Raw genomic sequence first — 140,897 nt, forward strand, 5'->3', positions numbered from 1 at the left:
TGTGAGCCATTGTGGCCTCTTTGATTTGGGGTTTGTGGGGCAGAGATATACATGGTGCAATGGGAGATTTGGAGATCAGAGGACCTTAGTGAGGCTTGATAGGATGTTTGCAAACGAATCATGGATGAAAGAATTTCCTAATATGGTAGTGCATCACTTATCTATGGCTGCCTCTGACCATTGTCTCTTGGTGCTTGGGCCGAAGGTAGCAAGCCCTCTAGGAAAACAAGTAAGTGTTTCTTCTTTGAGGCGATGTGGACAAGAGAAGTAGGGCGTAAGGAAGTAATTGAATTAGCATGGGATTCCTACCATGCTGACTCAGCTCTCCCAATCCAAGAAAGAATTGGAAGATGTCAACAACAACTCCAGAGGTGGAATCAGAGGATGCTCAGCAATGTGAATAAACTCATAAAACAGAAACAAGAGAAGCTCTAGCAACTAGAAATGCTTAATCTACTCCACGAGACCGAAGAAGAAATCCAAGAATTGATAATGGAAATAAACGGCCTACACACCAAGGAGGAAGTGATGTGAAATCTACGATCAAGAGTGCTGTGGTTAAAAGAAGGGGATAAGAACACCAAATTTTTCCATGCTATGGCAAGTCAAATACGGAGGAAAAATAAGATTGAAGGCATTATAGACTCAAATGGGGACCGGTATGACTCAGAAGAGGCCATAGAAGGTATTACACTGAATTACTTTGAGTCAATTTTCAGATTAGACCACCCTGAGAGCTATGCCGAGAGTGTAGGGGTTGTGGAAAAAAGAATCTTGGTGGAAATGAACAAAGAATTACTGAAGGAGTTCAAGAGAGAAGAGGTGTGGACGACACTCAACCAAATACACCCTACCAAATCCCCAGACCGGATGGTATGTCCCCTATTTTTTACCAAAAGTATTGGGATATTGTGGGACCTAGTGTATCACACTTTGTATTGCATGCCTTAAACTCGAGGATCATGCCCGGAAAAATCAATGAAACATACATCTGTTTAATCCCCTAAACAAAAAAATCCACAATGGGTGACCAAGTACTTCCCTATTAGTTTGTGCAACGTGATTTACAAGTTAATGGCTTAGGTCCTCGCCAATAGACTCAAGAGAATTCTACCAGCAGTGATTGGTGAAGTGCAAAGCGCCTTTTTTCCTGGAAGACTCATCACGGACAATGTTCTACTAGCCTTTGAGACGATGCATTCGATTGATCAAAGAAGGAAGGGCAAAGAAGGCTTGATGGCAATAAAACTAGACATAAGTAAAGCATATGACCGTGTGGAGTAGGGTTATCTTGAGGCGATGATGAGGAAAATGGGATTCCACGAAAGATGGATCGCTCTTGTGATGATGTGTGTGTCCTCGATGACTTTTTGCAGTTCTTATTAATAGGGTGCCGAAAGGATCCATCACGCCAACTAGGGGGCTTAGGCAGGGAGACCCTATCTCACCATATCTTTTCCTTTTGTGTGCAAAAGGTTTATCTGCCCTATTGAGGAAAAGAGAAATGGAAGGTCTTTTTCATGGTATCACGGTGAAGAGAGGAGCATTCACAATCTCTCATTTGTTTTTTGCCGACAACAACATTATATTCAGTGGGGCAATAAGGGAAGAATGCAATCAGGTAGCTGATGTGCTAAGAGTTTACGAAATGGAGTCGAGCCAAAAATTGAACAAGGAGAAAATCGCCCTCTTCTTTAGCATAAATACACCGAGGAAGTCCAAGAAGTTGTAAAGGAAGTCTTTGGGGCACAAATAATTCAGCAACATGAAAAGTACCTTGGTCTACCTTCGCTTGTGGAGCGGGGAAAACGAAACGCTTTTAATCGTATAAAAGACCAAGTGGGAAGAAAGATTGCCAGATGGAAAGGTAAGCTCCTATCAAACGCTGGTAGAGAAGTCCTTATTAAGGCAATAGCTCAAGCCCCTCCCACCTACATGATAAGTTGCTTCAAACTCCCAGAATCTCTATGCTCAAATTTGAATTCTATCATGGGAAGATTCTGGTGGGGGTAGAAATCAAATGAGCGAAGGATGGCTTGGGTATCATGGGAAAAATGATGCCTACCAAAAGCAGAGGGTGGAATGAGTTTTAGAAGTTTGAAGGCTTTCAACCTAGCTCTACTTGCGAAACAGGGCTAGCGGATTTTGTAGAAAAAAGACTCCTTGCTGCACAAGGTTTTTAAGGCCAAGTATTTTGCAAAAACCTCCTTTATGGAAGCCAAGTTGGGAAAGAGTCCATCTTACATTTGGTGAAGCATTTTGACAGCCCAAGGGGTCATTGACGAAGGAACGAGCTGGATTATTAGTAACGGTAGAGACGTGGATATGTGTAGGGACAGATGGGTGCCAAGCATAGGCTCGAGTAAGGTGATCAGCCAAAGGGTGAAAGGTTGGGAATGAGATAAGCAGGTTTCAAGTCTCTTAAATGAGGATCGAGGAATGTGGAACACAGAGATGGTATGAGAATTGTTCCTTCCTTTTGAGGCAGACCTCATCTTAGGCATCCCGATCAGCCTAATGGCACCGAAGGATGAACTGGTATGGGCTATGACCCCTAATGGAACTTTCTGAGTTAATAGTGCCTATAAAGTGGCAGTTAAGCTATTGCACAAAAGCAAAACAGAAGATGGACACTCAGGATGCTCGAATAACTCCAAACTTCAAACTTTGTGGAAGACCATTTGGGGTATAAAATGCCCAAATAAGATAAAACACTTCACATGGAGGGCGTGCAGAAATATACTACCCATAAAATCTGGCTTGGCACAGCGAAGAGTGATCATGGATGAAGAATGTGACGAATGTGGGGAAAAGGAGACATCGGGGCACACCCTATGGGGCTGCAGAACCCTGAAGGCAACTTGGGAGGAGCTAAAAGTCAAGCTGCATAATGCCAGGTATTGCCAAGAGCAATTTGTGGATGTGTTGTGGCTGTTATAGGTTGAGAAGGGTGAGTATGACTGGGAGCTGATTGCCATGACTGCGTGGAGCTTGTGGAACAATAGAAATAAAGCCAAGCATGGAAGCGATGAAGCAGTAAAGGATTATTGCAGCTGATGCTCGACTCTATGTTGAAGAGTTTCGGGTAAACTTGCCAAGCAGCCCCCCAAAACCCCCTCCAATACATAGAAGGTGGATTGCCCCGCCTGAGGGATGGTATAAGGTGAATGTGGATTGGGCCATTTTCAAAGAATCTAGGAACTATAGAGTAGGTGTGGTAATTAGAAATGAGAAAGGCCAGCTGATGGGCGCAATGAGGAAAAAAATTCACTACCCCTTGGGTGCGTTGGAGGTGGAAGGCAAAGTGCTCGAGGAAGGCATTATGCTAGCATGAGACTTAGGACTCAAAAATATCATCCTCGAGGGGGACTCCCTAGCTGTCATACAAGCAATCAAAGGAGCTACTCCCTCAACCACGGCTATTCAGAAAGTCATTGAAGGCTCAAGGTGGTTTTTAATGAGGTTCAATGGGTGGAAGGCTGTCCATGTTAAGCGTAGCAGCAATACAGCTGCACATTTATTGGCTAGGAATGCTAATGAGAATGCAAATGATGTAATTTGGGTGGTGGAAGTTCCAACCATGATCGTGAACCAGATTTTGCTTGATGTATTTGTTGGGGATGTTCTGTCCTAAGTAACGAAAGCTATGTGAAATTTCTCATAAAAAAATTGCTATATATTTTGACATGCTTAACGAAAATGCTCCTAATATTAAATAAAAAATAATAATAGAGTAAAAAGTGAAAAGTAAAAAAAAAAAAGAAAAAAAAAGTAAAGAATTAATTAATTTTTTTTTTTTGGGGAGGAGTGTGAGGAATCAGGTCTTCTGATCTCCTCTAGTCTCTTTCCATCTACCGTCCAATATCCTGTTGACGTCGTTTTCAGTAACATTGAGTTGTAAAAGCTAACGATGGACACACACTTGTTAATCTTACATTGTCTTCATCTTATTTTGTTTCTCTCACTCACTTCCCTTTCTGCAATCCAGAGTTCTCAGCATCCAACTTATGCGGAACAATTTTTAAGCTCAGCTCAGCAAGACAAAGACTGGTTGGTCTCAATAAGAAGGCAAATCCATGAATACCCAGAACTCAAATTCGAAGAGCACAACACCAGTGCTCTTATCCGCAGAGAACTTGACAAGCTTGGCATCCCTTACTCATACCCACTTGCCAAAACCGGCATTGTTGCCCAAATTGGCTCTGGTTCTCGTCCTGTTGTTGCTCTTCGAGCTGACATGGATGCTCTTCCCATGCAAGTAATCCATTTTCGTTTTCAAGAGTTGTCTGTGTGTGTGTGTGTGTTCGTTTTCAAATTATAGTTTTTGATGTGTAGGAGCTTGTTGAGTGGGAGCATAAGAGTAAGATTGATGGGAAAATGCACGGGTGTGGACATGATGCTCACACAACTATGCTCCTTGGTGCTGCTAAGTTGCTTAATCAACGCAAAGATAAGCTCAAGGTTTGTTTTTCAATATTGCAATGAAATGAATGAAAGATATTTCATTCTATATGGGTTTAGTACTTTTGTTTTTGATGTGGGTTTTCAAAGGTGATGCCTTTCAGTTCATTTATGTAATAATTGTGGATAACAAAGTTGAAGTAGGAAAAACTTGAGGGGTCAATGTGCAAGTCTGTGATAAACCTATACATTAGGGGAAGCTACTAAGCACCATGGAGAAACTCACTTTGTCAACAAAATTAAGTTTAGAATGATTCTTCCATATCGATCATTTGCATATTGATGACACATTAGGATTAGCACAAAATTTAACAAGAGAAACAACACATATACAATACGACCTCTCATTGAATAGCTTTTTGTTAGGGAGAGAAGCACCATTGGTGTTTGAACCTGGTTGTGTATATAAGCTACTCACTTTCTTTACTTTTTCTTAATGTGCGAATCAGCCGTGCACTTGCAACATGTTTCCCGTTATTACCCACTAAATTTATGAGAAACTAGTGTAGGACATGGCTATGATGCTACATATACTAATTCAGTAGCAGAAATATATCTTTTTAAAGCAATAGACCCTAATAATGAAATAACATTCTTGTGTTGTTCTCCTCATAACAAACCTCTCCTGTTTCATGATGATTCTCTCATAGAAAGTCTCATATCTTTTGTTTTCTATGAAACCTAAATATGAGTTCTATGCCTGTGCCATAGTCAAATGTGTATCACAGAGAGAAAAATTGTGAATACAGCAGATAATGCACTTGGTTAGCTTAGAAAAGATAGCTCTTGTAAGCTAACCAGATTTGTCCAAACTTTCTTCCTTAGCAATCTAAATTTTTATTTGTCCAAACTTTCATCTTTTTCAATTTGTCCGTGATGATCAGATTTCTTTCCAGTGGCGTTTATATATCTAATTAAATTACTACTTTGACATAGATATTTGTGGGTATTCTATCTGTATGTTTGGACTTTTTTCTCATGATTGCTTTCCAAGGATCTACTAAAGGATCAAAAGGAAGAAAGACCTTTCTAATCAATAGCTATTCCAGTCCTTTTCCACCATTCCTTTTTTTCTTTAGGATTATGTGTATGAATGTTTTATTAATGTTTTTAAGCTGGCTTGGCTGTCTACCTGGTGCAAGTGTGTTCATTTCTACTCTGTAAAAGAATGGAGGTGCAATTGTGAATTAACAGAGAGTGGCAAAATCAGAGAGTGGAATCTGAGAATGAGCTTGTATAAAATTTCAATCAGTGAAGAGCTCCTTGTAGTAATATAGCCAAGAGGCTATTCTAGTTCGAAGAACATCTTGGCTAAAATGATGAGTATGTTCTTGTCTCACTGTAATGCTGTCTTTATTTCTTTTTTCTTTTTATTTATTTATTAATATTTTTTTATAGGTAAATAGGAGAGAAGGGCTGGTGGGGTTTGAACCTTAGTGCCCAAGCTGCACAAGAGGTTCTGGAACCATTGGGATAGCCCTCGAACTTATTTGTAAAATAATTTTGATTGAATTGTTTAAATGTAAGGCTTAAGATTAATTGACATTGGAAATTTGAATCTCTGTGCTAGAGATTTTGTTTCTTTGATAGAAAATGAGAGTAACAAATGGATGATTTAGTGGGCCTATCATCATAGAAGTAACATACATCATAACGATAACACAGAAAGAAATTTTATCTTTGATCTGAATTCTCTAACTTTCTATAACACATTATACTAGACTCAACCCAAGTACATTGATGTGCCAAGGATAAGGGATCTCTCAATGGAAAAACTTACAAGATAGATTTGATTACTATATAAATTTGTAATCTAAAAATAAAGTTCAACCATGATCCACTCTTTTGTTGTCATGCGTCTTCAGTATTTCCAGCAAATATGTTGTTGAGCAATAATTAATAGATAACAGATTTAGAATATACTTTTCATGTGCTTTGCAGACACCACTTCTTGGTGTTTGATGGAACTCTGACTTGCCCTTGGAAAGTTGGCACATGTTTCTAATTAGATGTTCATAAAGATTTTTGTCTCTCTGTTCTCAAAGTTGCCTAAATTATCTTCAACATATGTTATTCTAAAACCCCTTTTAATTTGGGACTGAAGGGAACTGTGAGACTTCTTTTCCAACCTGCTGAGGAGGCAGGTGCTAGTGCTTCTCACATGATAAAAGATGGTGCTCTTCATGATGCTGAAGCTATATTCGGAATGCACATTAGTTCTATACTACCCACAGGAATTATAGACTCCAATTCAGGGCCTGCCTTAGCTGCAGTATGCATCTTTGAAGCAAAAATAGTAGGAAAAGATGGGCATGCTGCAGATCCCCATACAAATGTGGATCCAATTCTTGCTGCATCATTTGCAATTTTGGCATTGCAACAGCTCATCTCGAGAGAAACTGATCCACTTCATAGTCAGGTTTGTCTCTATCCTCAATCTTTTAATGTGATCTTTTTGAAAAGTTCCATACTGGTTGGGTACTTGGTCATGGGTTTATGTACTTGTTGGCCTCTCCGCATGATAATTTAAGCTTTTGGGATGGATGCTTATTGTAGCTTCCATTTTCCATTGTTATAAACTCTCTGTATAACCTCAGGTTATAAAGTCTTCATCTACTTGAGTTTGACCACCCCTCCCACCCCCCCAACCCAAACAAAATAAATTGTCCCCCTCTATTATCTGTAAACTTAATTCTTTTAGTCCAAACTGTTTAGTAACTTTTATTGGAACTTTTTTTTTTTGAGGATTATTTTCAAAATCTTTCAGCTATATGGCTATGCAAGAATGAAGTGACTAGGCAATGTCTTCTTTTTTTTTTTGGGGGGGGGGGGTGTGTGGGTGACTGAAAGCACATAAAGCATCCAATGTAACATAGGGCTAACACTTGACTTTTTGTTGAAGGTGCTATCTGTTACTTATGTCAGAGGTGGTACTACATTGGACACAACTCCAACATATGTTGAAATTAGGGGCACTTTGAGGAGTCTCACAACTAAAGGCTTGCACCAACTCAGGCAACGGTTGAAAGAGGTATATACTAAACCTTTTCAATTTTGGCTTTATTAGAAAATAGTTTTGCTGCTTCATTGATCTACAACATAAGGTAGACGTGAATTCTCTTTGAAATATAAAGAAACAAATCTTTTGTCCATTCCATTTCTGCATAACATACTTATTTCAATTATTCAATACTATTTGTTTCCATTTGCTGGCTTTGGCAATCCTCCTGGAAAAGGGTGAACTGTAAATGCAGAATCAAGCAGTTGGCTTTGGCCTCATGGAGATAACATTGTGATTTTCCTACCTTCACACCGTCATTTGTTCTATAAGTGTTTCAAGATGCACCCTTAACTGACACTAATTGTCAGCTTTATGGAGTTATTTTGAGCTTCCTATCACAATGTTTTCCCCATAACTTCTATTCTTTTACTTCATAACTTTGTTGCGTTGGGCTTCAATGTCTTCAATTTTTTAGGTCATCAGGTCTGTAGCAAACTGCCAACTGATTTGTTTCCAAAGACAAACAGTTTAATTGATGTAAACACTGGTTTCAAAGCTTGTGTTGTATATAACTGCAGCTGGTTGTAGGTTATTGAAGGACAAGCTGCTGTACACAGATGTAATGCATATATTGACATGAAGGAAGAAGATCACCCACTATTGCCTGCTGTTGTGAATGATGAGAAACTGCATCTGCATGTGCAGAAGGTGGGCAAACTTTTGGTTGGTCCTCAAAATGTCATTGTGGGCGAGAAAATGATGGCAGGTGAAGACTTTGCCTACTATCAAGAACTGATTCCTGGAGTTATGCTTGGCATTGGAATTGGAAATAAGGAGTTGGGTGCACTCCACCCCCCACATTCCCCTTACTTCTTTCTTGATGAGGATGTCCTTCCAATTGGTGCAGCATTACACACTGCTCTTGCTGAGATATATTTGAGTGAGCACCAACACTCACTTGGGCAATGAAAGTTTCAGAATATGGTGTTAATAACAGCTTCTCCAAACAAAATTTGGGTTAAAGTTGTCTATCATGGCCTCTCTCAAATCCTGCAAAAATGAGAGATTTGTATATTGGGTATGACATTTTTTTTTATATTAATTTTAGTTAGCTTAATTGGTAAAGTCTCTTATTGTCAAACAGGAGACTTAAATTTGAATCCCACTTACACAAAAAAAGTCATTGGTGTCTTTTTTTGCTGAAAATGAGGGCTTTATATTGGAATTGCAAAAATTCATATGATTTGTTGGGAATTTGTTACCTTATTGAAAGTTGTTGAATTATTTTGTGATTTTTTAAACAATGGAAACTTGCGAATGGCTTGGGACGATGGGTGTGCTCTAGAAATATAGACCTCCAAATCAGTTCATAATTAGTATTCTACCCCAAAATCTAAAATGGGTTTTTCATTGTTTACTTAGCCTGCCTAATCACTGCTTCGTATCTTAATGCATGTATTTAATTTATTCGGATGCCAGTGTATAAGGTTGAAATTGGACCCTGTTGTCAGGCTATGCTTAAGACACTATAGTATAGTCCATTTATGTGTGTAGCTACGAACATCCTCATAGAAAATCCAGGGTTTTTATTTTATTTTTTGGTTTTTAAGCTGGATGAAATTCATGATGTTACAAAATAAAATGAGGGGACAGTTTTATATTTCTAATCTCATAATGTGGACATCCTCTTATGAGTTTGAATTTCTTTGTGAAACTTTCCATGTTACAAAATCTTTCGTGGGGGCCATGCGATTGGGATAATGCACCAAATAAAATTACAAGTACAACCACAAACACAGTGGGCCATTGTAAAAATTCCCAAAATCTGATTGGTGGAGACCCACTTCCCATGTTCTCCCCTACTACTCTTTCTTGCATACATTGCACCCAAACACCTGAAGCTCTTTTTGAGGTAGGAAAGGGGAGGAGAAGTCGGTGTTCAAAGTTCAAACCACAAACACGAAATATTACAAAAGATGTCGTTATCATTAGACAATTACTTGAACAACCCATTTGAAACTCTTTTCAAATTCTTAATTAACATGACACTTACTAGATTGAAACCTCTTGTTGTTACAATAATTTATTTACCCTAGAATTCCTTAGACCCCAGTTTTTTTTTTTTTTGACCTTCAGCTTTTCAAATAAATGATATTGTCACAGACTCACAATAAAGGAGGGAAAAAGGAAAAGAAAAAGGGGGGGGGGGGGGGGTGGTTTGTGTAGGGGCCATAAAGAACTGTATAAGAAAATCGAGGCAGGTTTAAGACCACAAAGGACTGCCCTTAATATCATAAAGCAACAGTAATTAACAAATAAAGGACTAACTTTACACAAAACATTGCATGTTGTCTCTCTTTCTTTCTCTTAATCTGCATAGATCATGGACCCCCTTGACAAGACATAGCATCTTCAATCTTTATGTTCACGTACACACACACACTCTCTCTCCCCATTAGTTGTGGCTTTCTAAAAGTATTCTGCTCCAATTCTGGTTGTTTGTAACCCTCTATCCATTTTTTTTTTTTTTAAATCCAATATGGTGATTAAAGGCTTGTAAATTGACCTCATAAAAGAAGTGACCATTTCCTCAAATTAATCACTATCCTAGCTTTCAAACCTGACATGGACACCATTTTCTCTACAGATTATGTTGCTTTCAGTAGTCAAAGCAGCACAACTCATAATTGCACTCGAAAAGTTGTGCAAAGTAACGATATTATCAAGCAACTGGTGCTTGCAGTGTGATGGCCAGAGACACTGCATTGACCAATGCAAGAGGTTCGATAATTGGAGATGCCATTTTGTCGACGGGTCACCGGAGACACCACTCCGATATTGATCATCAACAGTTTGGTCACCAAAGCCATAATTTTGATTACCGATTCCAATGTTCCAGTCATCGAACCTCTGGCACTAGTAGCTTCGATGGCTGAACATTGTTATACCAAACACCTATAAATATTTTATTGAAAAATTTTACTTGCCATACTAAATACCTAAAAAATTTTATTTGTTATACCAAACACCTAAAAATATTTTATTTTAAAACAAACAGAGGATTAATGTTGTGGAAATAAAAATGTAACCCCAATTGAATGGTTCATTTTCTTGTGGTGTACGTCCATGTTCCCTTTGCTTGTTCAATTATTTGATATATCTCAATTGAACCATGCATGCAATTTTCAGAAACAATGTTTTTCAATAATTTATACTTTCGGCTAAAAGTGTAGATTTAGGAAGATTTCGAATTTGCAATTATGCACGAATTATTAGTCATCCCTACATAAAAAGAGCAGCTAAAAGTTTTTGTACTAAAAAATATGAAAGAAATTCAATCACAAATAGGAATCAAGACACATGGCACATCTAATCGCAACCTCTTGGCCAATATTGTAATGCTCACTATATTCTTTAATTGCTCTTCATTATTTTTATCTAAAAACAAAAGTCGTTTTCTTAATTTCAGTCACTCATATAATTTAATGATCTTGATCGTTTACTGTTAATTAAAACAGTTGTAAGTTGTGACAATTCATACTCTAGCATTATCATGGCCCGTAACATACATGCTTTAACACATTGGTCCCCTTCCTTGCGTACATAGGAATTTTTGTAGACCATAGGTCTAATCTTACTCTTTCGTGTTTGAATTTTTCATGCACGTGCGTTTGAGTTTTGACTGCAACAAAGAATTTTGTGGTAAAATGTTGCCTACAATTTTACATTTCATAGCTAAATATGTTGGGCAAGGCACTTAAAAGCAATCCTCTATAGCCAATGACAGAGAATATTCTTTGATTATGCAGTCATGTAATGATAAGAAACTAAGAACTACCCTTTAGGAAAAAGGTTACTTCCAAAACGATTTGGAGGAGAATTTCTCTAACACAATACGTATCAATTGATAAAATTATTTACATATACCTTAGTCACATGATTTATTTAATGAATTATATGACTTGGTTAAATAAATATGTAAATGGTTTTATGAATTATCAATTATCACGTAATGGGTTGGTGGAGATTTCTCCAAACTAGTTCGGAAGATTGGTTTGTGTGATATGAAATATAATAGCCAAAGTAATGGGTGGTTGAGTAGAATTGCTTTATAAAGCTGAGCAATGAATGCTTCAGATTCTATTCTAACCGACCATCCTAACAAAAGGAACAATGGAATGGCCAGCACCTGCCTTAATTAGAATCTCCTAATCAGCCTATACATCATAGATGATATTGTAAACCCATCTTTACTAATGAAAAAGGAGAAAGATAATCAAACAAAGTCAACCGAAATTCTATACTTTTGCCTGCTTGTTGGCTGGTTTTTGTGTGGGTTTTGCATCAGATAGAAAGATATGTTGGTTGGTGAAGTTTGTTTACCTCGGAAAGGTGCAGTGGTTGAGAGCTTAGAAAAAAAAAGAGCTTTAAATGTTGAGGTTCTGTTAAGAGTCCCATGGTGGTCATTGCTGAGTCATATCCACGTGTTACGACCTTAGTAAGTTGGGTCTTCTCTTTTTGTGTTTCTATAGAAGTTGTATCAGTTTGGTCTAAATTTGAAGGACAAAACAAAACTAAAGGGCATGAATTTTCATATTTCCTTCAAAAGGGTTGGTTTGCTTTGAGATGGATCGAGAAATATTGTACCAAATTAATCCCCAAGTAGGTGCAGTTTGGTGAGGTTGTGAAATATCATGTTTAAGGAAATTCTTCCCCTCTCTTCTTTCCCTAATTAAGTAATTATCATAACGAGAGAGATTGGTAAACCCAACAAGAAGTTTTTTGATAATTAACCCAAAACTATAAAAGAAACAAATTGGAAAAGAGAGAGAGAGAGAGAGAGAGAGAGAGAGAGAGATTGGTAAACCCAACAAGAAGTTTTTTGATAATTAACCCAAAATTATAAAAGAGATAAATTGGAAAAACAAGAGAGAAAATTGGTAAACCCAACAAGAAGTTTTTTGATAATTAACCCAAAATTATAAAAGATAAACAAATTGGAAAAGTGAGAGAGAGAGGATTGGTAAACCCAACAAGAAGTTTTTTTTGATAATTAATCAACCAAAATATAAAAGAAAGTACAAAATGGAAAGAAAGAAAGAAAGATGATTAAGCATTGCCAAGTGACAAGAAGCAGCCCACGTGAGAGATCAACTTTCTAGTATGTAGATCTTTACACGCAAAACTTAAACACATTTTCATGATCCCTACGTTTCATCCATCCCAAGTCAAAAAAGTCATGAAATTAAATATAAAATGATTATTATTGCTTAACCACTAATTTTTGGATGTAAGCATTTTCTTGAGTTGTTAACTTGTTATGATAAATTAATTCCAGTAAGTAGTTTGTAAAATTTTACCAATCTATTTTGAAATGGGTTAGATTAGTTTTTTTTGTTACATCAAGCATAGACTTTAATATGGGTCTATTTATGTCAAAAGGTTTTTGATCCAGTAGAATGTCAAGTCCCTTTTATATGGTAAACCTGCATTTAAAATACCTTTTCTCTCATCACTTGTTGTAAAAAAACAAAAAACAACAACATAATTAATGGTATTTTTGTTTGTACTAGATATTTAATGTTACTTAATAAATTTGACATCGGGATATATATTCTGAAATCAGTTAATAAAAAAAATAATCCACTCTTCCCTTATGGTTAAAGCTAATCTTTCTTTAAACATTTTGTTAGATTGTAAGACGCTTCTTTACAGCAAAAAAAAAAAGAAAAAGAAAAAGAAAAAGAAAAAGAAAAAGAAAAAAAAGCACAACATGCAACACGTACACTTAAAAAGGTTGATAACTTGACGTAGCTCACAACATCAAGTATTTTTTTTCCTTCTTTTATGGTGATGATATCACTAGTGAACTTTAAATTGAGTAAACTTAAGAATTTATGTATTATTTAACTTTTATTTTTAAGTATTTATTATTTTTTTCTCTTATTTGTATTGATAGGAAGACAAAAACATTATTATTATTATTATTCATGTGCAAAAAATATGGTTAAACCATTTAGGACAATTCAATTTTGACTCGAACCAGATTGACTTGATCCGTTTATTGGTCTAACACCAATTCACTCATGAGAAAGTCTAGGAGCACAACATTTTTACAACACCCTTATTTTAAGTTGTGGTAATTCTCAATATAATTTTATTTTGACTTTTGGTAAACTGACACCTCAACTTGCTATGAAAATGTAATGAGATATGTTGTGTTAAGTAGAATAACTCATCAACCCTGATCACAAAATCACAATTAAACTCTGATTATTTTTTTTGGCTAAGTAGTTCACAACTTAACTAGATTGCCAACCTTAAGTTATGTGTTACTAGAATTAAATTGATTATAACCAATGGTTGGTGAAGAGCTAGACAATTGGATGGGCAGCATGTATGGTATGTCCCACACACGATCCACACCTCAGGACATTGGAATCTAGGTTTGCCCACATAAGATGGACTTACACGTCGGACAGTATGGGTTATGACACGAAAAATTCACGAGTCGGTGGGTGATGAAAATGTGTTGTGTCCTTTTTCAATGGTTTCTTTCTCTTGGCCTCACCAAATTCACCTCTCTTTCTCACTATAAATCTGCCAACTCTGCTCCATTGCTCTCTCCCTTTTCTCTCCCTCTTCAGCTTTGGAGTTTGAAAAGAATTCCAGAAAGAAATAATAAACTAAGAGTCTCTCTCATTGTGCAATTAGTGGCACTGCATGTGCTCAGAGAATCACACTGAATTTTGCTTTATTTTGCTAACATACCCCACCGTTCATCCATTATACTCTCACTATATCTACGTATAAAACCACTCTCTTCTCATTGTTACACCCTCTCCCTTCTTCTCTTTTTCTTTTCCCATTTTGAACAACTTGGGTTTTATATCTCTCATTCATTCTTGATTCATAGAAATGGGTGAAGAAGCTAAACAGGTGAGGCTTTTGATATCTCTGAGTTTTGGCTTTTTTGGAGCTGCATTTTATTTTAATCCCTACTGATTGTTTTTCATTTGTATTTGGTAGGAACAAGCTAAGGAAGAGGCTAAGCCAGAGGAGAAGAAGGAAGAGAAAGCAGAGGAGAAGAAGGAAGAGAAGGCAGAGGAGAAGAAGGAAGAAGAGCCAAAGCCACCAGCTCCATTAGTCTTGTACGTGGACTTGCATTGTGTTGGATGTGCCAAGAAGATTGAGAAGTCCATCATGAAAATTAGAGGTCCCCCCCTCCCTTGTCTCCCTTTCTCTTTGTTAATTGTTATTTATGTTTTTGTTTTTCAATGCTAGTATATGTTAGCATATGTGTATATACATATAGATTCATGCTAGGACACAACAAAAATTAATAGCATTAAAAATATTTTAGACTACGTATCGTGGTAGGCTCATATACCAGATGGTATACGTAAGAGATTTATAGTAATGTTGTTTGTATTTTTTGGAAATATGTTTTGATGAAAAAATTATATAAAAATACGTGTAATATTGTTTAAATATTAAAAATTGTTGTTTAAATAACAGTAACGAACAGCCCCTAATTTAGGAACGTTGTGAACTTATTGTTATATCTTTAGTTTTATTGGTGTAAATGTGTTCAAACTTGCTACATACACTGAATTTTGCACTGACATTCACACACACTCACATGGCATCTCACTTGGCCCAACACATCACCAAAAATAAGGGTAGCTTTTTAGTGTAAAAAAATATTACTATAGACTTATTGATGTGTTGGAACTTGTGTGCTAAACCTGTATGTTGCTGTGAGCAGGAGTGGAAGGGGTTGAGATAGACATGGCTAAAAATGAAGTGACTATAAAGGGGATAGTGGAGCCTCAAGCTGTATGCACAAAGATTATGAAAAAAAGTAAGAGAAGAGCAAAAGTCTTATCCCCATTACCAGCATCCGAGGGTGAACCCATTCCAGAAGTTGTTACTTCACAGGTACCATGTAGTCCCTTTAATTATTCTAAGTGAAGTGCTTACTGAATTTTTCGCAAAGTACATGAACCAACATGTGTGGTTTGTTGTGTTCCAGGCTGGTGAATTAAAAACAGTGGAGCTCAATGTAAACATGCACTGCGATGCCTGTGCTGAGCAACTTAAGAGGAAGATACTGAAAATGAGAGGTACTATTATGTTACATATTCCCTATTCTGTATAAGCTAAATGAATGATTTGTGTGTACGAGCAAAAAAAGTTAATTGTTTGAGTGTGACCTGGCAACTACAAGAAATAATTTTTGATACATTTTTTGTAACACACTTATATTCTAAAGTGTTAAGTTATGATTGATTTAAGGCGATAAGTTGTGATTGATTTGTGAGAATGGAATGATAGTGACTTATGTGATAGTGATAAATAGTTTATAATTTGTTAGTAACTTGTGAAACTGTGTGTATCTGAACTTGATTTTGGACATGTTTTTTTCCAAACAAATTTGGAGAGAACTCTTTTACTCCATTTTAAGTGACTAACATATTAAATAATAATTTGACTTCTTTAATAAATAATCCACGAAATTAAAATACATATATAAATAGTCTTTTGATCTATGATATATGTCATCCAATCGGTTTTAAATAGGAGATTTTTCATTGATTTTGATTTTATTGTCAAAGGGTTTAAAATCTAGATCCACTAGAATGTATCGAATACGTGTATTCTCTCTACAATGTGTAGCAACACAATATTGAATTATCAACAGACCCGATAAATTAGCTTATGCATAAGATATTTCATAGTATATGAGTTCTAAGTTGTAGGGTTCACACACGTATATATGATGTATATATCTGAGACATAATATGAGATACTAATATTTATGTGTGCATTATAACAGGGGTCCAAACAGCAGTGACTGAACTTAGTACTGGTAAGGTCGTGGTGACTGGGACAATGGACGAAAACAAGCTTGTAGATTATGTTTATAGGCGCACTAAAAAGCAAGCTCGAATTGTACCACAACCCGTGCCTGAACCAGAGAAGAAAGAAGAAAACAAGGAAGGTGAGAAGCCAGCAGCAGAAGAAGCAAAACCAGAAGAAAAGAAAGAAGAAGAAAAACCACCAGAAGAAGCTAAGAAAGAAGAGGGTGACAAGGGTGAGGAAAACAAGGAAGAGGCCAAGAAGGAAGGTGAAGAAATTGTTGTCTTCAACAATAATATTGATGAGGAAGGTATGAAGAGAATGATGTACTATTACCAGCCACTCTATGTGATTGAACGATTCCCACCTCCTCAGCTCTTCAGTGATGAGAATCCAAATGCATGTTGCATTTCATAACAATTTGATCAAATTATTATATGATCAAAAAAAAAAAAATGTTATTATATTGTGAATTGTCCAATAGCTTCCAGCACTGCTCGTGATGAGAGAATTTTATAAAGATGTTTGGTGTAAGGCGTCAAATGGAATTAGATCGAAATTGATGAATAATAACATAATCATTCTCTGTATCTTTTGTATTATAGTTTAAATGAATGCATATATTATCAATCAATTATTTAGCCATATACTATATAGTTAAGAATATTCTAAAGTTTAAAATATTTGTCCTTTGGCATTGCTTCTTTTGTTTTATTAGGGACTTTAATATATTTAAAAAAGTGTAACCAATTGATATAAGGGGATTGCTTTTAGGAAAATTGTTTGAAAAAAAGAACATTTGCAAACTGTTTGATGCAATCATGTGTCGATGTATGTACGTAACAACATGTGGTAGGCAACACAAGTAATCACAAAAATTCCCATTCGATATTATATATATATTTTTGTTTTTACTTGTAAGCACACCTAATACTATAATCTTGCACTAATTAATTCACATGGTTTCTCTGAACCGTGTCAAGGAAAGATTGATGTAATCTATGGGAAAGAATGGTAGCTTCGGCATCTAGTAATAAAGAATGTTTCAGTACCCTCTTGTTAAGAAAACATACATATGCAAAGATGAGATCATTATATATGCCAAACTTCGCAACAATGTTGAATCACATGCAACATCAGTGATTAGTGTTGTGCCCGTGGGTGGAGTGGAGGAGAGGGTTTACATGAATAGTTTTCACAATTATTGTACTAAATAAATCTGCAATGGATTATTTGGAGTTGGCTTAGTGGTTTTTAAGATTTTATATCTATGAGATTATGGGTTCGAAAGATCTTGTTAGCATCTTGAGGTCACCCTATAAACAATATTTATTTCACACTAGTTGTTGCACACAACCGTACATACACACACAATTTGCACTAAAATTGTAATTCGTGTGTGTATGATTATGTGCAACGATTGAGTATGCATTAGTATTTAACGTCTAAAAATTAAAAAATAATTACAATTGTGTGTGTATTTTTTTTTCTTCTAATTGTTAATAGTACTTGATGTTCACTTGAATGGATTTTTAGTATACAAATAGTTCTCGGTTAGAGCTTATTACATGAACTTTTGTTTCTAAACTAATAGAGGAGTACTCTCATCAACTTCTATGTTTGAGAAGTGTACATGGTATATATGTTCTGATGTTCATTATATGGGAGAAAAACAAAATTCCCATTAACTTCTTACTGTACACTTTTGGTGCTGAAGCCCAATAAATGGAAAAAGAATCCCATTGCATAGTCAGATAAAATGCTGTGCATGCGCATGTTCTTTCTTTTCTCTGTACTTATCCCTAAATTTCTGAAAATGTTCTACTTTTGCCATTTTTGTGATAAAATTCTCCTTTCTGATCCCATTTTTACTTGAAAGAATGATAGATTGAATTTGGAAAGGGTGGCAAAAGCAGTACAGCTTAGGTCCCATGGCTTCCTGTGATGACCACTGTTGATACTTGATAAGCAGCAGATTAACATTAATTATGACATGCATTCCCTTGCAATCATTGAGCAGTCCTGTGATCCTAATATCCATCTTTACAAGGTTTTGAGTGGGTAGAAAAGTCAATTCAGGATAATAGAAAAAAAGCTAGAAACTATTGCTAATTCATGTTTTTGTGGATGTCACGTGTATAAAGGATAACAACTGACGTGTGGGGGTTAGAGAAATTGAGAGATTCCCTGAGAAAAAAGATCAGAGGTGTGAGCGTTTCACATGGTTGTGGGTCTCACATGTGTTTGAGATGTGACTCATCTTCATGGTCTCTGTGAGACACAGAATTCCACATCAATGGAAGCCATTGGATCCATGCTCAAAACGTGGCTTGGGGGCGGCGGTGCTGATGCCATTACACCTATCCATCTGTCCTTTTGTCTCATACACAAAAGTCATGCTTGTCATGGTGAATCCTCGAAAGTTGAACGCAATGTGTGGTGATTAAAGGAAAGCTGAAATATGTCAAAGAAAAAAGAATTCTGTAAATGAAGCTGATGTAGTATTATCAAACAAGATAAAGAAAAAAGTGAAGCTAATGGATGTAGTTCAGAAGTCACGAAAGGACACAAGAATGCATCAGCTTCTTACACCAAAGCAAAGTAAAGCACAGAAAAGACTGCTTAGTAGAAAAAGAGAGAGGGAAAGCATGCTTAAAACAACTTTGTTGACTAATCTTAGCGCAATTAAAGCATATCAAACTACTTTTATTGACTACTATATTAATTAGTAGTTTCTACTTTCTACTTTCTAGTACTTGAAAGTTGTAATTCTATGTCTTTATTCGAAAAAATGTTTCATCAATGTATGGATATTCTAGTTCCGTAACATTGAGCAGATCGATGTATTGAGCAAAGTGTTAATAGTGTAACATTATGGCTTGGGTGGTGCCAAGTGTAGCACTAGTAGTCATAAGTTTGTATTAAGAAGCATCTTTGGTAATTTTAGAGCTTACGTATTGATGGATCCATAAAATAAGAGGGTGTGTGTGGCTAAATTAACTAATAGGTTGAACAACCCGCGTCATGTATGTATTTAATATTCTTCTATCTGTTTGTCTTCTGTAAGTCTTTCCACCAATTAGAGATTTGTGTGTCGAACTCGAACTCGCACTCGAACCTAGGTAACTGACTAAAATCTTCTGAAATTTTAAGTTTAGATCTCAGACAGCCTAACTACCAATTCTTAGTTAATTTATTTAATGATTAGACAAGTTAATTAGAACAATATTTAAATCACAAATAACTTATTATTTCATTATGCATAAACATAGACAAAGCATGCATGGTTAAAACAATAACATGTTAATAACCGATTATTTGTTCACGATATAAAAATCGTTGTAGAAACACCTACCAAGGTAAAAACATTCTGGGAGTATAATAGAACCTCAAAATTCAAAGCCAACATGAAAGGTTGTTGCGATTCTACTCATACTCACACAGCATCATCTACCTATTGACCTTGCTACTGTACTCGAACTTTCCATTCTTGCTAACAACGACAAACTCTTGCCTTATTCCTTTTATGTGATTAGCTTCACAAATGATTGCCTCTTGCAAACAAACGATTTACTCTTGGAGATTTTTGCCAGTATGCAAAAATTTAAGAAATGTCTATGTTTTCAATGATAAAAGTCCGGCACATTCATATATTAGAGATCAAGGTGGTTGGTTCAGTGATCTCTTAAGGATATTCATAGGAGGGGTTTGGGATGATAATAGAATTATCTCTATTATTGCAACTGTCTTTTTCTCTGAAATTAGGATTAAAATTATTCTTTTATATGAGAAGAGGGATTAAGGTTGCAGTGGCCATAAAATCTGCCCTAGAAGGTAAGTTCCTAATCTACCCAAAATGCATGGTTTCGTTCAATTAGCGAGTGACTGGCAAAACTTTCTGTTTAATTTTCAATTTTGCTCAAGCTAGCTAACACAAGTGAGCTCTTCATTATTGCACAGTGAACAGTAGCTTCACCTTTAAACCCAATTTACATCCTTCATGAATACAACCCAAATATTACAATATTTTTTTCATGGAATATACCAGCTCTAGATCTTTGAATATATATATTGCATATACTGTGGATTTTTTTGGATGACACATCATAAATCGTGAGCCTATTGATTCCTGATGAGATGTCATCAGTAATTATGTAAACAATCTTTCTTACACTACATTTTGAAATTTTCTAAAAGGAACATAATAGAGTGGTATGCTAAATTAAAAAAGAAAAGTAATATAGTGTATTTTTTAAATGGGTTTAAAAATTCATAAAGAAATATATATTTCTTCTATCACACTTTCCACATCTCATTTTCTTTTTTCATGATAAGAATAAAATTGACATTTTATCTCTATTTATTAAAGAGTGAGTGTTTTTCCGACTTTTAGTAGGAATGCTTACCACGGAATGAAATGAATTTCTTCCCATTAAACCCTCAACCAAACAAGATAACAGATGTAATATTTCTTTAAAATTCCTTTCACTTCATCTCATCCCATTCTTTTTTTTACTTGCACAAAAAAAAAAAAAAATCCACCTTAGAAGAAGAAGAAAAAAGGTTATATTATTGAGCATCCTAGCTAGAGAGGGACTTTATTGAAGAGGAAGCATACCTTTTGATGTCAAACAAGTTCTAAGCATAACTATAATATTTATTCAGCATTAAAAAATAATTAAAATCCTCCTTAGAAGAAAAAAACTTTAGGTTATGTTAATGAGCATCCTAGTTAGAGAGGGGCTTTATTGAAGAGGAATCATACCTTTTGATGTCATACAAGCTCTAAGCATGACTATAATATTTATTAAGCATTAAAAAAAATAACCATAAAATTTAGAGATAAGATTAAGGGTGCATTGGCCTGATTGCAAATCTAAGGAAAGAATGCATGCATGTGCATGGTGGTCTAATCAATGAGAGCGCATAAAATGATGATGCATTGAGCACTTCCTCATAATAACAACTTCACATTTATAATCGATGGGAACATAATCATAGTCTTAAAAGCTTTAATCTCTCTCTCTCTCTCTCTCTCTCTCTCTCTCTCTCTCTTCATAAAGAAAAAGAACTTCAAATTAATTTAATGAATCTATTAATCTTTTAAGTTTCCAAAGTTTCAACATCGCAATATTCACATGAACTAATCTTCTTTGGTAAGGAAAACAACCCATGTGGGAGCCAACATATAAGACTATGTAAATTCCTATGATAAGTATAGAATACAATGCACTTTTGGTTAACCAAACAGAGATGCTGACAAAGCTTTGCACTCATCCAAGTCACCAGGCCACATATCCATTCAATACAGGAATTTCTCTAATCAAAGTACTATCTTTTAAATAGGACACAATCCTCTTCAACCAACTCAAACGGCCAAGGATGTTAAAGCATAAGCAACATCACTAAGGAAAATGTATAGGAAATCAAGGAAAAGTAAAAAAGGGGGTACTATCTTTCTTTTCTAGGGAATCTAGGATTATCTTAGACCTTTATCAATGTGTTATATACATTCTATATAAGACCTTACAAATCTGAGAGAGAGAGAGATATATATATATATATATATATATAACGATACCAACTTATAGTTGAGAAGCAACTGCACAATATTATCAAGAACAATAGCAAGTATTTGCATGGTAACTTGGGAGTTTTGAATAATGGCTGACATGCAAATTGTTCCAGCTTGCAAGAATGTGGAAGCGCAATATGTGGAGATGATGGTGCCTCTGTATTCATATGGGTGTGAGAAGAAAGTGAAGAAGACCTTATCTCATCTCAAAGGTAAATTTAGAGGATTAAATTCCTACACTTCTACGTGAGACAATAAGATTAATTATATTTCATGTTGATCATGTATTTCGTTTGGAACAATATAAATTCATGTGTCATATCAATTTTTGTCTCATAATTAGAACACCTTGTCTATTTTAACAAGAAAAATATACTATTTATTTGATACATGAGTCATTCCTCTTATATGGGGTGGACCTCACAAATGGAGTCCACCCAATGTAAGAGGGAGGACTCATGCATGGTATACCTCCTCATCCCAACAAATCTAGGTGATAGTTGTATTAATTAAGTATAGCATATACTGTTTTATTGAAGTGTTGGTCAACCTACATATAAGACAGACTTGGACTGGGGTGGGAAATGGGCCTGGGCCTGAGCATGTGCATGATTTCTATATGGGCTCAAGCCCAAGGCCATGAAAGATACACAGTGCATTTAATTTTAGCCCCAAATCCATCCTCTCTCTTGGCTGGACCAGCCCAATATATATATATATATATATATATATATATATATATATATATATTTTTTTTTTTTCCAAGAAATCAGACATGAAGATTTTTGATATAAACATGTTCAATCCTTAGGGTGGCTACTCCTGCTCCTAGATTTAAGAATTTTCTTGCTCACAATCTTGCCGTCCATTTCTTCTATCCCTGGTTGGGTGTTCCTCCCCTATAGTAGTCCTTTTGTATGTGTTGTGTTACAATGTCTCTTTAGGCATGTAATACATACCTGTGTTTTGTGTTACAATCCATAGGCATGTAATATTTACCTCTTTGTTGAGTTACAATGTCTCTTGCTGGTCCATTGAGTTAGGATAATAGCAAATAGCATTCACCTAATGAATGCTACTGTGATTGGACCACTTCCTAAACGCAATTGAATATATCCACAACACGCATACAATAAAACACACTGACACAACAAAACGTGCTCAAATGCATTCATGGACTTTACAGAAATCGCATGGATTGGTTTTTGCCAATGACAAAGACTGACAATACATTAGATAACCATTTTTTACATGTATTGTCAGTCTTTGTCATTGGCAAAAACCAATCCATGCGATTTCTGTAAAGTCGATCCATGAATGCATTTAGCCATTCGTCGAGTAAGTTCCACCAGAGAAAATTAGGCCTCCATCATAAGGCCTCTGACCTTCACGATTTTGGGCCTTCATCACTTTACTGACACCATCATTGCATACACACCCACTGTGACTCGTGCATACAAAACGAAAAAGATGTGGAAGAGACGATTGAATAGATAAAAAGAGACTAGACCTTTTGTTTTTTAGTCCCAAAAGAGCAAAAAAATTGAAATAAGCATGTAGACAAAATTTTGTAGATGAGATAAGTTTTGATGAACTAATAAGAACCATTTAATATTATGAATGTTTACTTATCCTAAAAGTTTAAATTGATAAAATAGAGTGAATTCAATCATTTTACCAAATTTTCTAACATCTAATTTCTATGAAACTTGTTGATGGGCAGGAATATACTCAGTAAAAGTGGATTATTATCAACAAAAGGTGACTGTGTGGGGAATTTGTAACAAGTATGATGTACTAGCAAACATAAAGGGCAAGAGAAAAGAAGCTCGTTTTTGGAACCCAGAAGACAACATTACATCAGAAGAATTAGAACCACCATCTTCGGATCCTTTAAGAGACTCCAAGCGTTATTTGGCTTTTACTATGGTCCGGTCTCTAAGCTGGAAAGCATGGAAAAAGGTTTTCACTAGATTCAATTCCTTCTGATGACTTCTTGTCATTTGTAAATAAGTACTGCTTTTTCAAGCATTTTGATTTTTTGACTCTTTTATTCCTTGTTCTAAACGGAACATAGTGATGGCTCTTTTTTCCAAATCCTACATATATGTTTGATCAGAATTGAACAGTAAGTCTTTTCTCCTTCTTTGAACGTAACTCTTAAGTTTGGGTCAGCATAAACATGCGTGTACAGTCTCAAACTATTCATGGGTCATGCGTGTAACAAATAGCAGGCTCACAAGTCAAGCATGTTAGGTTGATACAAAACCAAGTTATTTGTGACCCTTTTTCATTGGGGTCTCTCCAACTGGTTACTGGAACCCAGGCCTCACATTCAGCACATGCAATGGAGCCAAATTTAATCATCCTGAGGTTATCTTTGTTCATGATGGACAATCAATTTACAATATTCAAATCCAAAAAAGCCAAATAGCTTTGCCATATCTTATTAATTATAGGTTGATTCAATGAACATGGTATGTACATCTTCAGAAAAAATCCATATAGAAATTAGAGGAGGTTTGAGTTTTCTTTGTCATAATATACCTGAAAAACTATCATTGCCAAATTTTAACTGAAAAGTGAAAAATTCAACTTGCACGTGTTCTTCTTTATGACCTTACTAGATAAGGATAACATAACAATTATGAACGTAACTTTGACCAAAGCCGATTAATAAGACTTGTAAGTTAAGCATTTGTTTGAGACGATAAACCATAGGGCTGGTTTGAGGAAAGTGCATAGGAATATTCTTTAAAAGCCCTAAGAAAAAATTGTCATATGAGATAGTTTATGTGTGAGATTAAACTCATATATGATATGAGAGGTGATTTTATGAGACTGTTTCATGAAATATCATCTCTGTTGAAAAATGACGAAGTTTATAGAGGGCTTGACTAGTTATAAAGACTACTAATTAGTGTAAATATAATAGTTTATTTTTCTGTTGTAAACTTATGCTTGTGGGCCTGGTAAGGGGGTTACATGTGTTTCTTCATGTGAGTTGAGTCATAGACTAATCTCATATGCATCCAAAAAATGAGTGATTTCAGGAGGAAGAGAGTAAGAGTCCTAAAATCAAATCAATGTTACGTTGTCACCCATAAGGTTTGAACTCACCCTAATCACTGACACAAATAAAAGCAGTGCCATAGTGTTTATTTGGTGTAATGAAGGATGACCTCGTTTTACTATTAGAAATGTTTCCTCTATTAGAGTATTTCTTGATTTAGACCCCAAAAACCTAAGTAGTAAATTAATGAATAGCTTGATTAATTTTTAATTAATTCCATCATTAACCATTTGATAGATTGTACAATCCCAGTGTCACCAAAATCCAATACTAATAAAGAAATATTTATTAAAAAAAATAAAAACATTTGATGATAAAGTGGATTAAACTATTGAAAAACTCTTTAAAAGAAAAACCACTTTGGATAATTAACCCCATAGGAAAATTCTACTAAAATAAACAATTACAATATGTGTGTACTCACAAAACCTTTGTAGTCCTAAACTTTGTCGGTAACCTCAGCACATGACTTTTTTTGCCTCCTACCGCAGTGATTCCAGAACTTTGAAATCCTTCTATAAAACTTCTTGCATAAGTGAACTCATTGGTAAGAGTTAACAACTTCTATGGTTTGGGAGGAACTCTAGAAGGAACATGTAAATAGAACACTCAAGTGAGAGTTTCATTATTTTTTAGGCTCAAGAAAGTTAGCTTTTTAGGTAAATATGACAACCTCTTTGCTCTCAATTTGTGCAACATGGGTTGGTTTAATATATAAGAAATCATTAGGTTAAGTTGTGAAGAGTTCAAAAGTTGGTTTACTCTTTGCCGCAATTTCAACTAAGCGAGGCTCGTGTGGACTCTTAGAGAAATTAATATAGTTGTGCACATTTCAAATGGCCATATCTAACTCTCAAATTTGGTTAAATTTGTGTCCATTTTGAAGCCCCATATGTTTACTATCCCATGACATAAATTTCATTTAAAAACAGTTTTGTTGTAAAATATATTAGTAAAAGATCATCGATTCAGATCATAACTTTATTGTATTTAAGTAGCTTATAACCCAAATTCAATCCTAACACAATTACATTCATGCAACTCAAATTTGATATATTTTACCATTTTCTTTCATCGAGATGGAAGTCACCAGAACACCAATCTTATTAGGGATTGAAGTAGAGCTATTGCATTAGCCAATGAGAAACTACAAATTCCTCTAACAAAACATTAAATAATAATTTTTAAAAGATTACTATTAAGTAAGTCCCTATATATACGCCTCTTCAAACAAGAGAGTAATTAAGTTTTGCTAACGAGTTCTTTAAAGACCATAACTTAATTTTGTGCCATAATTTTGATGTATTCAATTGTAATTGGGTGGTTTTATATCACATTCATATAAATCTATCACTCACAATTACTTACATTAAAATTGTGGCAAAAATTGTAGTATAAAAGTTGTGTCCATATTCTTTCTCTTCACTAACACACTTGAATCACATTGTGGCAAAAATTGTGGTATAAAAGTTGTGTCTATATTCTTTCTCTTCACTAACATACACACCTGAATCACATTCCATATATATTTGACAGGTGAATTGTATCTTTATTCATACTCCGCTAGTTCTTTTTCCAATGAGTGGAATTAATGGAAGAAAGTGCAGGGTTCTTTTACTTTACCCTATAAAATACTTAATAAATTACAAAAATATTACTGTTAAGTAAGTCTTCTTGGCTCTTCGCGCAGATGAAAGAGTAAGTTTAATCTGCCAACACAAACCTGAATCACATTCCACAATTCACACGTGAATTGTATTGTTATTTATACTTGCACTCGTTCAAAAGAGGAAAGTGCAGAGTAATTAAGTCTAAAGGTACTGTTATCTTATAAAATATTCACTTTATTAAATTCTCAACGCAGTAATATACCTAGGAAAACATGGTAGGGTAGTTCACATGTCATTCTCATGTGACCTAAAGAGTTAGCTTAACTGTCTGATAATGCCAAAGCATCCCATTATTTCAGAAAAGAAAAGAAAAGAAAAGAAAAAAAAAAAAAAAAAAAGGCATACTTTCAAGTCACTCCATAATCAACCAAGGAAAAAGTAAAAAACGTGAATGCACAATTCATACAGAAACAAAAAACGTCTTAGCAAAACTAAGCATGTGGTTAATTTTAACCTTAATGATTACCCTTTACGCGTAAACTGACCAAAAAATTACACAACTTGAAAACAGTCTCTATCTATGATGATTATAAATGTACCTAACCCATATTGAATTTTAGATAGCACCAGATAGTCTTGGCCTATCCACCCACTACAAGCTTATAAATTTGGCTTCATTTTTGCCACCACTTTCAACTTATAACATACAACTACTACTACAGCTAGAGAGGTACATAAAGTCATTGTTTACGACTTTGAAAGTTCAAGCTAGCAAGCAATCTCTGATTCTTAGCAGTGCTTTCACATAAAGAAAGAAACACAGAAAGAAAAAGAGGAGCAAGAAGATGATGATGATGGTGATCATGGCGGAGCTCTTGGGGGAATACGCTGCTGTGCTTACAAGACTGACTGAGAGGCTTGCTCAACCAAGGCGCAGAACACGTACTCATGCTTTCAGAAATCTTCGTCTGAATTCTTACGCATCAATGCAAGACTCTTCCTTCATTCTTTATTTTTAGTTGCTGAAAAAAGCCTAGTTTATGTTCGGTTCTGCACAATCTTCTTCATGTATCTGTTTGAGTTATTTATTGATTTCTTGAATTGTGTTTATGAGATTCTTTTGGGGGGCTTTAGATTTGTGATTTAGCATATAGGCTTGAGTTTATCATCTTTGTAGTTTCTCATGTGAGAGATTCATTCTTTACCTCAGAAATAATAATCCAATTTATAATACAAAAATCATTTTCCCTAATTATATATGTTGTTTTATTAATAAATTTTCTTGCTCATTCTTGGAATTTTATTTATTTATTATATATATGCCCCAGTGAAATACTGATATAGATGTTTGAATGAGTTCTCGGGGTTTTTTATTTTTATTTTATTTTTTGGAAATTTCTTTTCTTTTCCACCTTAGTGTCATGAAGTTGAGTGGTTGGCCTCACATTGCTAATGGAACACCAAAAGCTAAACGTAAAGCAATTCATTAGTACAATGCAAAATTACCCAGTTTATGAGTGCAAGAAATATTTGAAAAGTTGATAAAACTTTACTTAAAGCAAATTTGATATGTTCTAAACTTTTAATCCAAGAAGCACAGCACAGTGCATTTATTTATGTATGTTCAAATTGTAAAATGAGCTTCCTAGCTACCAAAAATAGAAAAATGAAAAGGAAAAAAAGTTTTGTAAATGAGCTATAATGATAGAGAAAGTTGTGGGGATCTCTCTCAATTAATCACATCATTAGCAATTTTACTCAAAGAAATATTTGAAAATTTGATAAAATTTTACTTAAAGCAATTTGATATGTTCTAAACTTTTAATCCAAGAAGCACAGTGCAGTGCATTTATTTATGTATGTTCAAATTGTAAAATATGAGCTTCCTAGCTACCAAAAAATAGAAAAAGTAAAAAAGAAAAAAAGTTTTGTAAATGAGATAATGATGGAGAAAGTTGTGGGGATCTCTCTCAATTAATCACATCATTAGCAATATGACAATTTTTCTGGGACCTATGATGGCCTATCATCTCTGATTGTCCACCACAAAAAATTGTTTGTTTAGTAGAATAATTAGAGGTATCTACTACCGGCGATTTAAGTCAAATTCAATCTCTTTCTTTTGGATGGTGAATCTTGCATTTCACGCTTAGTGGATAAGATTTTGTGAATTTAAGAAAAGAAGAAAACAAAAAAAGTTGTACGTAAAAAAAAACAAATTGATTATGAAAAGGACAATAAATTATACCGACAAGTTAATTGTATAAAAGCATGGACAATGACAAATGTGTGGGTACTACATACACATTATTACACAGACTAACATGATTACTGAATTATCAAACTAATCGGATCTGTTTCCCTGAAATTATTCGTATAGCAAGTAATTAGATTTGACTCACTATGGAAAGTTACATCAGTTTGTAACAAATTGGAGTAATAGAAAAATTTATACTTATAATATACCTAGTTTTTATTTTTTATTTTTCGGAAAAAGAGAACAGTACAAATCTATTGAATGTGAACAGCAGAAAATTAAGCTCAGCCACACACAAACACACGGATTTGCATGGTCCACCGAAAGCTAGCAAGGGAAATGCCCATGGTTTTCCTACAGTTTTATTATGGTTACTACGACAAAAGTTATATACATCATTAGCATAAATGTTCTGCACTATTAACTTGAGCTAAACATATGAGGGAAGTTATAATAAAGGCTTAATTAGGGCATCTAAAGGGTACTCAAATATTGGAAACGCCCTCAATAATTGTACATGCGTCAAATTTATTCAATTGACCCATCAAAATATCAAACTCTACATGTCTTCTCAACGTAATAATGTTAATTGGAGCAATTATTGGAGTATTTTAATATTGAATCATTACTTTGATAAATTAATACCGTACGTAATAGGCATATGGGGATCGAGTTCGTGTTTTTGCATTCTAATTCCGTAATTTCCAATTTATTTTAGAAAGTCCAACCTTGACATAATAGGTATAAACTTTATGTGAATAAATAGGTTATAATGCGATTAATCTTGAGTAAGTCCTAAAAGTCTATAAATAAGACTATTTGCATCATTCCTACACACACACACACACACTCATACACATAGCATTAGATAGATTTTAGCTAAGCAGATGTGTTATTTTGACGAGCTTGGGGTTAAACAGTTTGTGCTGAATCCGTTTGAGCCAAACAACATCATTGAGTTGTTGTATCAGTGGGTTTTTTAGACCCCTATAAAACTAGATTGTTTAATCTAATTAATTAACCAAGTGAATACTTTTTTTTTTTTTTGAGAAGCAACCAAGTGAATACTTAGGTTTATTATTCAGATCTAAGTTAACACAAAACAATCATATCATGCAAGGCAGCGGAAATATAAAGAACACAATGATATGATGATCCAGAAAAACTAAATCGGTAAAAAATTTGGAGAGGATTTAACCTAGCTATCCTCAAGGTAAACATGAATCCACTATGAAAGAATCGAAGTTGTACAATAGCGACTTAGACCACTAACATCCTATTACTATCCACCAGTAAAAACTTACTGACACGACCACGTGTAAGCTTCGAAACCACGGACTCCTTCTTTCTTGGATTCTCCAACAAGTACAAGCACAAGCACTCCCGCTTGTGTATCTTTGAACTCTTATGGCAGCAACTGAACGATCATCAAGTTCTCGAAGAAATCTCTTTGATAATCCCAAGCTTGTGTGAAGGCAAGCACCTCTTAGATCTTACAAGAAATTCACACAAACAGCAATATGAGCAACCTGAAATACGTGACTAGGGTTTGCCTTTTATATTTAGGGCAAAACATAAAACCCTACACGTCATATGGACTTAGGGCTGAGTTGAAAATTTTGCAGAAAAAAAAAACAATCTGCATGACTTTCGATCGGTCGAGTCTAATTCTCGATCGATCGAGACAGACAGAATTGCACAGTAACTTTTGCAGCAATTTGATTCCAACTTTACATTAAAGACACATACTTTGAGCAAGTCTAAAACATAACTAGACACATGTTTTGATCATGATTTACCAACAATACATATTAGAGTTCTAATACATTAGTTCTTAAGTACTTATATTAGAGTTCTAATACATTAGTTCCTAAGTACTTAGAACCTAACAGTATCCTAGAGAAGAAAAGTCAAGAGAAGATTTGCTACATTGGTTTTAGGCGTTGCCAACTATGAAGGCTTGAATCTCCTTAAACATAGCGAGATATACTCACGTCTCAATCCAATTGTGTTGAGATCTTCAGAATAATTTTTATTGTAATTTTTATATTTCTCTTATGATTTTTATTGTATTTGCACCAACAAAAACTCACTCCTTTGCTAGCTTACTTTCTCAATAGTGACTGTTTTTGTTGAACATATTTGCTAGATTTTGGTTGTCTTGTGATAGGAGAGTCAAGTCCTCTTCTTAAAAAATGAGTCCCCTATTTATACTTAGAATCAATGGTTCCTAATATTTTCTTTCTCCTATGTTGCACTTGCTCCTCATACTTCGATTCCACTTGTCTTGCTTCCAGGCTGTTCAAAACTTCAATAATCACTGCTATTCTTATGATCTACACGCTTAATCTATGTTCATGCTTTGCACATGATGCGACCTGCACCACTTGTTATGCTGTTGGTGAGTGAAGAGTTTCAAATATTTATAGCCAACAACTTTGAAACCAAATAATCTCCTTGTCAGGTTCAGCAATTGCAACTTATTCAGATTCTGTAATTGAAAATGCCATTTTTTTTGTGTAATTGAGAGACCCAACTCACTGTTATACAACCCAAAATAAATACAAACTCAGTAGTACTGTTTCTTATAGTTCTGTCAATATCAAATTTGCTATAAGTCTAAGCCAATATAAAGCTATATATAGTTCCATATTTGCTCTTGAAACATAGTAACAAGTTTGTGTTACCTTTCAAGTATCTTATTAAGGATCCACATTATTCCAATGTCGCTTACTAGGGTTACTCATATCGCAACTCCCAATATTACATGTACTATGTTTCCATCCAGTACAAACCGTAACAAACAATAAGGCTGTCAAATGCCAATTTTTGAAGCATATGGGACACTTTCCATGTAGGCAAGCCCCTTCCCTGTCTTGGCTAAATGCTCTCTCTTTAGTTTGAAGTGACATCAACGAGAATGAAGAGAAAAATAATTCTGTGCAATTCTTTTTTTCTTTTTCCAAAATTAAAGGACAATATTAAGCAAGAAATTAAATAAAATAGATAGCTACATTTGTGTCTACCAACAATGTATATGTCATAGTTATATTGAGTTGGCTCATTCTTAAAAAAATAATAAAATAAAAATTCAATGTTTGGCTGGCTTGACTTTCAGCTTTTATTAGCTTGGAAACGCCATCTCTTGGTCTTGGCTCTTCAATAGTTCAATCTATACTGTTATTTGATCATATAATCAAGAAAACAAAAACCCAAAGAAATAAAAATAAGAAAATGTTATCTTTCCCCCTTCAATTACTGGTGTCAAGCACTTTAAAAAGTTGCACTTTAAATTGTATTTGCTTTTTCAACAAAAATAAACTTTTTAGTTATATTTTCTTTATCATTGATTGCTTTAGGCTCCCTTTTTGAAGCAAGTGATTTACACAAGAGAATTTTAATAATTTGATAACAAAATTAGTAAAATACGTGTTCTATAGAATTTATACTATATGTTACACGTATATTCATATTTTACAAAATATCATTTATCATATAAATAAAATACTTTTAAAAATACATGTTTTCTAATTTAAAGTGTAAAATATGTATTAAAATTTTTATGTATTACTTATACAAAAAGACTTCAACTTAACTATATTTTAATAGAGTTATCAACCATGCATTTTGTTAGGGTGTGTCAATATATAGGACAACAAAACTATCAAAATCAATATTTTTAGTCTCATGTTTTACAATTTATGTTAGAAATTTGCATTTTTATTATAATCTTTTTATTTGTTAAGTTTTTTCTACAATTTGAATGATTATATTTTAAATAAATAAACAATAAAATCATTTTAAATTAACTATAGTAATATGTAACAATAGATAAAAAAAAATTTACTAAGTAAGTGAATGAAGAAATATATTAAACATAATCTCCTTTTTTACTTTGTTACACACACCCATTATCTACTTTATGTTTTTTCTTTTTTCTAAGTAAGTGATTGAAAGAATATATTAAAAACGATCTCCTTTATTTGTTTACGTGTTACACACACTATTATCCTATTAAATTAGAATATAATAAAAGAAATAATTTAACTTATATAATCATTTCTTAATATTAAATTTTCTTTTAAATCATAATATATCCGTACGTATATTCTCCTACTTATGTTTATTTTATTCTTGTCTTCTGTGTCATATATTTAATGCTTTTTAATAAAAAAAATTAAACAGAATGAAACTTATATGTATTTCATTTCGTATATTACTAATCATATTTTAGACTAAAAAAACAGAGTCAAACAGTGTGATCTTATATAAATAATAAATACAATATTTTAAATTTATGGTTAAAATTTTTCCAATAGTTTAGGGGGTGGAAAAAGAATATTTAAAAAAGAATATATAGTTGAGGGATGAAAAGAAATATTTTTTAAACTAAAGGACAAATTATGTAATATCTTCAATAATTAAAGACAAAGAAGAAGAACCTTTTATAATTTAGGGACTCAAGTCAAAATTCATGTCATGAAAATAGGATAAAGTTTACCTACAAATTCAGTTGTAGTCATTGGATACAACTTCCACTAAAAAATTAATATGGCTACAAATTTTGAATATTTAATTGTCGAATTGCATATTAATTATATATGTGAGGACACTAATCGGACTTATCCGCTTTGGGGAGCCAGTCCCTCACGGTTTAATCTCAAGCGGCGTGGAGAACGATACCTGGAGCAAGGGCTGACCTTGGAACTCGGCAGGCCGTCCCACATCGACAAGAGATCCCTCCCACATGTGGTTTATAAGCGTCTGGCGCGACCACATGTGTACCACTACTACACATGTGGTACACATGTGGTCGCGCCAGACGCTTATAAACCACATGTGGGAGGGATCTCTTGTCGATGTGGGACGGCCTGCCGAGTTCCAAGGTCAGCCCTTGCTCCAGGTATCGTTCTCCACGCCGCTTGAGATTAAACCGTGAGGGACTGGCTCCCCAAAGCGGATAAGTCCGATTAGTGTCCTCACAATATCCTTAAAACATATGTTAAATTTCGTGCCAATCAGATGATATTTACTGTTCGATTCATAAACTTATTTTTATGCATAATTTTAAATTACAAAAACTTGAAATTTAAACATTTGATTGATGATATAACTATTAATTTTTTTAATCTTTTATAAATATTTCAAGCACAAAGAATATAAAAAGAAAATATAATCTAATGATAGATTTTTCAAAATTCACATCAAATAAAAACTGAGATAGATTTCGTAACTTGCTATTCTCTTGCAGAGTAGGCAAAGATTTACCTCTGCAGAAAATATATTGAGTAGAGTTGTAGTCAATAACTACAATCAAATTTATAACTAAACTTTGTAGATGAAACTAATAAAAATTTGTAGCCAAACTTTATACATGAAAATAATATTTTGACCAAAATTTTCTCTATCTAAAGAACTTAGACATATGGTGTTTAATTGGCTAAAAAGAAGTGTAGGGGTTATTAATAAATAAATAAATAAGGTACAGGGGCTTATTTGTAAATGAGATTAAAAAAATAATACTAAAGAGAACCAACAACCCAGAAGTGAATAACTGGACTCCGAACTTTTCATTGAAGGTGGAAACATAGACAACACCACACAACACGACACGGCACTGCTCTTCTCAGTCTTCACTCTTCTGGTATGAATCTCTGTAATCCTTTCAATTTTCAATACTATTTACATCACAATCATCGTTATTCTTATCTAGATTTTCATATTATATATCTCTAACATGATCAATACTTAATTTAATGCTCTTTGATTAATGTTGTTTTTGATCATATATATCCATGAAGTTCATTTTTTTTTCAGTATTAGTTTGATTATTGCTTTGATATCCATTGGTTTTGATGTAAAAATTTCTGGGTTTTGATCAGTTTGACTCAATTATCTCTTGCAACCAAAAAACAAAGAAAATTTAAAAGATGATGGGTTATGGGTCTTATGGTTATGTATCTTCATCATCAACTTCAAATTTGTCAGCTTTAGCTCCACCTTTTACTGTTGATCGGTCTGCTGTTCCAAAACCCATTTCAAATCCACTTGTGGATTTGAATGATTCCCCTTATGGTGTTCCCCTGAATCCTTCTCTGCACAATTGGCTCCCTTCCCACTATCCCAATTCTAGAACCGATTTCTTTTCCAACCACACGTCAGAATTTGATCCTTTTCCTTCATCTGATGCGTTTCGATACCCGGGCTTGGAGGAGATTAAGTCACCCAATACCCATTTGTCTCCAGTGAACCCTATAGCACCTGCTGCATCTTCTGATGCATTCTTGTATGGTCAATGCTCGGATGGTGTTGCCACGAGTATTCTTGAAGCTAAACCATATTATCCCACATATGTCCCACCTGCAGCTCAAGGCTCTAGTAGTCCATTGGTGGTTCCTGATGATATTAGTTATGATTGGTTTTCGAGTTCCCATGTTCCAGCCTTAGATGGGTCCTCTCACAATGAATACACTCAGTCCAGTTTGGATTATACTGCCCTTTGGGGTGACTCATGGAGTAGATTTGGAGACTGGGATCATGGTAAACAGGTGGAACTTGATGGGAGTTTCTGCTCAAAGGGGTCGAGTGTAGCTGGTTCATCCATTTACAAGAATTATATGAACAAAGGTATCTCTACTTTACCTTTAAATATAGATAATTTTTTTATTAATTTCAGTTAGTATGCGTGTTAGTTATCTTTCTTGTGGATGCTATGGAGCACTGCTTTCAATCTTATTATGGTTCAATGTCATTGGTCAATTTGTTCTTGTTGAAATTTTTGTTATTCCATGAAATTCATTTTTTGCACAGTTTTCTTAATTTTACTCATCTTTGTATGTGGCACCTGTTTTCTATATATCTGTAATTTTTCTTTTTATACCTATCAAAAAAAAAAAAATTTCCTATCAAAAAAGTAATTTTGCTTTTTATGTATCACTTAGCTATCTTCTCATTGGCTGTGGCACCTGTTTTACATATCACCTTAGATGGGTAGTTTTTGACGACTCTGCTGGATCCTCTATGAACTCTTAAATTGATTTTTAAAAATCCAGACAATACATTGCTGTGTAACATTCTCAATTTCGTTAATGCTATGATGCCCTCAACCTGAGATCTCTCTCTCCCCCCTTACATCTAACCCACAGGTTGTATAATATCCTTCATCAATATTGCCCATTAAATCCCATTATCATGCAAACAAGGGGATTGCATGATACATGCCAGCTGGATAGTTTTGGGTGAGTCTGCTGGATCCTCTGAACTTTTAAATTGATTTGTAAAAATGCAGACAATACATGCCTGTGTAACATTCTCAATTTGGTGATCACTAAGATAGAAAACCACTTATGCAGGGCATTTCAAGAGGCTATTTACATTTTTAGCCTTGTCACAAACCAGTAGCAAGTAGCAACAGTAGCTAATTCAGCAGCCAGCCTAATCCTATTGTAACTAATTAGTTAGTTAGATGATTGTTTAAGCATTGGCCAATAGGATTTAGACACTTGTCAATCATCTAGAAGGCTGCCAAAGTCAATTGACTAGTATAAGTACAAGAATGTAAGCACTTTGTAAATCAGTTTTGTATGTGAATGGAAATAAGCCTTTGAGATCTTTTCTTGAGAACTTTGTGTTCTTTGTAGTGCTGCCTAACCACCTATAAATTAGTTCTAAGCAACTCACATTCCATCTAATTCACAGCCCATCACCTTCCCTGCATCAAACCCCTCCACCTGTTCTCCCCCCCCCCCCCCCCCCCAAAAAAAAAAACCTTTTTTGAAATACCCTTCATCAATATTTCCCATGAGCACAGGAGCAAGGGGAATGTGTGATACACACAATTGGCTTCCCATTTTATTTTGGGCATTAAGCTTTATAATTTTTCCTGATTGTGTAAAGAACATATGCAATGGGGGTTGGAATGGTAGCCATCTGTAGAAGGTTAAACTGAAAAGGAGATTGAGAGAGATTGATTTGGGTAATCAAAGTATATTTTTATCTCTATTGATTTATATTTTTAGCCTTCACTGCATCCTGTTTTGTCATATAGGATATCTTATAAGAGACTTCCCTCACCCTTTTTCTCAACTTGCATTGGTGACATAGCACAAGGGGGAACAAACAAAATCTTATTTAAAACTTCTGGGCAGATCTGGGCAGTACTTAGATTTTGAGGATTGGGGATAGGGTTTTGTGGGAAGAGAGTTGGAAAGTAGTAAGAATTAGAGGGTTTCCAATGGAGGGAAGGAATAGTAAGATTTATGGATGAAACAAAGGGGAAAAATCAAAATTTGGGTTGCTGCGAACAGTGGTGTGAACAGAAACTGTGATCTCTTAGAAGGTTGCATCACACAAACCAGTAACTAGCTTCATGGCTTCTCTAAAAATCTGAAAACTTTATTATTCCCAATAGAAATCATTACAACTCTTTAAAATAGAAGATTAATACATATTCCTAGTTGAAATAAGATTTTATTTTAAACTCCTGATAAGGCTTGGACTTGGACTCCCTGGGCTTTAATACTGAACCCAAACTAAATAACTGAACTCAAATTAAACCAAAATAAGACCGAATGGACTATTAGCACAGCCCATCCCGGAAATTATTAAATTACAAAATAACCCTTGCCACTTAAAAATAAATAAAACAAAATAAAACTGACATTGACCTACTGCATGCATCAATTGGCCTCACTCAAGGCCTTATGTCTCTATATGTATTTATAACTATTTGTTTATTTTTTAGAGAACTTTATGATACGAGAAGAAAAAAAATTAATTCTAATTCAGTCTTGTTGAATTTTAGAAGTCCATTGTATTTTTTATTGGTCAATTAGTTTTTTTAGGTCTTATTAGTTAATGAGGTTATTATTATTTTATTTAATTATTTAATTTCCTAGAGTTAAGATTATTCTGTAATTCATTAATTGGATGAGTTAAGGTTATTTTTGTAATTCATTAATTGGATTTTCCTATAGAAGTTAGAATCAATGAAGAATGGACACGAACACGGACACAAAGCATATTTCTCCTTGATTATTATGATTTTTTATAATGCACAGGAGCTGCTAATGCATCTAAGGGGTTGAACACATGAAGAAGCTTTTTTTTTTTTTTTTGATAGGTAACACACATGAAGAATCTTCCCATATCATTGATATGTTAGGTTGGGAAAAGGATGGTAGGTGTGTAAGCATGGAGCAGTCAAATGATAAATCCTTCTCAGGTTCAAAACCCAGAATCATGCCTTTTGATTATTCAAAATCATCTCTCTCAGATCGTACTTCAGTACTTCCAGAAAACCACCCTGAGGCACCATCCTATAAACTAGTCACAAATTCCAGTAAACGTCAAGTACCATTCAGTGCTTCATATGGGAAAGACACAAGAGAGCATGATGCTAGTCTGAGTGGTAGTGCATCATTTGTGACATCTTCGCCTTCGCTTGTCATTAGACCTCCAGATGTTGTCACCACCATTTCTGCATCAAATAAAGGTCCATTAAAGGATGTGAATTTTAGGACTGATGCAGCTGATCCTGATCTTCATGGTAATAATCCCTCTTATGTGAATGAACTGCATCCCTTGTTAAGTTCTGAAGGCAGAGTTCGGTTTGATGCCAGCCAACTCAGAATTCATTTAGACAGAAATGATCCTGTTAGTGTGGAATCATTCTCAGCAAAAGACAAAGAGCTGTCAATGGACAAAAGCATTTCTGAGGATGCTTTGGATCAAATATTCAAAGCAAAATCTGGAGTTCAAATTTCTCATACAAGTTCAGATGGATTCAATTTGCCCCTTGAATTTACCCAAGCCATCAATTCTGTTGAGAATTCTTCTGAGAGCTTAGATCATTATAACCCTGCTGTGGACTCACCATGCTGGAAAGGAGCACCAATTGGTTGTTTTTCACCATTTGAAGCTTCTAAGGCTGTCAGTTCTCAGTACCTGAAGACATTAGAATCATGCAATAATTCAGATTTTCAACTGCCTCAGTTTTTCCCTTTCAATATTGATGATGCTGTAAAACTCTCCTCACAAAATCCAATTGAGAAGACAGTGTATCATGAATTTGGATCTCTGGAAAATAGTTTAGCTGCTTCTCCAAAGAGGCCTTCAGTTGCTAATTTAACATTTAGTGAATGCAGATCAGATGATGCTGCTAAAGCGGGATCCTTTTATTCTAAAGAAAGCTGTGGCTATGGGGTTCAACATTCTGATAAAGCTTTTGAACCTGGGAAAGATGATGCTTCACCCAGCCAGTCTACAGGTTATTTGGACTTAAAATCTTTACTCACAATGCAACATCTTGAAGAAAGTACTGTAACATCTGAAAAAAAGTACTCATCAGAGACTTGTGTTGTGGATGCTGGATCAAATAGAAACAATACCTCAAGATCTGGTGCATCAAATGTGCCATTCCATGGCACTGAAGATGCTCTGTCTTCACTGGCTTCTGTTGAAGATGCTTCTGCTAAGCTTACCAAATTGCATAAGGCAGATTCAACTTCAAAAATAGATGTCCAGATGTTGGTTAATACGATTTATAACCTGTCTGAAATGCTTTTATTTCACTCTTCAAATGATTCAATTGAACTGAAGGAAGGAGACCATGAGTCTCTTAAAAATGTCATCCTTAATCTTCATCAATGTTTATTAAAGGGCACTGAACAAAAGCTTCCAACACCAGAATCACTGTTTCCTGAGCAAGGCACATCTCAATATCTTGAAGAGTTACCCAAGCTTCACAAGGTATGTTGTTTCTTCTGTTTGGATTGTTCTCCGAAACCAACCCTCCCCCTCCCACCCCCCCCCCCCCCAATACAGGAACATGTATAGCATGAAGAGATTTTACGCTAAAAGTCATGATGATCTTTTAGATATGGGAATCAATTTTGCAGCATGACGAGCTATTTATACGGGTCATAGACCTTGGATATAATGTAAAGACAATTCATCTTTCTTAGGAGAACAGCTTTCTTCTCTTGAGGAAGTTTTGACTTTCCAGCCATCTGTGTAATGATAATTTCTTGAAATGAGATGGATGCATAATATGTATAAGATGCAGCTCCCTGTTTACAGTAAAAGTCAAAATGATCTTTTAGATATGGGAATCAATTTTGCAGCATGACGGGCATTTTATATGGGTTGTAGACCCCAGATATATTATAAGAAAACTTATCTTTCTTTGGAGAAGAGCTTTCTTCTTTTGTGGAAGTTTTGACTTTCCAGCCATCTGCATAATGATAATTTCTTGAAATGAGATGAATGCATAAGATGTAAAAGATGCAGCTCCCTTTTTATTCTAGCCGACTGAAAGGCTACAAACCCAGTATAATATTTTTTTCATCGATTTAAACTTTATTAGTTTTATGTAGATTATGACAGTTATATGACTGTTTCTTTTGTAACAATGTACTCTTATTTATAGGGATTTGTGAAGTCTACCACCTTCTATTCTAGATTGAATTTGTCAGTTGTTTTTGTCGTTTGTTGCTTTTCTTGCTTTTAAATTTGGTTCCATGATGCTGAGGTAAAGTAAATCAGCACAAGAATATTTTTGTAATATCTCAATTATGCTGTACGGATAATGTCTTCTTCAGGAAGTGAGTGGGGACAGGCCTAGGTTGGCAAAGGAGGCGGCGATCATCGCTCAGGATCAGCTTGACCATCAGTGTCTACATGAGGAAAAGCATCATCATATTGTGTCTGTTAATAAAAATGAGAAGGTATCAGATTCTGTTTGTGTGAAGGGTGATGCTAACATGGTGAAAGAAGATAATATGACCCAGGTATTTTTTTTCTGTTTATTTTGTATATAAGAATAATAAATGTTAACCATTATTCTTCCCATGAAGAATGCAAAAGGAGGGGGAAAAAGAAACTAAAATGCCATGGATCTCGATTGACAGGCTATTATGAAGGTTCTCAATGATAATTTTAAATATGAGGAAGATATGCAGCCAAAGAGCCTCTTGTATAAGAATTTATGGCTTGAGGCAGAAGCTGAATTATGTTCCGTTAACTATAAAGCTCGCTATAATCGCATGAAGATTGAAATGGAGAAATCTGAGTTGGACAAGACAAAAGGTTAGAATTTCTATCTAAAACCACTGGTTCTGTCATTATTGCTTAACCTAATTTCTTCTGCTTCAGATGTGTCAGAAAATACTATGAATGTGGAGAAAGAACTAAGATCCAAGGTTTCTCATGAAATGAACACTGTTGACAAATTGGCACCTGAGGCTAGGGGTGGCGTCTCCCCTGTTATTTCCATCCAGGATACCCCTTCCATCCCAGATGTTATGTTCAGATATAGTATTCTAAATGACCGGATCGACCACTTGAATTCCGCTACAGATGTGGAGGGACCATCGAGCTCAAAAGTGTATCCTGATCTGAACAAGGTTGACCAGTTGGCATCTGAAACAGCTGAAGAAAAGTCTCTGACCCAAGATATTTCCATTCAGAATTCTCCCATCATTGACACCACCTGCCATGCAGATAGTGTTATGGCTAGATTTCACATTCTAAAATGCCGGGTTGAGAATTCAAATTCTGTAACATCTACAGATGTAGAGGAGCCATCAAGCATAGATGTTATTCCTGATCTGATCAACGTTGACAAATTGGTGCCTGAAGCAACTGAAGTGAAGGGTAGCCCAATCCCAGATGTTTCCACCCAGAATTCTCCTGTTTCAACCCTAAGCCGCCACACAGAAGATGTAGAATCTTCTGTCATGGCCAGATTCCATGTTCTTAAACACCGGATTGACAATGTGAATTCCATGGATGTGAAAAGGCAAGAATTTCCAGAGGTCTTCCATTTTGGATTTGCTGGTGAGAGTAAGCATAGGCCAATTATTAGAGACAAATCAGAGGATGGAAGTGTGGATGTAACACTGGCACCTGTCTTGCAGCACCACTCTGCCGACAGTTCTGAAGGCAGTTTAACTGTGAAGGAGTTCTATCTGTGTAAGGATGACCCAGTGATACAACCTTGTCAGTCCAACAGGCTTGGCGACCCACTTCCAGCAGGTTGGTTTGACACTACATCAGATTGGGAACATGTAATGAAGGAGGATTTTGAGGAGTAGAACTGTCAAGACCTGAATCTCCCTTGGGTAAATGGCTCTATATCCTCCGAAAGACATTTATATGCTGTTTCTGGTAAAGAAACATGGCAGTTACTTGTATTATAAAGAGTATGTGACTGCTTTCTGAACTTGTAAAAAGCTCATAAACGTGTCTGGATTTTCAGAACCTATGTGTTTGTTTCCTTTTTTTTTTTTTATAGCTATTTGTCTTGCAACTTGTATAGCTTTCTGTTTCTGTGTTCTGCATATATTTTGGTACTTTTTGATCTATCTGAAGTGGTTTAGGACTAAATTCCTTGGAACTATATTGTGGTCTAGCTTCAGCAGCCAAAGATAAGAGTTACCTAGCTGGAACAAAAGATATATAAATATATTTATATATGATCCACATAAATAGTGAGAAATAGATCTCCATTAGTCTAGTTAAAATTATGTTTCAACATTTAGTTTACTCCTATATTTTACTTCCTTTTTTTCTTTCTTACAATAAGTGGGTGAAAAAGAGATATGAAACTATGTTGTCTTTATTTATTGGGAGAATTAGGCACAAGACATTTGGTTGTAATCTTAACGGATAAATCAAGGCGAGCAGTACCTCCATCACTCTGCTGTGAACTAGTTTTATTTTTTGTTTATCTTATATTAGAGATGAACTACATTTGTAGTTTACCAAATAGGGTTTGGCTTACCTCTAATATTTTTTTAACTGGAAGTGTCATTTTGTTTTAAATACACAATAGCAAGTGGTAGTAGGTTTTAATCTCCACCTTTTATTTAGTTATTGGGTGATGTGGTAATTTTTCATTAAAGCAAAAGAAGATTTCAGTTAAAAAAATACTAGAGGTAAGTCAACCCTACCAAATATTGACTTACGAGGATAAACATTTATTACTCGTCAATTGATCACAATTATTAGATTTTGAACTGATTTTTTTTAAAGCTTATATTAGAACTAAACTAATTATGTAATTTATAAACACAAGTTGCAAACCCTAATTATTCTATAATAATATAATGTAAAACTTATAGGTTAGATAGTGCATGTGTTTTTTTTTTTTTTTTTTTCTATTTTAATAAGTTTTATGTAATGAAATAAATAATATATTTTATATTCAACAACAATACATAGTGATATATATTTAACTTAATTAAATGGAGAAGATTTGGACTCACTTTTCAATCCATCTAATAACATATATATATATATATATATATATATAGAGAGAGAGAGAGAGAGAGAGAGAGAGAGAGAGTGTGTCATATCATTTCAAATTTTAATGACCTAGCAGTATTAGATGCATATTAGAATCCTCTCTATTTTAAATGAATTCATTTCATAGTTCAAATAGAATAATACAAATATGAAGGTGCATCTTGTTCCATATCCAAATCTAGAAGCTTAGCTCTAAACACAGGGAAATCAACAAACGATAGTAGGTGAAGAATCGGAACCCATAAACTTTGAGAAGGCAAGCAACAACTAAGTTGGAATTGCAAGAGTCTATTTGCTGGACACACTTGATGAAGTTCACATATTCAAATGTTTTAAAAACAAAATGTGGGTTTGGAGTGATCCCCTCATGCTTGCATACCCTGTTTTGCCATAAGAAAAGAAGTCTTCATGGTCTTTATTTATTTACTTTATTATCAATTTGATAACCTCCGGTCATCCTTTTAACTGGAAGATGCCCAGAAGAAATAGAAGGCATCTTGACAAGAGAAAAAGAAAGACTTGTTGACTTGACCCACGACAGTTAGAGGGTGTGATTCGTGAATGCTCAGCCTCTTAATCCACCAATTACATGGGAAATGGTTTCTCCTTTCAATTGTAAATAACTAGTGAGTTCCGTGCGATATACGGATAAAATGGATAATATTGTAATATTTTATGTAAAATAGTTTTGAAGAATGTGGTATATGTATTATAACATAATTGTTATAGAATTTTATTAATAATGAGTTCATCATTAAAAACAAAAATTATAAATTACACACACATATCTATTATAATTATTCAAATGAAGTAATGAGAAAAAAAAAAAAAAAAACAATTTTGAAGGAATATCATATAATAAAAGTTGATATAGAACAAAATTCACATCCAAAATACCCACAGTCATTCACATCATTTACAAAACCCACAAATCCACCACATTCAACCTTAACATCATAATCGTAATTGTCGTTGTCACTTAATATAAAATGCAAGTCCCTTTCCTTGGTTGTAGCCAATTCAAAACGGGTTAGGATTAAATGAAATAACAATGTTAGAACTAGGTAGGTGTTATCAAAAGATGGAAAGTAAATGACATCATTTTTTATCTATGTGAATTTGACATGGGATGGAATGAAGGGCTATGGGTAGGTATATATAAAAGGCTAGAAGTGCAAGAGGTGAAAATTGTAAATTAAAATGCAAAGAGTTTTGTGTGTGTGTGTGAGGGATGAAAAGTCTGGAAACAATGAACCAAATGATACATAGAATATTTATTTTTAAATTAGAAAAGTATTGTAATATTGAACCAAATAAAACAAAATGTCAATATTTAATTTGTTCTTATCTCTGATGTGGTACTTGAGAATATTTTAATTCTCTTTGCATAGAATGCGCCAATTGACAGAACTTCATACTTTCTCGCAAGTCTCTGTTTTATATATATATATATATAATCATTACATTTAAAAAATAAAGATACATATTGTCTTTGTTTAAAGGAAAATGAAAAGGGTTCTATTTATTTATTTTATTATCAATTTGATAACTTCCAGTCATTCTTTTGGCTGGAAGATGCCTAGAAGAGAGAGAAGGCATCTTGGCAAAAGAAAAAGAAAAAGAAAAAAAAGATTTATTGACTTATTCCACAATAGTTAAAGGGTGAAAAATGTAACTTTCTTTTGAGAAGGAGAATATGAAAAATGTAATTTAATAAAAAGATTTAACTTACTTAATTATAATATTATTTTATATAAATAGAGAAGATGTTATTAAAATGACTTTAAAAAAAATAACGTAATCAATTATTGATTTGAACATATCCAGGAATATTTTTAAAAAATGTACACTCTCATTCCATGAAACACATATAATATGTTAGATTAAGTTTAAATTATTATAAAATTTTGGAATTAAAGTTTTTTTTTTTCTTTCCAAATATAATTATATAATATCTATATTATTGAAACTTGAATTTTAAAGTAATTTTTTAAATATTTATCATGTTTATTGCTTTTTTTGGAATTACAAAGAGTCTATTTGCTGGACACACTTAATTTAGTTCGCATATTCAAATGTTTAAAAAACAAAATGTGGGTGTGGAGACTGATCCCCTCTTGCTTGCATACCCTGTTTTGCTAAAAGAAAAGAAGTCTTCATGGTCTTTATTTATTTACATTTTTTATCAATTTGATAACTTCCAGTCATCCTTTTGACTGGAAGATGCCTAGAAAAAAGAGAAAGGAATCTTTTGACAAAAGAAGAAGAAAAAGAAAGATTTGTTGAATGCTCAGCCTTTTAAAAAATTGTCGGTGTTTTGCTAGGACGATTCCTCGAAGAAAAGGGCCACTTGCACACCTATTGTGTTTAAGGGAAAATAAAAAGGGGTTCTATTGTTAGTGGGAAATAAATATTTGTTTCAAGGAATAATCAATCAGTCTAGTAAGAGAGAAGAGAAAGAAAAGGAAAGGTTGGAAGGCAGTGTTGTTTCAAGCTACTTTTGAGTATTACAACCACTGCTGCAATTTCTTGAATCTGTAAGTTTTCACTTTTCAAACACATCTATCTCTTTTATTTATTTTTTCTCAAAAAATCCATGTTAAATCATATTCTTCTTCCCTAGTTATTTAATGTCCACACACATCCTTCAAATTGTTTTTTTACTAATTCTTTTTATCCTTATTGTGGTTCAAGATTTACCAACATATTTCCATCGGCTTCAATGAGTACTCAAGAAGCCTCACTGTTGACATCATCATCTTCTTCTTCAAGACGGTGGATTTATGATGTTTTCCTTAGTTTCAGAGGTAAGGATACACGTAATAGTTTTACGCATCATCTATATGCTGCTTTGCAACGTTCAGGTATCTTTACCTTTAGAGATAATGAAAGACTTGAAAGAGGAAAATTTATTTCACCGGAGCTGTTGAAAGCAATAGAAGAATCGAGATTCCCGATTGTTATTCTCTCAAGAAACTATGCATCTTCAACATGGTGCTTGGATGAACTTATAAAGATCATTCAATGCATGAAAGAGAAGGAAATGACAGTTCTACCTATATTTTATGAAGTGGACCCATCTGATGTACGAAAACATATGGGAACTTTTGCACAAGCCTTTGCTGAGCATAAAGAACGTTTGAAGGAGAACACAGAGAAGTTGCAAACTTGGCGAGCTGCTTTGAGTGAAGTGGCCAATCTCTCCGGGTGGCATTGGCATTCACAAGATAGGTAATGTAATTTGACTTTTTTTTTTTTTTCTTAATATGTTTCAAATAGCTCTTCCTATATATATACACACCATGAATTACATTATCAACAGTACGATATTTTGACTATAATATATGTTATGTTAAATCCTTTAATTTATCAACGATACAATGTTTTTGATTATTATACAGAGTAAGTTTTCGTGGTTTCATCCTTTAATTTATCAAGAAATATCTCATTAAATAGTTTAAAATAAAATTATAGAATTTAAAGCATTAATAAGGATAAAATTGTTAAAATAGGAAGACTAAAAAGAAATCTCAAGTGTTGGAAAGTGGCAGTTAAAATAGGGATGATAAAGAGGTGCTTATTTTATAGCAATAATACCAAACATAATTACTTATAAAAATCTTATTTACAACCCAATAGCCTAATCATTGGATTAACGTATTGACCGTGATCAAATCTCTTATACGTTCAAAGTTAACAATTTGATCTATTACACAACCACTACAAGTATCACCAAAATCTAAAAGCAATGAAAACGTTAAAGAGCACACATAGATTTGGTGAAGAAGTAAAAAGTAAAAACTATTCCTGGAAAACCAATCCCAAAGGAAAATTCTACAAGAAGAAACAATTACAATAAGTTTATACTTACAAAACTTTTTTAGTCCTAGACTCTTTTAATTAGTAATTAACCTTAGCAAACAACCAATTCACCTCCCCTTGCAGTTGCTGCAGAACTATAAAGACCTTCAAACAAACCATGGTACGTTATATATATATATATATATATATATATATATATATATATATATATATATATATATATATATATTGTTGAGAGAACTTGTGGTTCAGTATATAATAGCATCATATGTTGCACAAAGTGCTAATGTCGACAAACTAAACTCTATTAACAAAGCTTCAAGACGTTTAAATACTATTTCAAACTATACATTTAAAGGTTTCAAAAGAATAAAAGAGTATTTTTAAGTTACTTTAATCATATAGCATAATTTTTAAGTATATGTAGAGAACTATTCTTGAAAATCAATTTTCACAATGTAACTTAAACTACTTTTTATTTAACTTTTACTACCTATTTTATTATTCAATTTAATGATAGAATTGATTTTTTTTATTTTTTTATTTTTTATAGATAGTTCAATAGTTACAATTGTGGAGGGGGATTTGAACCAAACATCTTTATTGGAAACACCAAGAGATGCTAATTAAGTTACAAAGCTTTTTGACGTATAAATTTTAATGAACTTTGTGAGTGTGCACCAATTGTATCTATAAAATAGAACATATCTTATGCATCAATAGTTTGAGATGCACTTGGACTTTGTAAAGCCCTGAAAAGATCAACCAAAATACTTGCTTCATGTACTTTTTTTTTTTGTATTACTAATTTGAAATGTGAATTAGCTCAAGCGATTGCAAAATCCTTGTTGTAATAGTAGAAGTTCTAAATAGAGTTGTTAATATCGTACAATACACAATACGTAATTATTGTCCACAAAGAGTTTCGTATTGTAATTGCTTATGAATTATATGATATAATGGTATGAATCATAGAATTGTATCATATCATATGACACTTAAGCATATGCTTTAAATTTATTTATTTTTTTGTTCAAATTTGTGCTTTTATCTGAATCCAATAGCATGTCTATAAGGTTTTTTTTTTTTTTTTTTTTTTTCTGTACAAAATTTGAACTACACAATTACACTTCACTTTCATATTTGCAAATTTCTTTTCTAAACTATAAATAAGGCATTAATTGACAATATAAATATTTTTTCATTATTTTTATAAGTCTAAGAAGCTAGATTGCCAAGAAGAAATATTAAAATTTAAAGAACAAGAGATAGTAAATGTTGATGATGATAAAAAAAAAAATTCAATGAAGAAATAAATTTGTAAAATGATGAATAACACTAATTTAGATGGAGTTTTTTTTTTTTTAGAGAGTTTTAACATTTGGCGTCCGCTTATGATAATAGCTCTTTATCTAATTTAGATGGAGTTGATTAGGCAAGATGATGAATATAATGGACATAAAGTATTATTTTGGGCTATTTGTCATGTATTATTACTTTTGAGTTTAATCAATTTAAAAATGTATATTATACATAACACGTATTAATTTGGTTTATTTAGTTAATTTGCTAAATATTATTACATAAGTGATACTAAAGTAGTCATTAGTAGAATATATTTTGAATTTATAATGAATATGTCCTTAATATATGTATATTTATAAGTCTTGCATAAATTTTATTAAGTATTTATTTATCTTATGATACACGATACGATACAATACATGATACTAAATAATCAAAAATTGATTCACGATATGATTCGTGTTTTGACAACTATGGTTATAATACCCTTTTCTTTTTCTTTTTTTGAGAATGGGCTCTAATACTAATCTGTTCTGAAAAACGTGTAAACAAAAAAGGTAAGCAATACTAAACACAAATGTTAACATAATTTGACAAACTCTGTGGCAACATTCAATGACAACACTACCAAAAAATAAAATGATACTTCCACAATATATTTACAATAAATCCTAGAAAGTAAGCTGTTATTGTTGGGTAAAAAAGTAATTTCAGTGGTGGGCTAAAAATAAAATTAATAATAATTTGCCACCAATAATTTGTTGTGAAAATGTTATGTACATACTGTACATTACTCATAAACAAAATCTCACTAACAATAATGAGAAAAAATAACTGCACTCACAACTCTCGCATAGATAAACTAACAAAAGTTATCATTGCACTTAAAAAAGCACTAGACAAATCAAACAAAACTTTGCCATTGAACTCCAACAAGGTTTCTCTAATTTGGAGAGAAACTCTCAAACTCCTTATATATCTTTTTTTAGTGGGTGTAAATTTTGAAAATATAACTATTAGATTATATGTTTTTTTATGTTCTTAACATGCATGTCAAATTTTGTTCAAATCAAATGTTATTTACTATTCGATCAATAAAATTACTTTTTGTGCATAATTTTATACCACTAAAATTTGAAATTTAAACATTTGATTGATGACTTACATAGCAATTGATCTTTGATTTTCTTAAAACTTTGCAAACATGGAGATTATAATAAAAACATGTAATCCAATGATTAGATTTTCAAATTTCACACCCAATAAAAAAAATATAGAAGTTTGAAGGGTTTCTCTCACACTCACCAAAGTTATAGAAGTTCGGAGAGAAACCTTTTCCGTTGAACTCTCACACTCACCAAAGTTATACCATCAAACTCTTTGCAGTGTGGTTATATATAAAACTTTAATACCTGGTCTAGAAAAACATAAAATTGTTGACAAATAATAAACTTTTTTTTATATCCCAATAAAACTTAAATAAATAAGTAATCAAGTCAAACTAGAAACCTCCAAACTATTCGCGGGCTAGACTTAATTCCGAGTATTAAATGGCAAAAATTATATTCAAATCAAGCAATTTTTAACTCTATTAAACTCCACGGAACACAAAGTGATCTTTGTTTTAAGAGAACATATTGTGTTATAAAAGCAACTCTTGCATTCAATATATATATAGTTGACGAAAGGGGGAAAAAATCCTGGTGTTGCTTATACTATCCTATGTCTAGAATTTTCTGTTGAAAACTTGTTATACTCAAAACCCACCCGAACATGGAAACATTAGGTGTGAGTTTGGGAAGCGCGTTTTGCGCGTTTCCCAGCTGATGCGTTTTTTTAGTGGGTTCCGTGCATTGTTTATGGAACTCGCAAGTACTTTTTTCAACAAAAACAATTTTAAAATTGAATCCCACGGCACTATTCACACATTTAAAAATTATTTTGCTACAGTGTTTTCAGTTTTCAGTTTTTAGCTTTCAGTTTTCAACAATAAGTAATATCCAAACAAATCCTAGGTAGCAATGAAATTAGATTAACACTTTTTTTTTAATCCAACTAATATTTGGATTTTATATTATAGGGTGTTTATTACATATCTCTCAGATTAAACCTGGTTATGTTAAGGAATAAAACTATACTCTCTTTTTTTTTTTTTTTTTAGAAAAGAATAAAACTAAACTAAATTCTATATTCAGATTTTACACCATAGGGTGTATATACATTTATTTGTTGAAACTTCATATACATTTATTTGTTGAAACTTCAATATAATCAACTAAACAAAATGCTATAGACCTACACACATTTCTAATTTGAGACCTATCTTGAGAGGTTTAGACTCATTGTTTCTTGTTCACACTTATTTTCAGGCCTGAGGCAGAAGTTATTGAAGAAATTGTGAAAGTGATATTTAATCAACTCAGTTATACATTCTTAATAGATACCAAGGGACTAGTAGGAATGACTTCCAGAGTTGAGAAATTGATGTCACACTTAGCTATAGAGTCAAACAATGTTCGCATTATAGGAATTTGGGGGACAGGAGGAATGGGTAAAACAACTCTAGCAAGAGTTGTTTACAGTATGATTTCCAATCAATTTGAAACATGTAGTTTTATTACTAATGTTAGGGAAGTTGATGAAAAACATGGCATACTTCAGTTACAACAAACACTTTTGAATGATCTTTTGATTCTTAGAGATATGAATGTAAAAGATGTTGATAATGGAATTATCATGATCAAGGATCGGTTACGTCACAAAAAGATTCTTCTTGTTCTTGATGATGTAAATGAATTAGGCCAATTGAACAAATTAGTTGCGGAGCACAATTGGTTTGGTCCAGGTAGCAGAGTTATCATCACAACAAGAGATGTGCATTTGCTAATGACACATAAAGTTGATGGAATATATGAGATTGAAGGATTGAGTTATGATGAAGCTTTTCAACTTTTTAATTCAAAAGCTTTTGGCAAAGAGCATCCTACCAAAGATTATCTACAGCTGTCCAAAGCCTTTGTACATTATGCTAAAGGTCTTCCTTTAGCAATTGAAGTTTTGGGTTCCTTTCTGTACAATAGAAGCACGGATGAATGGAAAAGTGAATTAGATAGGCTTAAAGAATTTCCTGAAGGAAAAATTCTCAATGTACTTCAAAGAAGTTTTGATGGACTACAAGAAACAGAGAAGGAAATTTTCCTGCATATTGCATTTTTCTCGAATTATATAAATCAAGAAACTATTATAACAATATTAGATCATCTTGAGCTTTACCCTAAAATTGGATTAAGGGTTCTTATTGATAAATCTCTCATCAAATTGCAATACAGTAAATTGTGGATGCATGATTTACTCCAAGAAATGGGTCGAGATATAGTTCGTAAAGAGTGCCCCAAAGACCCTGGAAAGCGTAGTAGATTATGGTTGTATAAAGATATTGACAGTGTGCTAACAAAAAATACGGTAAGGGGTTATTGAAAGAACCCAAGAATATACCTTATTAATTATATTATTCAACATATTTTAACATAAAATAGTTTTGGTAATTATGCATTTTGCAATTCACTAATCCCTTTTGTTTATGATTATTAGGGAACAGAAACAATTCAAGGCATAGTCTTAAAGTTACCCAAACCAAAAGAGGCACATTGGGACCCTGAATCCTTTTCAAAGATGCATTGTCTGAAGTTCCTCATAATTGAAAATTTTCAGGTTAGCCATGATCCCAAACATCTTCCTAATGACTTAGTATTTCTTGATTGGAGTGAGTATCCTTCGAAATCTTTGCCGGTAAGTTTCCAACCAAATGAGTTGATTGAACTTCACATGTGTTGTAGCAACATTGAACGACTTTGGAAAGGAACAAAGGTAATTGATACCGTTCTACAACTTTTCTTTTAATAGTTTCATTAAACTATAAGATTTTTGGAAGCTAACAATTGTTTTATGTCTTTTTGGATATTTACAGTCTTGTGAGATGTTGAAATTCATCAACTTGACAAGATCTCTAAATTTTTTTGAAACCCCTGACTTCACCAAAATCCCAATTCTTGAGAAATTAGTTCTTGAAGACTGTATAAATTTACGAGAGATACATCCATCAGTTGGAGTTCACAAAAAGCTTACTTTTCTTAATCTAAAAGGTTGCAAAAACCTTAGAAGTCTTCCAGGAAAGTTTGAATCTGAGTCTCTTGAGATCCTTATTCTTTCTAAATGCTCAAATTTAAAAAGAATTTCAGAATTTGGGGAGAACATGGAACGTGTATCAAAACTTTACTTGGATGGCACTGCTATTACAAAACTACCCACATCAATTGGAAATTTGACTGGCCTTTCTTCATTGAATGTAAGAGATTGCAAAAATCTTATGTCTCTTCCTAGCACTTTTTTTAATATGAAGTCGCTTAAAGATCTCAATCTTTCCGGATGCTCAAAACTACTAGAGAACTTGGGAAATGCAAAAAGTGTTAAGGAGCTTGATGTGAATGGACAGATGCCTTCTTCTAATGCTCTTCTAGAAATTTTTAGAAAAATAGCTTTTGTTGGATTTCAGCTCTTCCCTTTTTTTTCAATGTCGAGAAGTTCTGATCCCATGGGCTTGCTATCGTCATCTCTATTTGGCTTGTCTTCTTTGGCCAGATTGAATTTAAGTAATTGCAATCTCAAGACAATCCCCATTGATATTGGTTGCTTATTCTCGTTACAAGAGTTAAATCTAAGTGGAAATAATTTTGGTGGCCTTCCAGAAAGCATTAGTCAACTATCTATTTTGAAACATTTGGACGTGACGAATTGCATGAGTCTTCGATCATTTCCAAAGCTTCCATTAAGCATAGCTTATATAAGTGGAAACAATTGTTCCTCACTAGAAATGGTACCAAATCTATTGAAACCAAATTCTTCATGTGAGCCAGAACTTGAACTTTCAAATTGCAATAAATTGGCTGACAATCAAAACTTCATTGACATGTTTTTTGCGGTGATAAAAAAGTCACCCCAGGTCTCTCTCTCTCTCTCTCTCTCATGGTTCTAAGCATTTTGCTTTATATGTTTCAGGGACTCTCTCCTAGATTTCAAGATGATATGTATGATATTGTTTTTCTTGGAAGTGAAATTCCAGAGATGTTTAGCCATCAATGTATGGGGAATGAAGTGAATACAATGAAACCTTTTTCTCATTTGTGTAATGAATGGATAAGAATTGCTTTTTGCGTTGTATTTTGTTGTCGTCCACATCACCAAATTTACAAAGGCGATCCAACTTGCAATTTGATAGTCAATGGAAATCACAGGATTTTTAAACCATACATTCATAGTATTGATGTTTTATCAGATCATATTTGGCTAAATTATTGTCTTCCTCAATACTACATTATGGATTACAGAAAATCATTGTGGGAGTGCGATGCAAATGGATTCTGTGAGATTAGATTTAAAATTGATAATGAAGATTCAAGCTTGGTGAAAAAATGCGGGTTGCGTGTGGTATACAAGAAAGACATTGAAGATCTCAACCGGACCATGGCTCATTGTAGCAACAACAGCATCATTCCTTACAAGGGCTTGGATATTCCCCATCATTATTTCGACAATTCAGCAGTGGTGGTGGAAGGTAACCAAAAGGATTGAAAGAGTCCCTAAATTTATGGCCCATGGTAAATCTAATTGTGAGGAGTCAAGTCTGTACAAGGAATGTGGTGAAGAGCTAAGCAATTGGCAGCAAATCAACTATATTTTACTCTTGATTACCTGTAAGTCAGTGTCACTGTCTTTCTTCTTAATTCATGTTCACAGTATTTTTTTTTTTCTCTTGATTATCTCATGTTGTTTTCTTCTTATGCTTCTGGGTTGTCCTCATTTTAGAAGTCCACAAGCATAATAAGCTCAATTCTTGCTTGGACAAGTTCCAAATGAATAAACTAGAATTCTATGAATTTATAATTGCAATTGAAGACAAAGTTTGGAAAGTTAATAATGTCACTCATAGTAATCAACAAATTATGTGAAGATGCAAGAGCCAGGCACCATTAATTTATGATTGTGATTGAAGTCAATGTTCAAAAAGTTCCAATTTCATTAATGGAAATCGGGAAATACTGTCAATAATAGACATTACTGAATAGTAATATTACTAAATAGTCTTAGCCATGTGCTACCATTATTCAGCAATGTTAGGAAAACGCTAATCATCCCTTGTGATGCTCGTGTAGAGGTATGGGTGAGGCCTTACTATTATTTGAATTTCATTTCTCCCATAAACATCTTTCTCCTCTGCATTTTGTTAATTAGATTTTTTTTTTTCTTTATTTTTTGTTTTTTGTTTCTGCTTGTTACATTTCATAGCGAATTGATAATTCACCTTTATAAACATCCAAATTATTAGGGTCATATTTTTCATCTCTTGACATTCTTAAATAGAACACACTTTACTTGTATTTAGGTAGTTCTAAGTGAATTCTAAAATATCATTAAGTATATCTCTAAGTTATATCAAGTGGTATTCTTTCAATCTTGTGCAAGTTAAAATAATCTCTAAATTATCACCAAAAGGAGTTAAATATTTTGCTTATATAGGAAAATTAAATCCTAGTTCTAATTGACAAAGAAATCCTAATTGCTTTATTTCAAAAATAAATAAAAATCTCCTTGTCTCTCACATCACCTACAGCCACCAAGCACATAAAAATGAAGTTCCATGCTTAATGGAATCATAATCCCTTCTAGGCCAATTTCTTTAGTACATCTAGCTTGGTCCATGTTCCTTTGGTATTGCTCAACCATCTCATTCGCTAGTAGAATGTTCTCAGATATGTTTCTCCCCTGCCCAAATGGGCATTATGTAAAAAATACTTTCCCAACATATGGATAGGATTGTTTGCATTATACGACTAACAAAATTCTTTGAAAGTCTAGTTAAAATTATGTTTCAACATTTAGTTTCCTCCTCTATTTTACTTCCTTTTTTTTTTCTTACAATAAGTGGCTGAAAAGAGAAATGAAACTATGTTCTCTTTATTTATTGGGAGAATTAGGCATAAGACATTCGATTGTAATCTTAAAGGATAAATCAAGGCGAACAGTACCTCCATTACTCTGTTGTGTACTAGTTTTATTTTTTGTTTATCTTATATTAGAGATGAAGTAATTCTGTGGTTCACCAAATATTGAATTACAAAGGGTAAACATTTATTACTCATCAATTGATCGCAATTATTAGATTTTTGAATTGATTTTTTTATAGCTTATATTTTTATAGCTTATATTAGAACCAACTAATTCTATAATTCCTTCTCAAAAAACTAATTCTATAATTTATAAACACTAGTTGCAAACCCACATGGTGCGTGGAAAATGCAATATAATTATTTTATAATAGTATAATGTAAAATTTGTAGGTTAAATAGTGCATGTGTTATTTAAAAGTGTTTTCTATTTTTATAAGTTTTATGTAATGAAATATATAATATATTTTGTATTTAAATATATATAATGTAATTTAATGAAAATATTTAACTTACTTAGTTATAATATTATGTTATATAAATGGAGAAGATGTTATTAAAATGACCTTTTAAAAATATATTGTAATCAATTGACTAATTTGAACATATCCAAGAATATTTAAAATATATATACACCCTCATTCCAAGGAACACATGTAACATGTTATATTAAATTTAAACTATTACATAAGTTTAAAATTAAAGCATTCTTTTTATTTCTAAATATAATTATAATGTCTATATTATAGAAACTTTAATTTTAAGATAATTTTTGAATATTTATCATGTTTATTGCTTTTTTTGGGCCCATATCTAATTTTTTATGACTATTTTGTTTATATTTTTTAGCCAAAAACTAAAGAGTTCGGTCCAAATAGAATAAAATTTCATACTTTTCAATCAAAAAATTAAGAAGAAAAAAATAATAATTTTGAGCAAAAAACAGAAAAGGAAACTTACAAAAATCAATTTAAGGCTCAATTAGTCCAAAATGGACTGAAGTGGACCGACTGGGCCGAAGTGGACCTAATTGGACTGATTGGACCAATTTGTACTGAACTGGACCAAATTAGACTGAATGGACCAAATAGACTGAATTAGAACAAATTAGACTAAATGGATCAACATACTTCGCTGATGTGGCTCAAAAGAAGTGTAGCAACCAGAAATATAATGCGTAAGCTTTTAGATATTATATAAATATATAGATTTTTAAGACTTCTATGTGATATTACTAAAAAAAAATAATTAGGAATTTGTTTATTCTGTTGTTGATTTGAAAAATCATGTCATTTTATAAGTGGCTTAATTTTAATTTTGGATTTGCTGGTGAGAGTAAGCATAGGCCAATTATTAGAGACAAACCAGAGGATGGAAGTGTGGATGTAACATTGGCACCTGTCTTGCAGCGCCACACTGCTGACGGTACTGAAGACGGTTTAACTATGAAGGAGTTCTATCTGTGTAAGGATGATCCAGTGATCCAATCTTGTCAGTCCAACAGGCTTGGCAACCCACTTCCAGCAGGTTGGTTTGACACTACATCAGATTGGGAACATGTAATGTAGGAGGATTTTGTGGAGTAGAACTATCAAGCTAGACCTGAATCTCCCTCAGGTAATAATGGCTCTGTATCCTCTGTAAGACATTATTTATATGTTGTTTCTGGTAAAGAAACATGGAAGTTACTTGTATTATAAGGAGTATATGACTGCTCTCTGAACTTGTAAAAAGCTCATAAACGTGTCTGGATTTTCAAAACCTGTGTTTGTTTGTTTGTTTTTTTTTTTTTTTTAGCTATTTGTATAGCTTTCTGTTTCTGTGTTCTGCATATATTTTGGTACTTTTTGATCTATCTGAAGTGGTTTAGGACTAAATTCCTTGGAGCAATATTATGGCCTAGCTTCAGCAGCCAAAGATAAGAGTTACCTAGCAGGAACAAAAGATATATTTATGTATGACCCACATAAAAAGTGAGAAATTGATCTCCATGAGTCTAGTTAAAATTATGTTTCAACATTTAGTTTCCTCCTATATTTTACTTCCTTTTTTTTCTTACAAGAAGTAGGTGAGAGATATGAAACTATGTTCTCGTTATTTGTTGGGAGAATTAGGCATAAGACATTTGGTTGTAATCTTAAAGGATAAATCAAGGCGAGCAGTACCTCCATTACTCTGTTGTGAACTAGTTTTATTTTTTGTTTATCTTATATTAGAGATGAACTAGATTTGTGGTTTATCAAATATTGACTTACGAAGGGAAAACATTTATTACTCATCAATTGATCGTAATTCGCAAGTATTATATTTTGAAATGATTTTTTTTAGCTTATATTAGAAGTAAACTAATTATGTAATTTATAAATACAAGTCGCAAACCCAAGCCATGTGTGGGAAATTTAATATAATTATTTTTATAATAATGTAATGTAAAATTTATAGGTTAAATAGTGCATGTGTTATTTCTTCTATTTTTATAAGTTTTATGTAAAAAAAAAAAGGCTAAAATGCAAAACTGACCCTCCAAGTTTTACCTTTTGTCATTTTAGTCCTCTAAGTTTTAGTTTTATCATTTCAGTTCTTTAAGTTTGAAATATAGTCAATTCAGTCATCCGTTAGTTTTCTGTTAAGTGCTGTCGTTTACTAACCAAAATGACGTCGTTTTGGATTTTCTTTTAAATTTCTTAAATTAAAAAAAACTGAAAAACGTTAATTAAAAAAAAAACAAAGAGGAATGATGTCATTCCCCTGCCCACTGAAAAACCAAACAAGTCCCCACCCCCACCCACCGATACGATATAATACACTAGCCTCAAATGAAACCGATATCTGAGGAAAAAAAATGTTAAACCAATTTATTAGTTCATTTATTGATTCTGAGCATATGGTTTATAATCACACTCGTTGTTAGATTTAGAGTATAATCACACTAAGTTGGATGCATAGGTGACAATGGAGGTTGGAGCTGTCACTGCTATGAGGTATGTGAAGGATGGCATCAGAGCTGCTAGGTTGGTAATGGAGCATACAAAACACACTTTGATTGCTGGAGAGAAGGCCTCGGCGTTTGCCATTTCAATGGGTTTTCCACCCACAAACCTTAGTTCATCTGTGTCTATGGCAAAGTGGAGTATATGGAAGGAAAATAGCTGCCAACCGAATTTTTGGAAAAATGTTCCTGCAAATGGTTGTGGCCCATATCATCCAAGGATTCTCTTTGCCCAATTTTAGTTACCTCAGCCCCTCAAATTTCTCAGAAATCTGTTTCATCTAAGCTAGGGTATCATATCAGTAGGTGGGGTTGGGGTTCCTTAGTTTTTTTTTTTTTTTTTTGTAATTAACGTGTTTTAGTTTTTTTGAATTAAGAAAAATAAATCCAAAACGATATCATTTTGATTAGTAAGTGGAAGTACTTAACAAAAGATTAACAGATGACTGAATTGGCTATATTTAAAATTTAAGAGACTGAAAATACAAAACTAAAACTTAAAGGACTGAAATGACCAAAGGTAAAACTTAAAGGGTTAGTTGCCTAAAATAAATAATGTATTTTGTATTCAACAACAATACATAGTGATATATATATATACATACACAAGTGTGTGAAAAATGTAATTTAATAAAAAGATTTAACTTACTTAATTATAATATTATTTTATATAAATGGAGAAGATGTTATTAAAATTACTTTTAAAAAAAAAAAAAAAAATATATATATATATATATATATATATATATATATATATATATATATATATATATATATATATATATTGTAGATCAATTGACTAATTTGCACATATCCAAAAATATTTTTAAAAAGTGTACACCCACATTCCATGAAATATATGTAATATGTTACATTAAGTTTAAATATTATACAAGTTTAGAATTTAAGAATTTTTTTTTTCTTTCCAAATATAAGTATATAATGTTTATATTATTGAAACTTGAATTTTAAGGTAATTTTTTAAAAATTTATCATGCTTATTGCTTTTTATGGAATTACAAGATTTTATTTGCTGGAGACACTTAATTAAGTTCACATATTAAAATGTTTAAAAAATAAAATGTGGGTTTGGAGACCGATCCCCTCATGCTTGCATACCCTGTTCTACTAAGAGAAAAAGCATGACATGACATGTAAGGAAAATTTGGACAAATTTGCCATCTTAATATGGGATACGGTTGGCACTGGCTAAGGGCTCTTTTTTCTTTGGACAAAATTGCCCTCTTAACACATTTCCCTCCCTTTCACTTTTTATTTCCCACTAAATCTTATTTTACCAATATTTTACCATCCACTTTCTTTCACTTTACCAATATCAAACTAAATTTCTTCCCCTTTACCAATATCAAAGAGAAGAAGAAATGTCAATAAAAGATTAAGGAATAATTAAACAAGGTACCACTATTGTATTTTATTTGATTCATAGTTATTTTTTAAAAATAGGTTAAAATTAATATGTTGTTAATTTTTATTTTTGATACATGTATATTGTAGCACTAATGGATGGGGATGTAGTTGCAAAAGATTGTTTTAACTTAAATGAACCACTTCATGAAGGTATTATAATTTTATTTTATTTGTGATTTACATTTCATTTATCATAGAATATTTTTAAACTCTTGTTTTTATATAGTATCAAAATTAATATGATGTTAATTTTTATTTCTAATACATGTATTATAGCATTAATGGATGAGAATGTAGTTGCAAGTGAGAGTCACTACTTTACTCCAAAATATTGTTTTGACTTAAATGAACTCCTTCAAGAAGGTATTATAATTTTATTTTATTTATAAATTTACATTTCATTTATCATAGAATATGATGTTTATATTTTAAACTCTTGTTTTAATGTTGCACCAATGGATGACAATGTAGATGCAAGTGAGGCTCATCAATTTGTTCCAATGGATTGTTTTGACTTAAATGAATTGTCTAAAAAAGGTATTATCATTTTCATTTTATTTGTAATGTATAATTCATATATCACATAATATGATGTTGATTGTTTTTTTAATTTTTGTTTTAATATAGCACAAGTTGATGATGATTTGATTGCAAGTGGGGTTCATGGAAGTGTTTCAAAAAATTGTGTTGAATTAAATGAGCTTCCAAATGAGGGAAAAAATAATAATACTTATGGAGATGAAATAATTGATTGGAATGAATGTCCAATAGATAAAATGGGAGTGATTGAAGAACATGAAGATATAAATTCAATAGAAAATGAGTTTGAGCCTTTTGTTGGTCAATGTTTTCCTAGTGAAGAAGAAGCTTTCGTTTTCTATAAAAATTATGCAAATCGATATAGTTTTACAATTCGAAAAGGTTGTACCGAGAGAAAAAAAAAATAGTAAGATGTGATTTCTTTTGTTATTGACAAGGTAAACAATCACTAAAAATAGTGGATCCATCCAAGGAGCAAAGAAATAGGAAGTCTTTAAAGACCACAATCATGATTTGTTCTCCCCTTCAGAAGTGCGATTTCTTCCAACCAATCGAGTTATCACTATAGATGATGAAAAACACATTTTCTTATTGAAAGAAGCTGAACTTTCAATTAGAGAGGTAATGTGTGTTATGGAACTTGAGAGGCATTTGAAACATGGACAACTTCCATTTTTTCAAAGGGAAATTTGTAATTTTTATGTGAAAATGAGGAGGAAGAATGCAAAGAATGATGCCATGGATCTTCTACAATTTCGCAAAGTTTCTAAAGAAGAGAACTCTAGATTCCAAAATGCATTTACAACCGATGAAGAAAATAGATTGGAGCATAGTTTTTGGTCACCTACTCATTGTTTTGATTGGTACAAAAAATATGGAGATGTGGTTGTTTTTTATACTACTTATAAGGTGAATGCTTATGATATGCCTTTTGGTATTTTTGTTAGTGTCAATAATCATGGAAAGATAATTCTCTTTGATTGTGCACTTCTTCGAAATGAAACAACAAGTGTCTTTCGATGGTTAATGAAGGTACACTCTTTGTCTTATAAATTTGTACAATTATTTTTTAAATTTTATTTGATTAATTAATAGAATAATTACGTATATCCTTTAAAATATTTTCATGCTTTAGTAAATTTGTATTTTATTAACAGACTTTTGCGTGCTTAATGAGAAATCAAACCAAGGCAATTTTGATGGACCAAGATCCGTGGATTACAAAGGCAATATCAAAAGAATTGCTGGCTACAAAGCATGCCTTTTGTATATGACATATTACCGCTAAATTTAGCGGTTGGTTTACATCAATTCTTCGTAATCAATATTCAGATTGGTGCATGGACTTCTATAAGTTATACAAGTTAGAGTCATGTGAAGATTTTGACAATCGGTGGCTTCAAGTAATGACAAAATATGACATGCTCTCTAACAAACATGTAATTGGTTTATATCAAATCAAGCATTTTTGGGTACCATGTTACCTTCGTGGGCATTTTTTTGGTGGAATGACAACAACCGGAAGATCGGAAAGTATAAATGCATTTATTAAACGGTTTGTTAGTTCTCACACAAACTTGATTCAGTTCATCAAACAAGTAAGTCATTATTTACCATTGATTTCTTTTGTTGTATAATTTTTTTTTTGTTAATATTTGTAGTCTTCATGTGTCATACAAAAGTTTTTAATTTATTTTACTATTTGTAATTTTAGGTTGATCTTGTCATTAAAGATATTGAGCAAACACAATCACATGATACGATGTTGGAGACATATAGAGGTTCTTCTTTAAGATCATTATCATCGTTAGAAAACCAAGCACATAGTGCTTTGATTTTTCAAGAGGAATTTGGGAGAGCAACACAATATTCAATGCTTCAAGAAAATGGTATTGAATTTGTGCTTCAATATTATAAAGATGAAATTAGTCGAAGGTACAAAGTATTATGGGATGGTAAGAAGTCTTGTGGCCTTTGCAAGCATGTTGGCCATAATATCTCAACATGTCTGAAGAAAGATAATTGTACTTCCTCAAATGGTGCCCAAAAAAGAAAAAAATGTACTTCAAATGAAATTGGATTGAATCCAATATTTTCTTTGAAATGTTAGGCATAAACTCTTGAGCTTGTAAAAGAAAAAAATTATGACAATATTGTGTTCGTTAATTTTGACAATATTATTGGACAATAATAATTTGAAAATATAATGCCTTTGTTAATTTTGATGCTTCTCTTGTTTTTTTTTTTTTTTGGGGGTTTTACATTTCCATTTTGACAATATAATGCTAGTGAATATTCACATTATCATTTTCAATATTATATCATTGTACTAAAACACTTCTTTCTACCTTTTTTTTATAATGAATTTACTTAAATTTTTATAAGGGATTAATTAAATACTAATTTAAATTAAATATTCTTGAATAAATTGAAATCATACTTAAATTGCCCATTTATAAGGGATTCAAACCTAAACTCTAATCCGTGCTGATATTACATTGTTAGTCCCTAATATTTATCTACCAGTGCTTCAGTCCCTAAAGTATTAAGTGAATGTTATTGGTCTTTAAAGTATCAACTTTGACAACTTAATGGATTTGTTATTGTTTTAACTTTCTTTTTTGGTGTACCCATAGCATAAACAGTTCGATCAACCTAGCCCAACCTAGATTAGGTTGGAATTAAAAATAAAATAAAATTGAGCATTAAAACAATACCAATACAAACAACACCGATACAAATAAGAGAAAATTTATAACCTAATAAGCCTGAGCCTACTACTAGACTAACACAAACTATTTTATTAGTGCTTCAAAGTTAGTAGGATATCATATAGCTCTATCCTAACTTGGTATAAACAAAAGAATAAATATTAATGGTAGATAAAAATAATGTCACTAGTAGATCCAGATGAGAATTAATAGCAACTTATTGTGTAGACTTTATAATGAAATTGTTATGAAAGTATTGTGTAAATAACACAATTTTTTTTCCTAAAGAAAAATAGCACTAATTTAAAAATTTTGGAGATACAATAAAAGACAAAGTTTAGCTAAAAAACTTGTTATAGCTTAAGGTTACAACTTTACTTAGTAAAATAAACATTACTATATATTTTGAAAATCTAATCGTTAAATTGCATGTGATCTATATGATCTATAAGCCTATATTTTATTATGCATAATTTATTTTTCAAGAAATAAAGTGCATATATTATGCATAATTTTAAACAACAAAAACTTGGAATTTGAAAAATTTATTGATGACATAACTATTGATCTTTAATTTTCTAGATTTTTCAAGTATGAAAGATATAAGAAAAAGATGTAATCTAATGGTGGATATGTCAAAATTTACCTCCAATAAAAAGATATTACAACCAATTTTGTAGTATAAGGTTACAACTAATTTCGTAGTTAAACTTTATTTTACAATAAAATGTAACAATATTTTTACAATTTTATTTGTTTTTAGTCGTGGTCAATCTTAATCTAATATTTATTATTTTATTTTCACATATGAAAGACTTGACAACTTAATTGTTGTAAAAATTTTGTGATAATTTGATGTATTCTAATACAATTTGTAATTTTTATTTTGTAAAATTCCTTCCATGATAGACACGTATCCCATCAAGCCACCTTTTACTTTAATTTATTTATTTTTACTTCTCCTTTTTTTTTTTTTTTCTCAACCACACGTATCCCATCACCCTTACACTTATCTTCTCCCATCCTTTCTACTTCTCATTTCTCATCTTTTATAATTTTTATGTTCCCCCATACGAAACTCTTGGCTCAACTTCCTTGTCTTCTTTTTTTTTTTTTCACAGCTTTCTTTTCTAACTCAGTTCGTCTCCTCCTTGATTTCCCCTCCATCAACCTAGTTCGTCTCCCTCAAAAAAATTTATGTTTTTTTTTTTTTTTCTGTGAGATGGTTTTTTTTCTTTTGGATGCATTGATGTTAATTTTTTCTTGTGAGATGGGTTTTGATGATGTCAAAAATATCACCAATAAGTTGCGAGCACTCTCCAACTCGAATCAAACCTGTAAACAGAAAACAAAGAGACCTAAAAGAGAGCACCGGTGTGGTGCCGGCCAAAAACCCTCCGAAGGTCAAGTTAGAATTTCTTTTCAACCCTAAAGTGCTAGAGTTGAGTCAAATGCGCGTACCTTGGTGTCTAGGGTTTCTGGGGTATTTATATTGAGTAGAATTGTCTTTCCTTTTAGGATACAACTTTCTTTTCAAGTTCCTTCCCATATAGGAGTCTTCTTAAACGTGTGCCGCAAGAAGTCCAAGAATACACGCTTGCGTGGAGATAAAGCAAAAGTCGATTCAAACATATCAAATGACTGACCATCTGGGATCTGCAATTGACTCATATTTGACGGATACACGGCAAAGTCGAACCGTCATATTGACATTGTCTACGGTGTCGATCCATCTACACATCACCCGTCCCTTCGAGTTCAACGGAAAGACCTGTCTCCTATTTTTATCACCTTCAGTTGCCCCCTTCAGTCCTTGGATCCGTCTTTTAAATCTGACGGATTCGCGGACTGACTCAAAGCCATGTAATGAGATGGGACGGTCTTCATGTACCATGAAGTATCGACACGTGGCCTGCATTTCTGGCGTAGGACACGTGGTCCTTATGGATTGGCCGTTCCCCCAAAACTAGGCGTCGCTTCGTATTCCGTGCCCTTTATTCTATAAAAGCCAGCCTTCTCTCCCTTCACTTTCTCTTCTTATCAAAAATTCGTGAGCAGAGCCCAACCGTCACAACCATCGTACCTTCCTTCCGTTCAGCAAATCTATCCGTCGTTCCTTGCTAGAAATCATCTCGATCCGGTATGTACTCCAAACCTTTCTTCGTCTTTCTTTTTATTTCATTGTTTTTTATGTATGTGCTTTCTTTAGATCCGTCGGTGTCTTAGGTTATACCGTCATAAATATAGGTAATGTCTAGTGCGTCAAGTAACCAGTCGTTTTTCCACGAGGGGGCGGGCTACGATGAAAGGTTTCCGTCAGGTCCAAGAGATCCTAACACTTCAAGTGAAGAGAGGAATCCGTCCAGTACCTCTTCTTCCCTTGATGGTGGTCTGGAGACGGAGAGTTCAGAGTCGTCCAGTAGTGGCTTAGACGGTGTGGATCCCCCCATCCAGTCAGTAATCAGCCCAGATGGCCTTAGAGAGTTCGTCATGTTGCGTCTTTGGATGGTAAATGATTTTAGGTCATCTATGACTATATCTCATCTCAACACACTTAGGACCAAGTACCAAATACCAGATAACATCCGTCTACGCCTTCCCGAAAAATCTGAAAAATGTTACTATAGGGGGGTAGACGGTGTTGGGATCTACGAGCAAGCTCTAAAGGCAGGGCTCAGATTTCCATTAAGTTCTCTTCACCGTCACCTTCTTCAGTACCTTGGCCTGTCCGTCACCCAAATCTCCTCAAACGCCTGGAGGGTGTTCATTGGGGTTGAAGTTTTGTATGGGGCAATGTTTGACGGTGCCCGAAGGTTGACGGTGGAAGAATTCTTCCATTGTTACCGTCCAACAGAGATCGTTAAGTCCAAGGGGATGTATAGTTTTGCGGCTAGAAGCCCATTATTGAGCCTCGTCAGTGATACTCTAGACTCAAACAGAGACTGGAAGAGTCGTTATTTCTTTTTGGAAGGGGACGAATGGATGTGTCGTCCAGGAGATAGAACTTACATGCCCATCGACACAACATGGGGCATAATGCCTCCGTCGGGTATGTATTCCTTTTGTTCCCGTCCAGTTAATCTTTGAAAGTTGGTTTATTTAAGGTCTAACCGTCTTTTGTTGCAGCTCGGGACCGTCCACAAGTTAACTTGAAGCAGTGGAGTTTTCTGGAGAAAATTTTTAACAAGACAAAACTGCAAGAGAGGACTTGGGCTCAACTCGTCACACTTGATACTTTACACTGGTATTGTGACGGTCTTGATCCTTCTCCCGCCGCCCGTCGTTACGATACAAGAGTTAGAAAACGTAAGTTAGCCGTATTTATATCCGTCTCCTTTTAGCATAGTCATTTTGCTTTTATTTATACCCGTCTTTGACTTGCAGAAATGGACGCTGCCAAGAGGAGAGCTTTCATCAAGCAGCAGGCAGCCAAGAAAAAGTTAGAAGGTGGCCAAGCTAAGGGGTCGGTTCCATCCCTTCCATCTAAACGTACTCAGCAAGAGAAGGTGGGCCGTCCTCCTAAGAAGCAGAGGACCACACCAGAGCCTGTCGTGGCGTTGGAGGCTGAGAAGGCACCCGTCAGGTACGGAAAGGGCAAAGGTTTAATGAAGGGTCCAACTCCCACCGGAGAGAAAGCACCCGTCCTTTTCCAAGAGGACTCTAGCTATGCCCTGGGCAAACTTTCGTCCATCTTGACGGCTGACAACTATGAAGACCTCGGCAACCATGCGACGGAGGCGATGGGAGAGACGGGGCTCTTCAATATTGCACAGGTATTTTTTGAATCCGTCTTACTTTGTTATTTTCGCGCCCATCCGTCATTTTCACGGTGTTGTACTTTGTTTCAGGCCATGTTGATGATGAAAGGTCTAATGGGTCGTTGTGTCAATCACGAGACGGTAATGGACCGTCTAAGGAAGAAAAATAAGACGATGGAGGATGAGCTTCATGAGCTAAAGACCTACAAGATCAATGTGGACAGGAAGCTCAAATGCTCGGAGCAGATCAGAGGTGAGGTGGAGAAGGAGAACGAGCACTTGCGCGAGATTTTGAAGGACAAGGAGAAAGAGTTGACGGACACAAAGGCTAAACTTCAAGATGCAAAGGAGATAGCCGTCTTGGAATATCGTGACTCCAAACTCCTTCTGACCGAGCTTGGGAGCTCCTTTGCAGACGAATTCGACGATGCCATCCGTCAGGTGAAGTCGTCGTATCCAGACCTGGACGTGTCGCAAATTTCAATTGATGCTCAAGGGCAAATGCTTGCACAGTCCGTCCGTTCAAAAAGCACTGACGAATTGTTTGCCGTCACTGCTCCAGCTGACGGAGGTGAAGCTCTTCCTCCAATTCTTCCAAACGACGGCCAGACAATTGAGAACTCTTTCGAAGAATGAATATATATATATATATATATATATATATATATATATATATATATATATATATATATATATATATATATTTTTTTTTTAAATTCTTACCGTTGTAAGTGAACTTTGTTGAACCGTCGTTTATAATTACATAGTCTCACTTATCAAATCTTTTATTGCTGTCTGATGCTTTTTATCCGTCGCTTATTACGTGCATGTTTGTCTTATCTAAATAACCCGTCTTCTGCGAAGAACTTTAGGTATCCGTCCTTCATTTAGACTGGACTTTTCAGATGTATTTGTCAAAACCGTCCATTCTTTGTGCTTGGACGTCAGTTTCCGTCTCTATCCAACTTATAAGCCGTCCACTTTGTGGATTTAGAATTTTCATCCGTTGGATGATCCATCCACTTTGTGGACTGGCAGAGTTTTTATCCCTTGGATGGTCCGTCCACCTTGTGAACTTGTTTGGTTTTTCATCCCTTGGGTGATCCGTCCACTTTGTGGACTCGTAGATTTTTTGGATGATCCGTCCACTTTGTGGACTTGTAGGTGTTTTCATCCTTTGGATGATCCGTCCACTTTGTGGATTTGTAGGTGCTTCATCCTTTGGATGATCCGTCCACTCTGTGGACTTAGGTTTTTCATCCTTTGGATGATCCGTCCACTTTGTGGACTTGTAGGTGCTTCATCCTTTGGATGATCCGTCCACTTTGTGGACTTAGGTTTTTCATCCTTTGGATGCTCCGTCCACTTTGTGGACTCGTAGGTTTTTCATCCTTTGGATGATCCGTCCACTTTGTGGATTTGTAGGTGCTTCATCCTTTGGATGATCCGTCCACTCTGTGGACTTAGGTTTTTCATCCTTTGGATGATCCGTCCACTTTGTGGACTCGTAGGTTTTTCATCCTTTGGATGATCCGTCCACTTTGTGGATTTGTAGGTGCTTCATCCTTTGGATGATCCGTCCACTTTGTGGACTTTGGTTTTTCATCCTTTGGATGATCCGTCCACTTTGTGGACTTGTAGGTGTTTTCATCCTTTGGATGATCCGTCCACTTTGTAGAATTTCCAACAACATGCATTTCGTATTTTCTAAATAAAAATTCCTCTCATAAGTTCAACAAACCAAATTGTCAATGGAAAAGAAAACTTGAGTTCTAAAAAGCAAAAGCTATGATTGTCTAAAATTAAACTAAAAATAAGGCAATAGGTATCGTCTTATGACTGCTACACTACTGGTAGTACTTCTTCAGGTGCTCCGTGTTCCAGGGATGGCCCAACTTCCTTCCGTCTAATGTCTCCAAGTAGTACGTTCCTTTCCTGTGCCATGAGATGATTCTGTACGGGCCTTCCCAGTTAGGACCCAACTTTCCTTGGGATGCATCCTTCGTAGCGCCAAGCACTTTTCGTAACACTAGATCTCCAACCTTGAAGTCTCGGTGCCGGACCTTGGAGTTGTAGTGTTTTTCCATCATGTCTTGGTACCGTGCCAGTCTCTGGGATGCTACTTCCCTGACTTCATCGACAAGGTCAAGCTCTAGACGTAATGCTTCAACATTCTCGCTCTCGTCATAGCTTTCCACGCGGTAGCTCGTCATTCCCACTTCTGCCGGTATGAGGGCCTCAGCACCGAACACCAATCGAAACAGTGTCTCTCCCATTGGCGTTCTTGCCGTTGTTCTGTACGCCCATAGCACACTTGGTAGTTCGTCTGGCCATATGCCCTTTGCCCCCTCGAGCCGGGTCTTGATAATCTTTAACAAGGACCGGTTCGTGACTTCAACTTGTCCGTTGGCCTGCGGGTGGGCGGGTGACGAGTAGTGATTCTTGATTCCCAGCTGAGAACAAAAGTCTCGGAATGCATCGTTGTCGAATTGCTTCCCATTGTCTGAAACGAGTACTCTTGGGATCCCATATCGGCAAATAATACTTCTCCATACAAAATTGCGAATATTTTTCTCCATGATAGTAGCGAGAGCTTCTGCTTCCACCCACTTGGTGAAGTAGTCGATACCAACCACCAAGAACTTCAGTTGTCTTGCCGCTATTGGAAATGGACCCATGATGTCTAACCCCCATTGCGCGAACGGCCATAGGGCCGTCATGGGTGTGAGTTCCTCCGTTGGCTATCTAATAAGATTGCCAAACCGTTGGCACTTATCGCAGGCTCTAACGTACATATGGGCATCCTTCTGTATTGTCGGCCAGTAGTACCCTGCTCGGAGTAGCTTATGCACCAGAGACCTTGATCCCGAGTGGTTTCCACAAATTTCTTCATGAACTTCCCTCATCACGTAGTCTGCTTCGTCATGGCCAAGGCATCTTAAATATGGTCGGGAGAATCCTCTTTTGTAGAGGATGCCTTTAATCAGTATGAATCGGGCAGCCCTAACCTTCAATTTCCTTGCGTCTACCTTGCTGTCTGGCAGCTTGCCGTCCTTGAGGTACGCCACAATTGGAACCGTCCAATCGTCCTTAATGCTTAATTCCTGCATTCGAACGTTATCTAATAGCGATGAACATTGGACGAAGGACAATACCTGTTCTGGAGCGATCATGGGTTCGGCCGAAGTAGCCTTTGCGAGTCGGTCTGCCTCTTGATTCTCTTCTCTTGGGATCTGAGCTATCGTGAATTGGAGGTCGCTCGTTAGACCCTTCACTTCTTTGAGGTACCTTCTCATTCGTTCAATCCTGCAATCATAGCTCCCATTAACTTGGCTGGCTACGATTTGAGAATCAGAGTAGACTACTGCCTTCCTGGCCCCCGCCGCTATTGCAAGTTCCAATCCTGCCACCAAGGCCTCATACTCCACTTCGTTATTTGTAGTGGGGAACTCCAGACGGATCATACATTCAATCTTATCTCCTTTCGGGGTGTGGAGTACAACCCCGACTCCTCCCGCATGCTTATTGGAGGATCCGTCTATGTGAATTCTCCACGTGGGCGTCTCTTCTGCCCCCTGCTCGTTAGGTGTAGTGAGTTCTGCGATGAAGTCTGCCAGTATTTGTCATTTCACTGCTGTTCGTGGCTAGTATTGGATATCGTACTCACTCAGCTCGATAGCCCACAAAGCCATCCGTCCGGCAGTTTCAGGATTGTTCATTGCTCTCCGCAAGGGCTAATCTGTCAGGACTATTATTGTATGTGCTTGAAAATAGGGCTTCAGTTTTCAAGCTGCAGTTACGAGTGCGAAGGCGAGCTTCTCCATCCGTGGGTATCTCTCCTTTGCGCCTCTTAGCGCCCGGCTGATGAAGTAGACTGGTTTTTGTATCTTCCCTTCCTCTCTGACGAGAGCTGCACTTACCGCTGCTGATGAGACAGCAAGGTACAGGAACAATTCCTCCCCCGGCATGGACGGGCTAAGCAATGGCGAGGCAGAGAGATATGCCTTCAACTCTTCAAATGCCCTTTGGCATTCGTCCGTCCACTCGAAAGATCTCCTTAGTGTTCTGAAGAAAGGTAGACACTTGTCCGTTGCTCTCGATACGAACCTGTTTAGGGCTGCTATCTTTCCTGTCAAGTTTTGCACTTCCTTCACCGTCCTCGGAGGAGATAGCTCCATAATTGCTTTCACTTTCTCAGGGTTGACCTCAATGCCCCGATGGGACACCATGAATCCTAGGAATTTTCCAGCGGTCACTCCGAATGCGCATTTTCTTGGATTCAGCTTCATTTTATACGTTCGAAGAGTGTTGAAAGTCTCCTGGAGGTCCCCCAGATGATCTGACACCTTTGCGCTTTTCACCAACATATCATCTACGTAGACTTGGACGTTCTGACCAATTTGGTGCGCGAACATTTTGTTCATTAATCGTTGGTATGTGGCTCCCGCATTCTTGAGCCCGAATGGCATCACCTTGCATCACCAGTACACCTCTCGTATGAAGTTCGCTTCTCGTAGCTTCTGCACTTCCTCTGCTGCGGCCCGATCCCGTTCGGGGGCAAACACGCGCTTCTTTTGTCAAACTGGAGAGAATGAAGGTGACACGTTCAACTTATGGACTATGACTGCCGGATCTATTCTCGGCATGTCGTCATGGCTCCAAGCAAACACGTCTTGGTTCTCTCTGAGGAACAGTAGGAGCGCATGTCGAACCGTTTGGTCGACCGAGGTTCCTATCTTAGTGGTCCGGTCGGGCCTCGAATCATCCAGTTGCACCTCTTCCAATTTCTCTACGGGTTCTGCCACTGTTCTCTGTTCTTCGATGTTCATTACCTGTACATGGTCATCCATCTCCATCATGGCCACGTAACATTCCCGTGCAGCCACCTGATTTCCGCATAGTTTTCCAACTCCGTGTTCAGTGGGAAACTTGATCATCAGATGGTAGGTAGAAGTGACGGCCTTCCATGCGTTGAGAGTAGGTCGCCCGAGTATGGCATTATACGCTGAGGAGCAATCAACCACTAGAAAGGAAACATCCTTGGTTATTTGCTGCGGGTAGTCTCCTACTGTCACTGCCAATGTGACGGATCCTAAAGGATGGACCCGAGTTCCCCCAAAGTCAACGAGGGGCGTGCATGCCGGGATCAGGCGCTCTTTTGCAATCCCCATCTGCTGGAACGCGGGGTAGTAAAGGATGTCTGCTAAGCTCCCGTTGTCCACTAGAACTCGGTGGACGTTGAAGTCTCCTACCTGTATACTGACCACAAGCGTGTCGTCATGGGGGTGGTGAAGGCGCCGGGCCTCTTCTTCAGAAAACTCGATATTGGAGCCGTTCTGTCGTATTCTTTCTAGTGAAGAGCCCGTCGACTGGACACTTTGTACCGTCCGTAAATAGGTCTTTCTGGCCTTTTTAGACGACCCCGTTGAAGTACTGCCCCCTTATTATCATCCGTATGTCTGCTACCGGTGGTCTGGGACGTTCGTTTTCCCGTCTAGGATTCTGCTCCTAGGGTTGATCCGTTCTCTCCTTCCTCACGAACCTCTGCAATCTTCCTTGTCTGATAAGGGCTTTGATCTGTTGCTTCAGGTCATAACAGTCCGTCGTATCATGGCCGTGGTCACGATGAAAACGGCAGTATCTATCTCGTGGCCTCTTGTTCGGATCTCCCTTCAACTTGCCCGGGAACGTCAAGGTTCCTTCATCTTTGATTTGCATTAACACCTGGTCAATTGGGGCTGTGAGGGGGGTGAAACTTGTAAACCTCCCCAAAGGTGGTTTGGATCTCTGGTCTTCTCGTCGATCTCTGGTTCTTGCCATTTTTCGTCCATTATCTGGTTTCGTATCTTCTTGTCTTTCCCTTTTTCTTGGTTTATAGTCGTCTCTGGCCAACAAGGCATCCTCTGCGTTCATATACTTCGTCGCCCTGTAATATACATCGGACATAGTCTTTGGGTCATTCTTGCATAGAGAGAACAAGAACTTACCCTCTCGTAGCCCGTTCGTGAATGCTGCCACAAGTATCTTGTCATCTGCCTCGTCTATCGAAAGGGATTCCTTGTTAAAGCGGGCTATATAAGACCTTAATGTCTCATCCTCTCGTTGTTTAATGCTCAGTATACACGCAATAGACCTCTTGTGTCGATGACTTCCAATAAAGTGTGATACGAACTGTGCGCCTAGTTCCTTAAAAGTGCCGATAGAATTAGGCGTCAGCCTACTGTACCAATCCCTCGCAGGCCCTTTCAAGGTGGTGAGAAAAGCCCTGCACATGATTTCATCTGGTACACCCTGAAGATGCATTAGGGTTTTGAAAGACTCCAGGTGATCCAACGGGTCTTTGGATCCGTCGTAGTTTTCCACATGGGGCATGCGAAACTTTGGAGGAACGGGGCATGAATGCACCAACGCTGTGAAAGACGAATCCGTTCTATGGACTAGGTCATCCAGGATGCTGGATACCCGTCCTCTAAGGGCGTTCATCATCACATCCATGCATTCCCTCATCTCCTGCATCTCGGCTGTGATATGAGGTGGCAGGGAGTCCGAGGCGGATGGCGGGTTTGTCTCCGGCCGCACCGGCCTTGTCGGTGCGGTTCTACCTTCAGGCCTGACGGCGTTCCTCCCCTCCGGGCTGCGACTTCCTGGTCCTCCTCTGGTGCACTTTGGTGCGCATTCCTCTGCCGTAGTTGCTCTTCTAAATCGTGATTCTGTTTAGTGAGGCGCTCAACAGCAGCAGCAAGCGTCTGAACTTGCCTTTCTAGCGCTGTAGCATGCGGTTCTTCGCCTTGATTGTTGACTGTCGCCATCGATCTGGTGAGTACCATGCAACTTTTTGTCTTTGGAATAGAGCAAAGGCTGAATTAGTTTTCCTTTCACTCTCGTTTCCCACAGACGGCGCCAACTGATGATGTCGAAAATATCACCAATAGGTTGCTTGCACTCTCCAACTCGAATCAAACCTGCAAACAGAAAACAAAGAGACCTAAAAGAGAGCACCGGTGTGGTGCCGACCAAAAACCCTCCGAAGGTCAAGTTAGAATTTCTTTTCAACCCTAAAGTGCTAGAGTTGAGTCAAATGTGCGTACCTTGGTGTCTAGGGTTTCTGGGGTATTTATATTAAGTAGAATTGCCTTTCCTTTTAGGATACAACTTCCTTTTCAAGTTCCTTCCCATATAGGAGTCTTCTCAAACGTGTGCCGCAAGAAGTCCAAGAACACACGCTTGCGTAGAGATAAAGCAAAAGTCGATTCGAACATATCAAATGACTAACCATCTGGGATCTGCAATTGACTCATATTTGATGGATACACAGCAAAGTCGAACCGTCATATTGACATTGTCTACGGTGTCGATCCGTCTACACGTCACCCGTCCCTTCGAGTTCAACGGAAAGACCTGTCTCCTATTTTTATCACCTTCAGTTTTTTTTTTTTTTAGATCTACTGATACTTTGTTGTTTCCTAAGGATTGTGATTTTAGTTAGTAATTTTTTTTTTTTTTGGTTGTTTCCTGTGAGAGGATTGTGATTTCAGTTTTTTTCTTTTCTGTAAGATGTTTGGTGTTGTTTTCCTGTGAAAGATGCATGAGTTTTCAAATTTTCCTGTGTGAGACTGAGATGCTTGACTAGGCTTGAGTTGGTGAGAGACGTGAAAAAGGGTATTTTGGTCTCTTTATTCATTTTTCTTTTTTCTATAAAGACGACCCACATCTGATAAAAAAGACGCATAAAGCTGTGTAAAAGACTGCAAAGGGCCACTTACCTACTGAGTTTAAAAGGAAAATAAAAAGGGGTTCCATTGTTAGTGGGAAATAAGTACTTGTTTCAAAGAATAATCAATCAGTCTAGTAAGAGAGAAGAAAGAAAGAAAAGAAAAGGTTGGAAGGCAGTGTTGTTTCAAGCTACTTTTGAGTATTACAACCACTGCTGCAATTTCTTGAATCTGTAAGTTTTTACTTTTCAAACACATCTATCTCTTTTCTTTATCTTTTCTCAAAAAAATCCATGTTAAATCATATTCTTCTTCCCTAGTTGTTTTACTTTCCATACACATCCTTCAAATTGTTTTTGTACTTTTTTTTTTTTTATCCTTCTTGTGGTTCTAGATTTACCAACATATTTCCATCAGCTTCAATGAGTACTCAAGGAGCCTCACCGTTGACATCATCATCTTCTTCTTCAAGACAACGGATATATGACGTTTTCCTTAGTTTCAAAGGTAAGGACACACGTAATAGTTTTACAGATCATTTATATCCTGCTTTGCAACGTTCAGATATTTTTACCTTTAGAGACAATGAAAGACTTGAAAAATGAAAATCTATTTCACCGGAGCTCTTAAAAGTAATAGAAGAATCGAGATTTGCTATTGTTATTCTCTCAAGAAATTATGCATCTTTGATATGGTGCTTGGATGAACTTGTAAAGATCATTCAATGCATGAAAGAGATGGAAATGACAATTTTACCTATATTTTATGAAGTGGACCCATTTGATGTACGAAAACAGATGGGAACTTTTGCGCAAGCCTTTGCTGAGCATAAAGAACATTTTAAGGAGAACACAGAGAAGGTGCAATCTTGGCGAACCGCTTTGAGTGAAGTGGCCAGTCTTGCTGGGTGGCATTGTCATTTGCAAGATAGGTAATGTAACTTGACATTTTTTTTTTAAAATGTTACAAATAGCTCTTCCTATATATGTACCATGAATTACATTATCAATAGATATTTTGACTATAATATATGTTATGTTAAATCCGCCCACATTATACATGATAGGTAATTTATATTACTATAAACAGGGTAAGATTTTATGGTTTCGTCCTTTAATTTATAAAGAAATATCTCATTAAATAGTTTTAAATAAAATGATAGAATTTAAAGTACTGAATGGTTAAAATTGCTAAACAAGAAGATTCAGAATAAATCTCCAGTTTTGGAAAGTGGGAGAAAAAAATAATAATGATAAAGAGGCATTTTAAATAATAAAAAAAAGAATAATACCAAACATAATGACTAAAAAATATTTAGAACCCAACAGCATAGACTATGGATTAACATGTTGACCGTGATCAAAATTTGATCTATTGTGCAACCACTACAAGTATCACCAAAATCTAAAAGTAATGGAAATGGTAAAGAGCACACAGATTTGGTAATAAAATAAAATAATAATAAATAAATGAAAAACAGCTAATTCACCTCCCATTGTAGTTGCTCCAAAACTCTAGAATTCTTCTAAAAAATTATCCTCAACGAACGAACTTAGAACAGGAATTAGCCAACACAAATGTAAAATCTAACAATTACAAATAAAGTAGCAATAGAATTAAAGACCGTTATGGTGTTATAACAATTAGGCAAAATAAAATTCTATTTAAAAAAGAGCTTTAAAATTGAATTATGTAAAACAATAAACATAGTGGTGAGGGCCTTAATTTAGCCAAATAAAATATCTTTGTTTAAAAGAAAATAGCAACCGAGATTTTTTTTAATAAAAAAAGTTGTGTTATACAAGTTGTATATGTATCTTGTGGTTTACTACATAAGAGCTTTATGTGTCACACAAAGTGCTTATATTATATGATTTACTATAAATATATTAAAGTTATTCATGAAAATTGGTTTAAACTAAAATTTGCTATCAAATCTTTAAGACGTTTAAATACTATTCCAAACTATACTATTAAAAGACAAAAGAATTTCAAGTTACTTTAATCAATTATCATAGTTTTTAAGTTTATGTCATAAACTCTCTCTCCAAAAAAAAAAAAAAAAGTTTATGGACTAAACTTAGTCTTGAATAATCAATTTTCACAATATAACTTAAATTACTTTTTATTACCTATTTATTATTCAATTTAATGATAAAATTGAAATACATATGTTTTGATAGTTCAAAAGTTACCGTGACAAAGAGGAGATTTGAACCCAAAATATTTTTATTGGAAATATTAAGAGGTGTAATTGAGCTACAAAACTCTTTAACATATAAGTGAAATATTTTCCTTGATAACATTTATAACTTACTTCTGCTGTCCACCAATAGTATATATAACATAGAACATATTTTATGCGTCAATAATTTGAGATGCACTTGGACTTTGTGGAGCCCTGAAAACATTAACCATGAAAAGACCAACCAAAATACTTGTTTCATGTACAATTTTTTATTGCGTGAATAATTTGAAATGTACAATAGCTCAAGCAATTACAAATTCTAGTGGCCGTTCTACTTAATATCACATTCTCTTTTTGCTTCAGAATAAAGGAATTTTATTTGTTGTTGCTAGAGTCCATGTGGGAATAGTTTGTTTAGCTGAAACTGAAAACTTTTTATTGAAAATATTGTAGATAAAGCTAAAAGTTAGCTGAAATAGTACAATGAGACTTATAAATAGTACTAAAAAGTGCAATAGGACACATTAATAATAGGAAAAATAAGCTAAATAGTAAAAGAAACTGCATTTTTCAACCAATGCCAAACGCAACCTAACTCATTTGGTAATAAAAAAAAGAAGAAGAGAGAAAGAGAGATTGAGAGAATTGTCAAACTTATATGTACATGGAAACAGAGTTGTCAAAAAAATCTGGTAGACTCATTATAAGTCACCTGTTGTAATAGTAGAAGCTCTAATACTAATTTGTTGTGAAAAACATGTAAAGAAAAAGGTAAGCCATAGTAGACACAAATGATAACATAATTTGACAAACTCTATGTCTACATTCAATGGCAACAGTAACCAAAACAAAATGAAATGCTACTTCCACAACAACATCACAATAAATCCTAAGTAGCAAATTGTAACTAGTTGTCTTATTTTAGTTGTGAGCCCAAATTGAAACGAGTAATAACTTCCTGCTTAAAATTTGTTGTGAAAATGTTATGAACATAACATTACTCACAAAAAATCTTGCTAACAATTATTAGAAAAAAATAACTGCACCCCCAAGTACCAACTATCATAAAGATGAAGTAATACAAGTTATCATTTCAGCCAAAGGCGTTCTTCACCTTTTCATCATTTTATAAGACATTTATTATTTCCATATGGGTAATATTTAACTAAATAAAATGCAATGGAACACAAAGTGACCTTTGTTTTTATTTTTATTTATTTTATATAGTTTTAACATATAGTGTCTACTCCTAATGATTGTTTTCTTATATATCATCAGATTAAGACACCAATTGGTTTTTGGGATGGACGATGATCAAACCTATAATCTCTTATTTGATTATAAGAAACTTTACTAGTTAAGCTAAGTAAAACCCAAGTAACTTTTGTTATAAAAGCAAATTTTACATTCAAAATATTTTTTTTTTTGGTTAACAAAGGGGAAAAAAATCCTAATGTTGCTTATACTATCCTAGGTCGAAAACTTATTAGATTCAAAACCCACCCAAACATGGAAACATAGGTAGCATGAAGTTAGATTTTTTTTTTATTATTTTATCTGGCTAATATTCAGATTTTTAATATAGAGTATACATTGCATATGTCTCAAATTAAACCTAGGTTTCTTAAGGAATGAAACTAAACTACGATACATTCAAACTTTACATTATAGGTTTATATACATTTATTGTTGGGATTTCAGTTTTAATCAACCATACTAAATGATATATATCTGCAAAATTTTCTAATTTGGGTCCTGTCATGGGAGGTTCAAACTCACTACTTATTATTCTCTCTTCATTGCAGGCCCCAAGCAGAAGTTATTGACGATATTGTGAAAGAGATATTTAATAAACTCTGTTATGCATTCTTAATAGATACCAAGGGACTAGTAGGAATAAGTTTTAGAGTTGATAAATTGATGTCACATTTAGATATAGAGTCAAACGATGTTCGCATTATAGGAATTTGGGGAACAGGAGGAATGGGTAAAACAACTCTAGCAAGAGTTGTTTGCAATATGATTTCCAATCAATTTGAAGCATGTAGTTTTGTTGCTGATGTCAAGGAAATTTATGATAAATATGGCATACTTTAGTTACAACAAAAACTTTTGAATGATCTTTTGATTCTAAGAGATATAAATGTAAAAGATGTTGATAATGGAGTTTTCATGATCAAGAATAGGTTACGTCACAAAAAGATTCTTCTTGTTCTTGATGATGTAAATGAATTAGATCAATTGAACAAATTAGGTGTGAAACATGATTTGCTAGGTTCAGGTAGTAGAGTTATCATAACAACAAGAGATATGAAGTTGCTAACGACACATAAAGTAGATGGAATATATGAGGTTGAAGTATTGAGTAATGATGAAGCTTTTCATCTTTTTAATTTGAAAGCTTTTGACAAAGAGCATCCTACTAAATATTATTTAGAGCTATCCCAAGCCTTTGTAGATTATGCTGATGGTCTTCCTTTAGCCATTGAGGTTTTGGGTTCCTTTCTGAACGGAAGAAGTATTTTTGAATGGAAAAGTGAATTAGATAGGCTAAGAGAATTTCCTGAAAGCAAAATTCTTAATGTGCTTCAAATAAGTTTTGATGGATTACAAGAAACAGAGAAGGAAATTTTCATGTATATTACATGCTTCTTTAATCATAAAAATCAACAAACTATTATAGCAATATTAGATTGTCTTAGGCTTTACCCTGAAATTGGAATAAGAGTTCTTACTGAAAAATCTCTCATCAAGTTGCAAAACAATCAATTGTGGATGCATAATTTACTTCAAGAAATGGGTCGGGATATAGTTCGTAAAGAGTGCCCCGAAGAGACTGGGAAGCGTAGTAGATTGTGGTTGTATAAAGATATTGACAATGTGTTGACAAATAATACAGTAAGAGCTTATTGAAAGAACCCCAACAATATACCTTAGTAATTATATTATTCAACATGGTTTAACATAAAGTAGTTTTGGTAATTATACATTTTACAATTCGCTAACCCCTTTTGTTCATGATTCTTAGGGAACAAAAGCAATTCAAGGCATAGTTTTAAAGTTACCCGAACCAAAAGAGGCACATTGGGATCGTGAATCATTCTCAAAGATGAATCATTTGAAATTCCTTATAATTGAAAATGTTCACCTCATGTACGGTCCCAAACATCTTCCTAATGACCTAAGATTTCTTGATTGGAATGGGTACCCTTCAGAATCTTTGCCAGCAAGTTTCCAACCAAATGAGTTGATTGAACTTCATATGTGCTACAGCAACATTGAAAGACTTTGGAAAGGGACAAAGGTAATAGTTACCCTTCTACAACTTTTCTTTAAATAGTTTCATAAAACTATAAGGTTTTTAGAAGCTAAAAATTGTTTTTATGTCTTTTTGGCTTTTTACAGTCTTGTGAGATGTTGAAATTCATCAACTTGAGAAGCTCTCTAAAATTTTTTTGAAACCCCTGACTTCACCAAAATCCCAATTCTTGAAAAATGGGTTCTTGAAGACTGTATAAATTTACGAGAGATACATCCATCAATTGGAGTTCACAAAAAGCTTATTCTTCTTAATCTAAAAGGTTGCAAAAAACTTAGAAGTCTTCCAGGAAAGTTTGAAATGGAGTCTCTTGAGATCCTTATTCTTTCTGAATGCTCAAATTTAAAAAGAATTCCAGAATTTGGGGAGAACATGGAATGTGTATCAAAACTTTACTTGGATGGCACTGCTATTACAAAACTACCTACATCAATTGGAAATTTGATTGGCCTTTTTTCATTGAATGTAAGAGACTGCAAAAATCTTATGTCTCTTCCTAGCACTTTTTTTAATATGAAGTCGCTTAAAGATCTCAATCTTTCTGAATGCTCAAAACTACAAGAGAACTTGGGAAATGCAGAAAGTGTTGAGGAGCTTGATGTGAACGGACAGATGACTTCTTCTAATGCTCTTTTTGGAATTTTTAGAAAAATAGCTTTAGGTGGATTTCAGCTCATCCCTTTTTATTCAATGAAAAGAAGTTCCAATCCCATGGGCTTGCTATCGTCATCTCTATTTGGTTTGCCTTCTTTGACCACATTGAATTTAAGTAATTGCAATCTCAAGGCAATCCCCAATGATATTGGTTGCTTATTCTCTTTACATGATTTAGATTTAAGTGGAAATAATTTTGGTGGCCTTCCAGAAAGCATCTCTCAACTATCTATTTTGAAACATTTGAATGTGACGAATTGCACAAGTCTTCGATCATTTCCAAAGCTTCCATTAAGTATAGTTTATATAAGTGGAAGCGATTGTTCCTCACTAGAAATGTTACCAAATCTATTGAAGCCAAATTCTTCATGTGAGCCAGAAATTGATCTTTCAAATTGCAGTAAACTAGGTGACAATCAAGGCTTCATTGACATGTTTTTTGCGGTGATAAAAAAGTCCCCACAGGTCTCTCTCTCTCTCTCTCTCTCTCTCTCTCTCTCTCTCTCTCTCTCTCTCATGGTTCTAATTTTATTGCTTTATATGTTTTAGGGACTCTCTCCTAAATTTCAAGATAATATATACGGGATTGTTTTTCCTAGAATTGAAATTCCGGAGTGGTTTAGCCATCAATGTATGGGGCATGCAGTGAATATAATGGAACCTTTTTCTCATTTGTGTAATGAATAGATAGGAATTGCTTTTTGCGTTGTATTTTGTTCTTGTCCACATCACTAAATTTACAGTGGCAGTCCACCTTTGTGCTATTTGACAGTCAATGGAAAAAATAGGCCTATTACACTTGGCCTTAATCTAATTGTTTTTTTATCAGATCATATTTGGCTAAATTATTGTCTTCCTCAATGCTTCCCGAAGGAGGACAAAATATCATTGTGGGAATGTGATGCAAATGGATTTCGTGAGATTGGAATTGAAATTGTTACTGCAGATTCAACTTTGGTGAAGAAATGCGGGTTGCGTGTGGTATAGAAGAAAGACATTGAAGATTTAAACCTGAAAATGGCTCAATGTAACAACAACAACATCATTCCTTACAAGGGCTTGGTTATTCCCCATCATTATTTCGACAATTCAACAATGGTAGAGTGGAAGGTAACCAAAAGGATTGAAAGAGTCACTGAATTTGTGGCCCATGGTAAATCTGATTGTGAGGAGTCAAGTCAATACAAGGAATATGGTGAAGAGCTAAGCAATTGGCAGCAATCAAATATTTGTTCTCTTGATTACCTGTAAGTCAGTGCCACAGTCCTTCTTCTTAATTCAAGTTCACAGTATTTTTTTTTCTCTTGATTATCTCATGTTGTTTTCTTCTTATGCTTCTGGGTTGTCCTCATTTTAGAATTCCACAAGCACAATAAGCTCAATTCTTGCTTGGACAAGTTCGAAACGAATAAACTAGAATTCTATGAATTCATAACTGCAATTGAAGACAAAGTTTAAAAAGTTAAAAATGTCACTTATAGTTATCAACAAATTAGGTGAAGATGCAAGAGCCAGGCACCATGAATTTATGATTGTGATTGTGATTGAAGTCAATGTTCAAAAAGTTCCAATTTCATTAATGGAAATCAACAAATACTGTGAATAACAGACAGTATTGAATAGTAATATTACTAAATGGCCTTAGCCATGTGCTACCATTATTCTGCAATGTTAGGAAAACGTCTTACACCTGATCATCCCATGTGATGCTCTTGTAGAGGCATGGGTGAGACCTTAATATTATTTGTTTCCCCTTGTTACATTTCATAGTGAATTGATATTCACCTTTACAAATATCCAAGTTGTTAGGGTACTATTTTTCATGTGTTGCCATATCCTTGAACAAAACGCATTTTATTTGTATTTGTGCATTTCTAAGTGTATTCTAAAATATCATGAAGTATATCTCTAAGTTATATCACGTGGTATTATTTCAATCTTGTGCAAGTTATAATAATCTCTATATTATCTCCAAAAGGGGTACAATAGTTTGCTTATATAGGAAAATTAAATCCTAGTTCTAATTGACAAGGAAATCCTAATTGCCTTATTTCAAAAATAAATAAATATCTCCTTGTCTCTCACATCAACTACAGCCACCAAGCACATAAAAATGAAGTCCCATGCTTAATAGAATCATAATCCCTTCTTTAGGTCAATTTTTAAGTACATCTAGCTAGGTCCATGTGTCCTATGGTATTGCTCAACCATCTCATTAGCTAGGAGAATGTTCTCTGATATGTTTCTCCCCTGCCCAAATGGGCATTATGTAAGAACTACTTTCCCAACATATGGATAGGATTGTTAGCATTAATACGACTAAAAAAATCCTTTGAAATTCTGTTTCAACATTTAGTTTCCCCCTCTATTTTACTTTCTTTTTTTCTTTTTCTTTTTTCTTTTCAATAAGTGGGTGAAAAGAGCTATGAAATTATGTTCTCTTTATTTATTGGGAGAATTAGGCATAAGACATTCGGTTGTAATCTCAAAGGATAAATCAAGGCGGGCAGTACCTCCATTACTCAGTTGTGAACTAGTTTATTTTTAGTTTATCTTATAATTAGAGATGAACTAGTTCTAAGGTTTTCTAAATATTGACTTACGAAGGGTAAACATTTATTACTCATCAATTGATTGCAATTATTAGATTTTGAATGAATTTTTTTTTTTAGCTTATATAGAACTAAACTAATTTTGTAATTTATAAACACTAGTCGCTAACCCACATAGTGCATGGGAAATGCATTACAATTTTTTTAATAATAATATAATGTAAAAATTGTTGGTTAAATAGTCATGTGTTATTTAAAAGTGTTTTATATTTTTATAAGTCTTGTGTAATGAAATAAATAATTTATTTTGTATTCAACAACAATATATAGTGATATATATAATGTAAAAATTGTAGGTAAAATAGTCCTATTATTTAAAAGTATTTTATATTTTTATAAGTTTTATGTAATTAAATAAATAATTTATTTTGTATTCAACAACAATACATAGTGAGATATATATATATATATATATATATATATATATATATATATATATATATATATATATATGAAAATGTAATTTAATAAAAAGATTTAACTTATTTAATTATAATATTATTTTATATAAATAGACAAGATGTTATTAAATTGACTTTTTAAAATATATCATAATTAGTTGCCCTGGAGATGAAAAAAGGTGCTTGTCATTGACAAGAAAAGTTCCTCCTGCTTAGGTAGAACTCTAGGTGACCCTTTCTCCTTCGTCTGACTCTCTAACATCGAGGACTTAGCAAGACGATGTGAGAAACTAAAACTTTCAAAGCATGGGGGGGATGAGGTCGATCTCGATGTTCAGGAACATCAGAGGGGTGGATTTTAGAAGGGAAGTTTCTAACGAAGAGACGAATAAACTTAGAAGCGGTAGTAAAAGTACTGAAACCCATTTGGAAGACATCGAAAAACTTCGAGGTCTAGGATGCTAGAGACAATACAGTGCTATTCTTGTTCCAAAATGAGGATGATATGGAATGAATTCTTTGGTCTAGCCCATGGTCTTTTGACAAGTACTTACTAGTTCTACACAAGTTCAAGGTTGAAGATTTGGTTTCCAAAATTAGTTTTGACAGGGCCCCATTTTGGGTCCAGATTCACGGTCTACCCATGAGAATGCAGACTAGAGAGGTTGCAGAGAAGATAGCAAGGCCCCTAGGCGAGGTGGAGAAGGTGGACGTGGGGGAAAAGGGCTTTAGTATGGGCAAGTATCTTAGGGTCCGAATAAAGATTGATATAACTCAACCTTTGTGCCGGGGAAGAACCCTAAGGTTGGGTATTTCAAATATAGGGTGGGTAGACTTCCAATACGAGCGCCTTCCCATCTTTTGCTACTGGTTCGGAAAGCTAGATCATGACGACAGAGATTGCTCTCTCTGGATAAACAGCAAAGAATCGCTTGGTTCGGAAGACAGGCAATTTGGACCGTGGTTGCAAGCGAATCCTGAGCGCCTCCAACAACCCTTGATCGCGGAGGTTAACAAGCGCAAGTCCAACGGAGGTAGAGGGGGAGGAAAAAGCAATGGGAAAACAGGTGTGCAGTCCCAAGAAGGCTCCCAAACTTGCCCTACGATGACGCCAAGGAGTATCGGTGGTGGAATTCCTCCACAGCGCTTGGATCCTCATCGGATGGGTGATTTGGAAAAGGAAGATACTTCGCCGTGAATATCTCGCTCTGTGTCATTCTCAGAGCAGTTACATGAAATAGATCAAGTTATTAAGGAATTTGATATCCTAAGGGAGGGTAATCAGGGGAAGAAAACACACGTGATCTATTCTCAAAGGGAGCCAGCTAGCCAAGGTGGGCCAATAATGGAGGAAAGTGGAAGCTTGGGCCCCGAAAAAAAACTAGAGGCCCAGTTAACCATTGATAAGAGGGGTGGAGTAATAAATATAGTTGATGGGCTTCTTAAGTCCCCAGCTCTACCAAAGGAGACAAGGAGCCCACACCAGCCAACAAGAGACCAACAAGAGACACGGAGTTTGGCCTAGAAGGTTACGCTTGGACCTTCCAACACCTTTATACCTGAGGTTGTAAGGCATACTTCGGGCAAACAGATCCCACACAACAAAAATGTGGGTAAAGAAACCATTACGGCGATATCGGCGGAGGATACTAGGAAAAATGAAGTTAGAGGAGCTGAATCTTTGGGTACATGGAAGTGTATACAAAGAGAACCGGCGGAAAGGAAAGAATGTAGTGGTGGAGAGAAGGCCATCGGTGCTAAGAGGAAGGACACGATGCCGCTCAGAGAGGTTTAGCAGAATAATCTCAATGAAAAAAGGATCAAGGTGGAGGCACAGGTTGCGGCGATGTGTCAATTGATGGCAAAACACTTGGGATCGGCGGAGGTTGCTATGTAACCCCGCCGGAATCAATGAGTGCCTTAGTCTGGAACTGTCGAAGGCTTGGGAACTATCATACAGTTCGAGCCCTTGACAAGGTAGTGTGTTCCGAAGATCCCACTTTAATTTTCTTAATGGAAACTAAACTTGTTGTTGCAGAATTTGATGAAATAAAGGAGAAGGTGAAAAGAACCCAAGGTCTGGTGGTGCCTAGTATACGGAGATGTGGGGGTTTGGTGCTCTTATGGAAGCAAGACTTGTCGGTTTCGGTTCAATCTTTCTCGGAGAGTCACATTGACGCGATCATTGATCACAATGACGGGTCGCAAAACTGGAGGTTCACGGGAAACTCGGACACTAGCAAAAGGGAAAAGTCCTGGTTATTGTTGAAAAGATTAGCTAGCAGCAATAGTTTGCCATAGGTGTGCACTAGAGACTTTAACGAGCTAATGCGCAGTGATGAGAAAGAAGGGGGTAGCTCTCGGCCATTACGCCAAATGGCGAACTTTTGTGAAGCAATAAACTCTTGTCAGCTGCATGACTTGGGCTACATTGGTCAGGATTTTACTTGGAGTAGACGCCTAGGCAACATAGGCTGGGTAAGGGAGCGCTTGGATAGAGCACTGGTTTCCACGAGATGGGCAGCTCGATTCCCAGGAAAGCGGTTATACCACAAGCCCAACTTCTCTTCAAATCATTGTATGCTCTTGCTGAAAGACAGTCAGTTGAAGACCCGAGAAAACGAGGCCCTAAGCCCTTTCGTTTCGAGACGATGTGGCTTAAAGAGAAGTCATGTGCCGAGGTAGTCACCACTACTTGGCTTCAATGTATGTGTAGAGAATTAGGTTCTCCGCTGTTTCATTGCCTTTAAGAATGTCGCCTTTCATTAACTGCCTGGAATAAAAATTGTTTTGGCCACATGGGGAAGAAAATCACTTCATTACAAACAAAATTAGAGATGTTAGAATGTCGAAAGGGTAGTCCAGACATAATGGAAGAAATCCAATGTGTTCGGAGAGAGCTCAACAAACTACTGGACTCAAAGGAAACAATGTGGCACCAAAGGTCTTGGATCAACTGGTTAAAGTCTAGTGATAAAAACACTTCCTTTTTCATACCAAAGCTTCAAGCAGGCTCCAATGAAACACCATTGATAGGATCCAGGATGCTAATGGAGAATGGTAGGAGGATGTGGAAGTAGTAAGCAGGATATTTGTGGATTACTATGACTCTCTTTTCACTACTACAAGCCTAGTAGTGAGTGAGGAGCTTCTCAATGCTATCCACTGCAAAGTCACGGGTCCAATGAACAACTCACTGCTGAGGGAATTCCAAGTCAATGAGGTAGAGAGAGCACTGAAACAGATGTTCCCAACCACAGCATCCGACCCAGATGGAATGCCCCCACTTTTCTATCAATCTTTCTAGCCCACGGTAAGATCTGTTGTCTCTAAGTCTATTTTGGATTTTTTAAATTATGGCATAATTCCCCAAAACTTCAATGAGACTCATATAGTACTGATCCCAAAAGTAAAAAATCCAAAAGTAGTAACAGATTTTCGCCACATTAGTCTTTGTATTGTGGCCTACAAAATCGCATCTAAGACTATTACAAAGAGACTCAAGCAGATTTTGCCAAAGCTAGTATGTGAAAATCAGAGTGCGTTCGTGGTGAAGCGACTAATCACTGATAATGTTTTGGTGGCGTCAAAAACCATGCACCATATCAGACAGAAGAAGAAGGGGAAGATAAGGGAGATGACACTAAAGATAGATATGAGTAAAGCATACGATCGGGTTGAATGGAGGTGTCTTCAATAGATTATCTTAAATTGGTCTTCTTAGAAAGGTGGGTGGCACTTATCATGCAATGTGTTAGTTCTGTCACTTATGTTGTCCGTATCAATGGCATTCCACAAGGCTGCATCAAACCCTCAAAAGGTCTTCGCCAAGGAGACCCACTATCGCCATACCTCTACCTATTTTGTGCGGAAGGGCTTTCTTCCTTGCTCCACCAAGCAATCCAAAATCGAAGGCTAAGGGGGATATCAACATGTAGAAATGGACCAAAGCTCTCCCACTTGTTTTCGCTGATGACAGCCTCATCTTTGGCCGAGCTACCCATGAAGAAAGTGCTGAAATTATGAGAATTCTTAATATATATATATATATATCACTATGTATTGTTGTTGAATAAAAAATAAATTATTACAAAAAAAAAATGCACACCCTCATTTCATGGAATATATGTAACATGTTACATTAAGTTTAAATTATTATATAAGTTTACAATTAAAGCCTTTTTTTCTTTCCAAATATAAATATAATGTCTATATTATTGAAACTTGAATTTTAAGACAATTTTTTGAATATTTATCATGTTTATTCCTTTTTAGTGCTCATATCTCTAATTTCTAATGACTTTTTTTTTTGTTGTATTTTTTAGCCAAAAACTAAAGAGTTTAGCCCAAATAGAATAAAATTTCATACATTTCAATTCAAAAATTAAAAAAAAATAAAAGAATTTTGAGCACAAAACAGAAAGGCAACTTTAAAAAATCAATTTAAGGCCTCGTCAGTCCAAAATAAACTGAAGTAGACCAACTGAACCGAAGTGTGCCTTGTTGGACTGAACTGGACCAAATTAGACCGAATGGACCAAAATGCTTCGCTAATGTGGCTCAAAAGAAGTGTAACAATTATAAATATTGCGCTTAAGATTTATATATAAGATTTATGTGTATTAAGTACAATATCATTAAAAATATAATTAGGAATTTGTTTATTATGTTTGTTGATTTAAAAAAATCATGTCATTTTGTATAAAAAAAATTGTAGTAAACAATGTTGTTTAAATATTTTTTTCTATTAAAAATTTTAATTAAAACATTCATAAGATGCATTATTTAATAGATCTTATTGTTTAACTGATTTTAATTTAAAAATGCTTAAATAATTTCATGTACTAATAGATTTGGACAAATAATCAAATTAACTCATTTAGTTATATACTAATAGACCTTACAATTGAAATGAACTTAAATTGAGTAAAGTAGACCAAAATGCTACATTGATGTAGTTTAATAGGAGAAGAATAGATATGTTTTACTCGTTATTGCAGTTGTTGGATTTTGAACTGATCTTACTTTTTAATCTTGTATGAGAATTGAACCAGTTTTAGATGTATACTCCTATATCACATGTTTTTTAAGATGAATACCCTCGCTAATGCTTAATGTATCCATTATCAAGACTTATGCATGTAATTCCTATATATTTTAGTTGGCAAACGAAATCAAATTAGAGGTAGAGTGGATTTGTAATAAATATTCCCATCTGAATTTTGCCTCAAATTCTTAATTAATTTTTGTTTGGATTTTCTTTGTTAATATTGGTGAAATTTATGAGTGTTGATTAATGTCACTGTGATCCTTATCACTGATAATGGATTTTTTGGTTGACGTTGCCTGTGGATATAGGCATGGAGTTGGCCAAACCATATTAAATATTATTGTTTCTTGTGAATGTTTCTTTTCTTTTTATGTGAATGTGCTTATATTAGTCCTAAATCACAAAATTTGATATTAGAGCTTCAACTATCACACAACATGTTGAGTTTCACCTTTTACAATAGCCATATAGGAGATGTCAATAGTCTTGAATTTAAGTGGTATTGCCCGATTCTCCCAATAAAAAGAACAAACCTCTCTTCACCCACTTATTGAAACAAAAAAGATGTAAAAAGAGTAAAATATAGGAGGAAACTAAACGTTGAAATTTAATTCATAGTGCCTACCTAATGCACGAGATTACAATCCGTGAAAGTTAGTTTTGTGTTTTTTGTTGCTAAAGAGATCGTTAAGGAGACTTTTTAAGCCTTAAGTTAACCTTTTGTTCAACGGACCCAACTGTAATAAGGATTCACGGTCATAATAAGCCAACCCTGAAATAAGTGCTTCATCTTTATGTCACATAATCTTGAAAAAAAAGTACAATTACGGTATACATACAAGTTGATCATATCTCATGTCAATAAAAATATTACAAGAGGATTTGCGCCATTTATCAACAAACAATCATATATTGCTTAACTATGTATTTTTTTTCCTTTTCCTCTGTATATGTTGAAAAAATATATATATGAAATTGCTAGAGACATGGAAAAGTGGTCCATATTTAACGCCCTATTGTTTTTGTATTGTAGCAGGGTCGAGCTGTCTAGGTGAGGTGAATGATTGTGAATGAATATGAAGTATTCAATAATTTTTTTCAATATCGTTAGCAATACTCAATAAAATACAACAAAATATGATCTTCTACAACCACCTTTGGAATTTTGTTGCACTCAAGTCAAATGAGATTGATTTATTCACTTATTTTAAATTCAATCCTGCTTAAACCATGATATGGCCTTTAAACTAATACAACAACAATAGGAGTGCCATTGTCATCAATCAAAACCCACTCCAGTTGTCCTTTTTTCTACTTTCTCTAAACAGTTTATTTTCTTTAATTTCATCAATCAAACAACAATAACTTTTCCAGTCTTTTTCCATCTCATATGGCACTAGAAGCATATTTTACTCTGAATTATAACCGACCAAGTATTACTTTTACAGGCATATATAATTTATTAGGATGCTAGATGCTTCTTCACGTTTTATTAGCATCTAAAACGAAATGAGGTCAAGGAAGCTAACTTGTGCTTCTATAAATTTTATTGTGGTTTTGTTAAGTCAAAGCGTGCATTCTCAGCTTCAAGTAGGGTTTTATGGAAATTCATGTAGCCTAGCCGAATTCATAGTCAAAGATGAGGTTAGAAACAGCTTCTTTAGGGATCAGGGAGTGGCTGCGGGTCTTGTTAGACTACACTTTCATGACTGCTTTGTTAGAGTAAGTAAACGAGCTAAATTACTTATTCTTGTCGCTTTGGTTTCAGGATTAGCTCCAATTGGATCTTCTCCGTTTCACTTGAAATATATTGGAAAGAGGCAATATTTTACTATTAAGATCTAATTTTTTTGCATCTGACGACATATTTAGCATCATGTTATTTAAAATTTTAAATAACATAGCACTAAATGCATATTAGAATCTTCTCCATTTCAAATGGAATCATTCTATAGTTTATATGAAATAATACAAAATATAAAGGTATATCTTGTTCCATATCCAATATCACATCATTTAAAAAAATTTAAATGATATTACAGCGTGCATGTATACTGTTAAGTCCAAGAACTAAAATCTTAATGGTAAAATTGAGAGGATCATATTTTTAATGTCTAAAGCTAACTATAAGATGGAACCCATTTCAAAGTCCTCAAATGACCAACCACAGCACACTGCATTATTAGGACAGTATGCATGTTCATTTTCAATAATTGACTGGTGGACTTGATCATCAACTTGTGGGATTTGGTGGCTAACATAGAGGAGTTCAGTAGTACTTGCAGGAGTGATGGGTGCCAATATATAAGTTATATAGGCTATATATTTTATAAGAGTAGCTAACAAGTACATGTTACTATTTTCAGGGCTGTGATGCATCAGTGCTCATTGATTCCACTCCATCAAACAAGGCAGAGAAAGATTCTCCTCCAAATAACCCCAGTCTACGAGGGTTTGAAGTCATTGATAATGCCAAGGCTAGACTTGAAGCCATATGCAAGGGAGTTGTTTCTTGTGCTGACATAGTTGCATTTGCAGCAAGGGATAGCGTAGAGTTAGTAAGAGACACTCTGCTGAACGTTCTGAAAACATTATTGGTAAATTTGGTTGAACATATATATGAGTCTATGACCCTTATTTTCTTCATGCAGACTGGAGGGCTCGGCTATGATGTCCCTGCTGGAAGAAGAGATATCAAAATTTCTCTAGCTTCAGAAACGTTGACAAATTTACCTCCCCATTCTTTCAACGTTGACCAACTCACTAAATTCTTTTCTAACAAGGGCTTCACACAAGAAGAAATGGTAACACTTTCCAGTAAGCTAGAACTTTAACCACTTTTATAAGCCCATACAAATCAAAAGAAAAAATTGAATGACATGAAAAATATATGTGATAAACAGGAGAACACACCATTGGCCGCTCTCATTGCACCTCTTTCAGCAACAGATTGTACAATTTCAATGGAACCATGAGTCAAGACCCAAGCTTAAATGTCATATATGCATCCCAATTGAAGCAGCAATGTCCATAAGACAACACAAATCCAAATTTGGTGGTTCCAATGGACTCGTCTAGCCTTGCTATCACAGATGCAGGCTACTACACGAATATTCTGGCTAACCGAGGGTTGTTCACATCAGACCAAACACTCATGACAAACGCAACAACCACAAACCAAGTGAATCCAAATGCAAGGAGCACCATGCTTAGGAGGAGCAAATTTGCTGCTGCAATGGTGAAGATGGGTCAACTTGATGTCTTAACGGGTAATGGTGGTGAGATACGTTCAAATTGCAGGGTGATAAATAGCTAGAGACTAGAGAGGAGAGGAAAAGAAAGCTTCATAGTACTCTATAAAAGCTAAAAGCTGGAGTGCTGGACTCTTATTGCTGTATTTGTTTAATCACAAAGCAAGCAATATCGCTTCAAAGGCTCTCCAATCTTTTGGGTCACACATCCATTTCCTAACACTAATTGAACGACATATTTCAAGATTTGTTTTTGTGGTTAGCAAAGTTATAGTGGATTAATCGATAAATTAAATTAAAATTTGCATAAAAATAAAATAATTCAAAGTATTGCATCATGAAAGCGGTAAGGTGCAATAAGTAAAAAAGAAATTTCTAAAAATTTCAATGTATATTAATTATGTATTAAATTACCTGAATTCTTTATGTCCTTCTCACGATTTAAAAATTAATAATTATTAAAAAAGAAAAATCTTCTCGACCACTTCTTTGTTAGATATGCAAATAGCCGTACAAGGCCAAAAATGACATTATATATACATTAAAAATTCATCCAATGACAGTGTTGAAAAAAATATAAACTTTGAAATATAAATAATATCTTTAAATTGTTTGACAATTCCATCCTTGAACGATTAGGAAGAACCTTTTCATCATAACATACTCCATCTTCAAAAAGAGTGAAAGTTGTACAATTCAAAATTCAATTAAAACTTGAACACTTGAAATTTTTATTTCCACCTAAAAAATTCAGCCAAATAATCTGAATAGAAAATATGAGCAATTAGCGCTACTTTCCTTCTGGGATTGGCCAAATAGGATTGTTGGACAATGAACTGGTACTACAAATATAAAAACGAATAAGAACAAACTATAGATTAGATGTAAAGAAAAAGTGGAGTGATTATGGAATGAGTGATAGAGAACTACAAACACAATAGATAAGAAGCAAAGTTCAGGCATTTAAATCTTTTTCGGGAGAAAAGATGAAAAGGTGTAAGAAAAGTTTTTTTTTTTTTTTTTTCCTTTCACTTTAGCTACCAAAACATTTGTGGAGAGAAATTTATTGTCATTAATAATAGGTAGCTCAAATGAGAATGATAATTAAAATAGAAGACAAAAGGTCAAAAGGTGCAAGAGAAAACATTTAACTTTTTATTTTTTTACCACTTTAGCTACCAAAACGTTTATGGGAAATTTAGGAGAAAATGGGTTTTCGCCCTTATTTTTTAAAATATCTAGTACAATGTTCTTGTTTTGAAACTATTTAGTAGAATACTCCTATATTTTAAACTCAATTTTAACGAAATCAAGTTTGATATAAAACTCAATATCTCAAAATCGGGTTATATGTATATTTTTAAGTGAAACTCGACATTAGCAATGCCGAGTTTCATTTAAATTTAAAAAAACATTTAAGTGGCAAAATATGCATAGAACTCGATATTGCTAAAGTCAAGTCTCTCCTGTAACTCGATTTTTTTTTTTAAATTGAGTTTCAAAATAGGGATATGGTATTTAATAGTTTCAAAACAGGGACATTGTACTAAATATTTTTAAAAATAAGGACAAATGCCTATTTTTCCTGGGAAATTTACGGAGAGAAATTTGGTGTCTTAAAACTTTGACAGTAGAAATTTATTATCCTCATAATGGGCTTTAATAGAAAATAATAAGTAATAATTATTGTTGTTTTCATTAATGAGAAATGTTATGTCTACAATATTTTCATAATACTTTCACAACAAAATTTAAATGGTAAGTTGATATTGGTTTTAATTTAAATCAACATCTTAAATTGCTTTTTTGCCCACTCATAATATCTCATCCTCTAATAACCTACTACTTAAAATTTATTGTGACAATGTTATAAACATATCATTTCTCTTTCATTAATATGTAGCTCAAATGAGAATAAGAATCAAAATAAAAGGAAAAAAAAGGCGCAAAAGAAGATATTTAGATTTCTTTTTTTTTTTCCTCTTTATAGCTCTTTTTTTTATCTACATGATAGAAATTCTACTTTAAGCCTAATCTAAGTGTATATATATACAACTACCTCATGAAAACTTGAATCATGGCCCTTGCCCCCTCCACACTCCACAAGCACTAATATTGCCAAAACATTTATGGAAAGTTTTTGTGGAGAAATTTATTTTCTTAAAACATTGATGGAAGAAATTTATTATGCTCATAATGGGCTCTGATAGGAAGTAATTGGCAATAACTCAAAAGAAAATAAGAAGAAATAGACGAGTTCTAACATGTGTCATCATTCTATTCATCAATCACTTGTTTGGATCCAATTTTTTTAATATATAGTTAGATTTGATTAGATTAGATGTTAGATGCTTTCAAGTTTTATTAGCATCTAAAAGAAATGAGGTCAAGGAAGCTAAATTTTGTATCTATTACTTTTATTGTGGTTTTGTTATGCCAAAGCGTGCATTCTCAGCTTCAAATAGGGTTTTATAGAAATTCCTGTAGCTTAGTCGAATTAATTGTGAAAGATGTGGTCAGAGACAGCTTCATTAGGGATCATGGAGTAGCTGCTGGTCTTGTAAAACTACACTTCAGTGACTGCTTTGTTAGAGTAAGTAAACATGCTGCTATTTCCCTCATTCTTCTCGCTTTGGTTTCAAGGTTTTCTCTGATAGGATCTCTTTTACATTTCACTTGAAATATTGGAGAGAGTCTATTTCACCGTTAAAATTTACATTTTTTAATGTGACGACATATGCTTCATTATCTAAAATTTTAAGTGACCTATCACTAGAGACATATTAGGATCCTCTTTAACCAGTGTGCTTTGGTGGCTAACATAGAGTGATGGGTGCCAATCTATTAGTTTTAAGCTATATATTTGATAAGAGTCGCTAATACATAGTGTTGACTAGCTACTTTCAGGGTTGTGATGCATCAGTGCTCATTGATTCCACTCCATCAAACAAGGCAGAGAAAGATTCTCCTGCAAATAATCACAGTCTACGAGGGTTTGCAGTCATTGATAATGTCAAGGCTAAACTTGAAGACATATGCAAGGGAGTTGTTTCATGCGCTGATATAGTTGCATTTGCAGCAAGGGATAGCATAGAGATAGTAAGAGATTCTTAATTTGCTTAACATTCCTGAAACATTATATATTGGTAAATTTGGTTGAACATATATATGACCTTTATTTTCTTCATGTAGACTGGAGGGCTCGGCTACGATGTTCCTTCTGGAAGAAGAGATGGCAAAATTTCTCTAGCTTCAGATACATTCACAAACTTACCTACCCCTTCTTTCAATGTTGACCAACTCACTCAAATCTTTGCTAAGAAGGGCTTCACACAAGAAGAAATGGTTACGCTTTCCGGTTAGAACTTCATTCACTTGTATAAGTTTTTGTAACTTCATTCCAAATTGACTTTCCATGTCATTGAATATCAAATCAAGATATTGATTGTCAGAGAAATCAATCCCTTATTAACTAATACCATGATTTTCTCTAACAATCAATTTCTTGATTTGATGTTTAATGATATGGAAAGCGAATTATACTTGAATGACATGAAAAAATTATGTGATAAACAGGAGCACACACCATTGGCCGCTCTCATTGCACCTCTTTCAGCAACAGATTGTACAATTTCAATGGAACCAAATGTCAGGACCCAAGCTTAGATTTCATATATGCATCTTGGTTGAAGAGGCAGTGTCCACAAGGCAACACAAATCCTAATTTGGTGGTTCCAATGGACCCTTCTAGCCCTGGCAGCACAGATGTAGGCTACTACATTAACGTTCTAGCTAACCGAGGGTTGTTCACATCAGACCAAACACTCATGACAAATACAGCAACAGCAAACCAAGTGAATCAAAGCAAGAGGAACCCCCAGCTTTGGTGGAGCAAATTTGCTGCTGCTATGGTGAAGATGGGTCAACTTGATGTCTTAACGGGTAATGCTGGTGAGATACGGTCAAATTGTAGGGTGATAAATAGCTAGAGAGGAGAGGAAAGTTTCATAGTACTATTTAAGCTAAAGGCTGGACTCTTATTGCTTCTGTATTTGTTTAATCACAAAGCAAACAATAATGCTTTTAAGTTAAAGGCTGTTTTATTTTGAAAAAGATATAGTGGAATCAGGATTTTTTTATTTAAAATGAATTTATTTCATGATTCATACTAAATATTACAAATCTAAAAATGTATTTAATAATAAGTTATCTAACATTTTAAATTACATGGTATTATGTGTAAAGTCAAATCTAAAAAAATATCATGTCAATAATGAAATCAAAATGTAATAGTTGATTCAAAGGACAACCTTTTTATCAACTACATAAAACTACCCCATGTATTTCGGCCCAACTTTTAGGAATCAGATTGCCTAAAAGGTCATATCTTTCTTAGACCTGGAAAATGGGTTTGGTCAATTGGGCTTGGGTTTAGGTTGGATTGAATTTGGGTCATAACAAGTTGTCCTACACGGGTTGCCAAACCTATAACCCTTTCTTGGTCTTTTCAATTGCATCAACCTAATATGACCCATATTTTTTCACATGCAAAAAATTGTTTGTCTTCCTTTCAATACAAATAAGAGAATAAATAGACAAAACCACTCAAAAATAAATTAAATATAATACATAAACACTTAAGTTTACAAAATTTAAGGTTCACTTAATTGAAGCATTCAAATCTCAAACTCATTTGGAAAAAATCTACAAGTGTTTATGAGGGAAAAAACCTAGAAGAGAGTAAAAACAACATGCTACACACAAACACAAAAACAAAAACAAAAACAAAAATAAAATCCTCTAAAGGAAAAAAAAAAAAAAAAAGTCAACCCATATGACCCATGGGTCAACCCAACCAAACTTGCAAGATTTTTTGTGCCTATGAAATCACTTCACTTTCTTATTCTAATGATAATAAGATTACATGTGACAATAACTTTGTCACATCTTTTGCTTACTCACATCATACCAAGTAGTATTGCTATATGGTCTTTTTCTTTTTCTTTTTTTTCTTTTTTCATGTTGGGTTGTGATAAGGTTAAATAAGATTGTGTTTATATCAAATCTGATGATAGATGTTGTCACGTCATATGATAACCTATGTTTCTTTTTTTCTTTCTTTCTTTGAAGTGATTTTAGATTTGCAATAGCATGGCCATATATAACAAAAAATTCGTAGCATTAGCTTGTAACTCATGTTACATAACTCCACTATGAGTATCATGTACTCATGTGCTAAGAAACAATTAAGATACCATACAATGACCCCGATTTGTAATGGCAGTTTGGTAAATGCAGTTTTTTTTTTTTTTTGGTTTTTTTTACATGTGATTTCCGAAAAGTTCATTATATATTAATTGTAATTAAACTTAAGACTAATATTGTTTCTTTTTCTTTTTCTTTTTCTTCTTTGCCATTTATACCTTTAATATATATTATATAACATAAACATGCTATTTAGGTGGCATAATTTTAAAAAATTAGCATAGACATGTGACATATAAATATAGGAAAATTATTAGGTACTTCCGGAGTATTATAAATGCGTACTCTTCTCTTTCACATAAATGGTGGGTCCTACCATGCATTTAATTAGTGGAACTCACCATTCATATGAGATGAGAGAGTACGCATTTATAGTTCTTCGGAAGTATACAATAATTTCCCATAAATATATAATGAACAATCTTTGGAATGTTAGGTTACACTTTCTCTTAGATTATGCTTTTTATACATTCATATAGATAGATCTAACAACAATAACTATACGAGTGCAATTGTCATCAAAACCCACTCTCACTCTCGTTGTCCTTTTATTCCAACTTTGCCAAAAACATTTTTTTAACTCCTTTGATTAAGTATTAATGGCATACGCTTTTTGCTTATGCTTTGCCAATAGTGTGGATGGAGGTTGATTATGAAGATTAGGGGTATTTTAGTTTGGGTGGAGTTTGTGTCACCTTTTTTGCAATGGACACGATACGATTTGGGTACATGTTGTATTCAGTGTAAAAAAGCATTGGACACAAGTTAAATCCTTTTAATTTGAATTTGTACCATTCAGTGAATAGGGTTTCTAGATTTTGGCCAAGTTTGTTACTTGTAGTGTGCTTGAGCCAAAGTATATAAGTAAATTCTACAATTTTTATAAATATCCCATTCAGATCTTGAATTCTCTTTTTTTTTTTTTTATGTTTTTAACTGTGAAAGTAATGAGGTATGTAACAACTGCGTAACAGAACCAACCTTGAGCAGGTAAAATGATACATTTCAAACCATGAGTAAATAATATGAAATTGAACTAACCACATGTGAATAAAATTTAATTACTCTTAATTTTAACTAACATATAACAAAAATTAATTGTACGTGAGGGACTTCAATATATATATAGATTATATAGATAAATAGTGCGATTGTCGTCAAAGCCCACTATACTTGCACCTTTCATTTTGCTTTCTCGCATGGCACTGGATGCATATTTTAGTCTGAACTATAAGACCACGAAGTACTGCTTTGCCAACTATATATAGTTTATACATAACGTTGTTAATATGCCTTCAGGTCTTACTAGCTTCTAAACAAAATGAGTGCAAGGAAGCTAACTTGTGCATTTATAACTTTGACTGTGGTTCTGTTATGTCAAAGTGTGCGTTCTCAGCTTCAAGTAGGCTTTTATAGAAATTTATGTAACTTAGCTGAAACCATAGTTAAAGAGGAGGTCAGAAAAGGCATCAGTAGGGACGAGGGAGTGGCTGCTGGTCTTGTGAGACTACACTTCCATGACTGCTTTGTTAGAGTAAGCAAATGTGCTAATGCAGCTAATCACTTGTTTTCCTCTCTCTCTCTCTCTCTCTCTCTCTCTCTCTCTCTCTCTCTCTCTCTCTCAAAGTCCACGAATCACCAATCACAGCACACTTTTATTTTTATTTCTTGATGATTCGATAGTTGAGGAGGGGAATTTGAACCTTAGTTGTTTTTGTTGCAAATACTAAGAGGTGTCACTTAAGTTATAAGGCTCTTGGACACTCCATTTTAAGTAAAGTAACTTAGTAAGCATGTTCATTTCCAATCAATGACAATTGGAGCTTAATTTGATCCATGAGTGATCTTCAATATTTGAAGTGAAGTTGAGAGAGTTAAGGGACACAATATTTTTCACATTATTTATATGGTTTGTTGTTGATTGATCCATAATAAAAATTGTATCAGTGGCAAACCCAAATGAAAGTGATGTTATTTCAATTACAACAAACCATGTTAACAATTGCAAAAAATGTTGACCCTAATTACTTTATGATTTAATTTCTTGTATATAATGGTATATATGGTGACAATAATTAAAATTTTAAATTATGTTACACTAGATACATCTCTATATCTAATATTTAATTTTAATCACACAATTAGTCAATTTTAAATAATGTGAGATTAGATATATTTGTAATATTTAATTGGAACCATGAAACGTGGAAAGGATCAAAGAGGCTAGGAATCATTCAAGCTAAATTGATAATTGTTTCTGTACAGTTCAAACCATCTATGGGATATTAGGCATCAAATTTTTATCCATCAAAATAAAGAACTTTTGGTGGGTAACATAGAGGAGCTGAGTAGTACCTAGCAGGAGATGGTGCCAATTTATATTCTTAAATGTGTTGTCAAATATTGAGCAATTTGACAAGAGTAACTAACATGTGTAACTACTTTCAGGGTTGTGATGCATCAGTACTCATTGACTCCACTCCAGGAAACTCAGCAGAGCAAGATTCTCCAGCAAATGATCCCAGTCTACGAGGGTTTGCAGTCATTGATAGAGCCAAGGCTAGAATTGAAGCCATATGTAAGGGTGTTGTTTCCTGCGCTGATATAGTCGCATTTGCAGCCAGGGATAGCATAATGATAGTAAGAGATACCTAATCTGCTTACACTCTTGAAACATTTTAGGCAAATTTTCTTGAAAACACACACACACACACACACACACACACACACACACATATATATATATGACCCTTACTTTCTTCATGCAGACTGGAGGGTTTGGCTATGAGGTTCCTGCTGGAAGAAGAGATGGCAGAATTTCTCTAGTTAATGAGACATTTACTAATTTACCTCCCCCTACATTGAATGTTGACCAACTCACTCAAGCCTTTGCAGAGAAGGGTTTCACACAAGAAGAAATGGTCACCCTTACCGGTAAGAACTTCAGACTACTTTCGTAAAACTATCCAAATCCATTTACCACCAACTCAATATTATTGAGAAATTTTGAAGAAGAAACTACTAAATAACATAAAGACTAATCTTAGGGACACTAAATTCTACTGCATAACTGATTATCACTAATTACAAAAGAATAATACCGATCATATTCTTACAACATCAGTTTATTTTGTAGTAAATATAGCACTTTCCTAACATAAAATGTGTTAACAGGAGCACACACCATCGGCCGCTCTCATTGCACTTCTTTCAGTGAAAGATTGTACAATTTCAATGGAACCACAAGTCAGGACCCAAGTTTAGATTCTACATATGTGACTCAGTTGAAGCAGAGGTGTCCACAAGGCAGCAAAAATCCTAGTTTGGTGGTTCTAACGACCACTGATTGCCCTAGCTTCCGTGATGCAGGCTACTACAAGAATGTTCTGGCTAACCGTGGACTGTTCGCATCAGACCAAACACTCATGACAAACGCAGCAACAGCAATCCAAGTGAATCAAAATGCCAGGAACCCCAATCTTTGGAGGAGCAAATTTGCTGCAGCAATGTTGAAGATGAGTCAACTTGATGTCTTAACGGGTGATGCTGGTGAGATACGTTCAAATTGTAGGGTGATAAATAGCTGGAGAGAGAGGAGAGGGAAGCTTAGTAATCTTTAAGCTAAAAGCTGGATGTGTATTGTGCCTGCAATCAGTATAATCACAAGGCAAGCAATAACTATTCAAGTTTTTTATGCTCTTATTTTGGATTAGTTACTGCCTTGTTGATTACAATCAAGAGAACCGATTGATATTTACGATTTAGGAGAACCTCTTATCAGCTTGAGAGAAGCTACTCCATGGACACCAGGCCAACTTTCACAAAGCCGCGCCTTTCTGTTCTGTGCCGCATACATGACATTTTGCTTGGTAGCAAAAAGGTCCAATTAAAACCAAAACAGGCTATACAAGGCAAGCAATAACTATTGAATTATTAACCAAAACACTAAAATAAAAAGAATGGAAACCAACGAGAATTTAATGTTTAAAGTCTGGACATTCAAGTTATTTTACCAAGTGGCTAAAACCTAGCAAGTATAGCAAACCTGTCAAACCATTGCAGTCAAGATAGCATAAACCGCACCACTCCCTACATTTTAGATCTAATTCAGAAACCCAACTGCCCCAGAAAAATATTACAGAAAATAGAGCTCAAATTCAAAAGTCTGATAATCACTTGAGCTTAATTCTAAGATGTTATGTAAGGAGTCTTTAAACACATCCTTTCAGACATTCTAAGCAATTCTAGCAGACAATTCTTACAAGCTATTGTAGAAAGAGTAATTTTGTTAAGGAATCCATAACCCAATTAATGAGTTGCAACCTTTCAAGCAACAATAGAAAACCAGTAATGAAAAGCTTAATTACTCATGAGTAGAATAACTCATCGGAAGACAACCTCACTTTGACTGAAAACTGTCTGAGACTCTCAAGTCCAACAAAAAGAGAAAGGTAACTTAGACACCAGATAGATGAGAGCCAAATAGACTATAATAACTAGATGATGAAATAAGTTTCAAAAATCATCAAAAAGAAATACTGCAGGATAGACTATGGAGCAGATCTAAGTGGTGAGCTCCATGATAGCACTGACAATGTCCCCACTGTGAGTCTTGAGAGCCTTGACAGCTTTGCTCCTTGACACACTTGCCTGTGTCATGACCAAATCAATGTCCCGAGGCTCCACGCCAGTTTCGTCCACCTCTTCCTCTTCCTCATCAGCCTGCACTCCAGCAGCTGAAGGAGAAACGTCCGATTTTGCCATAATAGATCCCATGTCAGGCATCCTGAACTGCTGGGCAGCCTGTGTCTGCAATTGTGAGCTCAAGTCCTCTATCTTTGCCTCCCCAAAGATGACGTAGGTCTCAGAATGTGGGCTTTTAAAGACATCAGGTTTTGAGATGAAAAACAGTATCTGAATAACAAGAAAACTACAGTGAATTTCCATCCATCATGCAGACAGTTGATTACATCAAACAAGAAGATAACAGCTTACATTTTTGGTTCTCTTGATGGTGACCCTGCTAACACCGGTAACAGGTTTCATGCCGAGCTTCAACATTGCCTTGCGACTCTTTTTCTCGCTTCTACTCTGCTTAGAACTCTCATTCCCACCTGCAACTCATTCTCCAATCAAAAAACTTGGACAATATAGAAAATAGTCATATAATTAAACAGCCAAATAATCCCTGGCTTTCAAGCAACACATGGATAAATATCATAGTTGATAAATGAAACCAAATAAAATCAATTCATTATCATTTAGGAAGCAGTTGTATCTCGCTGTACCAAACAATAACAACTACAACAATCAAACATTAAGTCTCTTCCATTACCTCAAAAGTCAAATTTTCTACAATATGTTCTTAAAAAATAACAAAGAACCTGAATACTATGCAACCCACTCTTATACACTTTCTAGCAAATGAACAGAATTTATCTCACACAAACAATCCTTTCTTTTGCCATTGCTTAAAGTATGACCAACTCAACCAAACAATTTATATTCTTTCCATTGTTACTTTGCTCAGTCCTCCTAGATACCAATAAAAACCCTTCCTTTATTCCTACATTTTCTCAATCAGTACATTTCCACTTAAAATGACTAAAACATATACCCCAAAATCTTCAATTAAAAAATGCCCCAAACCCCAATTCAAAAGTCAAAATCTTTACCCAATAAACCAAACCCCACTTGCTCAAAAAATTAAGCCCAACACCCCAACTACACAAAATCACTCACAAGTAAGTATCATAAAACCTTAAAACACAAAGAAAAAAAAAAAGGAGTTAACAAACCTTGTGCCCCGTCTTCCTTGTCATCCTCGTCATCGTCTTCATCATCGTCATCATCCTCGTCATCCTCGTCCTTCACATCCTCAACAACAACCTCGTCGTTCTGCTAAGACACACACACATACACAAAACTCAAAACCCAAAAAGCAAAAAAGACCCAGAAAGTGAATGAAGCAGAAAGTGAAGAATGGGTGACCTGGGGTTCAAGAGTCTTCTGGGGCTCGTCGGTGGCTGGGGTCTGGAGCAAGGTCTCGGGCTCTGCGGCCTCAACAACTGGTCCTGGTGACATGGCTTTGAAGCCCTTTTGATTTTTAGGGGTTTGGTTTTTATCTTTTGGTGCTTGGAAGAAGAAGAAGATGAGGAGGCGAGAGCAAAATTGAGGGACTGAGGTATCAATAGGTGATAACCTTCTTTTTTGTCTCTGTGAATAATAAGCTGAGGCTTTTGTTTTGTGTGGGGACTGTGTGTGAAATAAGATAAGGGTTTTCTAATGAATTGGGCCAACTTTGAGTCCATTTTGAATGTGAGAAACCCATAAGTAAAGGACCCATATATAAATAAATAAATACATTAATATATAATATATAAAAATAATATATTTTCTCCTTAAATTTTTGTACGAGGTTCATTTTTTATCCACAAAATTTTTTTAAAAAAAATTTTTGGTAAAATACAATTAACTTCCTTGAGCCTTGAAGTTTGGGTTAATGTTAATGAGATTTAAAATTTTTTAAAATTGACCAACTTAATTCTTAATTATTATGAAAAATAAGAAAAATGAGTAATAATTTAGGGTGCAAATTGAGTATACTAGTTTATGGATCAAATTGGTCAATTTTGACTTTTGAAAAGTCCTAACCTAGCTGAAGTTAGTGCAAAACTTAGAGCTACAAACTGTATTTTACCTTCTTTTTTTTTTTTTTCATAAACTTTGAAAACATTCCACCATATATCTTTCCATCATCTTACTGTCTCATGTTAACTTTTACCCTATGTATAATGCATCATAAATGAATGTTGAAATTTTTTTTTTTTCCATTAGATAATTAACATGGGCCAATTCATTAAAAAAATTTACCCCAAAAAATAAATCAACACATTGTGCCAAATGATTGATCATGCACACTTCTAGACTTTCCAAATTGACAAAAACACCACTCTCTATCTAGGCTGTCAACTCAGATTGACAAAAAACAATCCTCAAATCTCAAATTAGAGCTTATAGAAAACCCCCCAAATACCATATGAAAATCCCAAATTCATATGCATTTTGTTTTTGAGGAGTGAACGTTTTGTTTTTACTTCAAAAAAGGAAAAAAAAAAAATTTATGTGAGAATTCTAACATAACAGCTGTAATTCTGTGGTGTAAAGTGATGCATGTATGTATCATCTTCTAATATAATTCCCCTATTTTGATCATGAGGCAAGGGTCTGCTTGAAAACTGAGGTAACATAATTGGAAAAAGTATAATATACTTGATCATTATTTTGTTTGTAAATAATTTAAATCGAAATCCAGCATATAAACAACAAAAAATCAGGAACACAATGAGATAGGGAGAGAGAAAGAACAAAAGAGTATGCATATATAAACTTCAAACTATGACCACAATAAGGCTTTAACCATACGCCTATCACTAATAATTTGGAGGTTTTCTCTAATTCAGATATTTGAGGATATGTTCTAAAAATAAATAAAAGATATGTTTTTGCATTAATTTGGGTTGGCTACATAGAAAGTGGGGTGTGTTTTGATAAATTTCAAATGTCCAATAGTGTGTGTGACCAATCAATTAGTGCCACGTGTTGTTTTTAATTTTGACTGAGTTAGTCCATGTTAGATTATCTAATGCTAAAAATATACCATATTAGCATTCTGTTTGAACATGTAGAATAAAAGTCAACATAAGTTGACAAAAAAGGACATAAACTAGAACCTTTTTTAAAGTTTTGGAACGAAAAGTGAGCTTTTTACTATTTGATGATGAGCAAAGTTTATGACTAAAAACCAATATTTTAATATGTAAAAATAAAAATAAAAAGTAAATTTGTTTTTATATTTTGTTCTTGATGAGGAGAAGATAACTAAGACAAAGAATACAAGTTCTTTTTTTACTTATTTATTAAGATTTTAATTTAAGATATTTAATCATCTTAATTCTTCATCTACTTCATCTATATCTATACTATCTATAAGAAGATTTCTCTTTTTAGATTGGACTTTTATATAGTTCAAAAATACCCTTAAACCTTAACTTTTAAGAGAAAAAAACTTGAGGACAATCCGGTAAAATATATCTTCAACTCCACTTAAAATGCTTACAAAATATAATACTTTCCGACTAATCCATATTTTCTAAACAAACTTATCCAAATTTTAAAATAAATAAATAAATAAATATATATGACACCAAATCCAAAAAAAAAAAGATTTATCACATGCGCAAAACTAATGTAACGAAGGATAGTTTTCATAGAAGTTTAAATTTAAGGCTCCCTAGGGGGTTGGTCTGGCATCTGGTATTGACTACCCTCTGTAATAATTTGGACTTCTGAGTAAGACCAATGAAACCTTTTTTTCTTTTTTGCTTGAAATGGATTTTGTACTTCTTTCAAGAATCCTCTAATTTTTTGCACAAACATTAGGTCATTAATCCACAAATTTCTCAATACCTTCATCTTCAAATACATATCTACCAATTGATTTATCCCCTAAAAATATTTTTTCCTTGTGAAATAAAACTTTTATTGCGTGGGTAACAAGGGTAAAAAAAATAAAAATAAAAATAAATTTCATTAAAGACTAGGGTCCTCTACTCCCAATCCGCTGAAAACGCAAGAGGGGGAGGGAACCCAGCCCACAAAAGAATTTTAAAAAGCCCATCTACTCAATACATGGGTAGCATCTTTAGGAACCCATCCAAAAGAACAGAGCAAAATCCTTAGCTTTAAGTATGCAATAATAATTGCACACCTTTGGTACGGTGATCACTCCACAAGTATAAATGCTTGTAGAGGGTGGAGGATAAGGGTCGAGATTCAAATCTTCAAAAGGGAACTTCATACGCATATACACTTAGATTATGCTAGAAGAAAAATTCTATCTTGTAAAAAATAAAAAAAGAAAGTATGCAATAATATATCATCCACACACAATATCTACAATTTTCCAACTAAATGACTTCCCTAAGTTGTTGATGGCCTCTACACAAGACAAACAATCTCCTTTGACCGAAATCTTTAGCAAAAGGAAAGTGGTGATGTATGTAAAATAACTCATTAGACAAAGCACTAATAACTTTATTTATTAATTCTTCACATTGTGATAAATACAAAATGTTTGAAACATACCCACACAAATAAAATGATATTCATAGTTTACAAATGAGAATATATCTACATAAAGAATGTATTTACAAAGAATAATGTTAGTTACAGAAAAATTTTCATAAATTTTTTTTTCTTAACAAAGATCCCTTTCACTCAAGATCAACAATTGTGAAAAAAATGTTGCTGAAAATGGTAAGTGCCAATACGTATTGATTTACTTAATGAGAAAGAAAGATAACCTAATTCTACAAGCAAAATTAAGTTCAAAGGCTAAGAAAAATAAAGGTGCGCAAAAAGAACTGCTTTTAGAAAGGCTAGGCTATCCATCTTTTTCTTTTCAGATAAATGTCACTGCTAGCTTCTAAATTTCAAATTACTTAATGCACTAATTTCATGCTGTTACATCACCTTCTGTATCAGACTAAAAAACAAAATGCACTCCACTTATAACTAAAATGGACGAATTTCATTTGGGCTCTCCATTCTTTACAAATGCTAGGATATCTACATATGTCAATGATGACACATATTCCTCTTCAAAATGAAAAGACTCTTTTACAAAACAGAAAGCTATATTTGACCCAAACATTAAACTCTAAAGCTTGAATTTGACAGCCTAATAGCAAAATAATTTACTTAATCTCTGTCATATGCCATTAAAGTTAGGTTGCTCTTCTCAAATTCCTTTGAAACTTCCAATATTCTACGTGCTCTGAAGCATGGCAATGTGCTGGCTCAAGCTCTGTCCAGTACTTGCATGGTGCAGCTGAATCGCAAACGTAACAATAACACTGCATTCCATCAATATACGAAAATTTATCAGTATATCTTTATGTATAACAGGTATAAAACTATGTGCACTTAAACACTGATTAAATTAGCTGTTAAATAAAACTATCACCATCTTGCAGAAGTTCTCATGAGGTGTTGTATGAAAGGGGAAGTTGAGACAAACATGCCTTGAATGTGGATAATCTCTAAGAGCCACCTATTTATCATTAATCAAATTATATATCAAAACCTCTCAGTAAAACACACATACAAACACAAACACTTCCAATGATACTAATATATTAAGATTGTAAATATAACACACTGATAACACAAAAGCAAGTTAACCAGACATCAAGTTTTTGAAAAAAAAAAAGTGCAATCCATACCTGGCCTCTTTCAGCAATAACAAAGAGATCATTAGCACCATCAGGATGACCATCAATAAGATTATTGTTCATGGAGAGGTTGAAGACATCGAGGGGCTCGTAAGGGTCGAACTCCAAGATGAAACAGTCCTCTATTTCTTCTATGCGCTTCATGTCCGCCTTTTCTTTGAGACAAAATATGGATCTAATTGGAGACCCAATAGAAGAAGATGAAATGTCTCCGACTTCATAGTAACTTGATTCATCTGAAGAAGTAATTGACTTCATCTGACTAACAAGTTTTCTCTCTTTCTCGGATGAGAAGGGTGATATATTAAGCTCATTTTCACTCATTTTCTTTCTTCTGTTTGGTTACCAAGAAGTTGAGTCCCTATAAATCAAGACGCAGAGTGTACTACTACTACTACAGCAACTAAAACTTTCGATAAAGGCTAAGTTAAGTGGATCTTTGGGGTCCTTAACCAAAAAAGATATTATACTGACGAATTAACCAATGTTTTCTTGCTTCATCTTTTTCTTCTGTCCTCTATGAAAGTTTTGCTTACTCAATAGGGAAAAAAAATCTACTCCTCCCTTTTGGCCCATTTTTAAAAAAAAACAACAATAATAATTAACTGGAAAAATTGTTTCCTTCAAATCCCACATTTTACTAATCCACCGGTAGTCAAATTTACTTTTGAAACATTAATAGCATCCAGTTCAATAAATTCGAGGTAAAAATTAGGGTATCTAGTCAGTTCTTTAAAAATACAAACATTTTCCTCTACTTTGAGCCCATGCTTGAAGGCCTACATTGATGTAGGCATTTCATTCAGAATTAACACTAAACAGGAAGTGGACACAACTTCAAATAAATTTTCTAATTTAGAACTGCATTGTTTAAAATAATATAAGACATAGATCTGGACAAGATTTCAATTCCTTTTTTTTTTTTTTTGGAAGTACTGGAAGTAACTCAACTTCATCCACTCATCTCCAAAAAACTTATGAACCCTCTACCAACATGTGCAAGGGATTCGAATGCTGACAATTTTTTGGGGAGGGAGGACACAAATCCTTGCTTTCACCTTCTGCAAAAGACCAGGAATCAGACTCCAGTTCCTTAATTTACTAATAGAATTTCAAACATTTTACACCCATCTCTCATTCTCTCACCATCCTTTACATATATCATAGCATGTATATACATTCATAAATAAAACAACCCAAAATGAAGGGATAATAGCACATATGCCTCTTTAAATGAAACAGGTTTCCTACAAAGTAGAAACATATCTAAAGAACCCACATATCAAATTCTAAGCATCAATTTGACAGCATTAAAGCAAAACAATTTACTTTTTCTTTTGTCATGTACCACTGTACCAGAAAGTCAGAAACCCATTAACTACAATAAAGCGCAAAGAAAGAAAAACTTCTTCAATCCCAAACAACTGGTAGTTTTTTCCTTAAATTTCTCCGGGACTTCCAATCTCCAACCTTCTCTGAAGCATGGCAGTGTGCTTGTTCATGCTGCATCCAATACTTGCACGGGGCAGATGAATCGCAAACATAACAGTAACACTGCAATAATTGCATAGAATGAAATTTGTTATAGAATGGAGATAAAGTATACGTCCCATATTGCTTAAATGTTAAATCCCATTACCAGCTTGCAGTATTGCTCATGAGGTGTTGTCTCAAAAGGGAATTTCATACAGAGATGCCTTGAATGTGGATAATCTCTGCAAGCCACCTATTCACCATCAATCAAAATGAAAACATTTTAGGACAGCACATTCACAGAAAGATTTTGAGTAAAACACACACGGCTGGTGGGCTTAGAACAACAGACACCATCCTTTAGTAATATTACTTTACAAGCATACCAATCAAGGGCACTCTTGCCTACTCACTTGCACACGCACTTAGACTCACTTGCACACAACTTTGAGCCACATGGATGGCACAAAAAAAAGACCCTATCTTACAGTATGTTTGGAAGGAGAAGGGAGTAAAGGGTAACAGGGGAAGGAGAGGAGAGGAAAGGGGAATGGTTACCCCTTCCCCTTGTTTGGGTTTTTTTTAAAATATAGATATCCCTCCCCTTTGTTTGGATATTTTAAAAATTAAGTACTTTGTTCAGATATTCCAATAATTAAGTACGTGGAAGAAATGTGAGAGATATGGTCATATAAATTGACAATTATGACACTTTTAGCTAATTCAATTGTTATAAGTGTAGGAGGGGGATTCGAACCATGGTTCTCCTCGTAAAGGAGACCAGGCAATGCCACTAAATTACAAGAAATAGATATAAATTGACAATTTAATTTTTTTTTAATATGAGTGGAACCGCTCCCCTCCACCTCCAAATTCATCCGATTTGGGGAAATTAAACATGAGGGATTTGGAGAGATAAGATATCCCTTTCAAATCCCCTCAAACCCTTCACCCTCCAAACATCCCAACAGGGTTTAACTCACACCGGTGCCAGGCACTGTTGCACAAAAGATACACCTCCTTCGTGTTTAACATAGTTGTTACCTAGTCACACGATGACACCTAGAATTTCAACTCCTAAAATTGTGATCTTTACTTAGCCTCACACACAAAATCCTTCCAGCCATGATATATCACTACTTAAAATCTTCTGTGTCACCTTCAGGGTAGGTCTCACTGCCATCAACAATCTTCCACAACGCTCCAACGAGGACTTTATGTAGATGCATCAATTACTATTATGGTAGTTGTTGAGCTTCTCCATTGCACAAGCCATGTTGACAATTTAACTTTATTTAAGCCCACATACTACCAACTAAACTTGACCTCAAACCAATGAAACATCACATGATTCATGATTGGTGTGATGGCGAAGCTCAACAACAATTATAGACATGTTAGATGTTACATATACGTAAACGAAGAATCGGGCAAAATAAACAACAAGATGAACCACTAACCCAATAGTCACACATCTCTCACTCTCACACCTAACTCTTCCACACTAATAACACAATTTGTTTTTTCTTTTTGGGTTTTTGATAAGTCAATTATTTTTTAAAAATTTAAATGAACACAGAAAATGAAAGCCAAACTTTCTGTCACAATAACACAAATGACACGCTTACAATGTCTGTAAGCATAGCCAACTTACAATCAATCTCCAATGCCGCCATTCCATGATAACACCAAAGTAAAGAAAAAGAAAAAAACCCATCATTCAATTTCATCAATAACAACATAAAAATGGGCCTTTTCGTGTTCTACATTTCCTTAACAACCAAAACCAAAAAGACCCATTACATAAAAAAGAAAACCCATCACAGAAAAGAGAAAATCATTGAAATGGGTGGTGATTAAAGAATCCAAACCTGGCCTTTCTCAGCAACAACAGAGACTTCATTATCAATAGGACTATTGCTAACAGAGAGCTTTGAGATATCAATGGAGTCAAAGGGATCGAAGTCCAATATGAAACATTCCTCGATCTCTTCAATGCGTTTGATGTCAGTGTTTCTTTTGACGCAAAACACGGGTCTCAACGGAGTCCCATTATCTTCTTCCTCTTCTGAATATCTCTCAGACGGGGAAGGAGATATCTCAATCACCTGTGTCCCATTTTTTGCCATTTTCTGATTTTCTGTTTGGTAACCGAGAAAATGATTCCCTGTCTGTGATTTTAGCGATGCCATCGACTACTACACTGTGAGCAGAGCGACTCGGATTTCGAAAATATTTAGGTTTTGGAATTCGTGGAGTGGACCGTTGGAATTCCCCACAAATCAAACACAATGAGTGAAAATGGAGGAAGCAAACGACGCCGTTTTGTTTTTGGTTGTTTTTTTTCACTTTCTAGCTATCATAAAGAAAGGGGAGATATTAAATAAATAAATAAATATCTCACTTTTAATATTTTCTTCATTAAAAAAGTATTTTGCCAAAAGAAAAATAGTTTTTAAAGTTTATCATTCCATCATCTCCATCTTATCTATCCCAATTCCCCACTATCTTAAGAGATTGAGATTATCAAGGGAATATAAATCTGATTAAGATTTTTCTTTTGGCTAAGGATTAATAAAAGTAAAAAGTAACTTTAGAGACATATAAAGTGACAAAATTTTGTGTCACAATTCACCACATGAGTTGTGAGTAGTAAAAATGTGACAGTGGGTCTATGTGAGACACACTTTTACCACTTACAACCCATCATACAGCGAGTTATGACACAAAATTGTGTAATTTTATGTGTTCACAACATTATTCAAAAACAAATTGAAAAGTTTGAGCTAAAAAAAATGAGTTAGATTAAGAAATTTTGGATTTTTTTTTTATAGATAAAGTGGATGTCTCGAATAGTTTGTAATATTAGAATTTATAAAATAATGGAAAAAAAATGAGTACATTCTTTAAGCCATACTTCAAGGCACTACTTGATTTGTGTTAGTGTGTAAATTTAAGTGCCTCATCGTCTAATAGGCCAAGTTCAGAGTGACACAATTCTTCTTGACATAGCAACCTCATCAAGGCTCAGTCTTCACATTCAACGATCAAGTAAGTGAACTCCATTTCCCTGCTAAGAATCAAAGTTTGGAGCATAACCAATGTGCAACAAGTACCATGAAGACGGAGGCTATTAGATTAAGTTCCCATGAATCTAAGGATATAAATAGTGTCATGATTGAAAACTCTATGCCACCAAATAATGGAACAATAACTCATTTTGAATGATGTGTATATTTACCTTTTGATTTCTTAACCATCAAATTTTTACCTTGAAATGAACTCTCTTGATTTCGAAGCAAATGGAAAGAATCCTTTTCCACACAAGTTTTAGTACATTATGCAGTGACGGCACCAAATTTTTTTGCCTGGGGCCAAACTATTGTATTGAATATAAACTATAAATACATATATACAATAGGAAAAAAAAAAAATTTCTCTCCTTTATCTTTTGGGTAGTTCTATGTGTTATTACACCATAATATATTAAATACTTACTCATGCTGTTACTTCACCAATTTACCATAAATAATTAACTAAACGTTAAAGTTAGTATTTATCAAAAAATCATGTTTATTAGATAAGTGTAAGTACACAATTGTACTTGGACCCAAAGACAATCACGGGCTCAGGCCCAATGAGCCTTAAACAATAAAATTTGTAGAGTATGGGCTTAGAACCTAGGTTAGAAGTACTGGGAGCTTAACAACAGGCTTTTGTAAGTAAATACAGGTGAAAAACAAATGATAGTTGCAAATGAATCTCCTCGGACTTGAGTCGAGGACTACTTCTTTATTATTTCTCTTTCTTCTTTCAAGATTACAATTTCTTCCTCCTTTTTCTTTGTCTCACCCCCCCCCCTTTTATACTTCCTTCCCTGATACTTTTTGAATAGTGGCTAGAAGTTTCCCCCTCACTGTTCAGGGGTCACCTCCCCATTAATGCGGCCAGGGAGGTAGGTGCAGAGCCTTTAATGCGGAAGTGACAGCCTTTGCTCTTGATATTTTCTTTAATACTGGTGCATCTAGAAGATTCAGGATGTCCCCCTTTAACCACCAGTCTTTCCAGGGTTGTGCCTTGACCTTCATAATGAAGTTTTGAGTTCTCTTGAATCTGTCCGAGGAGAAGCTCTCCCTCGGTTGTATCCTCGGATCCTCGGCGTATGGCCAACTCATAGAGTTTAATCCTGGAGCAGGTCAGCCCTCCATGTTACAGCTCAAAGGCTCATATGCCCATTTGGGTCCTTTTACTCCCCACAATAGCCCCTCAAAACTCTATTTTTCATCATCCGAGGAGAAAAATAGGGTTTTGATTCAACGAACACTTCCTCCACACTTTCTGTAAATAACCATACGTGTGAAAACCGTTTCGCGTTCCGGAGGGTGACACTTGGCGGTTTTATTTTCAAAAACGCGCGTATTTATTACTGTAAGTTATATCTTGTCCCCCACGTTCAACGGTGAGATGAGCATCCAACGGTCCTTGTTATTCCATGAAAAATTGGGCGGGACAAATATAATTTTGAGGCCGCTTTCCGCACACCGTGACGCTTCGGGAACCTGCGCCTTCATTTAATTCATCAGGGACTAATCCCATCAAAACATCAGTAATCATACTTTACCCGCAGAAAACCGTGGAAATTTGCACAACTTGAGATTCGTAAGTTTTTTATTCTTCTTTTCTTAACCTTTTCTCCTCGGATCCTGTCCTCAGCTATCCTTGTAGACATTTTTCCTTTTAGAATTTAGTCTTTCGTCCCTCCCTGATGGGAAAATTTAAGTGTCTAGTTGATACCGCCGCTGGAATGGAAGGCTTCAGAGCCAAGTATCACATTCTCGGCGATGTAGGTTTAAAATATTGCCCGGCGGAAGCCGTGGCCGGCTCTAGAAAGGAAGGAGAGGTTATCATCCCAATGGTAGCCTTTGTAGAGGGTGGGATAACCCTCCCAATGAAGCCTGTAACTAGGGAGTACCTCCGTAACCACCGGTTGTGTCCCGATCAGTGCACCTCAAACGTTTTTAGAGTTTTGGGTAGCGTCGATGCTCTAAACAAGCAAATGGGTCTAAACCTCACTTGGCACGATGTCGTCTTTCTGTACGAGTGCCATAAACTCACCAATGTAGGTTACTACATTAAATCCTGCTCCAGCGTTGTTAGGCTAATCTCCTGTCTGCCCAAATCCAATAAAGGCATGAAGGATGACTACCTGATCGTCTCTGGGAACTGGCACGATGGCCTCCACTGCCCAGTTGAGTGGGGAGATCCAGGTGCGACACCTTAGGATTAACCTCCCCACCGCACAACTTCCACTAACACTCACAAAAATGCGTATTCACATATATTCATGTTTATTTAAGTTTATTATATGTTGTGTGAATCTAACCATGTTTGTTTGCTTTGATGTCTTTCTTTGCAGATAAGCAACACGTACGCCCGCGCTTAAACCACTGCAACGTTGCATATCTGAACCGAGTATTGCGCTCCGAGGTGTTTGTCAGCGCGGACCTACAACTCAGGGCTGCTCATCTGATTCTGGGGTACGATCCCATATCCTTGGACTTCCAGGCAATAGATAACACCATTATTGCCGGTGACCGGCGGCGTAGGAAGATTCACGTAGCCAGACCACACTTCCTGGCCGACAACGACCTCCCTGACGCCCCTAACACCATATTGTACCTACAACCGATTGCTGCGGTCCCTCTAGCTACACACTCCCAGGCAACTGTTGTCCCAGAGGAGCAAGTGTCTTCTTCAAACACTTTGGACGAGGAGATAGAACACTTCCAGCTCGAGGACTCTCCACGACCTCGCGGAAATCCATTTGTTATCCTCTCCGACGAGGAGGAAGAAGAAGCCGAGGCCTCTGGGATCGCGGGTCTAGTGATAGCGCGTCCAGACGATAGTTCAATCGAAGAAGAAATGGACAAGCTTAAGGATCTCATGGCCGACAGAGGTGCCCGAGTGGCAAAGAAAGGAGCAAAAGGGGCCCAAGCTCACCCTGCTTTGCCACCACCCCCTCCTCCAGCGGAGACAAAGCCTCCCACAGATGATTCTAAAAAGAAGAGAAAGGTGGACACCGAGGGGGCTGGTGGGGAGAAAGCAAAGAAACTAAAACAGCAACCACCGCTGGCCCAACAACCGAAGCCGGACAAAGGCAAAGGGCGTGCCCGCTCAGTTGAGAGTGGGGAGGTCAGGGAAGTGGCCGAGGTGCGACGAGCACCAGTCACCTGGTCTCCTGACTTGAGGCTGGATGGCGCCCCTATTCCCTACCACTCCAGCATTAGGGCAGTCCAACAAGGCCACGCCCACCACCTAGCTGAGGTGTTGGAGCGTCCTCTTCTGTTGCCCAAGGATATGGAATCCTTGGAGAAGATGGGCCAGTCGCAGCTGTTCCTCTCACTAAAAAGGGGTTTAGCTCTGGTAAGTTCCACCTCGCACTTATGTTCTGTATTTATTTGTAAACAATTTACTGCATTGACCCTCCTAACATTTTTGCAGTCCATCCAAGAGGTTTTTGCGGCCGAGAAGTTCGTGGAGGATTCTCGAAAGCGCGCTGGGATGGAGCAGGAGTTAAGACAAGAGGCAGAAAGGTCTCTGGGCCAGGCCCTGGCAGAGAAAGGGAAGCTCACTTCACAGCTGGCCGACCTGAAAAGAGAGAGCGACGGCGACAAGGCCAGCTTGAAGACAATGGCAACCCAAGTGGAGGGGCAGCGTAAGCTTCTCCGTCAAAAGGATGACGAGCTTGCTTAAGTCTATCAGGCACGCTCCGACTTGGAAAAGGAGCTTACGCTGGCGAAGGAAGAGGCTCGCGCCCACCAGCACACCTTGGAGGCCGTGAAGAAGGCCAGTTATCAGGAGGGGGTGGCTAAAACGCAAGAAGAGATGACAGAGGCCTTTGCTGCCTTGTGCCGAGAGTACTGTCAGCAGGTCTGGGGAGAGGCCATGAATGCAGTAGAGGTTCCTCAAGCTTCCGAGCTGAGGAAGCCCGAGAACATCTGGCTTCCCCTAGACATACAGGAAATTGAAGACCCTCCTGTTGCTGCCTCTCATGCCCTTCCTCCTGTGGTGGAAGAGCTCGTTCCTGCTCCTACAGAACCTGAAGGTTCCCATAAAGAGAAGGACGAGTGCGTTGGTGCCGAGAAGGAGCAGATCTAGAGCGCGGAGCCCCTCATTCCTTCAATAGACAAAGGGAAACAAGCCTTGTCCACCTTTGAGCTAGAATTGAAGAGTACTGAGGCAGGCAGCAGCTCCCTTCAAGACCCCCCTGCTCTAATTTAGGGCCTAGTCTAGGAATTTTTTTGTACTCCCCTTCCTTGTATGTAATTAATGAAAAACATTTTTATTTGGCTTTCAATATTGTTGCCTTTGTTTTACTTTATTCTTTTTGTGCTTGCCATGAGAGCTTTCAATATCAAACAGTTAAAGGGAAAACAGCATAAATAAGTATAATTCCACTATGCAAATAACTATGACTTCAAGAATGCTGCATAACTTAATTTAGACATCAAATAATGTCTAAGTTTAGACAACTCATATGACAGTTAAACCTTTGTAATCTAACATATTGCTTTCAGTAGGATGCAAGGTCCAAGGACCATTCCTTACAAAAATTTTGCTTAACACTTAAAAATGAAGAGCTTGAGATCCAAATTAATAAATGGTGAGATAATGATTCCCATAAAACGGATGATAAGAATCAGAACAGTGACAAAATATTAAGAATAGTGACAAAGCTTGTGGTCCGAGGACCACACTTAACCAAGTTTCTGTTTGACTTTTAAGAATAGTAACTTCAAATGTTAATTTCCCCAAAGTAGGAGGTCCGAGGACCCTGCATAACTAAGGTTCTGTTTAACAAATGACAAGATATCAATTTTCACAAGGTTTGTGGTCCGAGGACTGCACTTAACCAAGTTTATGTTTGATTCTTAAGAACAGTAGCTTCAAATGTTAATTTCCCCAAAATAGGAGGTCCGAGGACCCGGCACAACTAAGGTTCTGTTTAACAAATGACAAGACATCAATTTTCACAAGGTTTGTGGTCCGAAGATTGCACTTAACCAAGTTTCTGTTTGATTCTTAAGAACAGTAGCTTCAAATGTTAATTTCTCCAAAATAGGAGGTCCGAGGACCCGGCATAACTAAGGTTCTGTTTAACAAATGACAAGACATCAATTTCCACAAGGTTTATGGTCTGAGGACTGCACTTGACCAAGTTTCTGTTTGATTCTTAAGAACAGTAGCTTCTAATGTTAATTTCCCCAAAGTAGGAGGTCCGAGGACCCGGCATAACTAAGGTTCTGTTTAACAAATGACAAGACATCAATTTCCACAAGGTTTGTGGTCCGAGGACTGCACTTAACCAAGTTCCTGTTTGATTCTTAAGAACAGTAGCTTCAAATGTTAATTTTCCCAAAGTAGGAGGTCTGAGGACCCGGCATAACTAAGGTTCTGTTTAACAAATGACAAGACATCAATTTTCACAAGGTTTGTGGTCTGAGGACTGCACTTAACCAAGTTTCTGTTTGATTCTTAAGAACAGTAGCTGCAAGTGTCGGAGGTACTCATAACTTTGAAATATTAACTGAAAAAAAACCTATTTTATTAATAATAATACCTTCTAAGATTATTTACATTCCACGGACGTGGTACAATTTTTTCATCTAGGTCAGCTAGCCGATATGACCCTATGCTTGCTACTGAAACAATACGATAGGGGTCTTCCCAGTTGGGTCCTAGCTTATCCCAAGCTGGGTCCTAGCTTATCCCAAGCTGGGTTCTTAGAAGTGCCTACAACTTTCCTTAGTACAAGATCATCAGGTGCAAGTGGCCTTAGCTTCACGTGGGCATCATATCCCCGTTTTAGCTTCTGTTGATAGTAAGTCATTTGGACCATAGCTGCCTCGCATCGTTCCTCGAGTAAATCAAGACCTTTCTCCAGGAGTCCATTGTTATTCTCCGGGCTAAAAGAGCTCGTCTTTAGGGTGGGAAAACCAAATTCCAGAGGTATCACCGCCTCGGCTCCATAAGTCATAGAGAATGGCGTTTCTCCCGTGGACCTGCGCGGTGTGGTCCGATACATCCATAGAACATGAGGGAGCTCTTCTACCCATCTGCCTTTCGCATCGTCCAACCTTTTCTTAAGCCCACTGACTATGACCTTGTTAATGGCCTCGGCTTGCCCATTTCCCTGAGGATAAGCTGGGGTGGAGTATCTGTTTATGATACCCATGTCGCCACAATATTGCCTAAAGGCCTTGCTGTCAAATTGAACGCCGTTGTCGGAGATAAGTGTGTGTGGTATACCGAATCTAGTGACAATATTTTTCCAGACAAACTACTTGGAATCAATATCTCTGATATTTGCTAAGGGCTCAGCCTCAACCCATTTGGTGAAATAGTCTGTTCCCACAAGAAGCCATCTTTTATTTCCTGCTGCTCTCGGAAATGGCCCCACTATGTCCAATCCCCACTGCGCAAAAGGCCAAGAACTGGAGAGAGGGTTGAGAACCCCTCTAGGCTGATGAATATTAGGGGCGAACCTCTGGCATTGATCACATTTTCTGGCATAGTCTTGAGCCTCCCTCTGCATGTTGGGCCACCAATAACCCTGAGTCAGGGCTCTATGGGCTAAGGACCTTCCCTCAGTGTGGCTTCCACAAATCCCTTCATGCAGTTCTTCGAGAAGTGCTTCCGTTGATTCAGGGTGCACACATAATAAGTATGGTCCTGAGAAGGATCGTTTGTACAGATTCTAATCCTCGCATAGCCAAAAACGTGGCGCCTTCCGACGCACATTCTCTGCTTCAGACTTGTCCTCAGGAAGGATGTCGTTCTTAAGAAAAGATACGACTGGGTCCATCCAACTAGGTCCAAGCCTTATTAGATGGATGCGAGCCGCCTTGGCGGGGATAAAAGTTAGCTCCAGCAAATCCTCCACAAGGATAATCCTGGGCAAATTCTAAGCCGAGGACATTGCTAACGTAGCCAAGGAATCGGCATGAGTGTTCCCACTCCTAGAGATGTAAGCTAAGACAAAGGAGTCAAATTCTACTTGCTGACGCTTGACCTGGGCCAAATATTCTTGCATTCTTGGGTCCCTGGCCTCCATGGTCCCCATGACCTGGCCGACCACTAACTGAGAGTTCGAGAACGCATGGACTTCCTTTCCACCCATCTTATGTAACATGTTCATGCCCACCAAAACTGTTTCGTATTCGGCTTCATTATTAGTAGCCGAGAATGATAGCCTTAGAGATTTTTCAAAGACAATTCCCTCTGGGGATATCAGAACGAGTCCCACACCAGACCCTCTCTGATTAGCTGCCCCATCCACATACATTTTCCAAGTCGAAGGCCTAGCGGCCGTGATCACACCAACTGATTTTCCATCCATGCGTGCTTCTTTTAGAGTTTCTTCTGGCAATGGTTCAGTAAACTCTGCCACCAAGTCAGCGAGGACCTGGCCCTTCACCGAGGTGCGAGGTTTGTATTTAACGTCAAAAGCTCCTAATATGGTTCCCCACTTTGCCACCCTACCAGTATATTCGGTGCTGCGTAACACTGCCTTGAGAGGCAATTGGGTCAGAACCACCACAGTATGAGACTGAAAATAATGAGGGAGCTTCCGCGTGGCATGAACTATGGCCAGAAGCGCCTTCTCCAAGAGCAAGTAGCGCACCTTGGCCTCATTCAAAGACTTACTAACATAGTAGACCGGTCTTTGCATCCCACTTTCATTCCTGATAAGGACTAGGCTGACCGCGTATACGGCCACTGCCAGATAAGCAAACAAGACCTCGTCCGCCTCAAGGCGAGACAAAATGGGTGGCCAAGAAAGATATTGTTTAAGCTACTGGAAAGCCAACACGCAGTCCTCAGTCCATTGAAACCCTTTCCACTTATTCAACAATTGGAAGAAGGGACGGCATCGGTCAGCTGACCGAGAGATAAACCTATTCAATGCGGCAATCATCCCGGTCAATTTCTGGATTTCTTTTGGGTTGCGAGGAGGCTGCAAGTCCTGAATAGCCTTGACCTGCGCTGGGTTCACCTCTATGCCTCTGTGAGTAATCATGTATCCCAAAAACTTTCCAGACCCTACTCCAAAAGAGCATTTTGAAGCGTTAAGGCGCAGCTTATATTTTCTTAGCACTTGGAAGGTGTCAGCTAGATCTTTGACGTGTGAAGGTATCGTTTTGCTCTTCACCACCATATCATCTACATACACCTTAATAGTCTTCCCTATTTGCTGTTCAAACATTCTTGTCATCATCCTTTGGTAGGTAGCCCCAGCATTTTTCAAACCAAATGGCATGACCTTATAATGATAATTCCCCGTCGGAGTAATGAAGGCGGTATTCTCTTGATCCTCCAATGCCAAGGGAATCTGGTGGTAACCCTGGAAGGCGTCCAAAAAACTCATCTGAGAATGTCCGACGGTGGCATCCACCAGTTGATCAATACGCGGCATTGAGAACGAATCTTTGGGACAGGCCTTGTTCAGATCAGTAAAGTCCACACATACCCTCCACGTTCCATTCTTCTTTTTAACAACAACTGTATGGGCCAACCACTCGGGGTAGAAAACTTCTTTGATAGCCCCAGCCCTCTTGAGTTTAAGCACCTCTTCCTTCACAGCCTCAAAATGTTCTCTGGAAGAGCGCCGAGGTGGCTGCCTTCTCGGAACAATAGCTGGGTTGACATTTAAATGATGACAAATGAAGCTCGGATCGACACCTGGAGCTTCGTAAGGATCCCACGCAAAAACATCAATATTGTCCTTCAGAAATTCTAACAATTCGATCTTCTCTTGGTGTGGCAAAAGTATGCCGACTTGGAAGAACCTCTCTGGGTTATCGGCTACTGGAAACTTCTCTAACTCCTCACAATGTGTCTCCTCTCCTGTCACCATCCCAGATGAACCAGGAGCTGTTAACTGCTATAAGTCTTTGGTGATTAAAGCCGAAGACTCGGCTTCTGTCTGATGCAGTACTGCAGCCGATATGCATTGCCTGGCCACCGATTGGCTGCCGAGAACTTCCTCAACATATTCCCCCGAGGGGAATTTAACTTTAACATGCAAAGTAGAGGAGACAGCTCCCAGGGCGTGCAGCCAAGGCCTGGCGAGGATGGCCGTGTATGGAGAGTACGCATCAACCACGATGAAGTCCACTTCAACCGTTTCTGAGCCGGATTGAACGGGCAAACGAATCTGTCCTTTCGGCATAACGGACCTCCCTTCGAAGCTTATAAGTGGCGAGTCGTAAGGAGTAAGATCTTCCAGCTTCAATCTTAACCCCTTGAATAGATCAGGGTACATGATATCTGCACCGCTGCCCTGGTCTATCATCACCCTCCTCACATCATAGTTCCCTATCCTAAGCGTAACTATAAGAGCATCGTCATGGGGTTGGATAGTCCCTACTTTATCCTCCTCAGAAAATCCCAATACGGGCAAATTGAGCTTCAACCTCTTCGGCCTGCAGCCTGTCTCCTCGGCCTGAGAATGGGAAACTGCCATCACCCTAGTGGGAGCCGAACCGGTCCTGTCAGGTGCAGCAAAAATAACATTAATTGTTCCCAAAGCCGGCCGAGATGAATTATTCCTCTGATTGTTTGAACCAGATCGACTGCCCTGCCCGCTAGGTTGGCACAGGTGTTGCTTCAGTTTTCCTTCACTGACAAGCTGCTCCAAGTGGTTCCAAAGGGTCCGACAGTTCTCAGTAGTGTGGCCCACATCCTGGTGGTACTGGCAAAAGAGGTTCTGATTCCTCTTCGCCGGGTCTCTTGCCATCTTATCAGGCCATTTAAAGAAGGGTTCCTTACAAACTTTCTCTAGCAGCTGATGTACTGGTTCTCGGAACACAGTGTTCACGGCCTGAAGTGCTGCCGAGGCGGACTGCCCAACGTAATCTCTCCTCGGCCTGTTATTGTGGTACCTGTCCGATTTGAAATCCCTTCTCTCCTGCGGGATAACCTTCTCCTTACCCTTTCCTTGCTGTTGGTCTTCCTCCACTCTCTTCTACTCATCAATACGGTCCATGAGGCGACGTACACTGCGGACGGGCTTTTTAGTCAAAGACTTTCTCAGGTCGTGATCAGTAGGAAGGCCTACCTTAAAGGTATTAAGCGCCACCTCATCAAAATCGCCATCTATTTCATTAAACATCTCCCAATAACGGTCGGAGTATGCTTTCAACGTCTCCCCCTCCCTCATAGTCATGGATAACAGCGAGTCCAATGGCCGAGGGACTCTGCTACACGTAATGAACCGTGAAGCGAATGCCCTAGTAAGCTCCCCAAACGAACCTATAAACCCCGATTTAAGGCCATTGAACCACCTCATAGCAACAGGTCCCAGGCTAGAGGGGAAAACTTTACACATCAGGGTCTTGTTGTGAGAGTGCACTGCCATCCTCTGGTTAAAGTGACACACGTACTCTACCGGATCAGTCCGGCCATTGTAGATGGTAAAAGTGGGCTGGGTAAACCTCCTGGGAAGCCTTCCTTTTTCAATCCTCCGTGTAAATGGAGATTTGGAGAGTTGGTGCAACGCCCTACTCATGGCATCGTTGCCTGAGCCCCTAGAATGAAGCTTCTTACGTCTGCGAGTTGGCTGGTCGTCCTCCTCTCCGGAGGACGTTGCATTGGTGGGGGAGCGCGACCTCGAGTTGTAGCCATCTCCCCTATCCTCCTCTGAGGAAGGATTAGATGAGGACGGTGAAAACCTACGTTTAGCACGACGTAACTTTCTCTTCAAACGATTGATTTCCTTCTGCATGGATTTAGAACCCTCATCGTGGGTGGTGCTACCCCCACCATGAGTATGGCTAGCGCCGGGGTATTCTGTATGGACACTTCCCTCACGATCCCTCTGACGCTCAAGGCGCTCGAAACGATCCTCCGGTTGTGATCCCTGTGACTCTGCATGGTAAGAACCTAGGCCTGCCATAGTATCCCAACTCCTTCTAGACTAGATTTCCCACAGACGGCGCCAATTGTAAGTGCACAGTTGCACCTGGACCCAAAGACAATCGCGGGCTCAAGCCCAATGAGCCTTAAACAATAAAATTTGTAGAGCGTGGGCTTAGAACCTAGGTTAGAAGTACTGGGAGCTTAACAACAGGCTTTTGTAAGTAAATACAGGTGAAAAACAAATGATAGTTGCAAATGAATCTCCTCGGACTTGAGCCAAGGACTACTTCTTTATTATTTCTCTTTCTTCTTTCAATATTACAATTTCTTCTTCCTTTTTCTTTGTCTCCCCCCCCCCCTTTTATACTTCCTTCCCTGATACTTTTTGAATAGTGGCTAAAAGTTTCCCCCTCACTGTTCAGGGGTCACCTCCCCATTAATGCGGCCAGGGAGGTAGGTGCAGAGCCTTTAATGCGGAGGTGGCAGCCTTTGCTCTTGATATTTTCTTTAATACTGGTGCATCTAGAAGATTCAGGATGTCCCCCTTTAACCACCAGTCTTTCCAGGGTTGTGCCTCGACCTTCATAATGAAGTTTTGAGTTCTCTTGAATCTGTCCGAGGAGAAGCTCTCCCTCGGCTGTATCCTCGGACCCTCGGCGTATGGGCTAACTCATAGAGTTTAATCCTGGAGCAGGTCGGCCCTCCATGTTATAGCCCAAAGGCCCATATGCCCATTTGGGTCCTTTTACTCCCCACAATAAGATATATATTTTAGTAAAAAGATATATCTCTTCCTAAAAAACATGAAGGAGTATAAATATTGAGACCTCTCATTCATTTTAGATTATTTTCTCTCTCTTTAATTGTGTTGGTATTCACACCCTAATAAAATTACCAAAAAACAATAAATGTAGAGCCGTTTGGCTGTTATATTTACTTCTTTTGAGATTTTGAAAACATGAGACATCTTCATTTATTTTATTTATCTTTCTTAATTTTCCTTATTGAAAAATTCAATTTAGACCCCTACGTGTTTAATAATGTGGAATTAATAAAATTAACAGTTAAACCCATCAATTAAATAAAACAACCCAACAGCATATATGTTGACTTGAAACTATAAAGATAGTCACACAAAGATTGATTAGTCAGGAATTGGAAAACCTAAGGAGAATCTCTCAAAAAATAAAAATCACTTGTTGGGACAAAACAAATCCTTTTAAAATCTACCATGTAATGAACACGTGAACAGTTACAAACATCTGCTTGTATTCCTACCTCCATAATCTCAGAGTCAATGGAATCCTTCTTTAACAAGAACCTTTGACATGGTAGTGAGCTTCACTAAAGATTAACCTAGGTGGGTTGGCCAAGTGGTTTGGCACTTGGTCTCAAAGTGCTTGTTCTAGGTTCGATTGGGTGTGCTCCCTAATTCGAGTCCAGGTATTTGCAATTTGAAAAAACCACCTAGGCCAGCAATTTGCCCCACTAAAGCCTATCCATCGCGAACAGTGATTAATCTTTAGTTGAAAACTTTGATGATACACTTTGCAAAACAAAAAAAAACACTTCGCTAAAGATTTGTAGTTTTGTGGTTTCAAACTCTTAAACTCAAAGTGGGTTTGACTTATGAGTGGGATAATGGAAGGAGTTTTTTTTTTTTTTTTTTTTTTTGAGATAATCAAATGGAAGGAGTATTTTATCAAACACTTGGTATTGGATTATATAATCCTAACTATAACATGGGTTGGAAAAATAAGGCTCATGATCAAGAGTCAAGACCAAAGTGAGAGAGAGAGAGAGAGGATTAGATTTTTCTCTTTTTGCACAAGCTATCTCTATTCGGGTTAAGGAGCTTCACTCTTTCTATTTCCGTCAAATCCTTTATGTGCCGGAGACATAAAGGATACTTTCTCCTGCACAACATGTCTCATTGACATGTTGTGCAGGAGATACTTTCTTCTCTATCCATTATTTTGACCAAACAAAATGTCGTGTTTTTCAACAAAAATGGCTCAGAGAGTGAAAGTCCACAATCTTGCCTCTATCAAGTTCAAGAGAAATAAATCTCTGTACTCTTTCTATAAAGTCCTCACGGATCGATCAGTGGCTTAAGAACCCAAAACCTTCTCTATTTGCTTTCTTAGCCATAAAGGCTGATGATGAACTAAAAACCCCAAGCTAATTCCAAGAGAACGAAAATGACTGCTGACCTCCACAACCAAAAGCCTCTATGTGTCTCCTCTTATTTCAACAATGGCTGGCCTAAAATAAAATCCAAGTTAGAAAACGAAAACTAAAAATAATAAAATAATTGTCACCTTAAGTACTTAATTGTTGTAAATTGTAAAAAATATTGTGTCTATAACATTATTCTTAAAGACTGTGCTCGAGCAAGCTTTAAATCTTTAAAGTAAGTATTCAGCCGAAAAAACAAAATCTTTATAGCAAGTGTTAGGTAGACTTTGGAACAAAGTTTTTGTGTTAATGATTACTGACTAAGACTTGCCTGAGCGAAATTAATCCTGCAGATGCCAAATCTTTTAGCAACTTCACATTTGAATTTTCATTGACATAATTACAACCTTAGTGCAAATTACACCGTCACAGATACTTTGTCAATTTCAATCTTAGCTCTTGTAGTATAATTATTATGATTAGTACACACTATTCGATGAAAATTTTGATTCCATTTGTAACGATGTCAATGGTAAAGATGTGTTTTATATATAAAAAGATTGAGTTAGGTTTAAGTTACACCTGGTGTAACATCACTTAGGTGTAACTCTAAGTGATGTTACACCGCTCAAAAACTTGTTAATGAATTTATATTTTGAAAATTTCACTGTTAGATTACAAGTTCTATAAGTTTTAAACATGCATGCCAATTTTGATACCAATCAGATATTATTTACCATTTGATCCATAAACTCATTTTTTATATATTATTTTAAAGTATAAAAACTCGAATTTATACAATTGATAAATGACATCACTATTGATCATTGATCACCTTGAAATTTTGCAAGCATGAAAAATATACAAAGATGGTGAAATCTAACCTTTGGTTTGTCAAAATTCACATCAAATTAAAAAATATTGATTAGTGTAATATTATTTAGAATTACATCCGATGTAACTCGAACTCAAGGATTATATATTATATATTAGTAGTAGCACTATGTCCATGTGATATACAAATTAATTACTAAAATAAAATAAATAATATCTTATATTAATAAAAATTTCTAATTGTGAATCTTTTTGTCGTAAACTTTAAACCATACTTTCTATAATAAAGACGATACAAAGAGCACAATAATTGAAACTTTTTTTTTTCTTTTTAAGAAACACAATAATTGAAACTTCAAATTGCAATAACTACAACTTGCAATCCTTTTCTTTGAAACTTTTTAATTAAGATAATGTTTACATTGAATCACACAACAATAGTATGATGAATAAGACCGACATCTTTTTGTATTACACATTATATGATTTGGTGGAATAATAAAAAGAAAGATGAGTAATTTTGAGTAGTCAAGGCCCGGTGCCGTATCTTGAAATCTGCTTTTTATAGAGCATAAATAAGCTATTTGAAAACTACATTGTAAAGACCACAGTCTCTAGGCTTAAAATAATATGCTGAAACCAAATTCTGGGCATTTCCCTTTGTTTTTATTTGTGAATTGTGACTAAGCATCTAAGCAAGACCGGTACTCTTTGCTTAACATGTCTATGTAGAATTGTAGATGATGAATTTGGTGGCACGTCCTGCGTACCCAAACCTTATTATCATAGTGAGTAATGACCATCTCTCGATTGCAGAAATTAACTAACCAAAGTCAGATGTGTGTCCAGAAAATCTATTAATTAAAACGCTATAGAATTATATTTGTATTAAATGGTCACCTTTCCTTGTTTATAATTAAAAAATAATAATTCACCCTCCCGGTCATGGCGTGTTTGTAGAAGTCTCGGGCCTCTCGGCACGTGACGCTTGAGGGGTGTGCTAATTCGAGTTACACGCTTCAATGAAAAAATGTTGTAATATGATGTGGATAGCCCCAATCTACCTGAAGGTGCTCCACACCATGCTAAATTCAGGTTTAAGTGGACAGGATCAGTGACTACACGAGACCATTTTTCTCGTTAATCAAAATTTAAAAAAAAAATAATTCATATATATTTTGACATCTTCAACGCGAGATTGAAATTATCTTAAAGGTTGATAGTTGATGAGCATCCACATCAATTGGTGGATACTCTTTTATAATACAAAAACTCATTCATTTTACATATTTTGGCTAAAAAAACACCCACATTAGTGGGTGTAAAGTTGTGTAAAGATGTGCAAATTTATCCACGGGCTACAATAACTGTGTATATTTACAAGGTTATATTGTAGCTCGTCCATCTATTAATTTATTATTTGTTTCTCTCTCCTCACCTTACTCTCTCCTTTTCAGCTTCTACTCTCACCTCTCTCTCCGGTCCCTGAGTCCCTCAGTCCAACCTCCTCCATTCCCTGAGAGCAAAGCCTTCCTCAGGCTCCATCTCAATCTGAGGGGGCGAAATTGAACTGTCCGATCTAGGAAGAGTTGTCCTTGTTGTTGTGATTGTTGTTGTGGAAGATCGGTGAATCAATGGCCGAGTCCTTGAGTGGGTCAGAGTTGGCGATCTGATAAATAGAGAACATGGTGTCCTCTTCGTCGGCGTCTACTTTGGCTTGAATGGGTCTGATCAACCTTCGCTCCAATCAACCTTGGGTTTCGGCTTGAATGGGTCTCAGTTTCGGCTTGATCTGGGCTCCAATCAACCATGAGAATGAGAAACAAAAAAAATCACAAAGCTTGGGTATGAGAGATCTGGGTTTCGGCTTGATGGTGGCTGGGTGATGATAACGACGGTTGGGTATAGAATAGATAAACTGATGTGGATGTTTTGTAAAAATGAATGTGTAAAATAGAAAAAAAAAATAAGTTTTTTCTTGCAAAATAGACAAAAAATTTGGAGGAACTGATGTGATTACTCTAACGGTCTAAAAATACTGTATTGACAATCACTATTTTGACCGGGTGTTAGTTGTGCTAGTCTAATCAAGTTAAGCTTATATTTTAATTATAAAAAATACTGTATGAAAAAGAATCCATGGTTGGTGGGAAAGTAGGTGAAGAATTTAACATTTGGTTCTGAATTTTCTTGGGCTTTATATGGTATTGGACAACATTGTGTTAGCTTCCAGAGAGACGATGGGGTCAAGTACTGGTAACACTATTCTTGGCCAATAGCTGCGATCCATGTCTTTTTCTACTTCTAATTTCTAAATTCCAACTTCTATTATTATTTTTTAATTCTAAATTCTAACTTCTAAGTTCTAAAGGTTAGGTGAGATGTTATCCCATTTGAAATGTCAATGCCACCCAATCAATAAAAAGCCATACTAGTCCACAAAAGACAAGCTGTAGTACTCTTTTTCAGTGACCATTTTTCATTTTAGGACAAGAATAGCACTTTCAGAATGGGAACTAAAAACAGTGGTGTAGGCCATGTATATAGCTTTCGAAGCACCCTTTCATGGAAGTGAAAAAATAATTCTTTGAGGACCATCAATTTTCTTTGATAAACCATAGCATATGCAATTATGCATGGATTGTATTATTTAGCATTCTTCCCTCTGCACATTGAAATAATGCAATCCAACAATGAGACAGAAAATTAGCAAGTATAAGTAATCTAGTCATTATTGTAATGATTAATTTCTAAGAAAATAAGGTGGGTTATTAAGTGGATTGCAAGAAATCAATGAACAAGTGAAGATATGATGTACTAACAAGCCACAATTGTTTATTAAGTAATGTTATAGTTGGATGATCCAATAACAATTAGTATAACATGCTGGTCGAGCCCACTGATTCCACTCACCAACTAATTTGGTTCCCCGATCATAAGTTAGGAATGTGACTAATAATTAATAGTTTTGCCCATGAATTTTTCTAGGAAGCTTGGAAATGAACATTGAAAAACATTATAGCTTGTTTGAATTGAATGATGAAGGAGGTGGAGTAGGAGCAAATAGAGTAGAGTTGGCTGAATATTAAGCTAATTTTCGGCCAATTTTAATCCACTTTCCTCAAACCAAACAGAACATAAAGCTTAATGGAAAAGCTCTACCCTCATATTTCTTATATACCCTTAAATGAGAATAATATCCACCACTTTGTTCGATTGTGATTGCTAAAAAGAAATGATCAATCTTCACCTCTTCAAACTTTCACAATAAATTTTATATGCTTTAAATAATCTTGCAAACTAATTTCTCCAAAGACAATTAATCTTTTTGTTTGCTATATTATTCAATTGATAAACAGAATACGTACCATAGATGTATAAACTAATGGAAGAGCATTGTTCTAACTATGATTTAAATTTGTATTAATCACTAACTTGTGCAATGCAATTAAGGAATGATTTTGCAAAAATGATATAGTTAATAATATCAATAAAAAAAATCAAATCAAAGAATTTTTTAGAAATATCAAATATAACTCAATTAAATTTGGTTTAGATTGGAGAGAATTAAACGTCATGTATTCACATTTTTTAGTAATAAGTTGATTTAGTCAAACAAAACGTGCCACATATGAGGTTTAATTAATTTCAACTAAGACTTATTGCTATTTAATTAATAAAAATAATAAATTAGATATTTATGATAAAAGTTAAGTTCTGAAATTTATGTTTGTTGCAAGTATTCAACCTATGTATTACAAGTCATATGATGAATTTTTATTTGGTGACTCATTAATTATTGAGATAATTTTTCTTGGACGATTTTTTTTGGGATTTGTTTTTAAAGTTTAAACCATTTAAGATTTAACAGACCGTCATAAATCAACAAAGTTGAATTGTCTACTAAAAAAGGTCAAAATGACTTCTTTTTTTTAATTTTATGGAAGTCAAAATGACTCTTTTTTTTATGAAGATTTTAGTTTGAATTTTATAGTGATTACAAACTTTTTTTTCTTTCATCATTTTTTTCCACGTATTGATGTTTTCTGCAAATCTAATTAGGTATGTCTTCTAGAACTTAAAAAATGTAGCTTAGTGCAATTAAGGCCTGAGCAGATTAGAATATCAGATACTGGAGCGATTCTTCGGTCACAGAAAGCAACCATGTCTCAGTTAATTCCAAAGCTAAATTAATAGCCAGTTTGCCACAAGTTTATTCCTCTTCTTTTTCAATAATTAAAGCTGGTTAGAGAAGGAAGAAGACTAAAGTGTCTATTATTCAAGCAAAAAAAAGAGTAAAAGTCAATTAAAGATAAGCACAAACTTGCCACTAAATTCTAAAGGTTACCATAGGACTGAAGGAGTATCGATGGCCACAATTTCTATATATATTTTTTTGTTTCTTGCTAAGCTTCTATTTAAGCTCTGATGTTTGGAAAATTACTAATATAAATTGAACTAAAAAATAAAACTAATTTGTTAAGAGTTTTGTAGCTCAATAACACTTATTTTTTCTTATGAGAATAATTAAATTTTGAATCAGATAATATATTTAATAGTTAATACCATTTTGAATCTTCTTCTTTTTCTTTTTTTGGTAACAAACAAACCTATCCAATTAAAAACGAACTAAAATAAGATATATTGACGGAACTCGTTCTATGCTTTTTAAACACTTAAAAAAAAAAAAAGGCAGCTCTTTTAAATCTTTTTTACTTTTTGATGTGAGGATTAGTGGTGCAGGGGATGCCTATAAACTTCGGTCTTTGTCCTTCTTTTTTTTTTTTTTTTTTCTTCTACAAAAACTGCAATTCTACTTTGGAGACCAATCACTCATCTACTTTGGAGAGCAATGAACAATATGAAGCGTTTTAATAGATTTTTTTTTAAGATAAAATTTCAGTCTATAGCGCTCGCTTTTAATAATAGTTCTTTATCAATTTTAATAAACGTTTTAAATGTCTTAAAAGTAAGAAATTAAGAATATTTCTTTTAAAAGTAATAGACTTCAAATATATGAGACCTCTTAAATGTCTAGTTTTAAATGTCTTAGAAGTAAGAAATTAAGAATACTTCTTTTAAAAGTAATATACTTCGGCTTTATGAGGCGTCTTAAATATCTAGTTTTAAATGTATTATTAGAAGTAAGAAATTAAGAATGCTTCTTCTAAAAGTAATAGACTTTGGATTTATGAGTCGTCTTAAATGTCTAGTGTAATTGTGTAAAGACATAATTCGAGCCCGAATCCACAATCAAAATGCGATGGGCATGAAAGGCTTTTTTACAATAGAATTTGTAGAGAGTGGGCTTGTAATCTAGGTTTTATGATGTTTAGATAACATAAAAATGATGGGCTTAGACTACAATGGTATCAATAAGGAACTGTTTATATGAATATGAAAGAAATATTCTCCTCGGACACAAGCCGATGATGACTTATATTACTTCCTCATGAGATAAATTACAATTATGGGTAGTGAGGTCTACAATCTATTTTCTCTCTCACCTTTCTGATCCCCTTTGCTTAAGGTCCCTTCTCTCTTTTATACTCCCCACTTCCTTTCCTCTTCATCCTCCACGTCAGGGTTAGATTGCTGATTTAGATACTTGTCTCATTCACCTCCCTTGAAGTCTTTGGAGATAGGAGCAAAATTCCACCCTGATGTTCAGGCCTCACTTCTCCATTAATGCGGCCAAAATGGCTGTTACAGAGTATTCAATGCGGGGGCAGTGGTAACAGCTTTATTTCAAATATTTCACTGTCAATCTTCTTATCCTCCACATTTACCGTATCTACCCTTATTTGTTGGATTTTATAGAACATTGCCTGTGGATATTAACCAACCCTTCTCCTACCTCAGTTTCACATAGCCGAGGACATAATCTTCCTCAGACTAACCCTTTGGACATATTTTATTCAGACATTATCTCTTCTTTATTTAGTATTTTCTTATGAGTTAACATTTATACATCCTCGGAGCATTCTGTGTCCTCAAACAAGACTTCTAGCCTGAAGAATACTTTTGGGCCACCCCACATATATTACTAGGCCCAATGACCCTACATCTAGTGTATGCGTACATATATATATATATATATATATATATATATATATATATATATATATATATATATATATATATATACTGTTTTTTTTTTTTTTTTTTTGCAATGTGAAAGTATATATTTAGTTGTTAGATTATTTCTTCAGCCCTTCTAAAAGTAAGAACTAGACTTAATACTATGGGAAAGAAAATTGTAAGATGGTACCTTAGTGTTGGGTTATGGTTTGGAGCATAACGTAAATCTAAAAGTTATAAAAATAAACCACCATACAATTAGTTCTTAAAATATTTGGAATATCTCAAACTCTCAGTAAACAAGAAGTGAAATACCTCATTAAATTAAGGCATGAGATCAAGGGAGAGGTTTTTTTTTTTTTTACTTCATTAAAAGAGGCCCGCTAGATCAGCTCCCTTAAGCGTTTCGGTCGGCGGAGCGACTTTAGGCCAATCAATGGTTCTAAAAACAGAAATAATCCAATCAAAGGTTGACCCTTTTTTTTTTATAAAATTTTTTAAGACATAGATGAGTATATGCTAAGACCAGAGTTGATATTAACAAAGTTACAAAAAAAAAAAAAAAAAAAAAAAAAAAAAAAAAAAAAAAAAAAAAAAAAAAAAAAAGAGAGAGAGAGAGAGACTTACGAGTAGAAGGTGTTTTTTTTTTTTTTTCTCTCTCTCTTTTGAAGTAAAAAATATAACAAAGGACATAAAAATATACTTCCAGTCTCATATAAATTATGAATCCTACCATATATTATAGAATATTTCTATAGTACTCTAGGAATTTTTTTTTGGGTGGTCATTAAGAAATTTAAATTATACAAAATTTAATAAAGAGACAATTTGAATATAACAACGTTAGAAAAAAAAAATGCCAATACATGAAATATAAAAATTTTTTATACTAACAAAGAGAATAAGAAGAAAAATAAACTAATAAAAGATAAAGTTTAAATTGAAAATACTGATATGAGAATTGTACGGGCCTCACCCCCCGTCAAGCCCAATCGCCCTAGGGCCCATGAAGACTAACTCTTATAAGAGCCCCGCGCTGATCACACATGGTAACGCACGTGCCGTCCAAGAGGTTTGAGCTCGGAGTGCTCAAAGCAGCCTGTGACGTGCCCCTACCGAGCACAGAACTTACATGCGGGGTTGGTCCCAACGCCACTATCATTTTCTCCTTCCCGCCACCAAACATCCACTTAGATGAAACGGTATTGGACCTCCCTTCCATTGCTTAGGGAACGCGCCTGCTGAGCATCAAACCCAGCGGTGGAGCCAGTTCCAATGTCACTCTCATTTCCTCCCACTCCTAACTAAACCCCCACTTATGGGTAATGGTATTGGACCCCTCCTTCCACCCACCAAGGGAATAATCATGACTGTTCCACTAAGCTTGGCTATAAATAGGCAGAGAAGATTCAGTTGAAGAGGTTGGTAATTCCAGGGTGGAGAGACTAGAGAGAGTAATATTAATCATCCCCTAAGGAGGAAAGAGGAGTGTGAGTGGGAAAAGAGGGGAGACTCAGGAAACAGGCTCGCCGAGCATAGCGCCACCCGTGGTAGGAAATCCAAAAGCCCACTTTACAAATAGATTGTGAGCCCAAACTCTTCTGAGGCCCAGCAGCCCTATTTTGGAAGGCATAATTGGCGCCGTCTGTGGGAAACTCCTATGTAGCTGTGGTGCTATCTTGGCACGCTCATAAGGATGTTTGGAAGCGGACAAAGAAGCCATGTAGAGAGCGGCACTGGAGGGTCATCGTGGGGGTTTACGTGGCGAGAAAGGAGGCAAAAAAGGCAGGAGGACAGAAGGCATGAAGAGGTAGAAGAGTCCGGGCCCGGAGAAGGGTCGTACCAAACCCTCCGAACAATGTCTGACGCCTCGGGCCGCAGCCGCCTTGACAGAAGAGACCAGGAGCTTGAACGGAGGGACCAAGAGCTCGAGCTCCTACGCAGGGCGGTCAGGGATTTGGAGTTGCAAGCACGGGGCCGACGCAGGAGAAGGGACCAGGGAGAATGAAGGGAAAGGTCAGTAAGTGTGGGTAATCGCCATGAGGCAGGATCTCATCAGTTCAGGTCTCGTAGGCACCGCGACCGCTTGTGAAAGTATGCGGACCGTGAATCGACTTCCCCCGACTCAGAGCAACCATGTAACGCGGCCATGGATACCATGAGTCGAGCATTGCGTCAAGCTGCCTAGTCTCCGTTCTCTAGAGATATCAAGAGCGCGCCTATGCCGAGCCGATTCGCACGCCCACCGTTCAATTCCTACATTAGGAAGACAAGCCCGGTGAAACATGTAAGTCACTATATTCAGATGATGTCCTTACACTCCCATAACGATGCATTGATGTGTAAGGTTTTCCCCTCGAGCCTTGGGCCTACTGCTTTGAGGTGGTTCAACAGGTTGAAGAAGGGCTCGATCCATAGTTTTTCAGAACTGATCCAGGAGTTTGGAGTGTGGTTCATGACTTGCAGCCGAGTGCCACAGCCCGTGGACGCGTTGTTATCAATGAAGATGGGGGCTGGAGAAACCCTTCACAACTACGCCAGTTGGTACTAGGAGTTGTACAACGAGATTGGCGGGGGTAATGAAAAGATCAGTGCAAGCACCTTTTGGATGGGCCTACCCGAAGAATCGGGGCTGAGAGAATCGTTGACCTTAAAGCCTCTCGAGGATATGAGGCAGTTGATGAGGCGTATCGAAGAGTACAAGCGCTTAGAAGATGATCGACTGCAGTCCAAAGGGAAGGAGCCGATGATCAGTTATCCTTGAAAAAATGGCTTCAACCCCAGACACAAGAAGGATTTGAGAATTCAGGAGCCCGGCCCGGCAGTTAGGGGAGTCAATGCGACGTTCAAGGAGCCCATACACCGCATCATTGATAGGATAAAAAATGAGCCATATTTTAAACGGCCGAACAGGATGGTGGGCGACCCGTCAAGGAGAAACCAGAATTTGTATTGCTCCTATCACAAGGATAAAGGGCACACCACCGAGCAATGTAGGGTGTTGAAAGATCATCTGGAACAGTTGGTGAAGGCGGGGCATTTGAAAGAGTTTCTGGTGGAGACAGGGAATTAGGAGACTAGACAAGCTAATCGGCTGCTTCGAAACCCTTTCCCACCCCCTTTGGGAGCGATAGAGGTCATCCACGCCGCTCCAAGGGCAATTAAAGTACCCACAGCAAAAGGGGTGTTGACCGTGGTGTCAGTGGAAGGAAGCGCGAGCAAACAACCCCTGGGTAAGAAGCCGAGGTACAGTAGACAACCCATCGCGTTCGACGACGACGACCTGGAAGGTACTACTCAGCCCCACCACGATGCTTTAATAGTCACGGCCCGAATAAGGGGATTTATAGTGAAGAGAATAATGATAAATCAAGGGAGTGGCACAGATGTAATGTACCCAGACCTATACAGGGGGCTCGGCCTGAAAAAGGGGGATTTGTCCAAGTATGATACACCTTTAATGGGATTCGACGGGCATATGGTGATTCCAGAAGTGCAGATTTTGCTCCCAGTTATCATGGGAGGCAGGGAGGTAATGGTGACATTCATAGTGGTCGCCTCTTTCTCACCGTACACGGCAATATTCGGAAGGCTATAGATACATGACATGGGGGCTGTGCCGTCCACCTTGCACGTAAAAGTCAAGTTCCAAACTGATGAGGGGATTACAGTGATAAGGGGTGATCAGCAAGCGGCCAGACAGTGTTTGGTAGCCGTGGCAGTCAAACAAACAGAGTAGAAGAAATCGGCCGAGAAGGCGCCCCTATAGCAATTACAGCATCCCCAGGTGGAGGGGACCAACGCTGCCGAGGATTTGGTAAGCGTTAAGATCTTACCGGGAAGTGAAAGGAGTTTTCAGATAGGGGCAGGCTTGAATGATGGGGAAAAGGCGCAGCGACTACTATTCCTCATACAAAACATGGATGTGTTTGCGTGGAATCCATATGAGGTGCCCGGTGTCGACCCCGAGTTCATAGTTCACAAGCTGAATGTGGATCCTTTGTGTCCCCCCCAAGAAACAGAAACCGAGAAGGTCTGCTACGGAGCATGTGGAAGCCATTAGACAGGAAGTTGGGAAGCTGAGAAAAGCGGGGGCCATAAAGGAAACGTTCTTTCCGGAATGGCTCGCAAACACGATGGTCGTGAAAAAGAAGAGCGGCAAGTGGAGAGTTTGTGTTGATTTTACCGACCTGAACCGAGCATGTCCGAAGGATCTGTTTTCGATGCTGAAAATTGACCAATTAGTGGACGCTACATGCAGGCACCCGAGAATGAGTTTCCTCGATGCTTTCCAGGGCTATCACTAGATTGCCCTAGCCGCCGAGGACCAGGAGAAGACGGCATTCTTACTGCCTGATGCTAACTACCACTATACTGTGATGCCGTTCTGTTTAAAGAACGCGGGAGCTACTTATCAACGAATGATGACGAGGATGTTTAGGGATAAGATTGGACGGACGGTGGAAGTATACAATGACGACATGGTGATAAAGATCAAGCAAGAAGGACAGCACGTTGGCGACCTAAAAGAAGTGTTCAAGATACTCCAACGACACTGGCTCCGCCTCAACGCCGATAAGTGTGCATTCAGGGTTGGATCTGGCAGGTTCCTGGGTTATTTGATTACTGAACGGGGGATAGAAGTCAGCCCCGATCAAATTGAAGCTGTGAAGCGTCTCAAACCGCCGGGCAATCCGAAAGAGGTTCAAAAGCTGACTGGTATGCTGGCTGCTCTTAACCGATTTATTTCCAAGTTCGCTAATCGGTGCCAGCCTTTTTACCAACTCTTGAAGAAGTGGAAGGGGTTCCAGTGGGATGAGGAGTGTGACACGGCCTTTCAAGATCTAAAGGATTACCTTGGCCGAGCAACGACGTTGGCAGCCCCAGAACTGGGAGAAGACTTGTACATGTACCTCTCAGTATCCGAGCATGCAGCGAGCGCCGTACTACTGAGGGATAACGGTGCACAGCTCCCGATTTATTACATCAGCAAGACGCTAGTCGACACGGAGACCAGGTACTTACCACTGGAAAAACTAGTGCTAGCACTCGTGCATTCCACCCGAAAATTACCCCATTATTTTCAGGCCCACACGGTCCACGTCTTGACCGAGTACCCACTCTAGTCATTGTTGAGGAGATCTGACTTTACGGGGAGAATAGCCAAGTAGGGGACTCGGCTGGGCTCCTTCGACATCAGATACAAGCCGAGAAACTCAGTGAAGGGACAAGTACTTGCGGATTTTATTGCCGAGTTCTCGTCGAGAGGTACAGACATAACCTGCATAGTAGAAGTCAAGCCATGGAAGGTGTTTGTGGATGGAGCGTCCAATACGACCGAAGCGGGGGCAGGGATCGTGGTCATCACCCCGGAAGATCTGAAGCTAGAACACTCATTCAGGTTAGGCTTCAGGGCTTCCAATAATGAGGCCGAATACGAGGCTCTGTTGGCAAGACTAAGGGTTGTCATGGATCTGGGGGCAAAGGAGGTGGAAGTATACTCGAACTCCCTCCTCGTGGTAAGTCAGGTCCAAGGGAACTTCGAGGCCAAGGATCCCCGGATGATAGAATATCTGCGGCTAGCAAAGCAGATGATGGGTAACTTTATGACAGTCAAGATCGAGCGGATAGGCCGGGGACAGAACCGGCACGCTGATTCTTTGGCAACTTTAGCATCATCAATAGCTGACGAGGTACCTCGGCTAATCAGGGTGGAGTTGGTGCCCGAGCCAAGTATTGCTACCAGGGCACTGATTCTACAGGTCACTGAAGCCAAGAAGTGCTGGATGAATCCAATCATCGACTTCCTTTCAGAAGATTGAGCCCCGGAAGATAAGAAAGAGGCAACCAGAATACAGTGAACTTCCGCTTGGTACTGGTTATCTACCGATCGGAAGCTATATCGCAGATCATTCGAATGGCCATACTTGCAGTGCCTTCGCCCTAGCCAGGCTAAAGAACTATTAGCCGAACTGCACGAGGGAGTTTGCCGTAGCCATGTGGGGGGACGCTCGCTGGCGCACCCAGCAATGACCCAGGGTTTCTGGTGGCCGCAAATGAGGAAGGAAGCCACCGAGTATGCTCAGAGATGTGAATAGTGTCAGGTTTACACGCCAATGATCTACCAACCGACCGGGAACTTGAACCCAGTTTGCAGCCCGTGGCCATTCGCACGCTGGGGGCTAGATATAGTCGGGTCATTTCCCCAAGCAACGGGCAACCGAAGGTTTGTACTAATGGCAGTAGACTACTTCACAAAGTGGGCAGAGGCCGAGGCACTGGCCAACATCTGAGACGTTGACGTTAAGAGATTCGTATGGAGGAACATTATAACAAGGTTCGGCATGCCGGAATCTTTAATATCGAACAATGGCCTACAGTTCGACAGTAGGGCTTTCCGGGAGTTCTATGAGAGCTTCGGTATCCAGAACCGATACTCCACACCAGCCTACCCATAGAGTAATGGCCAAGCAGAAGCGACAAACAAGGCTATCGTGAGCGGCCTGAAGAAAAGATTGCAGGGCGCCAAGGGTAGATGGGTCGAGGAGTTGCCAAGCATCCTATGGGCATACCGAACCACTCCGAAGAGATCCACTGGAGAAATGTCGTTCTCTCTAACTTACGGGGCAGAGGCAGTCATCCCTGTTGAAGTAAACCTGTGTAGCGCCCGAGTTGCGGGATTCGCTTCTAACGAGAACGAGGAGTTGATGGCCAAGGAGCTGAACTTGTTGGAGGAACACCGAGATGTGGCCACCATTCGGCTGGCAGAGTATCAACAGAAGCTTGCCCGGAGGTGCAATAGAGCTGTCAGAAGGAGGGAGTTTGCCGCGGGAGATCTGGTACTCCGAAAGGTAGTGGGGAATACGCGAGAGACGAGCGCGGGGAAGCTAGCTTCGACCTGGGAGGGGCCCTACCGTGTGACTGCTATTGCCGAAGCAGTGGCATACTATCTTGAGGATTTGGAGGAAAAACCACTCCACCGGCCATGGGATGTTCGCAATTTGAAAAAATTTTATCAGTGACCGGACACCCTCCAAAGATATAAACATGATGTAATCTGGCATTACTGCATGTTTAATACAAAGACATTGATTCAGCTATCCCCCTTTTCTTATTTCAAGTTATTATCGCCATGCAAGAATTATAAAGAGAATCGTGAGGGTAAAGGCAACTCATCCACGGCAAGGACAGAAACCTGCCCTCGGTTCGAGCCCTATCACCGGGCATGTGAAAACCTTACGCTATTTTTATCTAAGGACAGAAACCTGCCCTCGGCTCGAGCCCTATCACCGAGCAAGTGAAAACCTTACGCTATTTTTATCTAAGGACAAAAACCTGCCCTCGGCTCGAGCCCTATCACCGAACAAGTGAAAACCTTACGCTATTTTTATCTAAGGACAGAAACCTACCCTCGGTTCGAGCCCTATCACCGAGCAGGTGAAAATCTTACGCTATTTCTATCTAAGGACAGAAACCTGCCCTCGGTTCGAGCCCTATCACCAAGGAGGTGAAAACCTTACGCTATTTCTATCTAAGGACAGAAACTTGCCCTCAGTTCGAGCTCTATCACCGAGAAGGTGAAAACCTTACGCTATTTCTATCTAAGGACAGAAACCTGCCTTCGGTTCGAGCCCTATCACCGAGTAGGTGAAAACCTTACGCTATTTCTATCTAATGACAGAAACCTGCCCTCGGTTCGAGCCCTATCATCGGGCAGGTGAAAACCTTACGCTATTTCTATCTAATGACAGAAACCTGCCCTCGGTTCGAGCCCTATCACCGAGCAGGTGAAAACCTTACGCTATTTCTATCTAAGGATAGAAACCTGTCCTTGGTTCGAGCCCTATCACCGAGCAGGTGAAAACCTTACGCTAGTCTCACGTAGATACAGGTTTCCGTTCACTTACGCCGAGCGTCCAGTAACATAAGCCCCTACGGCTTGACTTCAAAGGGGCTACTCCCGGCAATCAAAAGCGAGAAAGTAAGGTATGATAGCATTTACCAACGACATTAACATTAAGAGAATAATCGCGTACAAGATCGGCGGTTATCAAGCAAGCAATAGAGAAGCACAAACTGCATTTAAACGGCATATATTGAAACAACGATATTTTAAAGACATTAGTTATAAATGTCTGGAAGACAGGGAAATTGTTCCATCGCCACAGTCCGGCGATTTAAGCTCTTCAAACGTCAAAGAAAAAAAAATAATAGTAATAAAAAAATAAAATAAAAAAGACAAAGAAAGGCTGGATTATCAAACAGCGGGGACGGCTGGTGTGGGCGGAGGAACAGGCTGCTCAGTTCCGCTCACAGTTGTCGGTGGGACCTGGTCTGGTGCAGCCTCGGCCCTAGCGCGGATGTTGCTTGTAACCTCCGGGTCAGCTGCCTCCATATAAGCGTCAATATCCCGCACAAGGTCGATCATACTTGGAGTCTCCTCCTCGTTTGAAGCCTCGGCCCAACTCTGAACGGCAGGAGGAGGAGGGGCCGGGTAAGGGATCAGCTTGGGGTTCCACAGTGGAGAGTCTGCGGCCACCCCTATCGCCTAAAGGGCAGCTAACCATCCCTCCCTGAAGCCATGGTGCCGAGCTTGGTGAATGATCGGCTCCGCGGAGTTTTCAACATCCGAGAAGCCGACATTGTACCACTTTTCCTCGCAAGCTTCGAGGGACTCCTTCAGGCTAGCGATTTCATTAGCTTGGGCTAGACTCAAGCTATCCACCGTCGCTAACTTGAGCTCGGTCTCCCCTAGCTTCGCCTCTAAGAAGGTCAGTTTTCCCTCGGCAGCTTGCCGGGCGTTCTCGGCATCTACCGCTTTCCTCTCCGACGCCACGGTAGCCTCCCCTTTCTCCTTGGCCGTGGCCTCAGCAACAGCCTTTAGCGCCTTTTCCCCCTCCAGGGCCTCGGCCGCATCTTTCAACCGCCCGATCACAATGCTGGTCATCTGCGCGGCCTGGAGAT

At 36.1% G+C, this 140,897-nt stretch overlaps 10 protein-coding genes and 4 pseudogenes across 10 annotated transcripts; 11 read left to right on the top strand and 3 right to left on the bottom strand.

The window, feature by feature from the left end:
• Nucleotides 1-3,839: 3,839 nt before the first annotated feature.
• LOC142618971 (IAA-amino acid hydrolase ILR1-like 5) lies at nt 3,840-8,699 on the top strand. The gene is made up of 5 exons (XM_075792037.1): nt 3,840-4,258; nt 4,336-4,461; nt 6,566-6,880; nt 7,364-7,492; nt 8,051-8,699. Exons 1-5 carry the CDS (start codon nt 3,911-3,913, stop codon nt 8,429-8,431), a joined length of 1,299 nt encoding a protein of 432 aa, XP_075648152.1. The 5' UTR covers nt 3,840-3,910; the 3' UTR covers nt 8,432-8,699.
• A 5,388-nt stretch (nt 8,700-14,087) lies between these two features.
• On the top strand, nt 14,088-16,914 carry LOC142618855 (heavy metal-associated isoprenylated plant protein 9). The gene is made up of 5 exons (XM_075791890.1): nt 14,088-14,401; nt 14,492-14,678; nt 15,231-15,403; nt 15,498-15,588; nt 16,302-16,914. Exons 1-5 carry the CDS (start codon nt 14,381-14,383, stop codon nt 16,739-16,741), a joined length of 912 nt encoding a protein of 303 aa, XP_075648005.1. The 5' UTR covers nt 14,088-14,380; the 3' UTR covers nt 16,742-16,914.
• A 4,965-nt stretch (nt 16,915-21,879) lies between these two features.
• Nucleotides 21,880-23,950, top strand: LOC142621164 (copper transport protein ATX1). Its single transcript, XM_075794481.1, has 2 exons — nt 21,880-22,111; nt 23,623-23,950. Exons 1-2 carry the CDS (start codon nt 21,988-21,990, stop codon nt 23,886-23,888), a joined length of 390 nt encoding a protein of 129 aa, XP_075650596.1. The 5' UTR covers nt 21,880-21,987; the 3' UTR covers nt 23,889-23,950.
• A 10,422-nt stretch (nt 23,951-34,372) lies between these two features.
• Nucleotides 34,373-42,150, top strand: LOC142618566 (uncharacterized). Its single transcript, XM_075791510.1, has 6 exons — nt 34,373-34,483; nt 34,722-35,466; nt 37,961-39,588; nt 40,440-40,628; nt 40,749-40,926; nt 40,993-42,150. The coding sequence occupies exons 2-6, from the start codon at nt 34,770-34,772 to the stop codon at nt 41,931-41,933; spliced, it is 3,633 nt and encodes a 1,210-aa protein (XP_075647625.1). The 5' UTR covers nt 34,373-34,483; nt 34,722-34,769; the 3' UTR covers nt 41,934-42,150.
• Nucleotides 42,151-45,385: 3,235 nt separating this feature from the next.
• On the top strand, nt 45,386-57,291 carry LOC142618567 (TMV resistance protein N-like; annotated as a pseudogene).
• A 935-nt stretch (nt 57,292-58,226) lies between these two features.
• Nucleotides 58,227-67,336, top strand: LOC142620080 (protein FAR1-RELATED SEQUENCE 11-like; annotated as a pseudogene).
• A 7,498-nt stretch (nt 67,337-74,834) lies between these two features.
• Nucleotides 74,835-81,700, top strand: LOC142621200 (TMV resistance protein N-like; annotated as a pseudogene).
• Nucleotides 81,701-89,955: 8,255 nt separating this feature from the next.
• On the top strand, nt 89,956-92,195 carry LOC142621201 (peroxidase 5-like; annotated as a pseudogene).
• Nucleotides 92,196-94,267: 2,072 nt separating this feature from the next.
• Nucleotides 94,268-95,876, top strand: LOC142618626 (peroxidase 5-like). Its single transcript, XM_075791573.1, has 4 exons — nt 94,268-94,480; nt 94,795-94,986; nt 95,080-95,245; nt 95,464-95,876. The coding sequence occupies exons 1-4, from the start codon at nt 94,268-94,270 to the stop codon at nt 95,874-95,876; spliced, it is 984 nt and encodes a 327-aa protein (XP_075647688.1).
• A 2,597-nt stretch (nt 95,877-98,473) lies between these two features.
• Nucleotides 98,474-100,772, top strand: LOC142620081 (peroxidase 5-like). Its single transcript, XM_075793513.1, has 4 exons — nt 98,474-98,686; nt 99,601-99,792; nt 99,921-100,086; nt 100,327-100,772. The coding sequence occupies exons 1-4, from the start codon at nt 98,474-98,476 to the stop codon at nt 100,770-100,772; spliced, it is 1,017 nt and encodes a 338-aa protein (XP_075649628.1).
• A 719-nt stretch (nt 100,773-101,491) lies between these two features.
• LOC142619210 (nascent polypeptide-associated complex subunit alpha-like protein 4) lies at nt 101,492-103,398 on the bottom strand. Its single transcript, XM_075792280.1, has 4 exons — nt 103,144-103,398; nt 102,951-103,050; nt 102,148-102,266; nt 101,492-102,066 (listed from the first exon to the last, which is right to left on the bottom strand). Exons 1-4 carry the CDS (start codon nt 103,234-103,236, stop codon nt 101,716-101,718), a joined length of 663 nt encoding a protein of 220 aa, XP_075648395.1. The 5' UTR covers nt 103,237-103,398; the 3' UTR covers nt 101,492-101,715.
• Nucleotides 103,399-106,777: 3,379 nt separating this feature from the next.
• On the bottom strand, nt 106,778-107,762 carry LOC142618690 (RPM1 interacting protein 13-like). Its single transcript, XM_075791682.1, has 3 exons — nt 107,439-107,762; nt 107,180-107,266; nt 106,778-107,069 (listed from the first exon to the last, which is right to left on the bottom strand). The coding sequence occupies exons 1-3, from the start codon at nt 107,703-107,705 to the stop codon at nt 106,941-106,943; spliced, it is 483 nt and encodes a 160-aa protein (XP_075647797.1). The 5' UTR covers nt 107,706-107,762; the 3' UTR covers nt 106,778-106,940.
• Nucleotides 107,763-108,649: 887 nt separating this feature from the next.
• On the bottom strand, nt 108,650-111,185 carry LOC142621154 (RPM1 interacting protein 13-like). The gene is made up of 3 exons (XM_075794463.1): nt 110,792-111,185; nt 109,087-109,173; nt 108,650-109,001 (listed from the first exon to the last, which is right to left on the bottom strand). Exons 1-3 carry the CDS (start codon nt 111,110-111,112, stop codon nt 108,858-108,860), a joined length of 552 nt encoding a protein of 183 aa, XP_075650578.1. The 5' UTR covers nt 111,113-111,185; the 3' UTR covers nt 108,650-108,857.
• A 27,350-nt stretch (nt 111,186-138,535) lies between these two features.
• LOC142620082 (uncharacterized) lies at nt 138,536-138,955 on the top strand. Its single transcript, XM_075793514.1, has one exon. The coding sequence runs from the start codon at nt 138,536-138,538 to the stop codon at nt 138,953-138,955; it is 420 nt and encodes a 139-aa protein (XP_075649629.1).
• The last annotated feature ends 1,942 nt before the right edge of the window (nt 138,956-140,897 follow it).

The sequence above is a fragment of the Castanea sativa genome, chromosome 12 (genome assembly GCF_040712315.1).
Source record: "Castanea sativa cultivar Marrone di Chiusa Pesio chromosome 12, ASM4071231v1".
Lineage (NCBI taxonomy): Eukaryota > Viridiplantae > Streptophyta > Magnoliopsida > Fagales > Fagaceae > Castanea > Castanea sativa.

Excerpts from the sequence above, each read along its gene's own strand:
- LOC142618971 (XM_075792037.1), top strand. The coding sequence starts at position 3,911 with ATGGACACACACTTGTTAATCTTACATTGTCTTCATCTTATTTTGTTT. Across the intron at positions 4,462-6,565 it reads AACGCAAAGATAAGCTCAAG|GGAACTGTGAGACTTCTTTT; the intron begins GTTTGTTTTTCA and ends TTGGGACTGAAG. Across the intron at positions 7,493-8,050 it reads TCAGGCAACGGTTGAAAGAG|GTTATTGAAGGACAAGCTGC; the intron begins GTATATACTAAA and ends AGCTGGTTGTAG.
- LOC142618855 (XM_075791890.1), top strand. The coding sequence starts at position 14,381 with ATGGGTGAAGAAGCTAAACAG. Across the intron at positions 15,404-15,497 it reads CAGAAGTTGTTACTTCACAG|GCTGGTGAATTAAAAACAGT; the intron begins GTACCATGTAGT and ends GTTGTGTTCCAG. Across the intron at positions 15,589-16,301 it reads GAAGATACTGAAAATGAGAG|GGGTCCAAACAGCAGTGACT; the intron begins GTACTATTATGT and ends GCATTATAACAG.
- LOC142621164 (XM_075794481.1), top strand. The coding sequence starts at position 21,988 with ATGGCTGACATGCAAATTGTTCCAGCTTGCAAGAATGTGGAAGCGCAA. Across the intron at positions 22,112-23,622 it reads GACCTTATCTCATCTCAAAG|GAATATACTCAGTAAAAGTG; the intron begins GTAAATTTAGAG and ends GTTGATGGGCAG.
- LOC142618566 (XM_075791510.1), top strand. The coding sequence starts at position 34,770 with ATGATGGGTTATGGGTCTTATGGTTATGTATCTTCATCATCAACTTCA. Across the intron at positions 40,629-40,748 it reads AAGAAGATAATATGACCCAG|GCTATTATGAAGGTTCTCAA; the intron begins GTATTTTTTTTC and ends CTCGATTGACAG. Across the intron at positions 40,927-40,992 it reads TGAGTTGGACAAGACAAAAG|ATGTGTCAGAAAATACTATG; the intron begins GTTAGAATTTCT and ends CTTCTGCTTCAG.
- LOC142618626 (XM_075791573.1), top strand. The coding sequence starts at position 94,268 with ATGAGGTCAAGGAAGCTAAATTTTGTATCTATTACTTTTATTGTGGTT. Across the intron at positions 94,987-95,079 it reads CAAGGGATAGCATAGAGATA|ACTGGAGGGCTCGGCTACGA; the intron begins GTAAGAGATTCT and ends TTCTTCATGTAG. Across the intron at positions 95,246-95,463 it reads AGAAATGGTTACGCTTTCCG|GAGCACACACCATTGGCCGC; the intron begins GTTAGAACTTCA and ends TGTGATAAACAG.
- LOC142620081 (XM_075793513.1), top strand. The coding sequence starts at position 98,474 with ATGAGTGCAAGGAAGCTAACTTGTGCATTTATAACTTTGACTGTGGTT. Across the intron at positions 99,793-99,920 it reads CCAGGGATAGCATAATGATA|ACTGGAGGGTTTGGCTATGA; the intron begins GTAAGAGATACC and ends TTCTTCATGCAG. Across the intron at positions 100,087-100,326 it reads AGAAATGGTCACCCTTACCG|GAGCACACACCATCGGCCGC; the intron begins GTAAGAACTTCA and ends ATGTGTTAACAG.
- LOC142619210 (XM_075792280.1), bottom strand. The coding sequence starts at position 103,236 with ATGTCACCAGGACCAGTTGTTGAGGCCGCAGAGCCCGAGACCTTGCTC. Across the intron at positions 103,051-103,143 it reads AGAAGACTCTTGAACCCCAG|AACGACGAGGTTGTTGTTGA; the intron begins GTCACCCATTCT and ends GTGTCTTAGCAG. Across the intron at positions 102,267-102,950 it reads CAAGGAAGACGGGGCACAAG|GTGGGAATGAGAGTTCTAAG; the intron begins GTTTGTTAACTC and ends AATGAGTTGCAG.
- LOC142618690 (XM_075791682.1), bottom strand. The coding sequence starts at position 107,705 with ATGAAGTCAATTACTTCTTCAGATGAATCAAGTTACTATGAAGTCGGA. Across the intron at positions 107,267-107,438 it reads TTATTGCTGAAAGAGGCCAG|GTGGCTCTTAGAGATTATCC; the intron begins GTATGGATTGCA and ends AATGATAAATAG. Across the intron at positions 107,070-107,179 it reads ATGAGAACTTCTGCAAGATG|TGTTATTGTTACGTTTGCGA; the intron begins GTGATAGTTTTA and ends GATGGAATGCAG.
- LOC142621154 (XM_075794463.1), bottom strand. The coding sequence starts at position 111,112 with ATGGCATCGCTAAAATCACAGACAGGGAATCATTTTCTCGGTTACCAA. Across the intron at positions 109,174-110,791 it reads TTGTTGCTGAGAAAGGCCAG|GTGGCTTGCAGAGATTATCC; the intron begins GTTTGGATTCTT and ends GATGGTGAATAG. Across the intron at positions 109,002-109,086 it reads ATGAGCAATACTGCAAGCTG|TGTTACTGTTATGTTTGCGA; the intron begins GTAATGGGATTT and ends CAATTATTGCAG.
- LOC142620082 (XM_075793514.1), top strand. The coding sequence starts at position 138,536 with ATGTCGTTCTCTCTAACTTACGGGGCAGAGGCAGTCATCCCTGTTGAA.